A 133,821-nucleotide genomic window follows, 5' to 3' on the forward strand; every position below is an offset into this window, starting at 1 on the left:
TTAGGTATTTATGACATCAAGTGCACTTTGTACCGAGTTTCACAAAACATTTTCTGCAACGTTAGATGTTAGTGTGGCAATTTTGTACATGCTGATGCTGAGTTGCATAAATAACTATTAAGTTGTATGTCAAACTGGTAGGATATGTGAATTATAGCCACTTCAAATAGATTAATATGCCAAAGGAACCGATCATGGTACTTGACAAAATTATGATCAGTTAAATAATGAAAAATGATTTCGTGAGAGCCTTCAACAATGAGACATGTGTCATTAGAAGCCACGAAAACTGTTAGATACGTAGCTAAGCTAATCAAAATCTATTGCGTATAGAACGAATTAAAAATTCAAGTTAGAATTGAACTTGAATGAAATTTATCCAGTCGATCAACTTTTTTCATATCTTAGAGATATGAACTGAACACGTGTCTTGTTTATGTTGTTAGCGACGCAAATATACATTTATATAATCGATGATGACCGATTCAATATTCATCACATCTTCTCCATACAACAAACCTCTTGTCGAAAAATATGTTCCTTGAACTTGTTGATAGGAAATGTAAAGTGAACAAAAAAATTATTTTAAGCCCGAGCACGTCAAAAACATATAATAAACCATTTAAACCGCAATCACTCATCATAAGCCATTTAATAGTCCGATTGAAAATTAAGATTAGCGAAAAATAATATCGAATTGAATTGAAGATCAAGGCTGGGAATTACATAAAATTCAATTCTTCTATGTAGGTAGATGTACCGCCTCGAAGAAGAGACAATAATTTTTAATTGAAATAATATCAGATTCTGGTGACATATTGTTCATTCACGAAGGGCACTTTTTGTTCGCTTCATTTGTATTTGTAGATCAAAAATGCGAGATTCGAGACAAAATTGTCAACGAACTATAAAGTCCTTCTGACCGTCTCGGTATATGATTTTATGGCATATAGCACGTGAAAGTTGACTAAACTTCCGAGTAATTATCCGTTGTAAGATACTGAAACGGTCAATGGTTACTCAATGACGAGGTGACGGCCTATCTCACCGCACAACTCATGCTTTCCGATAGAGGTCTGATATTTCTTTTATACCTCTTGCGAGTTCATTTGTTACTTGATGTGAACTCAAGGAATTAAACTTTGCTTGTGTTCAGCTAAACATAAAATTATGAATGGCAACAATTTTCGTAGAAATACCGCTGTTAGCGGTCGCGTTTTTTTTTTGTAGTTCGACAAATTTTGACGACTTTTGCCAGCCACCATTTATCTAGATTGATTACAAACTCATACAATCTCAGGCTTACTCTTTGAGAATCGGATAATCATTTGATATTGACAATACGACGAAAACAATCGATGAGCTCTGACTAGTTTTTCTTATAAAGCAGAATAGAGAGTTTGCGCAAATGACTTATAATTATAAGTCGACATATAAATCCGAATTAATAAGTTATAAGTTGAGTGGTTATAAGTCATAAGTTATAAGTCGACTACTTACAAAGTAAAAGTTATATGTTCGTAAGTTTATAGGTCAAATCCTAAATTTGTACCTGTACATGACACAAATTCCACCCATGGAGTGGCTTCTATTCTTAACAAAAATTACTCTACTCAATTTATCCAGAACCATGGAAACTGGCCTGATTCAGGAGAATCAGGGGAAAACATTATAGGTCAAATGTTTATAAAAAGTTTATAAGTTATACGCCCCAAAGTGTGATGTGTTTATAAGTGATTAGTGAGACAAAAGTCAAGACAACTTATAAACATACGACTTATAAACTTATAACTTTTACTTTAAAAGTAGTCGACTTAAAACTTATGACTTATAACCACGTGACTTATAACTTATAAGTGACTGACTTATAACTTATAAATTCGGATTTATATGTCGACTCATAATTGTATGTCATTTGCGCAAACTATCTAATGTAAGTTTAAACAAAAGAAGTAGAAGATTTTGTGTAGAAAATTCCTTAAGCGAAAGAGATAATAGATTCAATGAGAATATCCGTGTATTTCGCATATTAGCACTGACGCAACTCAATCTTTTGTTAATAGTCTGTGAACAAAATCAATCATTTAAAAGATTTCAATGCTTCAAGTAAAAGATGTCTGAATTTGTTCTTTATAGGCGATACAAACCTTAGATAAACTATGATAAATGAAAATATTTTGAAAAGATCGACTTGCAAAGGTTGGCTTAGAGAGTTTTGTATTTTAAATTGCCGCTTTATCATTTTACCTTCTAATTTTTTAAACGCCTGCCTGATGCCTAGTTGCCAACTTAAGGTTTTTCACGGTAGCTTACGGTAACGGTAACTGACTTACACAGGCCGAATGGAGATCTCGTTTCCAGAGGAATCATTCAGCGTTATATGCAACCTTACCCTATGACCCCGAAAATCAATTGAGGAATGAGACAAAAATGTTCTGCATTCAAGGGGTTTATCTTTAAATTAGTATTAGTATTACTAATCATACGATTAAAAGTGTGATCAGGTCCGGACTGGCTACCAAAAGGCGCATCGGGCGAATTGGCTGAAAAAGGCTCAGTGGCGCTTAAAAAAATTTATTGGTTTGTGGAGCGTAAAAAAGCAAAAGGCGCATCGGGCATAGGCCGATCGTGCAATATAGCCAGTCCAGATCTGAGTGTGATCAATAGGCTTTCTGAAGAAGAGGGCTGACGAATTTTTTTTCCCCAATCTAATTATTCCGAAAAGTCATCCCTAGGTTCACGAATTAGCTATGATTTTGTGTGAATGATGCGGGGGGTCTGAGGTTTTTTTTTGTAAATCTTGGCAAAGTACGTGTTTCCTTAAAAATTGAATTTGTTTGATTGAAGTCTAGGAAAACGTGGGAAAACATCGGAAAATTTCTGAAAATGTGTGAAATTTTGGAAAACATGGGAAAATTTCGAAAAAAGTGAAAACTTGTGAAAATGTAGAAAAATATAGTAAAATGTGTGAAAATTGCGGAAAATGTGGGAATGTCTAAGAAAATGTGGGAAAATCTAGGAAAGTGAAAACTTCGGAAAATGTGGGTAAATATTATCTAACAAAAGTAAATGCAAGTAACTGATGTCTCACTGTTCTAATTTCCCACCCCTGCCAAGTCATTTTCTTGTCATCTCTCTAATAAGTAAACTCACTTAAATCTCCATCTAACCAGCAGCTTTAATGTGCCATTAACATTCTAATTTGTTTCTGTGATAATATGCTGACCTTAACTGCATTACGTTAATTTTCATTATGTTCATTACATAGAAATAGAAAAAAAATAATTTTTCAAAAATTTAAATCTTCCAAATATACTTCTGACGCACTTGACACAATAATAATTGTCGTCCAAGCGAAACAAATTCGAATTTAAATACGACAAATTATTGTGTTATGATTATTATGATTTAAATAGTCCAACAAACAGCAACAATAATAAGATTGTCCCATTAGTCCCATTAGTCGTGCCGATGATATTCTTTTAACATAGATTTAGATGTTGGGTGCCACAAACAACACTACGCAAACATACTCATTCCGAACATATTCAGTGTTCTGAAACAATATTTTTCAGACCTTACGATTGATTAATCACACATTTATATAAAAGAAAAGTTGAGAACACAAATTGGTAAAATTTGATACATCAAACCAAATAAGAAAAAAAAACCGCGCGATGCAGTATCCCCACTACAAACAGCAACTTTAACTTTAAAACAAAAACGATAACTTAATTGCGATCACCAATATATTACAACCAAGTCTGTTTTAACAAATCCCATACAGAAAACTGTGACTTCAGAAAATCGATATAATAACAAGAGATCTCACTGAAAAGTTTTCAGTTATCAGAAAGACTTGCATCTTTGCGGTTTGATTTTGTTTAAAATAAAGAAATATCTTCACCACATAATAATACAAAACTGAATAAAAGATTCCACAGTTAAGATATTAAACAGAAAAAAAAATCTTTTCAACGAATTGTGAGGCTAAAAAATCGATTAGAATTTAAACTTTTCCATAAAAAAATTTTCCCGTTAAATTTCGACCCTTACGTTTGGGCCGTTGCGTATTTTTTGCGATTTTATTTTAACGAGTTGTGCGTCGTTTGTCAGAGTGGATCGGCACTTGGAAACGTTTAATCGAACATTTTGCGAATTGAATTAAAAATCTAATTCTTCGAATGAAATACAGGAACAGCCAAGGATTAATCCTGCAAATTCAATTTCGTACTTTTTTGCACATTTTCGGAACTCGAGGGTGAGTGGTTCAATTTTTTTTTTCTTTTACTCCTACGTCTTGATCGACTATGGTGAACTTATTTTGAATTGTGACTACAATATATCGTGCGGGTTGCGATTGATCTGATAGGAAACTAAGAAGGGACAGGAAAATTAGGAGAGCCATGTCCTTTTTTAAGTAACAAAATTTCTTTCAGATTGCTGAAAAAAGGTGAAATTTCTATGAATTTAAAAATTGTTGAAGTCAAGAAAATTTTGCAAATCTCAACAACAGAGTAAAACCAGGCAGGTGCACTGCATTTGACTAAAACCCTGAATCATCTGGCAGTCTTATATTTTGCGAATAAAATTAATTCAACTTAAGTCATTGTTCATTTGAGTTCATTTTCATACGGTGTACTAGGTCCCGTATTAGACGTTATCGAAAAATGAACGGCTACAGTCAAGTTTTACTATGCCCTGCAACTATTGTTAACAAATTAAATTTTCATGTCTGGGGCATACATTTAGAAATTTTTCTCGTAATTTAGGCCCTCGGCATGAAACGTTGTATATGAATCTGTTGTGAACGCATTATTTTAAGCAGTTTCGCTATTCGCCCTTCCTTACTTCGCTTGGGCCACAACTCGTGAAACTGCCTAAAATATACCGTTCAAAATAGATACGGAAATAAATAAATTTGCTGCAAATAGGCTCTGAGTGGTAATGGTACAAGCAAATAAAAATAAACATTTCGAACTAGTCAGTGAGAGAACGGGTTACACTCCCTTCTGTCCAAAGACCATTCTTGATCAAATGAAATTTTTTCAAGATTTTCCAAATTTTTCTAAGGCACCATAAGCGGTCACGTCTTCTTCAACTCTAACAATGAAAACTCCTTTAACTTTCCATTGTTGTTTAGCAAGCGAATATATCACTGACAATCACTCGCGGAATTTTGGAAACCGACCCATTTTCTGTTTTGTGGTTTACTGGTTTTTTGTGAATTTTGCATGAGTTTTTAAAAGGAGAGATCAGAAACTCAAGTAAAACACAGAAACGGAAAATGTGTCGGTTTTCAAAATTCCGTGTGTGTAGCAAGCTACCAGGATTTTCCATCCAGAAAACTTTATTTTAAAAAGCGCAAAATCGAAACGTTCACTGAAAGAATTTCAACTGTTAACCAATCTGTCTGTGGCTATCGTTCGATCTAACAGTTAAAAAGAAACAAAAGATTTGTTTTGTCATTTCATTTATGGAAACTAATTACAACAACTTGCTGTGATTCAGCGGATTTTATGTGAAATTCTACAAATTATTTTTTTTTCTTCACATTTTCACATTTTTAAGTGATGCCTTTAAATATTGTTTTCAGCAAACTATCACTTCCGATTTTTTAAAGCAAAATAGTTTCAGCTAAAGAAAAGTGAGTCCGACATGTTTTTAGATTTTGAAGTTGTTGTGGTTCATATTGTCAATCGAAATAACTTTGTTGAGTAAATAAAAACCTAGATTGATATGTTTAGTCGTTTCGTTCGAAGTCACACGCTTATCTAACAAAAAATAAGAAAATCAAAATCTAGGTTTTCTTTTGTTAAACAAAATGTGTGGAGTACAAGTACAAGCCAGAAATATAATACCCAAATCACAAATATAATCCCCAAATCACAAATATAATCCTTAAATCACAAATATGACTGTTTTCGCAACAAGTGACGAAAAGTAGTACTTTCCGTTGCCTTTATTGCGAAAAAAGTTGTGTACAACTCGATGATAGATGCTCTTTTTAGGCACACGATGTGTATTGTCACACTCGGCCTACGGCCTACGACCTTCACATCTAGTGCCTATAAAAGCATTTATCACTCAGTTATATAAATAACTATTTCACTTTTCTTTCAATTTATTTATGCCACCGAGTGATAAATGCTTTTTCAGACACTAGTGTGACAATACGCAATGTGTGCCAAAAAAAGCAATTATCACCGACTTTCATGCAACCTTTTTCTTAAAAAAAACAACAAAAATGTAACATTTCGTCAGTGAGTTAAGAAAACAAAAATTTTCAACACAAGTCTCTGATCTACAAGCGCATAATTTGAGCCAATTTATTGTCATTCCATAACCGAAAATTTTCCTATCAATACCGTTTAGCACATTACGCCAGTTGCATCATTTCATGATCATTAAACGAATCTGGAAAAAAACGAAAGCTAGTTTTCATTGAATTATCACAAGAAAATTTGTTAATTTCGACTGTTATCATCTATGCGATAATATCGACACAAAATATTTAATCAGCAAAATCAGATCGAAAAACTCAACGAAAAAAGAGAAACAATTAACGGACTGCATCTTTCTCAATCCACTGTACGTATTTAGACACATTCATCAAAGGTACAACATTACTCCTATTGTAAATATATATACTCTGCATGCGCAATGATATGGTATCCATCGAGGAATATAACATAATTTCTGGCTGGCGTACAACACACAAAAAGACAACGAAAGTTGTTATCATATATACACTCACATCAATTTTATGCGTGTTTTCAATCACCAGCGACGTTTTTTTTTCAATTCTTTCGAAAAACTTTACAATAATTGTATGCAAAGAAAAATATGACTTGACCGGATTCGGATCGATCCAGTCGAATCCAGTCAAAGTCAAAACGTTGCGAAATTAATCAGTTTGAACTGGTGCGAATTCCATCGAAGGCAAGGGAATTCAACACAGTGTCAGACTATACAACGAAACTCGATTGATACTTCGTTTTTCATCCAAAAAGCAACGACAAGACGAATTGATTGTCCCAAAAATATTTTACATAAATTTTGCGAATTAATTTTTTTCTTTTGCAATTTTTCTTCTTAATTGATAATCTTCGGATTTGAATTATATCTCTGATTAAAACTACGGATATTTCGTTCGCATAAATTGGCGATGTTAATGTTCAGTATAAATTTCATTGACTAGTTGTCACTCGATAGCAAAAACCGCATTTCAAATTCATTCCTATCTAACGCCGTGTTCGATTTATTTATTACAAAAATATTTGAACTTTTTTGTTTTTATGCTTTATGTACGTACGTCATAACATTAAAATGCATTTAACATAAAAGAAAATTAGCTGACCAATTAAACTGCTCAATGCAGCTTTTTATGGATTCAACTCTCATACGATGATTGTAAACAGACATTAAATAGACTGACGGATATTATGTACATATAGGTGAATAGCACATTATAGCTGTGCTGCTTAGCGAGGTGAGCGGGTTGACCGACCGATAGTGGTGTAGGAATGTGGAACGACTCCAACGCGAACTATCACTTGTCTGGTGTTTATGAAAAATATTTGATCATTTTTCGTATGTGTAAATTATTATCAACCACATTTCACTGGTATAAATGCTGTTACACGCATAAAATCAACGCACTTCAAGCAATAGTGGACAGCTGTCAAATAGAGAACTATTTTGCATCAAATGGCTTGTTACACACTCTAAAATTTTAGTACCCTATTTGGAGTACTAGCAATACCCTCTGTAACAAACAAACTTCATTTTGACGCTGTCAAAATACAACCTCATTTCTTTGTTTATAGAATCATGTTGACTAATTTTACATGTAAAATGCAAAGGCTACGTTGCATTTTTACCACCTTAAGAAATGTAGTTCGATTGCTACAGAGGGTATTGGTACCGGTCATGCCTGAAGTGCCTTGGTAAAACACAACGATTATTACAGTTTTGGGCTACGCTCATTGTTCAAATGACTTCGGACAACATGAACGGGGGCTTGATGAAAGTTTACCGAAATCGGTTTAGTGAAAATATCACGAATTTTCACAAATTAGTTTTTATGATGACATCTGACATCTTCCCCAGATTTTGGGCCAATCACTTAATTTGCTTAAAGTATGCGTCTGGTCAACAGCTTTCAGGAAAAAAAAGTTTACCGAAAACGGTTCACATTTTATAAACATATTTCGAAAAACCACAAATTAGCTAGAATGTCCCACGTACGAAATTATGACCAATTATTTTCCACGCCGAATTATCTATATGATAATGCAAGACTTATTTTAAAACGTCTTGATTTTCCGAAAGCTTCGTTGGATTTCTTCAATTTTGTTTTTATTTTCTGAGATAAATTTATTAGAAACAGATCTTGCTATGGGTCATACTTCAGTATAGTTCTGTTGAAACGTTATCTACACGGAAAAAACACAAAATGTCGATGTACGTTTGAGTCGATCACGTTTTACGTGTGGGTCGCAAATGCTACGTCTCGTACGTAGTATGTACATCGAAGTCGTAAAATTCTACGTCTACATCGTACAATAAACGGCTGAGTGAACCATTGGTTTTGTCCTCACTCAACTACAATGTACAAAACCAAAGCACTGTCAAGCACCGATGCTGACTTTGACATCACTCAATTAGAAGGCCAAAAACACACCTGTTGACTATTTTTTAAAAAATTTTGATAATCATTGTATGAAAAAGAATAGCCAACTTTGATCGGTTTAGTCCTCTATTTGAGTGACGTCAAAGTCAGCTTCGGTGCTAGACAGTGCGTTGACAAAACCAATGGTTCACTCAGTCGTTTATTGACGTAAAATTTCACGACTTCGATGTACAATGTACATACTACGTAGGAGATGTAGTATTTGCGACTCACACGTAAATCGTGATCGAATCAGACGTACATTGACATTTTCCGTTTTTTCCGTGTATATAAATTGATCCAATGTAAATGGCGATATGTTCACATGAAATATGCATTTACTTGCTCACTCACGTTAAGCACAGTACGTACGTGATCCCAAACTTGTATCTATAACTAATACACTCTTTTATTTAAGAGAAAGCTTTTTGAGAACGAGCTTTGATTTCGAAGGATGGATGCTATGGCCTTCGATGTTGTATGGCTGGTTGGACGGAGCTTTCAGTGTTCATAAAAACAATGAGTTTGATAGGTTTCTATTAATTTGACGCAAGGAAACATCTTTGAATTAGTTCCAGAGAGAAAAGAGGGTGGGTTTTTAGGACATAAACGTTGTTGTATGTCAATATTTGTATGAACACTGAACAGTTAAGATCCTTCACAATTCTTCTATTGAAACTGTTACTACTTTCAAATCCAACAAATTCTTTTTGCTACGAAAGTCGCGTGCCAAAAGTTTTTTTTTCCGCGTATCATTAAGCCATCACTTAAACATTATACGCTAAAAAAATCTATTGACATATACAGTCATCCGACATCGCATTATACAATCGAATCGCTTTTTGTTAATGCCGATTAGATGACAAAGCAGTATAATCACTCACACAATTCATTACTGAAAATTTGTTATTTGAAATTTTAAAAATGTTTTGCTACTGTTTGTCGTGAACCGTAATAAAAGTTAAATTGAATTTTTCCATTTACAATAAATTCAGTTCGCTTTAATTGCAATGAGATTAACAGCGAATGTCGGTATACGAACGATTTTGTTTTACGCTCTTTATGAGAGTGAAAACTCGTCAACTAATTCGTTGGTATATAATTGATTGAATGCATATTGTACGTTCAAGGCGTTTAGAACAATAGCGGAAACAGTTTCGACGCGCTATCAATTATAAAAATCTTTCGAGCTGTTATTTAGAGATTCTGATATCCGATTTAATATTTTGGTGCAGACGTGAAAGTAGTTTAGCGGAACCAGTTCTTTGAAAAAAGACAAACTCAAAGCTTTTGAAAGCTCTTTAAACTTCGAAAGTTTACTATTTACATCGATTTCATTGGAATGAAACGCAAACTGGTAATAGCCAACTACCGAATAAACAAATAACAAAATGTTAACAAATCAAATTAACATCTTAATCACCCATTAGAGTGATAAATGCCGATTATTAACAGAAAGAAAAAACAGAAGTCTATAATCGATGCAAATTATGCTAGAAAAAAAACCGTCAAACAAACAAGAATCAATACGAGAAACGTAATTTTCTTTGTGGTTCGAAAAAATATGTTTCTTCGGCTGATTTATTTCAATCAACAGAGCGAGATACACATTTTCGTTCTAGCACAAACCGCAAATTTTCAGTTTCAATGGAAATGTTTATATTTGAAATGATTTACAATATTTTATTATTGGACAAAATGAAAACATCGACTGCTCGCTGGCTTTGTGATACCTATACTTATCATCAATAGAGAACGTTTTTTTTTGTTGTTGTGGGCACACGACATTGATGCGATGAAAGCGATATGCTAATTTGATGTTGATTTAGGAGTAGCATTGTACACATTGTTCTCATTGAGGAAAGCACAATTCGGATGATTCATTCTTCTGGGCTATTATTATTTCGAAATTTTCTGTGGGCTCATTTAATTTGCTACTTTGATTTATGGAAATACTTAAATTCATCCAATTGTCCAAGGAAACAAAAAATCAAATGACTTTTCCTCTAAAGCCACCCACTCATTACCTAGCCCTGTTTCCCTCTTTGTGGATCTGAAGCCTTTTTAACTCTAAATTTCAGCTACACACATAGCAACGCGAAAGAGACCTAATTCAAATTTTTCTTTTGTTATACTGTCAAACTTGACATGAGAACAAAAGAAATATTTGAATTAGATCTCTTTCGCGTTGCTATGTGTAGCTTCAATAACTTTTGGTGGTAAAATTAAGTCTTGATTTCCACTTACGAAAAAAGCACTCCGTTTATACATTAAATAATTGAAAATAGGTATGGCTTAGCTAAACTGAGTCAAAAAGGAGTGATTTTTTTGTAAGTGGAAATTAGACGTAAATCTAAAATCTAAACAAACTTGTCGAGCAGCTGTTGACAAAATCATTCATTGAGTTCAAGCTAAAAATTTCCTCAAATTTTCACACGTTTTCCCTGATTTTCACAAATTTTTCCAAAATGATCACTTTGGAAAATTGGGTAATATTACTTGGAAAAATCTAGGAAAATTCTGGAAAATTAGGGAAAATCTATCAAAATTTGGGAAAACATTTTCATAAAAATAGTCCATGAGTCCTAAATTGATGTTAGTTCTCTAGATTTACAATTAATACTTGATATATGAAGTCAGTTAAAGACAATTACATCTATGCATCACATAATTGTCCTTACATCATCCACTCAAGAAATGCTCCAAAGCTTCAAAATAGGTTATTTTAGGGATCCACACCTTGTAAAGGCATAAGGAAATATTATATGGATTGGAAGGATGCGTATGAAACATATTGAAGGAACACATAACTACTTTCAATAACCAATTTTGAAATTTGCCCAAACTTATCTTTATAATCAAAGTAAAGACGACCAAATGCTAAGATCGATCCAAAAGCTAATTGTCATTCTGATCAGAATCTTCCTCAAAATTTGCATTTCCTGCCTCCTTCATCGTCACCAGGAGCATGACAACGATGAATGACATCAGCAATCATATGGTGGCCATATAATCAATCTTGATTCAAACTTTTTATCATGAAGCCAATTTAAGCTACTGTAAAATGTGTAATAAAAGCAGACAGTTAAAACAAAACCAGCAACAACAGCGACAACGAACACCAAAATGGTATACAACGCAAAATCACACAAGTGTATTGATAGGATTACTAAAGACGTGGTGATCATATACGCGAGATCGATAAAGTCGAAACGGTTGGATCGATCCGGTATTTTCCGTCTAAATCTATATTCCAATTAATTTGTCATTGGGGCAAACCACGCGGGTATTGTTATTGTGATGTAGACTTGGATACATGTTCGCTTGGAAAATTACACTTCTCTTTCATGATCTCCGTTTGATTTTATTTTCATATTTCTGCTTATTAGGGTACTGACGCTTCTTTGCTGATGATTACTTGTTTTCTACAAAAAAAAATTATTTTAGTTTTTAAACTTTAAGTTTCATGGCGGAAAATAATGAATAAAGTTTACGTATCGACACTTGCATGACCATGTAAATATTGAAGATTCTTTGTCGAATCTCCGTCACACATTTTTCTTTCGTGAAATCCAAATACAATTCACTGGTATAATGCAAGCAACAGCAATGGTAGGATTAGGCAATTACTGCGATGGTCATTTTAGGTTTTATGTTAATTTATGTTGAAGGTTGTGTTAGTGAGCCATCGACTTTGATTCAGTTTCTCTAGCTTTTCAGGACAAGAATGTAGGTTGTGGATATAATCTAAACCAGTCATTGAAAAATAAAGATTTTTTGTGTATATAACAATATGACGACGTCTCAAGCGGAGCATACTTTTATAGCAAATTAATATTTGCTTAGGTAACGTCGGCAAACTTAGTAAATCTTTTTCCCACAAATGAGCCTTGCTATTAATCGATTTTGCTGATATTTTTTATAAATTTTTTTCGATGAAACTGCGTAAAAAATTTCTAGTTTTTCTGTCGTTTGTGGTTCCAATTAACTTTTTCCGGTAATAAAGCATTTACGATAACAATGTAAAGCAGATTCCAGCAACGTTGATGTAACTTAATTAATTGTGAATCAATTTTAAATGTCATTTCAAAACCACAGACCACATTAATTAAGGAAACTGTTCGTCATAATTTGATTTCCAATTTTTCCAAGTTGGATATTTCACTGCTCATTAATTTGGCACGAATAAACTTTGAAGAATTTCGCTCAGATAGTTCAGACATCTGCGGATTATTTGGAATTTTACTATGTGATCTGTTGATCTGTAATCGACAACGACAACAAAAATGAACGAAAAAAGTATGCTAAAGACAGTGAAGAGAAAGATTCCTCTTTTTAGCCCCGTACGAAGTACGAAGGGGCTTATAGGATTACGATGCCGTGTGTAATTGATGGAATTCGAAGCAGACGGTAAGGGCAAAGTGTTTGCCTATGTTCATAGATAACGAATCCGCAATAAAAATTTTGTCTGTCCGTCTGTCCTTCTGTCCGTCTGTCCGTCTGTCCGTCTGTCACGTCAATATCTTGAGTAAATCAAATCCGATTTCAAAATTATTTTTTTCCCTGAAAGGTAGTTGAAATAGTGAGGCTAAGTTCGAAGATGGGCGATTTTGGGTCGACCCCTCCAGAGCTGGGGCCCCATAAGTGCTTTAACGTTTTCCAAAGATTTCTCTGGCCATTTAAAGGCTACACTTGTAAGTGATACATCAAATGAAAGGTATTTACAATACCTATCCACAAAAAAAAGTTTATGGAAATTGGATGACCGACTCGTGAGTTAGACCCCTTGGTGTGAACTAGGTACAGGGCGGCAATCCGTTTTTGCTTGTAGGTTAGTCAAATTTGAACGGATTTAGATGGATTTTGATTTATTAGATAGGTATTAGACCGTACCAATCAGGGAAAAAAAAGTTTATGAAATTCGGTTTACCGGAGCGTGAGCTAGGTCTCTTGGAGTGAGCTTATATGTGGCTACTCGGCCGTACGGTGAAGGTGGTGTTTTTTGTTAATATCTCGAGTAAAATTTAACCGAATTTCATGAATTTTTTTTTGTTTGAAAGGTACTAATGAATGTAAAGCAGCCGTTGTACTTTCCACCTCCTAACAAAATGGCCGTCGGCCGCCATTTTGTATTTTCGTAAAATCAATATAAATAGGTGAAAATGATAATTCCAAAATCACTGATCAGTGGGAAGTGTAGTTTGTGTTACTTTTGAAAGGAACGTCGTACGGGGCTTCGTAATTGCGCTATGCGCAATTTTTAAGACGTACACATTGCATAAGAATTTTACGACGTTTACGGGCGCAATAGGCTTACGGTAAGAGTAGGGCGACGGACGAAGTAGGGTCACGTGCGCAATAGATGTACGGGTTTGTACGGGGCTCAGTCGCAGCAAACGCTCCGACTGTTCTGACGGCTCGTTTCAGTTTTAAAAGGGTATTTACAAAACAAAAACATCTATGTAGCTCTAGTGTGACGAAAGCAATTCAAAGGAGCTACAAAAAAAAAAGATTTCAAATCAATTTATTTAAAATTCTTATATCTAAAGATGTAATAGACCTGATAACACGGCAGAGTAAAATAAACCAGGCAGGAGCTGTTCGTTTTTGAAACGTCAAAGAAGGGACCTAATACTCTGTATGAAAATTGACTCAAATGAACACTGACCTAAATTGAATTATTTTATTCGCCAAAAATAAGGCTTCCAGATAACTCAGGTCCCTAGTCAAATAAGCGCTACTGTCTGGGTTGCTTTGCTCTGCCATGCTGATAATAATACTGCTGATGTGCTTGTCATCTGTGAAGCTCAGTATCACAGTGGCATGTAAATATTGACATTTTTTACTGCCTATCTGAAGTGTACAGGAGGTCCGCGTAATTTGAGCGTCTGAGCAAGATCAGTTTCAAATTAATCTTTAATTTTCATTGAAAAATCCAAATCAAATAAGATTTCTTCTTGAACTGAATATGCAAAAATGCGATCTGAAATTTTCAGACTTTTTAGTTAGAGAAAACTAGCGACCAACCTTGCAAAATTCTATTTCAGAAATGTGAACATTGAAATCGGTATCCCTAAGTGGTCTGAATCTACCACCAAGTCACAAAAAATCCCAATTTCAATTTTCCGAGAAAATCGATAAAATGTGAAAAAATTGAGGTTAAGTGCAAGCATTTTTTCGTTGTTTCACCAAAACCTGAGTTTTGAAAAATTTTTGTGAAAATTTATTTTTACCTCATTCTATATATCTTAGAGTATCCACTACAAGTTAAAAACAGAAAAAACATTTTTTTACACGCGAGAAATCAATTTTCAAAGTCAAAATTTCATGGAAAAATCGACCTCAGCGAAAGCAAAAATTCAGTTGATTTACGGTGGCTGTCATTGAAATTTAGATGGTAATTTGCATCAGCTGGTGCACTCACTCACACACAGAAAATATGTTATACTTGTTTATACGAAATTAGCCACATGCACGCGTGTGATGGTGGTAAAACCATTTAAAGGCATGTAAGCAGTTTTGTTTGTTTGAGTTGGCCAGCTGAAAATCAGCTGAAGCTAATTATAGTTGGGACTGTAACATTGATCAACAAGTGTAAAAGAGAGAGAAAACTTAAAGGAGTTTCAACTATTATAGGCGGCACGATAAGTCCATACTACGGACACCTTTCTTTTAATTAAATCGAAGATTTTCAACATGAGTTATGCTCGTTGTTTTGGTTACATTGACCATTTTTAAGTGATGATTTACTGTACACTAACAAAATGACTTCGACCTATTGTGGCAAATAAATTTATCTTCAGGCAACTTTTTAATAAAATCTGGCTTCCTGCGGCAGGTACAGTTAGAGGTAGTGCAATTTCGACATGAATTTGTTTCAGCTGTTTTTCAGCTGAGCCACACAAACAATAAAAACTGTTGATACGTCTTTATACGGTTTAACACCACTACTCCAGCTTCATAAAACAGTTTTGATTGTATGTGTGGATCAGCTGAAAAACATCTGAAATTCATGTCGAAATTTCACTTCCTGTGACTGTAATGTGCTTTCTATGAATGACCCTTACTAAATAGAAATTTATGACTTCATCCATGCAGTGACGTTTAACCCGTCACATACGGCTATTCATCTGTTATCGATAACGACGACAAAAATAATGACAAGCTCTGCGTAATATGGTCCTTTATACAGTAAAATGCATTTTAAAGAAATTGAAGTACAAGATTTGAAATCAACCGATTAGAAATGCTTTGATCGATGGAAGTAATAGACCTAATAACAATACTTGTCATATGCTTGCCGTCTGTGACAGGTCATTAGTTTTCTAGTTCAGATTCATTGACCTTAAACCATAAAATTGATCTAAATTAAATCTGATTCAATGAGTCGGGTTCAGCTCAACTAAAAACCCGACCAAACATTAGTATCAAAGAAATAATCCCGTACCCGCCTGAAGTAGTTGAAAAAAAAAGAGTTGTAAAATTTGGGAAAGGAAAATATTTTGTGCCACAACTTCTGCAACTACTTCAAAAGGCCTAATCCCGTAGTCGATCTAATAACTAAGAGGTGTATGATGGTCATTAATTTGTTGATTTTATGTTTATTTTCCAGGTGATAATAAGTCTCGGTGTTAAAAGCAGTGTTCAATGTTGTGTTAAAATAATGTTTTAGTGTTTGCTGCCGATTCGGAAATGTAAACTATTCGTCTTGTGTTGCGCAAGAAAGTAAATCAAAGTCACTACTATAAGTTCTCGATTTACGCAAAATCAAAACGAAATCTTTAAATTAAAAATAAAAATAAAATATTTTCCACTGCAAGCCAAAAGCTAAAGCTAAACCGTACACATTACAAAAATGGCTCGCATTAAATCGCAATGTTTGTCCTTAACTCTAATGATCGTTTGGCTGGCCGGAGCTTGTGCCAATACGGAAAATACTTCAGACCTAACTGTAAACTTGGATCAGATTCATTTGTATGCGGAACAAGATCGCCTACAATGTGGCGCACCAGAAAATCGTCACATTGGCACGTTCACCCTATACGACTACAGCATAGTTTTGGGTATGTTGGTGATATCGCTCGGAATCGGAGTGTTCTACGGCTTTATGGACAAGTCATCATCAAACTCGTCGGCCGATTTTCTGCACGGAACCGAAATGAGTCTGATTACAGTCAGTTTGAGTTTGACGACGAGCTTTATAACGGCTATTGAACTGTTGGGAAACCCATCTGAAATGTTCTTCAATGGCACGCAGTATTCGTTAATTGGTTCGTTAATTTTGCGAATTAAATTTTTCACATCACAAAAACTCTTGCTTGACTAAAATTGGTTTCGTTTTTTTTGTTACAGTTATATCAATTGCATTAGTCATACCAGTGGCAATAAAAATATTTTATCCAATTTATTTCAAACTCGATCTTACCAGTTGCTATGAGTATCTGGGCATTCGATTCAACAATAACATTCGCATCTTTGGCGCTATTCTTTATATCATTCAAGTAAGATGATTCCGACAATCGTTATGGGTGTCAATTGAGAGACAAACTAATTCTCTGCAATAATTTCGTTTTCTAGATGTGTTTCTACACAGCCGTTTCGGTGTATGCTCCAGGTATTAAATTTTTTTTTTTTTTTTAATTGAACCCCTAACTTTGAATCTCGCTTCGTCTAGCTATTGCTTTATCGAAAGCAACCGGTCTCAATACCCATTTGGCAGTGTTTCTCATCTACGTAGTATGTGTCTTCTACTCGAGTCAAGGTGGTATGAAAGCTGTCGTAATTGCTGATACATTTCAGGTAGGTTTACAGTTTGGTTCCAGCAATATTTCATTGGTTAGGGTTACATGTTGGTCCTTCATTTAATTCTTGGTAACGATATCGACGAAATGTTCCATTATTTCCTTCGTAAAACGTTTCACAATGGAAACGAATGAGTGTGGTGCATTTCGTGCTTTAGGACATTTCTTATCGACTTGTGGCATTTTCTCTTTCTAGTTTAGAGTGACACAAACTATTGGCTATGGTAGCTATATCCAGAAAAATTTGTTTCAAAAATTTCCGATCCATTTTACGCCTACGAAAATTTCACGAATTTCAGGAATAAGAGCACATTAGTAAGAGTGAGATATCTCCATTTCTATCTTACCATCGCGCTATTATACGGATCTTTGATGAATTTTCGAAGGCGTAAAATGGATCGGAAAATTTTGAAACAAATTTGTTTGGATACTGCTGCCATAGACAGTATTTCACGGCACTCTAAACTTGTAAAGAGTCCTTGCACATATTACCAAAGAGCTTCCAACAATATTTTTGATCAGATAAAATCTGACGAAGGAAACAATGAAACGTTCGTTCGTCTATATCAGTCCAGCGATGAGGTTCTTACTTTGAAAACTCATCTAACATTATGCTGTCGTCCGATTAACTCTTACTATACTTAATAACTCTTCTGTGACAACACAAATATCTTCTCACTTGCTGAATGCATTTGAATAATGTGAATGAGTGCCGGATATAGGAACTTACATTCGTTTGATATTATGGAGAAGGTCGGACGTAAAACTGAAGTAGATTTGTCTTCTGAATTGGAAATAAATTTTTAGATTTGAATTTATTTAGTTTCAATCCGTTTGAATTCAACACAATAATGAAATGAATTTTTAAAATTCATTGAAACTAGAACCGGTGGACTGTTCTAAATTACCTTGATTTTGTCTTTCTCGAATTTGCATTAAATAAATTTGTATTTATCAGGCTTGCGTACTGGCGTTTTCCTTGGTTCTGGTTGTGGTCCTGGGCCATTTCTACACAGGAGGATTTACGGAAATTTTCGAAATTGCTGAGGATAGAGGACGAGTTGAATTATTGAAGTAAGTATTCCCACGCTTTAAAAATCCTCCGATTTTAGGATCTAGGTTTTTGGAGATTTTTAGGAGCTTTCGTTCACTGGGAAGAATATATTTTGTAACAAAATTCTATTTGTCCTTTCACAATCAAGGAACAAAACTTAAATAGAGTCGTGATACCACCTCTGATTATTCTTTGTGTTCTTATTGAAGGACTCGAGTACTATAAGAAACCACATTTAGTTTGCGGATCCATCCAGCCGTTTTGGAGAACCGGCACTCATGGCCGAGCGGGACTGACGAGTTAATTTGAATACAGATTGTTATCGTTGTTAGAGACTAATTCTAAGCTAATTCGTTTTAAAATGGCTTCCATCGACAACCTGACCACGTAGCCACAGCCAGCTAAAGTCGAAATTTCGACATTTTTAAATCGTGATATGTCCAAGATGAAGAGAGTTTAAAATACTTTGAATGGCGATAGAGGATTCCTTGCTCTATTAAACGCCGAGAATGGATTTTTCAAAATTTGTCTGAATTGTACAATATTTGAAAAATGTTATTTTTACCATCTTCGGCAAAACTTGAACTCCTCTGTAATACACATTTGACCCTGTCTGCAACAAAACAATAATGCCTGATCAGCCTGCAGTCTAAGCTTTACAACGACACCATAGTTCCCATACCAGCCTCACAACAAGTATCTGATACGACATTTTGTTTGCAGCAAGGGCACTCTACGCCGAAATTTTCAACTTATTATCCATCTTCAAGTGCCCGTTCCTTTAGAATGAGTGGAATTGTTATGCATTCTTCATAAATAAGTGGTTTAAGTTATTTGAAGCAATCCTTACATTAATTACGTGTATCTGGAGTCGGTTAAAGCTGATTTCTACATATTTTTGTGATAAATTTCCTCTTAGTTTTAGGAGATTTTTGGAGGTATGTGTGACCTGTATTCCTTGTCCTTGTCCTTGAACACGATGTGATATTAATCCAGGGTCCAATATTTTGTCAATTTGAAGTAAAAATTGTACTTTCAAAGACGACAAAAACACATTGAATCCTTTACGTTTTTGATCTAAGTAAACATTTTGAAAACATTGGTGCGACCTCTTTTACTTCATTTGTTTCAACACACATTTTTCCGTATATAAGACCGACATTATTTATGTCGTCGCTGCTGATTACAGATGAAATACTGTTTATTTTCTAACTACAGCCACCTCAATTATGTTAGAAATTTTTATGCGACCTCTTGTTTTTCTTCACATTCTACACGTTCTACATGTTCTATATTTTTATTTGTTAACACATTGTGACTCGTCAACTTTAGGCACACCGGAAAGTGCTAAGGGAGTCGAGGAATACCTCCAAACAAAATTTCTAAAAATCAAAAATTGGACTTTTGATTTCTAGAAATTTATTTGGAGGTATTCCTCGACTTCCTTAGCACTTTCCGGTGTGCCTAGAGTGCATTGCATTGACTTTCGGTCTTACTGTTTCTACGAGCACGCGTAGAGCGGAGACAACACATCATACAAGTTCAGTCGAACACATGAACTTCTTGCTAACAAAATTGAGTTAAGTGTAAATCCTAAACCCTCTGAGCTGTAGTAGAAGTGGTAGTATTTATAGCAGATCGTTAGTAGTTGGGCTTATTCGGCTTCTGCAACATGGCATACTCTCAATCACCAAACAACCTCAATCAGGTTACTTACAAAAATTGCTGAAAATTTACCAAAATTTACCGAAAATTTGGGCAAATTTCAGTAAATCAAATTTTCAATGACATGCCCTGAAATGGTAAATATGGCACTGTAGAACCGTGAGGTCATGAGTTATACAGAGTTATGCAAACACGAAATCTTGTTCAAAAGACCTAAAACGGATTTTACGATGGCCCGGTTCTCAAAACGCCCCATTTGCGAGACACACACTCTCAACAAAATTCTTTCATTTTTAGCTTCGACATAAATCCAACGACAAGACACACCGTGTTTTCCGTTGTTGTGGGAGGATTTTTCTACTGGACATCGCTCCTATGTACGAACCAAGCTTCCGTTCAAAAATGCATGTCATTGCGTAAGCTGAAGAGGGCGAATTGGGCGTTAGTTCTTTCAATCATTGGTAAGCTAAGCTGCTAAAAATTTCGAGAAAAATGAAATGTCGAAAACCGTAAATTACTCTTTGCGCAGGACTGGTATTCGTTTTTACCGTCAATTTTTATACGGGTCTGACCGTGTTCAAGCACTACGCTGACTGTGATCCCGTTCGTTCTGGACAGATTGTCGCTAAGGATGAGCTATTACCGTTCTATATCATGGACGTCTTCAACGACATTAAATTTGTGAATGGATTCTTCGTTGCTGGCATTTTCGCCGCTAGTTTAGGGTAAGCGAAATGGGATTCGGAAAACGATTTAGCGAAACTCATATTTACTTTCCCAACTGTTACAGAACCGTCGCTTCAGCACTCAATTCATTGTCGGCGGTTACATATGAAGATATATTCGTAACGGGAATGAATATTAAAATCGACCCGGAAAAGGCGGCAATGTACATCAAATGGATGTCGCTGGGGTATGTACCACAGTGAATGTTCTAATTGAATCATCTGTTACACAATTCGACCATTTTCAGTTACGGAATCATATCATTCGCATTGGTCTTTCTGGTGGAACAATTGGGCGGAATTTTGCAGGCAACACTAACGTTGAACGGATTGATCGGTGGTGTAACATTGGGTCTATTTTCGTTGGGTGTGCTATTTAAAAGCGCTAATTCGAAAGGAGCTCTTTACGGTGGCATAGTGGCATTGGTGCTGGTGGTTTATGTAGGCATAATGGCGCAATTAAACAATGTCGAACCGACGCCCCTGCCGTCGTCGTTGACAAAATGTGAATGTTACTCAAATGAAACCATGCCGATTGAAGTGGAAGTAACACCAACTGAGTAAGTTTTCGTCTGAGGAATTAGCTGGTCGAAACTCCACGATCAGCTAAGCTAACCCCTCACACTGAATAGCACCTTAACCGTTGCTAACAATTCCATCGAATCTATTTTGCAGAGTTCCAGCCCTGTACCGCATCAGTTACATTTGGTATTCGTTCCTCGGCGCCGTGCTGACGATTCTGTTCGGGCTCATCATATCCGTCATCACCGATCGTATCAGTGCTTCGCAAATTCTTCACCTTACCGCTAGCAATCAAACGCAATCGATCGAACGAACCGACGAAAAGTGCGAACGAAAGCTGAGCGAATGTGCGAAAAATTCGCCGGCCATTTTCATCGTCGAAAAGTATCGAAAGAAATCGCAGATGAATCCGAATTTGCGGGGAGTCGACAACATGGGCATGAAAATGGAAGAAGTTTAAGAAATTTTGTAAAAAGAGAAAAATCGAAGATCTGAACACTATTTAAGCTTATTGATAAGATTGGTAGCTGACGTGAGAGCGACATACGGCGTCTCATAACATGAAATTAAATCGTTATGAAAATGTCGACGTGAGTTGGGGCGCGCCAATTAAACTTGATGCAGGCTAGTCATCACCACAACTTTTGAAATTCCATCCGACGTAGGTGTTTAAGTTTAAAAATTTTCGTAGCTAATTCCAACGGCAGCTCTCACGTCCAAATCGGTAGTTGATTTTTGTTTGGGCCAAAGTTAGATTTAAAATTTAGTTGATTTAGCAGCTGCAAAGTGTCTTTTAGAATGCTTTATCTGATAGCGCGAAGTATAGTGTGACCTATGAAGCCCTAGATTCCGTTACGCCACCGGTCAAACATGAACAGCTTTCGCTAACAGATAAAACCAAAAGTACGTAACTCCTTCCGAATTGTTGTTTTTGTGGGTGGAAAGTTTGCAGCCCGAGTAGGAAGCACAGAATCCGTAATCTACTATTAGAGACCACCCTACTCATCCTACAATCACTTTTAGACATTATTTTCACAACATTGAACACTGTAATTTTAAAGATAGTTTTTTAATGGCATCACTTTAGTATAACACTACGCTTAAAACGACATTGTCCAGTGACTCTCCAAAATAGCTTTAGATTTCCATACGAAAATGTGTTTTTAGTTTATAGTAAGAAACGTTTTAATATTTGTGTTGCACGGATTTAATTTATTATTTCAATCTCTAAGTGGGAGATTTACATAGACAACGTAGAATTTAGATGCATTGTACCTCTGCTAGAGAAATGTTATGAATAAAAAGAGAGAATAAAAAATTGAAGTTTTATTTCGAGGAAGCCTCCATTGGCCGATAATTGGCCACAATTCTTTAGTACTTCATTTGTTGCGATCTATTTTCTGAAAAAAGACACGTCACAGCAGTCAGAGGAGTGGGTTCACAAAAACCAGAGCGCTGGAAAATAGAGCTAATTAGTAAATGATAATCACACAAGGAGCTAACCCTCAATTGACGTACAGTCCGACTATTTCCGTTATTCAGTTCTAACTGCACATTCAAAAGATCTCCAGATAGATTTTCCATCAAAACATTATCTGCCATCCGATCTCCTGAGCGATACATAAGAGAAGTTTCGACAATGTTTGCTGAAGTGTAGATGCCCACACATATTCGTCGCATTACCTGTCCAATCAGCTGTACTTTTACTTTCATTTTTTAATTTTATGTTCTATGAGTCAAGATGCGAAGGAATTTTCTTACATAGTATTGGCACCCTTTAAGACTTGACTTCCACTGTGGGGTAATTTGGCACACGGTGCTAAAACAACGCATTTTTCTACTACAAACACGATTGTGAGATCCGGGTTCAAGGGATTAGCTGTTCTCTCTTCATTCAAAGGTCACAATATCAACAACAAACCACGAAGTTTTCGCTTTACATTTTCTTTTTATAATGCCAAGAGAGGAAATTTCCAACAAAATTACGTGAAATATGTGGTCCCAGCATGAAATACGACATGTTTGGTAGTATGTGGTTCGATGTGTTTGCCCTCTTAATTAAGTGGGCAAAGTAAGGCGTCAAGGCGTACCTGTATTGGTGTAAAATCGTACGAAATGTGTATCTTATACAAACTGTTGCTGGAGACACATTTTATCTTACGAAATACCAGTCTAGGTATAATCGTCGATGGATTTTGGATTCGAAATTTGGATTAGTGCCCCTGTATCGTAGCTTCAAAATTCATAACTATTTTTGACATTGTGGCCACAATTGCCACGATGGAGTCTGATTCTTGATATCCACGGATGAAGTGCACATTATCCACCTCTCAGTCATTCTTCTTCTATTTTAGTCGAAACTTTCACAGATAACCTATATATTTAGTCGTTCATTGATGTAGATGAAACGAACTTAACTCAAGAAGAACTTTTGAAGAGCTTTTTCGAGCTTTTAGTGCATTTTTTCACTAATATCTTACACTTTTCCAATGTAATCCATAAAAAGCTAAATGCTTTTGAAAGCTTTCTAAAGCACACATTTGATACATTATTTTGACTTAACACTTGGGCAAGACCCTGAGAAGCAGCCACTGGTAACGGTAAATAGCAGCCACAGGTAACGGTAGATACCACTTATTTACACTGTAAATCTTGAGTGACCATGTAATTGACTGTAAATTAGATGGTCACTCAAGATGTACCTAATAGTTTCCAAATGAAGCGAATGGACTAAATATATTTGGTAAAAGTCCATGATCAAACCAGAAGAAGTGTAAATGCTACATATGTCTTTGATTTATGTGAAATTCGTCGATTGGTTTGCATATTCCATATCGACAGTTTTTGCTTTGTTTTACTGTCATCATTCGTTTTTCTCTTCTTATCGTATGCTAACCGAAAACATTGAAAATCTTTAGAACAGTGTTATCATTATAATACCCAGAGAGATACTTCAGTATGCAGAACAGGTAAGCAAATCGTTTTTATATTTAAAACGCTAGTCGATGAAAACGAGTTTGGACTGGCGTCATCATCTGCTTCCTTCAAAGAAGTAGAATATGATCATAGAGTTGGTATATGATCTCAGTTGTTTAAACGATTTCGTACGAAGTGGTTGTCTGATATATTTGTAAACGAATTGAAACCGGAAACATATCATGGGTTTGACAAAGCTAAATTTGATTGCGTTGTCTGCATTGATGCTGGTCTGTCTTTGTGGTAGGCTTTCTTTTAACAAAAACTAAAATTTAAAAAAAAAAACTTGTGAATGAAATCGATTTGAAAACTATTTTCAACGGTTCCAACAGCTGGTGCAAACCTACGATTGAAACGGTCAGACAGCAGTGACGATTCAAATATCGATGCAAACGGTCGGTGTATAACAGCAAGAAATTGGAAAGATGATTGCAATACCTGTTGGTGCGAAGCAAATTATGTCCCTGCTTGTACGTTAAAGGGTTGCATTCATCTACCATCACCGACATTAATTAAGATAGAGCCAGAAGGTGAAAGTAATTAATTTAAAAACAGAGTTTTAATTGGTCGTCCGAACAACCTTGATCATTGAAACGCAATAATTTTTGGAATTTAAAATTGTCTTCGTCGTCAGTCTCGACTGATCAACAAGGCGAAGTCAAAAATGTGTTCATCAATAATGTCAATAAAATCATGATTTTCAACTCAATAAAAAGATTTTTGTTCTTCTCTCCTCACAATACACTGTGAACATTGACAAACGTAGAATATTTGTGGTCTTGCGGTCAGAAAATGCGTCATTCCTGTCTCGTTCAAAACCAGTTTCTGTTCACAAGACAACAAAATACCGTACTGTCTTGCTGGGACATTTTTTGTTGAGGCGTGTGGGATGCATTCCTCGCCTTCGGCTCGAAATACATCCCCACACCCCTCAACAAAAAATGTCCCAGCAAGACAGTAATGTACTATTATACTTGCACGCACAAACATCATTAAAATAGTCAACACTATTCATACGACAACAATTTCCGCTGTATGCAGAACAGGTAAAAAAAAGACTTTTTGTATGCACAGCAAAAACTAATGAAAACGAGTTTGGACTGTTTGATCATCAATTGAAACGATATTCTGGTTGTGATAAGGTATATATATCTTTTAACATTATAGCCATGTAGAGTCATCAGTATTGTGAAGAATTTCTAACGAAGCTGTTGTTAATTATCGTTGTACTTGACCGAAGAGAACAAGCAGCTATATTATCATGGGTTTTACAAAGGTTTTTCTAACTGTGCTATCTACACTGATGATCTTTCATTTCTGTGGTAATTTAGTTCGCACTACAGGAATCTAGAATTGTTAACACATCGTTGCTTGTTTTAGTAATTAAATTCCTAAAAATTCCTCAAAGTTCTGTAAAATTACAAAAAATCCTTAAATTAATCAGTTTTCAGTATTTTAAAGAATTAATTTTTATAATTCCTTCAAATTCTAAAATTAAATAATTGTCAAAATTTTCCGAGTTTTTAAGAGAGAGAGAGAGAGAGAGAGAGAGAAAGTGAAATTCGAAATGTTTTCTTATTTGGGAGTTGGTGTGGTTTGTAATTGATTACACGAATTTTGTTGAACAAATGACGATCTAGATTTTATTTTCTGAATTTTGGTGCCTAACTCACTCCCTAAATTTTCATTTGTTCAGCTTAAGTTTTATAGAATCATTTACAGGCCACAGCAACTCGGAGTTTATCAACTTTTCAAACAGTTTGTGAAAATTTTTCAAAATTCCGAAAATTCTACAAAGCTCTCCAAAATTGGCTATGTGACACACAAAAATTTCTTGAAAGCTTCACCAAAGATTTCGTGTGATTTCGTAAAATTTCGTTTAAAAAAACGGTTTTTTCTCCAACAGCTGGCGCAAACCTACGATTGAAACGATCGGAAGGTGGTGTAACCGATTCAAACCTCGATGCGAACGGTCGGTGCATAACAGCGAGAAATTGGAAGCAGGAATGCAATGACTGTTGGTGCGTAGAAAATGGCGTTCCGGCTTGTACGCTAAAGGGTTGCATTCAGGCACCTGTACCGATAGAATCGCATACGGAAGATAGTAATTAATTTGCGTGGAGAGATGAAGGTTTTTGCTCAAAAAATATTTCTTTTTTTTCAGATTCTGCTAACATGGAAAGATGTGTGCCTGGTTCGCAGTGGAAAGAAGATTGCAATTCATGTTGGTGCACTGACAATGGTTTATCTATTTGCACCAAAATCGGTTGTGTACGTTTGTAGAAAAGGAACGAAAAACTGCATCGAACGGTAGCAAACATTTCAACACTTTTTGTCAATGTACCTAAAGTACCATAATATAGTGCATCCTAAGAACTGACCTAAGAACCGTATTTTCCACAGTCGTTTTACACAAAAAAGTTTAAGTGAACATTATCGCCCAACAGCAACAGCGAAACTTTACCTCGCGTTTTCGAGTAAAATATGCTCCCCTTCGTTTCGGATCGGTAAATTTCTCACAAGTATAGTACCATTTTCACCATGTGTCCTATTGGTAAGTAATGTACTACATGTGCTATTCACAGTAACTGCGAGCGCTTGGAGAGCAATTTAGTTGCGTAATTGTGTGAATTACTCATTCGAGAAATGAATCCAAGCATGCAAATATGTAATTAGTTAATCGAGCATAGGTCACCTTTACTGTGCTTAATTTATTGCAAAATGTAATTGGACTTTAACAAGCGGTGAAGCCATCGCCTTTGCTACTCTGGGGAAATCCCAGTTTAACGAACGAGTTAATTGTTTCCCAATACTTTCCGTTCCGATCTCATATACGTTTCAACAATTTAAACTTGACATCAGACCGCTGCTATGTGTTACGCACTCATTCTTTGTATTTTGTAAGAAAAATCAGTATCCGAGAAAAACAGGAACAACAATTCTATTTCAAGGAACATAAATATTAAAAGCCACAAATTTCCATCAACAAAATTAGCACCAAAACTATCTTTGTAACTTCTCTCAGTTTACGAAGCGAAAATCTCTTATTGTTTGGATTTTAATTTTCTGACAGTGTGAGAGTTTTCACCATTACAATGAAAAGTGAGGCATCTTCACATTTAGCGTGGACTCAAACCGTCATCTAAAATACAGGCAAAGTACCTAACATTTGACACACAGATGTCGTTTAAACAAAAATGAGACGGAAATACATTAAGTAGACAATATATTTAAGTTCATTATGGCAGAGAAACCTGCTGGCCACCGCTACATAAAGCAATGAATTGTCTGACCTCAATTTTCCTGTGAGAAATTTAACCAGCGGTAAAGAAGGCAGATGATGTTGCTTGGAGAGTGAATCAAGAGACCGTAATATGTTTCCAGTAATTTTTGTTGAACGAATCTTTTGTGATTTGTCGACGGTCATTTTACAGATCGAATTATTTAAATGCCTTTCTTTCCAAATTCCCTGAAAGTCAAGGGTCTAGCTCCAGAAATTGGATAAACTGGAAAAAGGGATGCCGAGATCCTCGGCAGAGTTGAACGAAGCTGTGAACAGCATTACGTGGTTGCTGACGGAAGCCTATGAAAGCTCGTGCCCAGAAAGCAAAGAAGTCAGGAAAAAGGACGGCAAGCTCTGGAGCGCTGAGATTGAGAAACTCAGGGTTTCTGCGCGGAGAGCGTGGAATAGAGCAATGAGGACAAATCAGCACGTCGAATGGGCTGCGTACAAGGCGGCTCAAAAGGCTTTCAGAAAGGCTGTTCGAACGAGGGCCAGGGAGGCATGGAGGAGATTCTGTGCGGAAATGGAATATGTCCCCGACTATGCCAGAATCCACAGAGTCCTCTCCAAGGACCCCAGGCTCCTCCCGAGCTCCTTGAGGAAACCCGACGGTACGTTCACGGAAAGTGGAGAAGATACGGCAGAACATCTGCTTCAAACCCACTTCCCTGGCTGTGGAGATGATAAAGTCGAGCCCAGGCCGCAAGATCGTTTTCCTCCATCGGAAGAAGATTGGGCACTGGCTAGACGAATTGTCACTAAGGACAGGTTGAAGTGGGCGATAGGTAAATTTAAGCCGTATAAGTCAGCGGGAAACGACGGTATTTTCCCGGCTCTACTGAAGGAGAGTGGAGAAATACTGTTGGAACCGCTGTGTGATGTGTTACGGAGCTCCTTGGCACTCGGTCATATACCGGCCGAGTGGGAAAGAGTGAAGGTAACATTTATTCCTAAACCGGGAAAACCATCTCACTGTGGAGCTAAAGACTTCAGACCAATCAGTCTCACATCTTTCGTCCAAAAAACGTTGGAGAGGCTGATCGATTTTTATATCAGGGATGAAGTGCTGAAGCGATACCCGCTGCACATCAACCAGCATGCCTACCAGGTAGGTAAGTCAACGGACTCTGCGTTGCACAAACTGGTAGCAAAAGTGGAACAGTCGCTCGTAATTGGCGAAGTGGCCCTGGGATGTTTCATGGACATCGAAGGGGCCTTCGACAACACGGGCTTTGACATTATCCGCCGAGCGCTGGAGGAAAGGGGAGTCGGACGTATGGTTGTGAGATGGGTCAGTAACATGCTCAGAGACAGGTCGGTGGAGGCCAATGTGTGTGGTCAGAAGACCAATCTCTGGGTAGCAAAAGGATGTCCGCAAGGCGGTATCCTTTCACCGATCCTATGGTGTATGGTAGTGGACTCTCTCATCAAAGAACTGGTCGATGAGGGAATCTACGCCCAAGGCTACTCGGATGATCTAACGATCCTAGTCAGAGGAAGCTTTGAGAGTACGCTAGGCGATCGGGTCAGAGTCGCACTGAAGATAGTGGAGCGCTGGTGTAGCGCGAAAGGGCTTAGAGTTAACCCAGGAAAAACGGACCTAGTGTTGTTCAGCAGAAGGCACAAAGGATCCGACCTCGTGGGTAATACGAGGCTCTTTAATGTTGACTTAGCGCTCTCTTCTCAGGTAAAGTACCTTGGGGTCATACTTGACAGCAAACTCAACTGGATAGCGCATGTAAAGAACAAGGCGCAGAAGGCTCTAGCGGCTTTTTGGATCTGCAGGAACTCCTTTGGGAGGAACTGGGGTCTAAGGTCGCAGGCTATTCTGTGGCTATATGAGGCTGTCATTAGACCCATGGTGAGTCACGGTTCCGTGGTATGGTGGCCTAGACTCGACATCGAAAGAGCTAGGAAGGAACTGGGTGATATTCAGAGGCTAGTATGCATCTGTGTTACTGGAGCCATGAAAACCACGGCGACTGCGGCCATGGAAGTGCTACTAAATTTGCCACCTCTGGACCTGGTAATTAAGGCCAGAGCGTCTGCCACAGCAGACAGGCTAGCGCAAAATGGCTGGTGGACGCCGAATTTCCTGCAGGGGCATGGAAAAATCAGGAACGTGATTGCGAATCCTGTGTTTAGCATGCCTAGGGACAGGCTGACGCCGGTAGTTGACTTTACCAGGAACTTTGATGTTAGGTTCCCAGGCAGACAGGACTGGCTAAACGGCTGGCCCACAGATCTGCATAGGGAAGGTAAAGTCATATTTACCGACGGATCTAAAACCTCGGTAGGGACCGGAGCCGGCGTTTTCAGACCAGAAAGCGAAGAAGGCAGCTGGTTCCACCTGGGTAAGTTTGCCAGCGTCCCCCAGGCGGAAGTCTTCGCAGTGCTCAAAGGAGTTCAAGAAGCTCTGCCTTTGGGAACGCAAGGAGAGGACGTAACGGTCTGTATCGATAACGAGGGGATGATAAAAGCAATATCGTCACCCGTAACGATCTCCAAGCTAATCAAAGAATGTAAAGACTACCTAAACTCGGTGGGTCAAAATAACCGGATTTGCTTGGTTTGGGTCCCCGCACACTCTGGCGTGGATGGAAACGAGAAGGCGGATGAGCTTGCCAAAGCAGGCTCTGCTGCTCTCGTAGACGGGCTTGAACCGTACCTACCTATACCCGATTCGATATGCGCAAAAGCGAGATCGAAATGGGTGGAGGGTAAACACTTGGAGCGCTGGAATGCGTACGAGGGAGGCGCTCACACGAAGCGATTCTTCCCGAGGCCGAACGCTAGATGGGCTAAAGATTTGCTCAGCATGGACCGGAAATGCATAAGGAGAGTGGTTGGTGCAATTACTGGACACTGCGGGCTGAATCGGCACCTCAATAAGCTAAGGCTCTCGGCGACTCCTTGGTGCTCCTGCGGATTAGAAGAAGAAACGGGCATACACGTCATCTGTGAATGTCCTAAATTTCTTCAACTAAGACGCAGGCTCCTTGGAGATTACGTCGTACAACCCTCCGAAGTTGTCGCCCTGGGACCTGCCACTTTGGACAGATTCCTGGCGGCGACCGGAAGGTTGTCTTGATTTAAATGATGACCGGGAAGGAAACAAAGGATCACAAGATCTGTGTTTCAAGATCACCTAGGTGATCGTCCCACCCTGATAAATCTAAATCTTCCAAATTCCCTGAAAGTCAAGGGTCTAGCTCCAGAAAATGGGAGTGCTGGTAACCAAAATCGGATAATACTGGGGGTGGATCCGTGGAATTTTATGAACTTTAGTCACTACGTTTAATTGAGTAAACATCGTCCGATTTGAATGAACGATATGTCGGTCGATGCACCTTATCCCGAACATTATCCCTATATATTGATGGTTAGGACCCTGAGAAATGAGCGAAAAGAAAGTTTGATATAAAAATTGCAGAAATTTTGTAACTACGATAAGTTGACCACTGGCAGTACGGTCGCATACCACAATTTTGTGTGCTAACTAAACACAGCAAACTTCGCGGAAAAGAGGTAAAGGGAACTACAATTAGCAAACAAAATAGTCAATGTGAACTAGGTACTGCCATTAGTTTCGCCAACTGAAGAGATCTGGTTGAGTAATATGTTGATCGATGCGCCTTAGCTCAAACATGAAGCCTATTGTTAGTGCCTCTTCTAGGTCCTATCACTAAGCAGAAAAATGTTTGGTACAAAAATTGGAAAATAGTATTTTTCGTCGCAAGGCGAAGCCGAGTAGGACAAGCTTAAGACGTGTCCTGAAAAATTCTACTTTTCGTCACGAGTCACGAACTACGTTTTTTGTGCCGTAAGGATCATAATGAGACGAAAAACAAAACAAAAACATTACAACAATTTCAGCTTTTCTTAGCAATCACTTTTCGATCGTAGGTGCAGTGACGAAATACGTCGAATTATGATTCTAAGGCACAGAAGTTGAATTTTTGTCACTACGTTTAGTTGAGTAAATATCGTCCGATTTGAATGAACAACACGTCGTTCGATCATGTCTGAAGCGATAGCGGAGGACTTGGCGCAGTCTTTCTCCACAAAAAAAAGAACAAAGAAATTTTTTTGAGACGCGTCAACTATGTATAGCCGAACATTTTAGTTTCTACCCCTTGGTCTTTATCACCAATTTATCACCAACACCTATTACATCATATTCTCGCTTTAAATACGAACCGAACAAGCTATCTCTCGACTAAATTGGTTCCAAATTACCGGAGATTCATCGTTTTGAAATTGGTTACGTTTCATGCTAAATACACCAAATTGACTTTCTCCAAACAATCAAAATCTTTCAACCTATAGCACCTATAGGTTTCTTCCATCGTACGGTAAAAACGAATTTTGACAAGCCGAAAACGAACGAGAGCATCCACAGAAGCAAACATAACCGCAACTTGAAAAAAATTTGTTCGTTGAAACTTCAAAGTGAGGTTGTGTTGCCTTCTCTGTGGATGACGATTGACATTTTGAATGGCCTTGAAAGAAACCTATTTTGTATGTTTCTTTCTGCCTGGCTATATCTATCTATCGAAGGTCAATCTCGGAAAAACCGCAGCCAATCTACATGAAACTTTGCAGGAACCTTAGTCAGGCCATCAGAACTTAAGTTTCATTCATCCTAGGAAAAATCTGAATTTTGTGAAATTAATTAATTAATTTTCGGAACAATTTTTCTCATATAAAAATTTACAACCATTTTGTGATCATTTTGTGATTTGATGATTGTTGTGAAGTTGGTTGTAATTTGTATGTTGGGCAGCTGGAAAAATTTGTTCACTTTAAGGATTCGGCGCAGGAAACAAATACAAATTTTGATGTGTTGTAGCGGAAGTTGTGGTGATGATTTTAATGAATAGAAGTTGGGGTCAGAGGAGTCACTTTAAGGCATCGGTGCAGTATCCAATTTTGTTTTATTATTTGTTGTGGGGGAAGTTATCTGGATCATTTTAATGAATAGAAGTTGGGGTTGGAGGATAAATATATACGATGGTTGCCAACTAATCTGATCACAAAAAATCCAAAATATTTGGCTGTTCAATCATTTTACAGAACAATTATTTTGACAGAACAGTGCTAACAAATTAGAATTACAACTGTTCTAAAAAGCAGGGTTGACTAAACTTCTAAAACGATTGATATCCCAACAAAAATCTCTACAAAAAAAGTGTGACGCAGTCCTTGTAGTATACAATTTTTAAAATGAATGATATCGTTAACGCTTCCAGCTTTATTTACATGTCGGAAGATAGTCCAAGTCCAAAATTTAGAACCCGCCTCCTGTAGAAGAAAAGACCCGCCTCTTTTCAATTTAAGTTCATAATGTTAACGTTAAAGGTGTGTCTAATTTAAGAGAAATAGGCGTGTCTTTAAAACGGGCAGTCTATTTTAATAAAATAAAATATTTCTTACCGATTCTGGACTGTCCAACTTTTTTCGCGAGTCTTATTTCTGGACTGTCCAACTTTTTCTTCGACTCTTATTTCTGGACAGTCCAATTTTCTACTTACGAATCAATTCTGGACTGTCCAACTTTTTTCGCGAGTCTTATTTCTGGACTGTCCAACTTTTTTCACGAGTCTTATTTCTGGACTGTCCAACTTTTTCTTCGACTCTTATTTCTGGACAGTCCAATTTTCTACTTACGAATCAATTCTGGACTGTCCAACCAATACCAATTTTAATTGTACATAAAAAGCGTTTTAACACGCCGAGCGATCCGGCCCGTTGCCCCGTAGCGAAGCGGAGGGCCGCAATGCGAGCCGGGCGCCGGAACGGTGTCGGTAACTTAGGAGTTAATTTTTTTTCTCTCGCATCGTCTAATAATTAGTCTGTGTGAAAGCGTTAGCTCGTTCCTAGGGAATTCATCCTTTTACGAAATTTAACGTAAAGGCGTTTTGTTCCAAACCTAGGGAATTCAACCTTTTATTGATTCGTAAGTATAAAATTGGACTGTCCAGAAATAAGAGTCGAAGAAAAAGTTGGACAGTCCAGAAATAAGACTCGCGAAAAAAGTTGGACAGTCCAGAATTGATTCGTAAGTGGAAAATTGTACTGTCCAGAAATAAGAGTCGAAGAAAAAGTTGGACAGTCCAGAAATAAGACTAGCGAAAAAGGTTGGACAGTCCAGAAATGATTCGTAAGTAGAAAATTGGACTGTCCAGAAATAAGAGTCGAAGAAAAAGTTGGACAGTCCAGAAATACGACTCGCGAAAAAAGTTGGACAGTCCAGAAATAAGACTCGCGAAAAAAGTTGGACAGTCCAGATATAAGACTCGCGAAATAAGTTGGACAGTCCAGAATCGGTAAGAAATATTTTATTTTATTAAAATGGACTGCCTGTTTTAAAGACACGGCTATTTCACTTAAATTAGACACACCTTTAACGTTAACATTATGAACTTAAATTGAAAAGAGGCTGGTCCTTTCTTCTACAGGAGGCGGGTTCTAAATTTTGGACTTGGACTAAGTTCGGAGATATCTTTATTTATTAAAAAAAAAAACAGAAAATAACATAAAATTTACTAAAAAAAATCTGCGTCGCATATGGCAGATAAATAGGTCTGTTCCTGAACATCTGCCACTTACTACTTAAAATGTAAAAAATGCGCACGCTGAGCTTGAAAATGTCCATACCTGATGTGTCGTGCACATGAATTTTTTTGCTTCATATTAGTAGACGGCAGCCCCGTGATTAAGAATCACATAAAATCAAAATCGAGGGTACGGAAAAATTTTGAGATAGACGAATTTTTCTTTGTTTTGGGACCTGGGTCATTTTTTTGCTCCATCAGGTATGGACATTTTCAGGCTCACCGTGCGCGGGTAACATAGTCGAGGTAATTCAATTTTCTTGTAGCTATAATGGTCAACATAACCATAGAACTTTAGACTTTAGTTGTAATTTCATTCGATTCCGAAACCTTTTAACTCTGCTCTGACTCTATCCAAATAGGTGGCATCGGGATATCCATGACAAGAAACACCACCCTTCTGCGAGGTTTTATGATGAATATTCCACACCAATGCATTTTGACGACCAGTCGACAGACTCGTACCGATCGTAAAGATAATACGTCGATTCCATGCGATACGTAAAAGATAGAAAATTTTCTGTCCTTCTTTATTGTTTGGTAGGTATGCGATTCTTCGAACGGCGTGATGTGCGCCTACCAATGACTGTGGAGGCATGTCTGGATATGTAGATGAGTCAAAAGGTGTTTTCACCGTGTATGTGATCATTATGGTGTCACAATCCTCATAGCCGTCACAATGTGTCGAAATCAGTCTTTCAGTCATCTCTCCATTCGGGCATATTCCAATTTCAATGCCAGATGTGATAAGGCAAAAGGGACATTTTAGAAAGGTGTGCTCAGCACCGGTCATTGTTTTTCGAGTAATTTCAATTTTTTTGTAACAATCCATACACAGCTTGTGGTCACATTGTGGGATTTTCTTCCAATTGTTGGACTTTTTAGCATATGAGTTGTAGCAAATTGAACAATCCTTATCGGTTGACGGTACCGATTTCTTTCGCAATCGATGAGTTTTCGATGTTGATGGCTTTGGATTATCTTCATCGGTCGAAGTGTGGTATGACGATCCCTCACCATCATCATCAGTCGACGAATGGTATGAGGATCCTTCGGTTTCCGATTCCGATTCATTTGTGTTTCCTGCATCAGCTTTTCTTTGCAATTTCAGAGCTTCATCGATATTTCGTTGTAAGAGTACGTCCACTGTCGGCTTCGTTTCGAAATTGTTTTCCTTCAAAGTTTTTAAATTCAATTCAGCGTCGGTGTAACCAAGGTTTTTTATGATTTCCAACTTCTCATCGAGCGACTCTTGAGCGACTGGAATGGAAAGCCAAATTGGCGGAATTTGCCCACATCCATTCATTGCGTCAAAAATTGTTTTGGCATGAAACGCCCACGATGAGTTATCTGATAATGGATAGGGCTCATTTTCGGCTGGCCAAACGAACGGTGGTCTAATTACAGTAGCATCAGCTGTTATCTTCGGGCGATAATTCACCTTGTACATCGGACAGCATTGATATCTGAAAGAACATGAGAAATTGATGGAACAGTCAGGAAGAGTGACTCGTTAAGAAGAAAAATCGAGCTCAATTCTCGGAATGATGAGTTTCTTTTACCTGTTGTAGACTGTATATTGGTCCGTGGCTTGTACTGACCCCGTCATTAATATTCCATTCACTGAATCGAAATAATTGTCGTCGATATACCGTCGTTCGGCTTGCAATTTTTCCGGTTCTTTCATTAACGATGTAGTGACAATTTCCGGGTTCGATACACAATCTCCGAGTAACACTCCACAGATGAAGAGAACACCACCACACCCGTCATAACGAATTGATCTCTTGAAATTGTCAGAAAAGTAAATCCCTTTGCCCAGCATTCCACCTCGGCTCATTCTTTCGTCGAAACCGTCACGTTGGATAAATTCAATGTTTTCCGGATTTCTTGTACAATGGAAAAGAAGAACAAAATTGTCGTTATATGGTGCAGCATCCAAAGCCTTGTGGCGAAAGAAATTCAGTGACTGTTTCTTTTTCGCAATTTCTGCGTCGGTTAGACCGAGTTGTCTCAGTAGCATCGGATCATTGCACTTTGCCTTGAGCATTTCCTTTCTTCCATTTACGAAGCGATTCCAAACTTTAGGATTAACGATTTGATCAATACTATTGATATGAAGTGGATGCAACAGTTCAGCCAATTTTTGAAATTCATCGGTCATCGAATTAATCGGATAAAGTTGGTATGGAGCTAATGATTGAGATACATAATGCATATGCTCGTGCCAGTTGGGAGGAAATGGTATAGTGGCACTGACTGAATTCTTTGCGGGCAATGGTAAATGTATTTTCATACGATCGACTTTTTGGCGCTTTTGCAATGGAAAATTCACAGTTTGTGGCTGAAATTGAAGAGAAGGTGATCAGCTTCATGTGTGTTTGAAAACATGCGAAAAGTAAGCTAATTGCAGTTATTGTAAACTAAACTAATTTCAAATTTATCTTACCATGCCAGCTGTAAATAAAGACTGACTTAAGCTAGCATAATTTTGTTGATATGCTATGATGAGCTGATGAAGAGATGATGAAGAGGAGCTTGCAGCTGAGGAAATGTCTGCAGTTGAAGTGCCTGTAGCCCTCACATGTTTTTTTTTGTTAGCATTTCTAGGAATCCGTGCATCAGCAGACGAAGAGGAGCTTGACGCTGTAGAAATATCTGTATTTGATGTGCCTGTAGACGCCGCATCATTGCTTTGGTAAGCAGTTGTAGAAGTGAGTGCATAAGCTGATGAGGAGGAGCTTGTAGCTGTAGAAATGTCTGCAGTTGAAGGGCCCGTAACCCTCACATCACTGTTTTGATTAGCAGTTCTAGGAATCCGTGCAAAAGCAGATGAAGAGGAGCTTGCCACTGTAGAAATGTCTGCAGATGAAGTGCCTGTAGCCGTCACATCACTGTTTTGATTAGCAGTTCTAGGAATGCGTGGAAAAGCAGATGAAGTGGAGCTTGCCACTGTAGAAATGTCTGTAGTTGAAGTGCCTGTAACCTCCGGGACATTGCTTTGGTAAGCAGTTGTAGAAGTGAGTGGATAAGCTGTTGAGGAGGAGCTTGCAGCTGTAGCAATGTGTGCAGTAGAAGTGCCTGTGGCTAAGTTAGGCGTTTCCTTGTTTTGGTTGTCTTCTGAAGTTGAAGACATACTTGTACTTAGAGTTTGAGTGACAGTTCCAGTGGTTTTGGGGGTTTTGAATTGTAAGTGGTACACAGCCAAAAATTATTTTTATTATTGCTATAGTTCTATGTGCTAATGCAGAAGCATGAGATTACATTGAATCAAAACAAAAAATAAAATGTATCGATAAACCAAACAAAGCAACAAAAAAATAAACTATTAAACGTCAAAATAAAAACATGAAATGTCAAAATATGAGCGGCCCATATGTCAAAGGGTGGATCGGTTTAAATGTATTTTGTATCTTTTTTCTTCTTCTTTTTATTTGCCGTGCACCTACGGTACAGGTCTGTTCCAAGTGCAACAACGAAATGTCAAATTTCATCCACAGAGCCATAACCAAACAAATATTGTTTACGAAATGTTCGTAAAATAGTTGATGTTATTGCTCTGTGGATGAAATTTGACATTTAAATCATTTAAATGCACCAAAATTACTCTTGCACTTGGAACATACCTACAGAATGACAATGCGATTTTAAGATATCATTTTTGAGTTTGCTGAGGAAATGAACTGAACTGAATCAATCAAGACCTTTGAAATATACAGCCTGTAGATGGCTACAGTGTAATTTAATGCAGCCAATATCATAGATTTACATGTCCACCTCTCAGCGCCACCATGTCACCTCTCGAGTGAAACTCTATGGACAATAGATCATCCTCAAGGACGTTTGAAATGCCGCCCACGTTAAGAAAATCTCATACAAATGAATGAAGGAAACAAAAATAAGTTACGTTTGAAAGTACCGTAGCCTGAAGATGATCTATATCACGGCAGAGTAATATTTGGCAGAAGTCCCTCATTTTCCGAATGTCAAATAAGGGACCTAAGAAAATGAACTCAAATGAACACTGACATAAATTAAAAAAAAAAAAATCGCAAAAAATATAGGGATCCTGCCTGGGTAACTTTACTCTGCCGTGTCGTGGTTAGTTAGTAAGTCAGTTCCTATGAAAAAGAACGTGTTCATAACTCCTAAACGTTTCTTACGTTTTCCAATATTGGTTCCTAAATTTTGGGATGAGAGATGATTCCTCTGGCACTTCCTAACTTCCAACGGATTTTTCGATGAATTTGGGTTATTTTCGACATGAGTGAGGTGTTCCAAGGTTGGTTCCTAAATTTTGTGATGACATATGATTCCTCTGGCACTTCCTAACTTCCATCGGATTTTTTGATGGATTCGGGTTATTTTCGACATGAGTGAGGTGTTCCAAGGTTGGTTCCTAAATTTTGGGATGACAGATGACTCCTCTGGCACTTCCAAACTTCCATCGAATTTTTCGATGGATTTAGGTTATTTTCGATAAATGTGAGGTGTTCCAAGGTTGGATCGTAAATTTTGGGATGAAAGATGATTCCTCTGGCCCTTCCTAACTTCCATCGGATTTTTCGATGAATTTGGGTTATTTTCGACATGAGTGAGGTGTTCCAAGGTTGGTTCCTAAATTTTGGGATGACAGATGATTCCTCTGGCACTTCCAAACTTCCATCGGATTTTTCGATGGATTTAGGTTATTTTCGGTATAAGTGAAGTGTTCCAAGGTTGGCTCCTAAATTTTGGGATGAAAGATGATTCCTCTGGAATTTCCTAAGTTCCATTAGATTTTTCAATGGATTTGGGTTATTTTCGATATAATTGAGGTGTTCCAAGATTGATTTCTAGATAATGGGATTCAGACTGGTTTCTCTAGAATTTTTAAATTTCCATAAGGTTTTTCGATGTTGTCGAAATGACATACATTACATTACATGGTGATGTCAGTCAAAAACCCTTAAAGGGTAAATGTGATGCAAGTCCTTTATCTCACTTACAAAATAACTGATATCGCTGAGAGTGACGCATTCGCAAAAGTTTTATCAACAAAATATTGACTCAAAAATTTTTAGAAAGAAAATTTAAAAAAAATGATGTCACAAAGAGGCAGATGTTGTGGAAACTATTGTTAAGAAAATGGCTAAAATATCGAAAAATATATACTGAAAGAAGGAAATTCTTTGGGAAGAAAGCCGAATCATCTGCCACTTTGTGACGCAATTTTTTTTTTAAATTTTCTTTCTAATAATTTTTGAGTCAATATTTTGTTGATAAAATTTTTGCGTACAGACGCAGAATGCGTCTGCGTCACCCTTAGCGATATCAGTTATTATAGTGTATTATAATGTATTATAGTGTACACTATAAATTCTTTTTCGAGTTCGTGGAGCCACTATCTAGCATCTATCTTAGTTTTCTCATCAATATAAAAAAACGGGAGCTTTGCATTTATTTTATTACATTTATTATGGTCTTAAATTCATTATATATTATGTCCTATGTACACATCACACGGAAAAGTTTTAATTTTTAATTTTTTTGTTTGTTTTAAATTTTCTCTTTCTAAAATCATCATACATCATACATTCAATTTTTGTCAATATATATATAATAGAAGTTAATCTGAGTTTTTTTTTCGAAATAAATAAGTTTTTTGATCTTAAAATTTATACAAAAAAAAAGAGAAACAAGCTCTTAGAAATGGTTAAATTACACTATTGTTTGCCATACACGATCTACAATTTTAGTTTTTTTTTTTTAAATTTAATTAGAGAAATAAATAATTTTCTTTTTTATGTTTATTTACAAATGGATTTAAAATTGGTTCACACTTTACATGATTTTGAAAAACGAAAAGATATTTTCTTTGGTTTTCCTTAAAATGTCTAGAAAATGCTACAAGAGAAATCTGGGGTGTGAGTTGCATTATTGAAAAAAAAGTCTTTCATCTGAATGTGCGACCGTTTTCTTATTCCGTTAGCTGAATGATACAGGCCTAGTATATGGGGAGAGGTTTCGTACTCTAGTGTTAGATTTTATGTGACCGCAATTATGGTTTTGATACAAAGTGAAAGAGAGAATTATTGTGGCGAACGACATGGTATGTAACAGCAATAGCACTATTTGCTGAGGAATGAGTTGTGTTTAATTGGTGTGCTCTGTAGTTTATTAGACCTAACTTGAAACTGACGTGGTTTTTGTCTGGACCTAAATGTATTTAAGTGAAACAAACAAAAATGGAAATTACTCAATCGATTCGGATTATTTCCATGACCGAATCAGTGAACCGATTTCGTTTGTTAAGGGATGATTCTGTCAACCAACATCCGGGGCTGGAAAGAATTGTACATTTGGTCCATCAGCAATGAGATTTGAAAGAATATTGTAGATCAAACAATAGTGTGAACTCACCTTTTGGGGTATATAGAAACTGGGAATCTATTACTTCATTTTGATCTACATATTTTCGACAGACTGTTTATCATGTAAATGGTAATTACGGAACCACGGTAATCAGTAGATTTCTTCGTTAATTTTTGTCTTCATTGTCAAAAACCAATGAATTATCCGTCTGCAGTGGTTTAGAATCCGTGGAATGATAAAACTACGGCTCATCGAAAATTGCGGCTTAACCCTAGTTTCAATTCTCAAAAATTCCGACTGAATCAAGTACAACAATTGTCGTTTCGGAGTTCTTATTGCAGCAATAAATCGGTAATTTTAATCGGGTGAAGGAACTAAGGTTCCCGCTACTTAGAATATATAAAAAAGCGTAACCTCAAAGTTACTACATATTATAAGACTCATACCATTTAAGTCATATTGACAGCCAGTGTTTCTTGTCTTATTTATCGTTCCGTTACCGTTAAACAGAGAAATGTTTTTCAAAAATTGACCATTTTCTCATCCAACGAATATGCATTCGAAATTGATTACCGCTCGATCCATTTTCACGTTACACTGATCTCCTCATCCGAATCCGAATGTGAATCAAATTCATCGTAATACAAATTGGACGCATTTGTTCGACACGTTCCGCCATAATTTAGTCCGTTTGCATCTCGTGTCTTATCGTAAAATTGATTAAACATTTGCGCCTGCCGATTGTCGTCGAACTCATACTTGAACATTTCCTTGTTACTGTGAGAGTGCGGCGAATTGGCTGTGTCGGGTAGAAATTTTCCATCAATCGGTTGTTTGTGCGGTGATTGACTGCTTGTAAACGGTTCAGCACCTTGCGGACTTCCGGTCGGTGACGATGGCGGTGATAGAGACGGTGCCCGATCATTGCGAGCGTCCGACAAATCGGGATTTGGGTTGTTTTTGTTTGGTAGCGTTTGATCCCTGGAATAGGATGAACAAACTTTTAGTTACTTTCGGTTTCTATTAAAAAATTCTCTCGACAATCCTACCTTGATCCGCCACTTGCTAGAAGTTCTCGTTCTTTAGAATTTCGCCATTTCATTCGGCGATTTTGGAACCATATTTTAACCTGGAAAAGAAATTTGATTTCATGAATCCTTGAACATTTAAAATCTCATTCGTCTAAGTCTCATACAATCTGGGAAAAGTGAAAAATGAATGACGAAAGAAGATTTTTCTTTTTCCCCGAATAGATTTAAAATGAAGACTCTAGGTCTTCATATGTTAACCCAAATATGTAATGGACGCAAAACTGATCCACAAAATAAGGAATTGAAGTCAGATCACAGATATTCTTGTGAGGAATCAGTTTGCATAATGTGTATGATATACGTACACAACGTATTACAATACGTGCCACAAGTACACCTTCCCTGCATCGTATTTTTCAACATAAGCAAAAGAAGATTATAGTTGTAGTGAGTGTGTTAACAGTTAACAGAGTGCTTGAAGTTCAAGATTTCGTGGATTAGTTTTGTATCGATATTCTGGTTAACATATTATGAAGGACTAGATCTGTTAGTTTTAGTATTTCGAGGATTTTTTTTATTGAAGCGGAACCTCCGAACCTCGGCACCTATATTTACCAAATACCAGAGACTTAATTTAACTTAATTTTGAGCTCTTGACTCTCTGTTCATCATTCTAGAGCAAGCAACTACAAAGACAATTAAATGCATTGCATATATCCTCATGTGTATAACATGTCGAAATGAATGTAAGACCACTCGTGAGCGCCATAAAACGTTATATTCAATTTACCAATTGTGAATGAATGTGCAGAAATTTATCACATTCAGGAAAAGCAAAACATTTTATTCCGCAAACGGTTCTCTCTCGTTTTTTTGGTGTATCAATCAAAAGCAAAGTGAATGATAAATATTGAAATCGTATACGGTTGCGAAAAGACGCATATGTGCCCGCCCCAAAAACGACAAAATAAAATGCTCATTCCATTTGTTTAATGTGTACATTTGTACCGTACACGTACAAATATGTACGTTTGTGAATGCGCAATATTATTTATGTGCAGAGATATATCACATACCGGAGAGAAGAAAAATAAACTAACCCAGCGGTTTGCGATTAGTCGATGATGACTTTAATTTTGCACACATTTTACCCATGGCTGTACAAATTATGTGTGTACAGTACACACATCCAATGTTTAATAAACATTTTAGAATGAATGACTGGATGAACGGAAAGTATCGATGTACTGGCTGCATGTTTATTTAACTAAAATGATTCTGTATGATGAGTTTTCGGATCAATTTACATCGCGCACATATCGTTAATATCCCATCAATATTATGCTGGAGTTAATGTTCAATATCATCTCGATATCAATGCCTGTCGATCGGACATATAGTCACATATGCGGGCAAAGGTTTTTATTGTCACCAAAAACGTAGCATGGGATAGAGACGGGGAAAATTGATGTGTTTTCGGAATACGCATTTCGCTGTGTTGATTGTGCGGAAGTATCAAGTGTGTTGAACACATTTTGACTTGCTCTCTGTTTTGTTTAAAATTGATTATGCCGCACAAAGTTATGTCAATTCATAAACAGTTGCAATGTTACACAATGAGGTTAATTTACTCGCTAGAGTGTGTGCAAATCGAATGTAATATTGCATGAAACTTCGAAGATTTAGTTTCAGTTAAAATCAGCACATCGTCTTTATGCGTAATGGAGAAAAATAATTTCGTTACTTCACAGAAGGTAAAGCATACTCGTGAGCGAGTGATCGTGATTAATTTCGCTAACGGATAAAATACGTTACTGAGCAGATAAAACAAACTCCGCAAGTACTTCAAAAGTTATACAGTCGACGTCAGCGAAATTTAGAATTGTAATTTCTTCAGCTGATTTGCTCATCCAAACAAAAGATCTAATAGGTCTTTATACAGTTTATGCGTGCGTGTAACTATTTCATCCGTATAAGGACGTAAAAGTAAAGCGCTTTTGCTTGTAAGAATGAACCAGCTGAAGAACAGATTCATGTCTAAATTTTACTGACGTCGACTGTATAGCTGTAAATGATGTTTCAGTAAAAAGGATTTTGGGAATTTCCAGTGGCTTCCCACATGAATTTTCCAACTTAAGTCTCAAAATGAATCACTAAACAATACATAGAAACCAATGACTCAAGCTCTTAGGATCAATAAAATAAACTCTAAAACACCCTCCATAGGCTTAAAACCCCATGTCCTTAGCTGCAACTTTTAAGACTTATCCAACTGAAAACAGAAGGAGATCATACAAGCAGGGGCATTTTGGTCAAGTGATTTGAGAACTTTTTGAAAATCGTCAAGAGTTGAACCAAAAAATATCATTGGAAAATTCAAATTACAAGCAAGGTCCCATTACCGGTTAAAAAGTTAACTGACGACGTGGCTCTTAGGCAATATCTCGAGTTACTCTAGATTTCCACTAACGAAAAAGCACTCCGTTTACTCATTAAACAAAAGGAAAGAGGCGTGGTTTAGTTAAACGGAGGCAAAACGGTGTGGTTTTTTTTGTATCGTGCAACAGTAGATAACGAATCTACGGTAGAAACGATGTTAGGGTGATTGTGTAACTGAGACATTGGGTCCCTTAGATACGTATGATATTTTACCTCCTATGTGCTGCGAAAATTCATTTTTCGCAGGGGGCCCGCAAAAGAAAAATTCACTTTCGCCTGACTTAAGAGGTAAAATAAACTACTTACTTCTGCGAAAAATTGTTGTTTTGACTTGTGTGGTTGTATACTTCGCCTTCGGCTCAGCATACAAACTACACACTCTTCAAAACAACGATTTTTCGCACAACTATGTAATCAACTATTATGGAAAGTGTGTGTGTACTTAAGACCTTGTCTATCTGATAAAATAGCTCGTAATGACATTTGCGCAAGTGCTCATATGCGTAGACGTCCGATATACTTCTTTATAGCAGTAAAGTACTATTACTCAACGACGGACACAACATAAATTTTGACAGCATGAAATAATGTCTTATTTATCTCCCTAGGGCAGTACTGCGTCGAGTAAAACCTGTTAGGATTTTTGGGAAAGTTCTCAGCAGATTTACGTCGTACTAACGATCTCCGCAGTACAAATTCTCTGACCACACGTTCACTTTTAATTGTCATTTATATTGCGGAGATGTCTTTACGATGATCGAAGTAGAATTTTGTCATTCAAACATCGTACTAACAAGTAACTGCGCTATGCATCATCGTCAAGATCAGGCTAGCTAGCTGCGTATCCTCTTGATTTTTCTTCTTCTTTTTTCAATTAAAATGTGACTACTAACAATGACAAATCATATTTCAATATTGTAATCGGTTTGAACTGTGCATAACTTCGACTCAACGATCAGAGTCTTTTGTTTGTTTCAATGGATGATGATTTTCCTAATGCATATCGACATGTTATGCATATTAACGCAATTTGCAAATGAATATTATCCGCTTAATGACTACTCTAAAATCATTACGGGCGCAATTTATCAGTTTTTCTAATGAAAAAAAAAACTTTTTTTTTTCTTCATTTTTAATTGGACTTCCTTGATCTTGATAATAGTCGCAAACTATTTCAATTTCACAATTAAAAGATAATGCTTGCCTGTTTCGCTGGCGCTGAGTGTACCCGAGCCGGTAAGTGGAGAGAGAAGAATATAAACTTGCAATTAACCGATTTGCTTTTTTTTGTTGCACACATTTTTTCCACATCTTTCGAGCGCATATTCAAGGTCGCTATAAATTCATGAAATATTTTATCAACATTGCATTTCGAAAAAAAAAATGAAATGAAAAACACGCGTGAAATTCATTCTCACTTCTCATACGCGGATTACTTTTACTTTTCATTTCAAATTATCGAACATATTGTATCGGCAATAATATTTATGTTGGTTATTATGTATTAAAACCGATGATATAATAGACGGTGTGTGCATCTGGTCTGGTCGTATATATACATCATGTGCAATATTGTGCATGCAGATTCTGAGATATATGACTCGTATGCGTCACTCAACGGTATCATAATTCAAGAAAAACTTTTTTATTCGAATTTATGACTCCGTTTGTAAAACAGAAATCGTTTCATTTGAATACACCAACCGAACGCAAATTAACTGCAGTAAAATCATAAAGCTAACATTTAAAATTATTGTTTGATTGAGAAGGAAATTACATAAAACGAGGCAAGTTTCACGTCACTCGTATGCCAGAGATTCACATTCCATAGGATGTCTCGGTTTCGGTTGAAGAAATTGAGTGAGTTGGAATGATTTTGATCTGAAACCCGGCAGGACGAATTATTTTATGACAATTTTAGGTTTGAATGCAGCCAGTTGTCTAAGGAATTTTCTCTAAAAGTCACACCGCGAACTTCTAGGTTATTCCGTTTTTTTTTATTGCGGTCAACCTGTTCCTGTCAATCATCGATCAGAGCGTGAAAAACTGTCTATCGGGATTGAGATGCATTTGGAAGTTTTCAGATGCAGGTTGGCCTGAAGAGGCACCACAAATTTTTTCAGTACTTCATTGTTTGCGCCCTATATTCACGTGAAATAACTTCACTCTTGTAAATAGGACAAGTGAGTTGGCCTGTAGAGGAACCACATTTTTAGCCCCGTACGAAGTACTTATAGGATTACGATGCCGTGTGTAATTGATGGAATTCGAAGCAGACGGTAAGGGCAAAGTGTTTGCCTATGTTCATAGATGACGAATCCGCAATAAAAATTTGGGCCGTCTGTCCGTCTGTCCGTCTGTCTGTCACGTCGATATCTTGAGTAAATCAAATCCGATTTCTAAAATCTTTTTTCCCCTGAAAGATAGTCAAAATAGTGAGGCTAAGTTCGAAGATGGACATATTCGGGTCGGCCCTTCGTGAGTTAGGGCCACCTAAGTGATTTAAGGTCTTTTGGTGATATTTATGGCAAAATAAACGATGGAAATGTAAATGACCCGGCAAATGATAGGTATTGTCAATACCAATCCAGGAAAAAAAAGTTTTTTAAAATCGGGTGAGTGGACCGTGAGTTAGGGCCTTAGAAGTGAAAAGCTACTAGGGCCCTATGTGTATTTTACATAGAACTGAAGTAAATTTGATCCGTCTTTCGTAATTTTTGTTTCATTTGGAAGGTAATCGAACGCCGAATAGAATGTTGTTGAAAAAAAAAAATAAATTTGGATCCTCGGACTAAGGCCATTACTAGGGCCCTATGCGTATTTTTCATTGAACTCGAGTAAATTTCATTCGTTTTTCGTAATTTTTGTGTCATTTGGAAGGTAATCAAAGGCCGAATAGAATGTTGTTGAAAAAAAAATTAAATTTGGGTCCTCGGACTAAGGCCCCTACTAGGGCCCTATGCGTATTTTACATACAACTCGAGTAAATTTCATCCGTTTTTCGTAATTTTTGTTTCATTTGAAAGATAATCGAACACCGAATAGAATGTTGTTGAAAAAAAATTAAATTTGGGTCCTTGGACTAAGGCCGTTACTAGGGCCCTATGTGTATTTTACATATAACTCGAGCAAATTTCATCCGTTTTTCGTAATTTTTGTTTCATTTGGAAGGTAATCAAAGGCCGAATAGAATGTTGTTGAAAAAAATTAAATTTAGGTCCTCGGACTAAGGCCGCTACTAGGGCTTTATGTGTATTTTACATATAACTCGAGCAAATTTCATCCGTTTTTCGTATTTTTTGTTTCATTTGGAAGGTAATCAAAGGCCGAATAGAATGTAGTTGAAAAAAAAAATTGGATCCTCGGACTGAGGCCCTATGTGTATTTATACTCAATAAATTAAAATTTTTAGGGCGATTTGAAATTTTTGTTTTATTTGAAAGGAACGTCGTACGGGGCTTCGTAATTGCGCTATGCGCAATTTCTAAGATGTACACATTACATAATAATTTTACTTTAACTACTTTAACCGGCGCATAGGCTTACGGTCAAAGCAGGGTGACAGACGCACTAGGGTCACGTACGCAATAGATATACGGGTTTGTACGGGGCTCAGTCGCAGCAAACGCTCCGACTGTTCTGATGGCTCGTTTTCATAGTACTTCGTTCTCAGCGGATTATTTTCATGTGAACCAACTTCACATTTGTCATTACAGAACAAAAGTCACCATATGAAGTTGGTTCACATGAAAATAAGCGCAGTGACAGTAATATGACAGAATTTGAACAAAACTCTATTACATTTCTTCTTAGTTCTTCTTAGTCAAAAAGAGTGTTCACCCATCGCGCTCAGTTAAATTAACTGGTTTGTTACTAGATAACTGGACTTTTACATACAAATTTTGACGTATCACCCATCGAAATCAGTTGAGCAACTGGTCATTTTTCTCTCTTTTACGCTCTTTTAACACTGTATAGTTCACAAAAAATAGATCGTAATTTTACGACGAATGTACTAGAAATCTAGTAGAAATTTACGAAAATCTTTTACATTTGAGCTTCAGTTTCCAAACATCATTTACCCATGGACACTTACACAAATCTACTACGTAAATTGCTACGTACAGCGTCATCATTTCTCTAAGAAAAAGCAGCTTTTTGCATAGAAACGAAAAATGTGAAAGAAATAACCGAGGCTTCATAATGTTACTCTATGTCTATATGTAGTCAAAACTACATAGGATGACAAAGAAAATAAGAAGAAATAACAAGACAATTTAAACTACTGATATGTAATGCCAGCGCCCTTTATTTTTGTGAACCAATTTTACTGCTGTTCATCGATATTGAAATTATTTCGCTAGAAAATAGAGCGCAAAGAATGACGTGCTGAAAAAGTGGTGGCGTCTCTACAGGCCAAAAGAGGTTTCCTATATATAACCGACACAGCCCGATGTCGTTATCGATAATCCAAAATTTCCAGGACTATTTAACTCTGTTTGTTCCAAAGGCCTGTAAAATCACATTAGAAACAGTAGACACATACCTTAGAGGCACTGTCTTTGATTGAATTTAATCGGTGAATAATGCTAGCACAACAAATGTTCAGATCATCCAAAATGCAATGTGTCACGATATTTTTTGGATTGATTGTATTGAAAGGGTTCGTCGAAGATATCATGGTATGAGAGATTGCTTTGTTTTGGTTTTTTCATTATTTCCTCAAATTTTTGTTAAAACGGAGGCTAACATTACCAGGCTCAACGCGTGACGCTCGAATTTGATAGACGAGTTCCAAGGGATGGTTCAGCAATATCATATGTCATTGATAATTACTGCCGTGAAAATAAGCAATGAGGTCTGCCTAGCGCTCTTATATAGCAAAACGTGTGCTAAAACTAATGAAGTGCTAGATTTTGTATGCATCAAAAAAGTGATAGATTCGATGTTTTTTATGCTCTGTCTGTTCAATTGAAAGTATAATTAATTGTCGCTTAATAATTGAGTAGGATATTCGGGTAATCAGCACGGCTAACTTTTTGTATCGAAATGTGACGCCAGCGTTGCGTTTAGCCAAAAATTTAATGAAAACTTTTTCCATTTATATTAGACTTTCAATGTCCTCCTAATATTTACATGTTCACTGATTTGATGACAGACGTAATCAGATTCAACTGATTGAAACCGAATCTTTCACTTCATTTGTTGAAGCATGTAAAATTGCTGTCTAAAGCGACTTTGATACGAGATGATGTAGCTCTATGTCTGATAGCCTTTTGGATAGGAACGAAAAATGTGAAAAATAATGACCAATTTCAGTAGCTTCGTCAAGCTGCTCTATCTCAGCAGATATAGTCAAAATTAGGAGGACAAAAAAAAACGAAATTGCAAGACATAATGACATAATAGTTAATGATAAAATGTGCAATGAAATGAAAATGTTACATTTAATACACACATTGTCTACCAGCGACAACGACCGAAAAAAAAAGAAATTCCCAAAAACTAAATGAATGGTTAAACGCAACGACACTCTCGTTTCATTCATGATGACAATGCTCAATAAAATACAATAAAATCTGTTACACATTACAACACACATTTACCTCCATCCATTGCGTACAACACACACAATCCATTCAACATACGAAACATATGAAAAGAACGAACGGAAAAAAAGTGGAAAATTATCATTTTTACGGAAATTAAAATTTCACACAAATGATCGGTGTTTGATCGATGATATAAAATTTCCATTTGATGTTCGAGTGAAACAAACCTCACATATGGTCGGAGGGCCTTTAAAATAAAATGTGAGACGGTGAGACACTGGATGGCAATATGATCGATCGTTCAATTTTGACAAATTGATGTTTTGCCTATTTTCCTTTTGTTGTTCGGTATAAATGCAGCGAAAAGAACGAAATCAATGACACCGGAGAGTTGTAGAGTAAATTAGTTACGCAAAAATCAACATCGATGCGTTAATTCGATTCTTATGATGCAAAAAAAATGTTGCACGAATTTTATACAAAGAGCAGAGAGAGATATGTACAGCAGACCTCAATATAATGAATGCTGCAATTGCCATGTACCAATTGCATTCATATGTTATGAACAACTGTGTGCTGCGTTCGTTATAAAACCGTTCCTTTTTTCTCTTATTTTTTAAATGGAAACATTTCTTTTTTGATCAGGTATATTAATGGTCGATTACAACGAAAATTATAAATTTCAACTGAAGAAAAAAGTGTAACAAACTCGCATAGAAGAGAGTGACATAATGAATTCGCTTTTTTTTGTGCAAATTTAACGAAACAATTTCATTTGCGTTGTTTATTTTACCGCGGACTCTTTACTTGAGATTTTATTGTTTTCGCTCCACTGACGAATTGCAATCGATTCGATTTGATCTAATAACGGATTTATCTCGCTGATTTTATTGGCTATAATTGCCACTTTTTATAGATCGGCTGATGATGTTGTTACAGCTGCATGGTTAATCACACCTTTAGCTCTCAATCAATTCAAAGTAGAGTAGTTGTCTCATTACGACCTATAAATATATGCAAATTTTTCCGTTCGCACTAGCTCTATGAATGACTTAGAGATTTATGTGGGGCTAACAGCTAATTTGTGAGTAGAGGTATTTCTCAATGAGTTGACATGTACATGGAGGGTGAAGTGAATCAATGTGTGGTTCATTTAATACTAAATCCATGTAATGGGAAGGGGGATTTTTGTGTGTGTAAATAGCTGATCTATTAAACGGCGATACTGTTTAGCTAATGTGCAACAAAAATAATGTTCTGACTTTTTGATGTTAACCTGTTTCAGACGAACAGTACTATTATCGGGTCTATTACATCCATCGATCGAAGCATTTTTAATCTGCGGAGTTCAAATCTTGTACTTCAAATTTCTTAACATGCATTTTACTATATGAGAGACCATATCACCTTACCCAGAGCTTGTCATTATTTTTGTCGTCGTTATCGATAACAGATAAATAGCCGTATGTGACAGGTTGATAGTGGATTTCAGTAATTAAATTATAAAGACGCGTTTTCTGAAAATTTTTTAAATTCACGTTTCGAGCGAAAGAGGCGAGGAACAGTCCATGAATATTTTTTTTACGCAACGATAGTTTGTGTAAGTACCGCTTATTCTATCAAGAGTACATTGTCATGCAAAGATCTCCAGATTCCGAGATCTAAAGCAAAATTGCTCGTGTGTTTTCGACGTAAGGCAAATCGTGTCAGATTTCTAAAAAAAGATTCCACAGTTTTGAATGCATTTATCTGTGAAATCTACCATAAAAATATTTTTCCGGCCGGAAAACCCATTTTTCTACTTTCCTCAGAATTTTTCAGCCTAAGTTTGCTTCAGATGATTTTCAGTTTGCTCACTCATATAATAAACAAAACTGCGTTTTTACGGACCAGTAACGAATGATGAATTGTAAGGAACTGGGATCTATTTACTTCAAGAATGACATATATCCAGTAAACAAAAAAAAAAACTTCGATAAAAATGCGTAAAGTCCTCAGGTTCTAGAGCCTGGAAGACGATTGGGGTGTTACACTAATGAATTGTATATTGTACTGTTGGTTATCATCACAAAAAGTTGTTTCGGTTTTGAAAAATCGAATTAATCTGTTACAGACGGCAAGCATATGACTAGAGTGTTGTAATCGAGTCTATTACTTCAATCGATCAAAGTATTTTTTAACGATTGATTTCAAATCTTGTACTTCAATTTTCGTAACATACATTTTACTGTATAAATGATCATATTACCTAGAGCTTGTTATTACATATTTTTGTCGTCGTTAACATCGATAACAGATGAATGTATGTGAACAGCGATCTAAAAATGTTGTGTTGTGCATGCTGTTGACGGGCATTCACAGCATCCAAAGACATTTTTGTGGCAAAGAATCAATTCTTTTTGATGGCAGGTCATTCTGCAAATCTACTCAAAAAATAGTAATCTCCTGTCACTATTTAGCCGAACGAAAAAAAAAGTCCGGAATAATATAGGAAAATCTCAGTTTCCAAAGAACCAACTCTTGATGAAATCGGTTTCGAATTAGCGGCGTGAGGCTACTTCAAAGTGTAGTGATTTTCCGTGTCACTTTTCGAGAAAATGCCCATATCGACGACATTTTGATTTGCTAAAAAAATTCCACGAAATGTTGGTACTTGATCAGGCTTTCAAAAGATAAAAAATTGATAAAACGCATAGCGAGCGGAACACTTTTTTTCTGACACAAGGGACTGGACTAAAAAGAAGTGACCTACTAAATCGTCGCCTTACCATTAAACCTGTTACAGACGGCTGTCATCTGTTATCGACAACGTCAGCAATTGTAAACGACAAGGTTTGACTAATGATGTCCTATATGGGCAACTCCAGGGTTAGTTGAGTTACAAATTATGTCATTTCTGAGGCATAGCCAGCTCACTGTGTTGGCTATGTTTTGCGGTAACAAATCAGTCTATAAATTTTATAATAATCAGGAGACTTCTGTGGCTTGCCAATGACACCGATCTTCAGTTTTTATATGAAAAAATTTAATTTTGGCAACGTTTGGGTCGAGGTGATTTTACCTTACTTCGAAGCAGAATGCACCAAAAATCTTCTAAAAATTTAATTTCGTATCATTTGGTGCAATTATGGACTGATAGCGTTCGTTTCTACAGAGAAACAAGTTAACAGAAATCATTTGAGATTTATTGAGAATATCTTGGAAAGTCGAATACAAACAAGCTCTTTTTGGTCATATCTCCCGAGACGTTATGGGTTATGCCTATGACCTCCTATTGGTGTCAAACTACGCGTCTTGCCAATAGCTTTCAGCAATACTCTCTCTAGCATCTAAACTCTCTCAAAAATCGCTTTAGTTTGAGAAACGCTGATTTTTAATATGGCTTCAAAACAACAACAACAACACGAGCAAACAAAGTAGCAGTGATTCATTACCACCTTAATAATTGTAGTTTGGTTGCTAGGAGGGGTATTGCTTTCAGCAAAAAAAAAAGTTTAGTGAAATCGGTTCAGGTTTCGTGAAATAAACTAGAATTCTCAAAACATTGCTGAAAACATTTTTATGGTGGTATCTCCCCGAGATTTTTGGCCACCGACCTAATATGGGACTTAAACCACGCGTCTGGTCAATACCTTTCAAGGAATTTTTTTTTACCGAAATCGGTTTTCATTTGGTGAAAATATTTCGAATTTTCACAGATTAGCTGGAATTACCCATATAGCAACAAGCAAGTTCAAAACAAATGAAGTAAAAGATTTTTGAAATCAATCTCTGAAAATCTTCGATCAAATAGTTTGAATAGTTTGAATGCTTGCTGTCTGTAACAGATTAAAAACCATAAAATGTGTACTAACCCAAAATGACCTTGACTTTGTTCAATTCCGAATGAATATCACATTAGAAGTAGTAGAACTGCATCATAGACACCGACATACCAGTAATATGACACCGCCTTTGATTGAAATTATTTCGATGAAAAACAATCGTACCGATGCTAGCACAGCAAATGTTAACATCTCTCAAAATTCAATGTGTTTCTTCAGTGATTGTGTGGCAACAAATAGTTGAAGTGTGTTCGTCGAAGACATCATGGTATGACAGATTGCTTTGTTTTTGTTTTGTTTTTGTCTGTTTCTAACATTTTCGTTAAAACGCAGGCTGACATTAACAAGTTCAACGCGTGGAGCTCAAATTTAATAGACGAGTTCCACGGTATGGTACAGAAACATCATCTGTCATTGGACAATTTCTGCCGTGTCGGAACCATGCTGGAAGCTGCTGGGAAAATTTACGGATTCAGGGTCGATAGCGTGCATGCCGAAGTCATTCGCATGTCCAGTGGCATCCGGCGAGAGAGCCTCGGACAAAGTTGTAAGCTTCCGACAACATTCTGTCAAAATTCGTTCGTCATTAATCCCTAAATTCTTTCAGTCATGGATTCGACCGCAACGAGCGACTTGCCAGCTGATATCAGTGCTCAGTATATTCAACCGATTCGGCGAAGACGTCTGGCATGCGCAACCGTTGTCGGAAATGGAGATTCCATCAACGCACCATTACAAATCTTGGAAGAACTGAAGTGTCCGTTGGATCGTATGATTGGAACCGACGAAATATCGGCGAGAAGTCTTTTTCAACAAGTTTTGTGTTCCGATCGCTACGCATGGACATTGCAATCAAATCACAAATTTTGGATGGATCGGAATGTGGTGAATGGATTGGATGGATTCAATGAGTTGGACGTAGCAAATGTGGACTTGTCGGTGCTGAATTGGATTCCATCAATAGCCGATGTTGTCAGACCGAGGCTGTGCGGGTATCAATTGGCGAATACACCGCGCGACCATTTTCGGTAAGTCAATTGATGATGACAGTTGAAACGAAACGTTCTCTTAAGTGTTGCTGTCGGGTTCGGTTTCAGTTACTTCGAATCATTCACTACCGTCACATTAAACCGGCCGGATTTGCAAATCATCCACCAGCCTGTGGATCTGGATATAGATGTCCCACTCACCACCGCTTCATTGAACCATCCGGATGTGGAACACAATTATCAGCCTGTGAATGTATGTGATGATCATGTGCCACTGAGCAATTTCGATCCAGCATCGCCGAACAATTTAGAGTTACCGGTGCCTACGATTGGTGTTCCACTCTCCACTGCTACATTGAACCAGCCGGATTTGGAAGGCAACGATGTGGATATGGATTTACATTTCGATATAGATGTCAATCCGGCACCAGTGAACAATTCAGAGCGAACGATGCCCGAAATTGGTGTTTCATTCGACGAAGACGATCGAAATGCGTTACGTCGATGTAGTGTATTACGTCCGAACACTTCTGTAGCTGATGACCTGCGACCATTGACTTCAACTCCGCTGTCATATTCGTATCGTCGTCTCAGCGATGTCCCATTATCAACTGATGCTGGACATTGGACACTGCCATCCATAATGCACTCGAGCAGCGAGGAACGTGCAACAACAAGGTCTGATTCAGCGTTTGTCGTGTTTCTCGCTTTAATCAAATTTGATTTACAGACGACGTAGACGCAGAAAGATTGTGAAAAAGGATGAACCGGTTCTCTTAACACATGCACCTAGCGATAGCGTCGAACAGAATTTCATGTCGGTGGATGATTCACGAACCAAATCGATTCGGAAAAGTCATCAAGACAAGTGGAAATTGACAAATTTAACGATGCCATCGAGAATGGGCCACTCCACGGCGGTGAATTTTTTGCCATTGATGCTCGGTTGTGAGAGAGAACCGACTGAAGAGACTGCATCGGATGCCGTTATCGATTCGGTCAGAGATAATGAGGCCGAATTTCAAGCTGATGATGTGGATGAAGGCATGGAAGTCGACATGGATCCGGTCGTTGTGACTCCAGCAAACATTTCAGTTGACACTGATGTCGAGATGTCTATTGAGGGGGCACCACCGAATGTGGATCACGTCTATGCTATTGTGCCACCGATGCCTCAAACACCGTTTCCGGTAAGTGCCAAAAACTGTTTTCTAATGTCTGGCAAGCGTTTTTTGTACAGGAAACCTGATAAAGTCGTTGAAGTAGTAGATTCGCTATGAATCCGCTTTCCGTTAGTTACATTCAACTAGTCAGCCCGGCTAATCAGTTTCACCCTTTCCGATAATCAGATCACACGACCGAATGTCAACGTGAAAGCGATCACCAAACAATGCCTGGAAATAATCTGTGCACTGGAGGCAGCCGGTGGTGAACCAACATTCGGCGAGGTTTATAGACAATTGGAAGCCGATGGTGAAACAAGAACGCCAGCTCTAGTCTTTTCGTCCATTCTGGAGCTAGCCAACCGAAATAATTTCCGACTGGAGAAAATCGGCGACACAAACGATTTCGTCATCAAGCGAATTTGAAAAATATTTTCGCGGTTTGTTGAATGGCCTGTGTAGTGGAGAATTGTCCGTTCGGGCTGTTCTCGTTTTTGTAGTTTAAATTTTTGGATTTTTTCCGTGATTCAAAACGTTGAGGGTAAAGTCGTTTTTGTAGTTCAATTTATTGTTGAAGATTGTTGATAGTTGTTGTGCAATTTATTTAATTTAAGTTATTTATCGTATGCATGCTAGCCATCGTAAGCCATCTTAAAACCGTCATGGTCGTTGTTATTATTGGTATAAACCTCCAAATAAATTAATTTTTTTTTCATTAAAATTCGTCGTTGTTTGCAACTTAATTTGCTGTACTGTATCGATCATTCTCTATTCTACTCACAATCTGAAGGGGTCCGGTTGATAAAACATTTCGATTAAAACGATTCGACGAAGAAATTTTTTTAAAAAAATCGAATTTTTTCAGTTGGTTGTTAGGTCACTACGTTCCTTTCACAGGCTTCAAAAACTTCTCTCCTTGATTAACGGTACCGTGAATCATAACTCGGCCTATTTAACCTAATACCATCGGCTGTACTTCATATACTGAGCTAAAAGTCAACTGACATTATAGGTGACGTTAAATTCAATTTCATTGCTATTGTCCAATGAAAGTGTAAAAGTCCAGCGATGTTTTTTCAACCGCATGAACAAACTTGTAATTTCACCGGGAAATTTGATATTTGACTCACAATTCTTTGGACAGAATTGCTATGTCGACTTAAGGTGTTAACATCGATCAGTGGCCAAGAGAGTCTGGCCATCATCAGTCGTTATGTCAACACAAGACAGTAAACTTTCGGCTGAATAAATATTTGAAAATTTACATAGACAAATGCCATCTTCTGAAGGAAAGGTCGGACATGAGAGTATCGCCACTTCGAAAAAACTCCAGAGTGTAGCAGGCGAGAGTCAAAACATTCAGCAAAAACCGCCACTAGGACTCTACTTACTCACTCATCACAACAGAAATCAATTCACAACATATTCAATCATTCATCTGTTCGCTCGTTTGAACACAAAAATTGAATAATTGATCCAGAACTCTAAGTCCGATTTCCAATCCGATACAAAATGATATGCTTCGGGAATCTGGAACTTATTCGTACCAAGCAGGAATACCGAAAATGAAAATTCGGTCTGACTCCTGAATCGTTCTTTGCCATCGTTCCTTACGTACACATCGATCGTGTTTGATATACTGAGCGACGATAGATTTCAATTCATTTCTATTGTCCAATGAAAGCATAAAAGACCGGTGATACTTTTTCAACCGCATGAACAAACTTGTTTGTAATCCCACCGGGAAATTTGATACTTGAAGTTGACTCACATTTCTTTGAACTGTAATCTAGCTACGAGTACCGGGAACGATGATGATTGCTCAACATTTCAACAGACATGCAAACTTCTCCGTTTTATTGTCATGTCGGAAGATTTTAATTATCCCATTAGCGCCTATTTAGCTATCTATTCTCAAATAATTGCGCGATGTAATTGAGATTGATCTGTGCGAAGTCTCAATTTGTGCAAATAGAAAAACAAACCAGTTTCTGTATTTTAATCAACCGCGGCAATAAGAATATAATGGGAAGAGAAACAATGTTATTTCCGTGTTAAATGCTTGCCTTTTAGCATGAAACACTATTCTGAGAATCCAACATTTTATCTGGAAATTATATCGTTAAAAGCGCAAGCTCATTTGGCGGTAATTGGTCAATTTTTATACCCGCGACTTTCACATCTGCAACGATGAACTATAAAAGCAGGTCATCGAGTGTGTCCAATCCCTGTTCACCGGGCATAGTCCTAAAGTTTCTTAAAATATAAACAAATTTCATGAGAACTGAATTTCGTCGGATTATTGCTTTGACATGTTGACATATCACCTAACTCATATGTCAAAATCATATGTTACTAAATATTACAAAGATAGGGTTGTCCATTCACACCCGAGTGAAAATAAAAGTCTCAAAAGTTCGAAAAACTTATACTCAAGTCTCATCTAAAAAAACAAATATTTTTATTGTAGACCCGGCTATACAACGGTAGATGATAAAACGACAAAATTCCATCTTCCTAACTCTCGAGTATAACTCTACGGTATGTTACAACTACTAGTGAAGTGAGGAAAAGACTGCTTCAAAATATTACAAAATATGTTCGATCATCAGTGGATGTGATGATTGGCTCCAGTAAAATGTTAGGAGTGCCAACATAGCTAATTGTAAACGGTACAGTAAAATTCATCTTTGACGAATTCTATCTCACAACTATAACTCTTCAACACTGAACCATTTCTTTCACAAAATAGGGTCCTTTGCAGACGTTTATATACAGAGAACCAATACCTATATACACAGAGAGAGTATTGAGAGAACCTATCTATAGGACAACTCCGTTGGCATGTAGAGACGCCACAATTTTTTTTATCAATACTTCATTCTTCGCACTCTATCTATTTCTTGGTGAAATAACTTCTCTCTGCATCAATGCAATGTCATAGCAGTGAAGTTGGTTACCATAAAAATAGACCACTGACATTAGTAATATTATGTATGACGAAATGTACTCGAAAGGTAATAGAATTACACACAAATCTATTACATTTGTGATTTAGACTATAACATGACACAATGTTTCTTAGCATGACATTAAACTCTGAAGTACATTTTCAATTCTTCTATGACAGAGAGTATTTCTCTCGAACTGCGAAATGATATGATGGAACAGAAAGTTTTCTAAATGCCAAACTGCAATAAAACTTTTATTTTGAAAGCTTTTCGCACGTATACGCTGGAAACTTTTTCTTACTTTTTTTTTTGCTTCTATAGGAAACCATCGTTTGCCTGTAGAGGCGCCACAGTTTTTTTTTCACTACTTTATTCTCTGGACACTATTATCATGTGAAATTTCTTCACTCTGGTAAATATCCATTAGTTGTCATATCAGTTAAAGTTATTTCACGAAAAAGGAGCGCTGACATAAGCAATTTTATGAAGAAATGTAACAGAAATGTAATAGAATTAGACAAGAATCTGTTACATTTGAGCTTTAGTTTCCAAACAGCATTTCCCTTTATGTCTTTAACCCACGACCACTTGAAAGGCATTCATTTGCATTAAAGTATTACATTTCTGTAAATGTTGTGCATTATGTGGATGTTATTTTAAGTAAAATCCCGAATCTAGTATTTCAAAGTGTTAAAATGTGCTGTGAGTGAAACTAGTGAATAGTGAATGAAATTGTTCGAAATTTACACAAAGTTTTTTGAAAATATTAATATTACGGACTATTGTTTCGACTTCTACTACAAGCATAAAACCGAAGTGATCCACCTCCATCAAATTATGAAGTGAAGGTAGGTAGGTAGCATTTAAATTATAATTTTACGTTTAATTAAAAATATGAAAAAATAAAAACTTTTTCCATTTTCATCTTTATCCGTCATGCGAATTAATTAATTTAAAATAACTATCAAAAACAATGAAAAAGTTTCGTTTTTCATGACGAGCAGGAAGGAAAAAAATCAACCGAGAAGTTGAAAATTAATTATCCAAAAAGTTTGCTGCAAAAGTCACTGACAAAATCATTTATTATAAATAGGAAATACACTGGGCGCTACATATTAACAGAATATAACCGTAGTGGACAACGAGATGAAGTTATATTGTATGTGCTATAATGGTGTAACACAATTGAAAATAAGGATATTTTGTATTCAACAACAGAACAACATCAACAGAGTTCCGGAGCATGGTATATACTATAAACACCCACTGTATACACGACACACTTAACGTTTTATGCACATGTATAGCAACATTGAGCGCATATATAACATAATTACACCAACCCAAGTCTCCCATATTTACACTCTCAAATTATGTACACAAACGGTCGCCGATAGTGAGTGTTCCTGACAGTTACGAGAAAAGGCGGGAATGTTTCGACTCTCTGTTTTTGAGTTATTACAAGGAGATTTTAAAGGGATTTGTTCAGTAGTTTGAATATATTTATAATGCGCCCAATACATCTCCTCTTGTACAACGATAATAATATCCGAATTTTAAAGATTATTATCCTTGACTATGTAATTACATTATCGCATATTTTGGGTCTGCTGCTAAGTTTTTGATGGTTGGAAATGTTTTTTTTTTTCTCTATTTTGCAGAAACTTTTCATATTCAAGTCTGTTGTTATTGTGCCTGGATGTGTGTGGTGGCGTTGTATTAATATGAATGAGTTTGTCGATTTTCCACATCTATGGTTTTGATATAATCCGCTATGGTTCGACACGTGGCCTCGAGTGTTCTTTGATTATTCATTTCAATATTTTCGGATTTAAATCCGATGTAAATTCGTAAAGTCTTTTGGGCAAACAGATTTTTCTCGAAGGTTTAGGGAGAGTGTGTGGTTAATGAAGCATGACTAAGTAGAATTTTCAATATTTGATGTTGATGGTTTTTGTTTACAATAATAATTTATTGGAGAATCGACAACAGTCATAAAATAAGGAGCAAATATTTGATACGTTCAAATATTGTTTCGCTAACAAGCTTTTAAGTCGTAATAGGTAGATAATGAGCTGGTTATTTGTTACTTGCTACAACATAAATTAGTCAATTGGGATATTCTTGTAGTCACTGTACAGACAGAATATCTACTCTTCAAGCAAAGAATTTCAATGCTTGTATTGCTTGTCTTCGTTAGTCGAAATCTACAAACAAAAATATGGGTTGGGCAGAGAAACAGCTCTTCCAGATTAGCGTCGGCATTACATTTCCTTTATTCTCTTAATGACCTTGAGATTTGATAATGACTGAATTCAGTTCGTTCACAACACTACTCCTAGTATGAACACTGAATTAACAAGTGTAAATTTTTAAGGCTTCGGTGATAAGACTTATCGCTTAGAATTGTTTGTTTAATCATTTAACGTCACGGACGTAAGACGTAAGATAACAAAGTACTGAAGTAGGTTGAAGAAGGACGAATGAGAGAGAATCTATTGAAATTACTTGGATCAAAAGAAGTAGTAGAATCGATAATTTAATTAGTTAGATGCTTGCCGTCTGTAAAAGGTTAAAAGGGTGTTCTTCATATGTGACAAACCTGAAACTTGAAAAGTTTTTAGTAGATGAGGTGACGTCATGCTACCAACGCTACCGCAATACTTTTATCGATTTTTACGAAGACTGAAGAAACTTTAAGACATTATCAATACAATGAAAATCAATTGCTTCCCATAGTCTCCGTACAGACCGAGTTTGAAGAGTACCAGTTCAAAATCATTATTACCCAAATTGAAATGAATTTCCCATTAAAAATTCTTCTGCAAATTTTTTGCATTTCATTTGCATTTTATTCCCATGTACAGAGAATATCTCCGTATATCTATGTACCCGTACATCGTACAACCATCTGTATACAATATAAAACCGATGACGGAAGTCTAATTTCTTTATTAAAATTCAAATTTTTCATTAAACATTTTACGTTTATTCATTGAGAAAAATAACTCATCTGCATTTCGAGTTTTAATTAATTTAAATCCTTTGCCTTTAATGTAAATTGTGAAAGCAAAAGCTTTTCAATTTTCCAGATTTCTTTTTTCGATTGATAACTAGTTTTTGTTGAGTCGAACATCGTCCTATATGCAATAATTTCACCGTTCCAGGACCAGGATGCTTATGAATATAAATTGTTTTCATAGAATTTGCCGTTGTGATCGTCAGTCTGTTTTTGGGGGGCGAAGTGAAGTAATCCTCTTCTTATCGAGGAGATCCAGAAAGTGATAGAGAGACGTATTAGCTTGGAACATACTCTTGTTTATGCTAACAAATAGCAAAACTAGAACAACACGCAAACGGCTTATCAAATTAACCTGAAATCTAGTACTTCAAGGTGTCATAAAACGAACGAAAGGAATTTAATATTTTAAATATTCATTGTGTCACGAATATTTGAATAAATATTTGCAAATAAACAACAAATCGCCAGTGCGAAATGGTCAGACGGCTATCTTCAGATGTCGATACCGCCTCTACAGGAAAAAGCATATTCAAAGAAATACAGTAAAAGATTTGAAATCAATCTCTTGAAAATATACTTAGAATGAAGTAATAGATTCGATAATAATACTACTGATATGCTTGCCGTCTGTTTAAGGCTAAATGGAAGAGAGATGATGATTAGAATGTCATTGGTGGAATATATATGCACTAGATTTTGTAGTCGGAAGACTACTACACCAATAACTATACCGATACTATACAACTTGACTTCACAAGCCGGTCTCTACACTTGAAAGTGTTTAGTGTTCCCAGTTATGTTACCTGACCTTAATTCACTGTTTCATTCATCATCTTTCCTTCCATTTAAATTCATGTTCCACTCTCACCAGTTCGCGTTGCATCAAACGCAAACAATGTAACAATGTTATCGTCATAAAATTTAGTAATATCAAAGATCTGCAATTAATTTGCCATAAATTTGAAATTATTCACCCAACTTCGAACATTGAAAACAATTAAATTCGATTTCGATTAATCAAATTACTCCCTCATTTAACCATCAACCAAATCCTAATACATTTAATATCTCAAAACAATATGGTTTTCCCTATTAAACGATTCATTTCTCGTCTTACGCAGCCACCCTTCGCATATTTATATAAATAAACTTTTGCCGAGATTTCCAGCTAAGTGGAAAATACACATAAAAAAAGATCTCAATTTTATTACACCAAATTATACGGCGATTACATTTTTGCTCTCGTATTCAATATGACGAAAAGGAAAAATATATACCAATTTTCCACCTCTTAACGTTTGAGCATGAATGGAAAATTATATCCACACTGTTGTGCTGTGTGCAATATGTTATTGATCCGAAATGAACGCAGAGCGAGAGCGAGTGGATGAAAAAAAAATTGTATATAAACGTCTCGGCTAAATCTGTTTTAAAAACATCAAAAAAGCTAAAATGTCATTTGCAGTTGGCACACACAAATCAAACACGGCTTTTGTATGAGGGGGAGAAAAATTCGGTTCTATCCTTCATTCTCTGTATCTAATTTTTATGAGAAGTTTTTGGGTAGAGATGGATTTTTTTCCCTTCTCGCAGCGAGTTTCTTTTGATGATTGGAACAATTGGTAGAGAAATCAATTAAAAGGGAAAGAAGTGAACAGGCCCGTAATCAAGATAATACGGACATGCGAGGATTGTTAGAAAACCACGGTAGATTTGCGAGAAAAATCCCTTTTTGAAACAAGTGAAGACAAGTAGGACCTTCCGTTGCACGATGTGTATTGTCACACTCGACCTGCGGTCTCGAGTGACAATCTAAACATATAGTGCCTAAAAAAGCATTTATCCCTCGGTTGTATGAATAACTATTATTTCGCTAAAATTAGAGACCCACAGCCTGTGACTGGGCTAAAGTCCCCTGCAGGGAGACTTTTTGAAAATATTTTTTTGTGCACAGCAAACGAAATATTTATTGAATGGATATTATGCCGCACGTATCATGCTTGGAGGTCAGGCCACGAATGTCTTTAGCGCCTAGAAGTACACAGGTACTAATGTTAGTCAGTGTTTCACAGCATGTACTAGACATCCCCTCTAGCTAACCTTAACTATCGATTATAAATCAAGTTTTTTCAATAGGGGGTGCGGGGTGCAAAGTGTACAAAGAATCCATTTTTTGGCTACGATTCCTCTTTGCTGTAACTGAGAAACGTTACCTTTGCCTTCGACAATATCTACTTAAAGACTGCAGGCGTGTATCATCACATCACGGTCCCTTTTCACTTCATTGCCAAATTTTCTTTTTTTTTCTTCAACCCCCTGCGCCTGCCAAATCCTGCACCAACACCACCCACGAAAACATATTGAATGCTTAATTCAATTTGTTTTTATTTGTCTGTTTGGTAAATGCGGTTGAAAGGCTTTTATCTCAAAAATCCTTACAATACCAAACAATTGCCCCGCAGCCTAATCTACTTGTCACCCTCCGAATATAAAATATTCTCATCTTATGTTTTCGATCGATTTGTAACGATTATACGTGCACAGATAGCATTTTAAAGTATAAATCAGAACGTTATGTGTACATTATTATAACACTGCGTTCCCCAATGCATACCATCGTAATACTCGCAGTGTCGTCGTCGGTTTTATACACACAGTCAACCGTATTATTTGCCAAGGCGAAAATCGTTTGTTCCAAAAATCTGTGCAGCCCTATTGGATACTCTGTGTGCAGAAGAGAAGTAAACACTCGATCATATAAACGTTTTATTTTCGTAACATATGAAGATGTAAAAGCTGCTGAACGAGGGTTGAAAAAGGAAGAAAATCAATTTGTTCATGTGAACTTTATTCAAGTTTGACTGTGACAATTGGTGGTCCCATCAAGAACATATGTTACTATTCATAGTCATTCTCTTTTCGGTGGAATATTTTCGGGCGCAAATATGTACAATGTGGGGGGAAGAGAAATGAAAGATAAAATAAATTGGGAAAAACGATAAACCTGTGAAGTGATGTGTGTGCGCAACGTTTAGATAAAACTGTCTATGAAAATGCAGTGCAAGGAAATTAGCGACTTCTAATTGATATGATTAAGGGTAAAGTGGAAGGCAGAGACTTTTTTGTTGTTTAGTTAAGTTTTCAGAAATCAGTCTTTTGTGGAACTACTCTAATAATGCACATTAAGCGATACCGGTAGAATGATGTGGACTTTGTGGGCGCCCAAAATCGTTCCACCTTCCTGTCAAATAGTTATTCACTTCAAAATGGCCTGGCTCATTACAATCTAGGTCAATTTGTCAGTTTGCCTTGGGTATCCAAGTAAATAATTGGAACATATGAGGAGGAGAAAATGCATGAGAACATAAAGTTTTGTAATTCTGCGAGAAAAGATATGGTTTCCCTCTAAATTTTTTAAATAAATTCCGATTTCGATCTCTATTTCTATTCTCTTCCAAATTTACTGTACTTACACTAACCGAGTCATCTCTTTTTAGTCGGGTCCCTAGCGTCAATCCGCTTGCTGTACGTTTTTCGAGCTTTTCTGTTGTCATGCATGAGTGGGAATGAAAGGTTGTGGAACAAATTTTCTTTTTCGAAAATCGACATTTTCTGTACATTTTTGGCGAGCTGAGCCATTTTTTCTGACTAATTTTCGAATAATGTTTTTCCAGTATTTTTCTAAAATTTTCCATTTTCTGAATTTTCATACATTTTTCTAATTTTCTCAAAAATGTTCTTTATGAAAATCTACAGTCAAAGGCAGTCAATTTTCAGCATAAATTAGCTTCAGCTGTTTTTCAGCTGATCCATACAAACAATCACAACCGTTTATACGTCTTTATACGGTTTTACCACTATCATGCGTGTGTGTGTAGCAGGTTCAACCGTATGAACAAGGAAAACCAGTTTTGATTGTATGTGTTTTGATCAGCTGAAAAACAGCTGAAGCAAAATGCTGAAAATTGACTGCCTTTGACTGTAAGAAAATATTGGAAAATTCACTTTACTCATTTTGCATAGGTCAAATGCTTGAAATGTTGACAGAAAATGTATGAGCCATCTGTCACATTGTTTTTATGCCTGATATGCACCTGATGTAAACGCCATCGTTAATGCATTTTACTTGATTTCCTGACTGTGTATACTAGCGGCTAGTAGGAGAGAGGAGAATGATGGTGTATATCTTTTTTACTCTTCTAACCAACGCTTTCGTACATTTGTACAAACGCCTCGCTCCCCATGCCTAAACTATTTTTTTAAATTCTAAAAAAAGATATGGGTCCAATATTTAAGCCTTCCGGACCAGAAAAACACGTCATTGAGCCCAATATCCCACACTCCCCGGAGTCAGAGCAGCCCTAATACTAGCCTTAAAAGAAAAAATGGTGAAATTGGGGATCATGTAACATGATGTTAATTGACATGATTACAAATGTGAGAGTAAACGCACTAGCCCAGATGATTTGTACGGGTCTCATAATAAGTGTACGGAAGACTTTTCCTTGGACAATACAGAGATTTAGATGAATAAATAATAAAACAGCGGAAATTATCACTGTCGTTAAATATTAATTGTGTGGCAGACTGGGTCTAATTGTAATTATGGTATCCCATAAAATATTATTGCGAATATGCAAACTGCTCGGCTTCTTGGTAGTAATCGACAATTTTCATTTCGATTTAGATTTTGACCGAGATTCATTTTGTCTGAGTCAACGATTTGAATAAGTTTATCTGATCGGATAAATTTCAATGAATTTTCGATGAGAGAATCGATTTAAATTTATGTTTTCCTTACGATTCGAAACAATGTTGCCGTGTAACAGCTAGCCATATATAAATGCTTTTTCAATTGCTTCAACAAGGTGATTTTGTCCACTAAAACTTGATTTATCAATAAAAATCGAAATTGAAATTCCGCAAAAAACAACAATTTTGTTGGAGGCAATGTTTGTTAGATTATTATGCACGTACTTTCTTGGTCAACAATCCGATATAAAGTTGTTATAATTGTTGAGCTTTTAATTAAATTACAGGTAACATTGTATGGATGGATAGCACGTGCAATATTTAATTTATCAGTTACCTTTACCTTGACCTTGACTTCAAGAATATATGCGTACTTGTTTGTATTATACTTAGCGATAAAGAAAATTCAATTTTCTCAATATTCTACGAATCAAATGGATTTTTTTACGCGAATATTTTCTATGAAATTGCACTTAATTTAATCGCTTTTTTTTTGCTTGCTTGCTTGCTGTAGTAATTTCAGTCATTAAATGCACGATGACGTAAACAGATCTTTCTGGAAAATGTAACAATGAAATGACGTTCAAGAATTTTACTTTTTTTAAATCGTTGACTTTCGGAACTGTCCATAAATGACGTCTGATTGTTGGAGTTAAAATGAACCGATTTTCAAAAGGAAAATGACTGACATTCATCGACAGAATAAGTACCCGATGACAATGATTAAAAAAGCCATACGGCAAATGAAATGTGTTATGGAAATCAGCCAGTAAAGAATACGACATCAACGGAACAACCTAACTACAGATCCCAACCATTTATTCCGAACCTATCGTTTCAAATCCAAAAACAAGTAAAACTGATGAATCCCCGGCACCGAAACAATAATCGAACAGCGAAACGTATTTTCCTGTATGAAGACCAAGATCCCAAAGATGTAAAGGAAAGGCCGAGGGGCAAACCACTCGATTTGCAATCTTTTTTTAACCTGTTACAGATGGCAAGCATATGACCAGTGTTATTATCGGGTCTATTACTTCCATCGATCAAAGTGGTATCTTTAATCGGTTGATTTCGAATCTTGTACTTCAACTTTTTTAACATGCATTTTACTAGATAAAGGACCATGTTACCCAGAGCTTGTCATTATTTTGTCTTCGTTATCGATAACAGATGAATAGTCGTACGTAACAGGTATAGCTTGCACTATTTTTTTGAATGTGCAACTCATTCCAACTAAATAGCCTCAATACGAACAACACACACTATCTCGAAATCAACTTTTCTCGAGAAGGCCCCGGCAAAACATTTTAAATTTAGGAGAAAAATAATCGTTAGGATCACCGTAATCATTTTTAACAAGAAAACCCCATGTTTACGAACTTTTCGAAAAAAAGTTGTTCAACCGCACCGTGATGAGTGTTAGTAAAAGTACTAGAAGTACAATTTTGCTTGCACAATACGCATTCATGCAAATCGTGTGTATAATACGAAAACCCCCGTTTTCGGCCCCGATACATGAAAAATATAATATTCCACTTGGCCACGATGTCGAAACTTCTTTCGGCCTTCGGCCTCGTTGCGTAAATAACTAATTTATCAACATAGACGCAAACTTCCCCAGACAATCGTTTCAATAATACAATCAACATAAGATCATATACACGACTGTTGCGTGGTGAATGAGTAGTTTAAGACACTCACGAAGGCTACCAGCAGCAAAATATTTGACGAGTTCAGTGGATTTTTTCCCATGAATCAAAAGTGCTTGTCTAAGCCGGTGGAGGGAGCCACTAAAATTATTTGCTTTTTTGGCCTTCCCCCTTAGAGTAATTGCATAATGATAAATAAAATCCACCAAAAATAGCTGAATAAATCTGAATATTTTATGTGTCGATAATTTCCCGCAGCTCTGCTACAATTTTTGTTTGTGTTCTTCCGTAATATTTCAGCATAAAAGTCGAAAGACTGAACAACAAAGAGTCGGGAAATTCTTTTTTTTATCTCTCCAAAAAATATAAATAAATTAAAAACAAAATTCAAGTTATTTAAATTTTTATGAGTTGTATCGTATACACACATAAATATACCTACTTCACAACAATAAAACACGTATAACGCGGTTTAATTTAATTTGTACACAAAATACGAAATCTGTACACAATAAAAAATAACTGTACACAAAAAAAATTCTCGTACAAAAAAACCAATAATTTGTACACAAAATAATAATTAATTGTACACAAAAAAGTTTATTTTGTACATAAAATGTCAATTTTGTACATAACAAATAAATATTAATACAAAAAATAAATATTTTGTACATAAGAATTAATACATTGTACAAAAGAAGAGTGATACTGTACACTAATTTTTTTTTTCATACACATATAAATACATATTGTACACAAAAAATTGATTTCGTACACAAGCATAAGAACAAGAAACTAGATGTACGGCACGGAAAGAATAAATATAATCCTTATACACAATGTGGCACCAAAGTTTTCGATATTATCCCTTATACACAGTGTGGCACAAAATTCTCAATCTCAATATATTCCTTTAACAGAGTAACGCACCACAGAGTGATTGTAGGTGAAAATTGGATTTTACCTTTAAGTGAATAACATTCGAAAGTTGATATACGACACGGAGAGAATCAATATTTTCCTTTTACACAATGTGGCACCAAAGTCTCAATATTTTCCTTTTACACAGTGTGGCACCAAAGTCTGAATATATTCCTTTAACAGAATAACGCACCACAGAGTGAATGTAGGGGAAAATTGAATTTTACCTTTAAGTAAATAGCATTCGAAAGTTGATATACGACACGGAGAGAATCAATATTTTCCTTTTACACAGTGTGGCACCAAAGTCTCAATATTTTCCTTTAACAGAGTAACGCATCACAGAGTGAATGTAGGGGAAAATATAATTTTACCTTTAAGTGAATAGCATTCGAAAGTTGATATACGACACGGAGAGAGTCAATATTTTCCTTTTACGCAATGTTGCATCAAAGTCTCAATATTTTCCTTTTACACAGTGTGGCACCAAAGTCTCAATATATTCCTTTAACAGAGTAACGCACCACAGAGTGAATGTAGGGGAAAATTGGATTTTACCTTTAAGTGAATAGCATTCGAAAGTCGATATACGACACGGAGAGAATCAATATTTTCCTTTTACACAATGTGGCACCAAAGTCTCAATATTTTCCTTTTACACAATGTGGCACCAAAGTCTCAATATTTTCCTTTAACAGAGTAACGCACCACAGAGTGAATGTAGGGGAAAATTGGATTTTACCTTTAAGTGAATAGCATTCGAAAGTCGATATACGACACGGAGAGAATCAATATTTTCCTTTTACACAATGTGGCACCAAAGTCTCAATATTTTCCTTTTACACAGTGTGGCACCAAAGTCTCAATATATTCCTTTAACAGAGTAACGCACCACAGAGTGAATGTAGGGGAAAATTAAATTTTACCTTTAAGTGAATAGCATTCGAAAGTTGATATACGACACGGAGAGAATCAATATTTTCCTTTTACACAATGTGGCACCAAAGTCTCAATATTTTCCTTTTACACAATGTGGCACCAAAGTCTCAATATTTTCCTTTTACACAGTGTGGCACCAAAGTCTCAATATTTTCCTTTAACAGAGTAACACACCACAGAGTGAATGTAGGGGAAAATTGAATTTTACCTTTAAGTAAATAGCATTCGAAAGTTGATATACGACACAGAGAGAATCAATATTTTCCTTTTACACAATGTGGCACCAAAGTCTCAATATTTTCCTTTTACACAATAAAACCATATGAACATACGGTGCAAATCATAAACTTCCTATTCTTTCACCGGCGTTCGGTCGAAATAACTATTTTTTATAACTAACTACAAAAATAACTATAGGCCATATCAACTAATGTATCAAAACAACTAATGACAAAAATAACTATATTCGAATATATCGACTATATTCGAGAGAATATCGACTATTTCGAGTATATCAAAAGTTTTCGAGAATATATCGACTATATTCGATAGTATATCGACTATATTCGAAAAAAGGTCGACCATATTCGGTGGAATATAGTAATCAGAATTCACTTGATACTAATAAGTGCAGCATCAACAATTTAAATACTATTATTATTTTTAGGGAATAGTGAGCGCCGCAGGCCGTGAAGAAAATGGAAAAATAAAAAAGCGGGGTCGAGGGGCGGCAGCCCCCGCAAAGGGGGGTCAAGGGGGGAGTATCCCCCCTTGAATGTTCAGGAGATTGTCTACGTGTTTTATCCGAAAATTCATATTATTTTTGTACGGGAGTAATTTGTGTATTTAGTAATTTTTGACTCCAATTGTTTGTGCTTAAGTCAGAAAGGTGTTAGTTATTTTTGTCGTTAGTTATAAAAAATTAGTTTTTTCCATTCACTACTTTGTTGCGGAAAAGAAACCACGCGAACACCTAATACAATATAAATAATACTAGAGTACAAAGTGTTTTTCTTATGTGTACGAAAAATATTTTTTCTGTACAATAGAACTGTCTCTGGGTACAAAATAAAAAATGAAAATGTACAAAATATTCAATTTTATGTACAGAATACATTTATTGTGTACAATGTAAACAATCTTGTGTACAAAATGAACATTTTTGTGTACAAAATATTTTTTTTTTGTGTATAAAAATCATTTTTTGTGTACAGAACTCATTTTTTGTGTACAAAATGAAATGAACCGTATAACGCATCATATATCGCACACTTAGCACAAAAAAAATATTAACCGTCAACAGTGGTGTGGTGTGTTTTTTTCGTACTCTTTTGATATATAAAATATAAATTGGGGTTGGTTTGGTACAACTTAAGGGTTGCAATATAACAATACACAAAAGGCGACTGCGCAAATAAGATGCTGGGAGGCGCTTTTCACTGTTAAATAAAAGGGATTTTTTTTTTCTTTCCGAGGCGGAGCATCATTCTTCTGAGAAAATATTATGTCGAGGTCGTATTGTTGTTTTCAAGTGCATTTGATTGTGGTTCGACATTCATATGATAGTTTTTCGGTTCGACTTTAGACAGTTTGGATTAGTACCGAGGCTATTGAATATGAAATTACCTGTGAATCTTTCAGTCCTAAACGTTCGGCCAGTTTCTTTCGATCCGGTTTACTAATGTACTTCTGCATTTGAAACCTTTTTTCCAGTCCTTTTCTCTGTGAATCTGTAAATTAATTGGAACTGGAATTAGTTCGCCTTCGTCAGCAATCATTAGTTTTTCATACCAGAAAATACAGCTCGTCGCATCATTCCCCTACGCGGTTTCCCTCGCGTTGAATGGGCCCACGGAAAGCCTTGTCCTGGCGGCAATGGAAACACTTGAGGACCGCCCGCTGCGAATCGACATAAAGAAATAATTTTAACAATAAAATCGTCTGTACACCCGACATTGTTCACGTCTTCTACTTCACCTGCCATATACGGATTACGACAATGTGCCAGCAATGAATGCAAATGGGGATGATTGATGCCATGATGGATAAAAGGAGTGGGTCGACTAGCTAACGGTTTTGCAATCAATTGCTTATCTCTCGGATGCAGCCGATTGTCGTCCTGTAATTCGGAGCCCGGTTGTGATCCATTGGATAGATTGTCTATTTCGCTGGGATTGTTGTTGGTCGGCGAAATGTTGTTGTGGTGACTATTGTTGTTTATGTGATATCCGTGGGATTGGATTTGTGATTGTTGAATAAAATTATGTTGTATATAAGGCCAAATGTGTTGTGGTTGAATGAATTCTGGAACAAAGAGATTTGTCAATCGAAAGTCGATCACTAGATTTTGGATTTTTGCGAATTGTAATCATTTCATTGGACAGTAGCAATAAAATCTCCCATTCTCACAATGTTTTTCCCATCAGTTCAATCTCTGAATGGGATTTGAGGAACTTTTCAATAATATCTCATGCTTAACATGTCATTTCGTCTAATCATTTCGTTATATAGACGACGACGCCTTCATATTACTTTAATGGATCATAAATACAAAATGGATAATCTTCAAAGAAGCAAAAACACTTTATGTATTCCAAATAAATGGCGTCAGCTGTTGGCTCATTTAGGATCCAAAATCTCTTCCACCCCGAATATATATTCCGTTCCAAAACTTCACCATATCGCATTACATAAACACCTCGCTTAATATACCTCCTGCTAGTATAGCATCTTAACCGTATGCCAACCATTTCTATGCATATTTTTTGGTATATAAAGCTCGGAAAGCTGTTCACTAACGGTGTGTGTGTGTGTGTTTTTCGATATATAAAGACAGGATTTTCCATTACACAATTTAAGAGCTGTCGTCGTCTACTAACGATAGCTGGATACCGGTATATATAAACTCCTCAACCTCAATTTAATAATCCTAAACTTCGAAAATATGATTTCATATCGATTACACTTTTATATACGCGAAAAACTGGGTGTACTAAAAGCTCCCAGTGCCAATATATATTTTCCAAAGTAATTTATATGTTCATGTTCGCACACACTACACTTTTATGAGGTTTTGATTTTCCATAAAGAGTGAAGAAGAAGAGAGTGTCGAATATCGATAAAATAAATTTCGAAATCACTTTTATAAGGTGGGTGCTACACACTACATTATATAGGTTTTTATGGTTATATAATCAGCCCACCAGTAAAATGGTTATATCGCTTTTATGGAGTACACATTTCAAAAGGTTTATTATTTTCTATTGGAATTTATAATGCATGGTCCGACTACGATGACGACGTCTGGAGTGCAGTTTAATTGGATTTCGAGGTGGTGATGTCTTAGGTTGCTAAAATCACTTTAGTTTTTATGATTCGTTTCGCTTTTAATGACATTGTGATATCCCACTCCCTACTCATAATTTACGAAACTTTACATTGTGTCTACTTTGTATAAAGCTTCGGCCTGACTTCACATAGGGAGGATACAGATTCAGGCTTTTAATTTCTTGGTCAATATAAAAATGAAATTGTAATAGCTAATAACAGTAAATGATCAATTGGATTCATTATACCAAGTATTTCAGCGTTGAACTCGCATCGTTCTTAAGTATGCACTGACAAAAAAGTTTCGAAAAACTCAGCTGACACAGCTGTAGCGCCCCATACAAAAAATACAGCTGCGGCAGATAATGTAGATTACCTGGAGACAAAGTTACCTGCGCCAGGTGAGTTTTTCGATTATTTTTTTTGTCAGTGTGGGCCCCACTCAGCAAAAAGTACTCAGTGTGAGAGCCGTGAGAGAGCGAGCTGTCAAGTAAACAAAGCAAAAATTGATAAAATATAATTTTGTCTCTCACACGGAGTACTTTTCTGGTAAGTGAAAATTAAGCCATAGTTATTTCTCAGCTCATTTATTTGCATCAAATCGAGACTATTTTGGTCATAACGTTTTCCCATATTTTCGGAATTTTCCCGAATTGAAGAAAATATGAGTAAATCTATGAAAATGTGGGAAAATTCAAGAAAAGATGAGAAATAGTCCATGGAATGTTACATAACCATGTAGGCACTGCTGTATTTTAAGCTGCCGTGCATGTAGGTCGAAATTAAATCAGAACAAGAATCGCTTTTGTGCACCGGGCAACTGAAATACGACATATTTTGCCATGATTTTTTGTTATGAAATGTCAGGTTTTCCCGAACGATATAGCGTGCGGGAAAAAATTCATTTCTTTACGATTTATCGTGCGAGAACGGTTTTGATGTGTTTTGTTTCAGATGTCCGGTGCACAAAACGTTGTTCGTACCTCGACAGGGAATGGTTTTTTTCAGCACACGTCCCAATTTTAGGACTGGTGCTGAAAAATTGTCATTTTCTGGCTTGGTACGAAAAATACTATTCAAAATTCAAACTTCACATTCTCCATATCAAGTTTGTTCAATCATGGAAAAATTCATTCAAAACCGTTCTCGCACGATAAATCGTAAGGAAATGATTTTTTTTCCCCGCACGCTATATCGTTCGGGAAAACCTGAAATTTCGTAACAAAAAATCATGGCAAAATATGTCGTATTTCAGTTGCCCGGTGCAAATAACTATTTCGTAGAAGTTTAGAACTTTTTCGTTTGTTTTAAAGAAAAAGAACTGTTGGAGTTTAGTATTGCAATGAACTAGAAATTTATTCATCAGAAACCAGTTAATTGATGAGTATTTTGGGATCTGCAATGCTATGCTAGGTGGTCTATTTATATAGTTCTATGGATCAACTTGCCCGTATAAACTAAATATAACACCAGTCCCGCTATTATTGACGCTGATAAAATTATCTCTCTAAAAAGACCTAATGTCAATAAACTTATAGCAGGTAGAATAGATCAATTTTTAAAAATTTATTTAGCATCCTATAAAAACCCTGCAGTTATGAGTACAGAACACGGCAGAGTAAAATAAACCAGGCAAGTGCGGTTCATTTTTGAAAAGTCAAACACTATTTTGACAATTACAATTGGGAGGCTACGCTGATCGCTGGATGAAAGTAAGTCCTTTTTCAAATTAATTAGCACAAATTAAAGACTTTGGACATATGTTTGACATTGCAATGGGAACAATATATAGAAACTTAATTTCAAACCCCACCGAAACCCCATACTACCATCCAGGGCTTATTTTCGATAATTTAAATTCTCAAAATTGTCAAAAAATTCTCTAAATTATCTAAAAATTATCAAAATTCTCCAAAAGTAAATTTGAGAACTTCGATAATTTTTGTAGAATCTAGAGAATTTTTCGATAATTTCGAGAATTTAAATTATCGAAAATAGGCCCTGCTACCATCTATATTAAAAACACATATCGGGTCAGCTAAGCTTAATCTATACACTATTATGAAATGAACTCAAGAAAACACTGACATAATTTAATTTTATTCTCAAATATAAGGCCGCTAGATAATTCCGGTAAACTAGATTCCCTAGTCAAATCAAGCGCTCCTGCCTGGTTTATTTTACTCTGCCGTGGTACAAAATCAATTAATAAACTTAACTGAAACGTGTTCATCGTTCTGCAGTTTCCTTCGTTCCAGATTATTTTCAATAATTCCAACAGAAAGAAATAAAAAGAGAGGCGCCACTCCTTATACGTCTTTAAACAATTTTACCACTACCACATACGTGCGTATAACTATCTCTTGTGGATAAGAATAAGCACTTTAGTTTGCATGTTCGGATTAGCTGGAAAACAGCTGTGAAACAAATAAGTGTGACTCATATCTCAAAGTCGCCGACTGTACTAAATTTGTATTTTTTCCTCAAACAATTAATTGTCTGCCCAAAGCAATCGAGTGAAGTTCGTGTTGTGCGTATTTTACGAGGTGTTCTTACAATATCAATTATTTCATTAGGGTCTAAATTGGCTAAAGGAATAAATAAAGTCTCACTGCACTTTCACTTCGATCTGGAAGACTGGATTTGCGTTATCATCGACGTAGAAATCCAAGTCCAATTTATTACTCAATGAATAATCTTGCTTGCAGATCTCTATAATCTATAAGTCATAACAACAACGACGACATAAAAAGGCAATGGATGTGTGGCTAATGTGATCTTACATAGCAAAAAATATATTTTAACAAATGAAGTAAAAGATTTGGATTTCTGATGAAAATAATGGAATCACAAGAAGTAAAAGATTTTCATTACTCATTCATCAAAGTGCACAAAGTTAAGATTCCGATACTCATTGGAACATTATATATTGTCCACATCAGAATAGTACTTTAAATACACCAATACCGAGACAGTGGTTACAAATAACCACTTCCCAGAGATGGTTCGGCGACCAGAAAAAAAATTCTTTATTTTAACAAAAGGTGTCAAGGCATACTACGGATATTTAGAGAAAATGGATTAGAAGTAATTTTAGTATTCCAATCGGGTGTCAATTTTCCGTCAAATAACTTTGATTTCATTTTATTAAGAGTGACTGGCAACAACGATTCCATCTAAAAACTGACTTTTCTCTTTCGTATTTAAATTCAAAATAATTTTCATTTTGTCTCTCTGTTAATCTATTTTCATATCAAAATAATTACAGCAGTGCGAATTCACATCGGATATAAACTCGAATAGCACCCTTGAATCTCATCTCTTACCTATCAAAACCAAACAAAAGCGAACAGTTGTAACTGAGAAACATACCCGAACAAATATGCGAAGTTGATTCTAGTTATCCTTTATACATATCTACACATTCGTACACCACGTACTTGTTCTTCACATATATATACACACCCCAGTCGCAGCGAACTTTCCTCTGCTGTATCGCACAACTTTTCGTAGTAAATAAATTACCGTTAGGTGAACGCTCCGAGAAAATGTTACCTATAAATTCAATTTGAAAACATTATTTGGCGAACAAAGGCGTTAATTCAAGTGCGAATTTCTCGCTTTAATTTAACGCTCTTTTGAGACATTTAGAGCATGAAAGGGTTGTGGCAGCACTACATCTCACATCGGACGCACTCATCATGCGTATTAAGTTTAGTTAAAGTTTAGCAACACTGCATGTCATTATCAGCTGACAATTGGACTTTGGATATCTATTGTCTTATTTTGCATGTAAACATTACCGTATAAAACCAAGTGCTTTTCATAAATAAAATTATTCCTTCTTGTGGATTCAAGAAACTAGTTTATTCTAATATCTTCCCACAACTGGTGACCCTCGACATTTTTCGTCTTTAAAATCATTGCGCAGTGCAAACAATACGTTTCAACTGCTGTTCAGAAAATTCGTTGCTTTCAAGTTCAACTTAAATTTTCTCTATTTTCACTACACTTGCATATCTACTATGGCAGATGGTGATAACAACGATCAATCAATCGGAGAAACTCCAATGGTTGTTCCTACAGTTGGTAGTGGAGGTAACTCTGATTTAGGTAATGGAAATATTCCACCGGTTAACAATTCGGTGCAACGCATCCAGCTAAAAATACCGCCATTCTGGAAAAAGAACCCACAGCTGTGGTTCATACAGCTGGAAGCGCAGTTTACTACAACAAACATAACAACCGAACAAACCAAATTCAATCACATCGTAGGTGTAATTGAATCGGATATTCTCGATTATGTTAGTGATATTGTACTCGCTCCACCTGCGAGAAATCAGTACCAAGCAATCAAGGCCCGCCTTATCAAGCAATTCACTGCTACTGATCAACAAAAACTGAAGGCTCTCCTCGAAGAATTAACCCTCGGAGATATGAGACCCACGGATCTTTTACGTAAAATGAAAGCTCTCGCATGCAAGAAGGTAGGTGATGAATTCCTTCGCACCTTGTTTTTGCAAAGATTACCAACTACAATTCATACATTCCTCGCTACGAGTGTAGCACCTATAGAGGAACTAGCACAATTGGCAGATCAAATGTTTGAAGTTACTCAGTCTTCTTCTGTAAGTGTTCAAGAAGTCTCTAGTCCCTCAAACGACCTTCTCGACGGTTTAGTTAACGTTGTCCATAAGCTGGAAGACAAAGTCGAAACTCTCACACAGGGTTTTCGCAGGTCTTGGAATAGTAGTGGACAAAAATCACGAAACCGATCGACGACGCCGGCCAAAGCGTCGAATGTTAAACCAAATAAACTCTGTTTTTATCACAAACGTTTCGGATCCAAAGCCGATAATTGCTCTCAACCCTGTAGCTGGGTTAACAGAAAGTCTAAAGAAATCGGGCAGCCAGCAGTTCGTACACTCACTCAGGGCCCCCTCATTAATCGACTTTTTGTTACTGATAAAAACTCAAACAGAGATTTTTTGGTAGACACGGGCGCCGACATTTCTGTGGTCCCCCAACGTCGAAAGAAAGGCTCAACGCTCCATGTCTGTTTAATCTCTTCGCAGCAAACGGCTCTAAGATTAAGACTTACGGAAGCAAATCTATAACGCTCAATCTCGGTCTTCGCCGACCGATAACTTGGTTATTTATCATTGCAGACGTGCAATCACCAATAATTGGCGCCGATTTATTAAAGAAATTTGACCTTTTAATCGATGTTAAAAATGGTAACCTAATCGATAACGTTACAACCTTGCCTATTCAAGGAAAAATCAAACAGGCTAGCATTGATATCCAAGTGAAATCTCTCACAAACATAGGAATCTATCATGAACTAGTACAAGAGTTTCCTTCGCTACTCGATCTTTCTTCTTTTAAAAACCCATTGAAGAAACATAACGTTCGTCATCAAATCGTCACGAACTGCCAGCCTATTTTTTCTAAGCCGCGCCGGCTTAACCCAGAAAAGCTTAAAGTAGCCAAAGCCGAATTCGACAGGATGCTCGAACTTGGAATTTGCCGTCCTTCAAAAAGTCCATGGGCTTCTCCATTACATATAGCGCCCAAGCCATCCGGCGGTTGGCGTCCATGCGGTGACTACCGCCGTCTTAACGCTCAAACCTTACCCGATCGTTATCCAATTTCTCATATCCACGATTTCAGTAATTTTTTGAATGGAAAGAAAATTTTTGGAGTAGTTGATTTGGTAAGAGCTTACAATCAGATTCCAATGGCCGATGAAGACATTCAAAAAACAGCTTTGATCACTCCTTTCGGACTTTTTGAGTTCCCTTACATGACATTCGGGTTGTGCAACGCCGCTCAAACTTTCCAGCGTTTTGTCAACTCCATCATTCAAGGACTCGACTTTTGCTTTGCGTATTTGGACGATATTTTAGTCGCATCAAGAGATGAACAAGAACACCTTGAACATTTAAGAATCTTGTTCGGTAGACTAAATGATTACGGTGTCGTAATTAATGTCGACAAGTGTGTGTTCGGTCAAAAGGAGGTACGTTTTCTGGGCTATTCAATCGACGTAAACGGAACTAAACCTTTACAATCAAAAGTTTCCTCGATTGTTAATTTTCCACTACCGGAAACAATCGACAAACTCAAACGTTTCCTCGGTATGATCAATTATTACCGTCGTTTTATTCCTAAAGCAGCTCACATGCAAATTCCATTGCTAGATTGTACGAAAGGTAACAAAAAGAACGACAAATCGGTAATTGAGTGGAACCCTGAGCGCCTCGGCGCATTCGAGCTATGTAAAAAGGCTTTAGCCGACGCAGCCTTGCTCGCCCATCCGTCTCCAGACGCGAAGCTCTGTCTCATGGTTGACGCATCCGACACTGCTATCGGAGGGTGGTAAATCAATTAGAAAATAATCACTGGAAACCTCTCGCGTTCTTTTCCAAACGCCTTTCCTCAGCTGAACGAAAGTATTCAACATATGACCGGGAGCTGTTGTCAATCTACGCTTCAATTAAACACTTCCAAAATCTGCTGGAGGCGCGTACATTCACGATTTACACAGATCATAAACCGCTCGTTTTTGCTTTCCAACAAGCCAACGAAAAAGCAACTCCCCGTCAACTTCGACACCTCGATTTGATCGGTCAGTTCTCAACAGATATTCAACATATCTCTGGAGTAGATAACGTGGTTGCTGACACTCTGTCTAGGATCAACAGCATTTCCACAGTCTCACTGTCCAGCACTGTTGATTACAAACTCATCGCCTTAAAACAATTAGAAGATGAGGAGCTGATCCAGCTAAGGAAGCAAAAAACTAAATTAAAAATCCTCGATATTCAATTTCACGATATCATTTTGGCATGCGACGTTTCAACCACAGAACCTCGTCCATACGTTCCGTCAGAATTAAGGAAACAAGTTTTTGAAAAAGTTCATAACCTCGCTCATGCAGGGGTCAAGGCAACGCAAAAATTAATTAGCAAAAGTTTTGTATGGCCTTCAATGAGCAAAGACATCCAAGTCTTTTGTAAAAGTTGTTTAGCTTGCCAACGAACCAAAGTCAGCAAGCACAACCAAGCAGCCTTTGAGCAAATCAAAACGCCTAACGCTCGGTTCGAACATATTCATATAGATATCGTTGGAAGACTCCCGGAATCAGAAGGTTTTTCGTATTGTCTCACTATCATCGATCGATTTACTCGCTGGCCCGAGGCAATACCAATTCAAGACATGTCTGCTGAAACAGTAGCAAAGGCCATGTTTCTCAATTGGATCGCTCGTTTCGGAGTGCCCTTGAGGTTGACCAGCGATCAAGGCCGAAATTTCGAAAGTAGCTTATTCACCGAGTTAAATAAACTGCTTGGGGTCCAAAAATTCCGCACTACTGCTTATCACCCTCAAGCTAACGGAATTTTAGAAAGATGGCACCGCACACTTAAAAATTCAATCAAGTGTCACGGAAACATTCGCTGGACAGAAACACTTCCAACAGTTTTACTCGGTCTCCGTTCAGTAATTCTGCAAAATGTAAACGCATCTCCAGCAGAGTTAGTCTATGGAACAAATTTGCGTCTTCCTTATTTTTACTTCGACAAAATCAAGCCCAGCCTAGTCTCAAATGCTTCAACATTTGTCGAACGATTAAAAGATGCAATGGCTGAAATCAAACCCATTCCATCTTCTAATCATAACAAACAAAACGTTTTTGTACACAAAGACATGTCTTCATGTACTCACGTTTTTGTCCGGTCGGACGGGGTTAAAAAAGCGCTCCAGCCGACCTATACCGGCCCATTCGAAGTAATTTCACGAAATGAGAAGTTTTTCACAATCAAAATTGGAAAAATTAATAAGGTAATTTCAGTTGACCGTTTAAAACCTTCATTTGATTTCAATGAATGTGTTTCGGTGAAAAAACCACTTAAAAAGAAAGTACGTTTCGCTAAAAATCATTAAACACATCAACTGCTATAAACATAAAATTTTACAGCAAATCGCATTCATCCTACTGAAATTCTCTCATCTCATCCTTTCTACAAAAGTCTGTGGTACGAGTAACACACTACACACTACTTCAGCAAAATTTTTATTCAAAAAATCCTACAAGTCATCGTGCTTTTCACTTGCAACCAAGTCATGGCACCAAATAAGAAACTTACCGAAAACCCGGAGTGGCTCAACGCATTACAGCAAATTTTAAGGAATCAAGAGTTGGCAATCCGTGAAATCCGTATAATCGCCATGGAAAATCAACAATTTTTGCGCGGCATGCGCAATAATCCAATTCAGTCTACCAATCCGACTCAAACGCAACGCAGTTCCGGTCAATCATCTGTACCAGGTCAGCCATTCTCAGCCAATCCATCATTTTCGGCTAGTCAAACGTCGCATCCCAGGCAATCGTCAGCAAAAAATCGCCAATCAGTCGTTCAACGTTCAGCGCAGAGAACACGTGTTTCGGTTAGGCAAGCATCGGTCGCCGTTCGTCAAGCAGCCATTCCAATCAAGCGCCCGACAAGACCGTCAGCCCAACCCGGTCGATTTTGCTGGTTTCACCGACAATTTGGTCGAGCCTCAGTGAATTGCCTACCACCTTGCGATTTTGTCGATCACATGACACAGCAGCAGTCCATGCGTAACCTGGCAACAATTCAGGTAACACCAACATCACATCCGCATCAACCGACCGTACCGATCATCGCACCAGCATTGGAAGCTCCGGCTCAACATACGTTTTCACCGCCAAAACCGACGCCAAGTACATCGGATCAAAAAGCGCCTGAAAAGTCAACCGCTATGGAAATAGTCAATGCAGCCACATCCAAAGTGGAATCCCGTTTCCCGTTGGAACGCTCTTCGAAAAGAGGACCCTCTTTCTCATCATCCGATTCTGGGCCCGAGTCACCGAGCAAAGCACAAAAACCAGACGATTGGAACGCACCGGAGGATAAAAACGACGAAGAAAGTTCATCAAGTTCATCATCCAGCTCTGAAGAAGAGAACGAAGAAAACAAATAAATTCTAGCCTTTCTCGCTACAAATTGTCTGCTTCAAATGAAAAATTTTCAATAAATTTTTCAATTCAGCACAGATAAACACAAAGTTTTTTCTTTTCTTCTCCTCAACGCTTCTTTAAAAGGGGGAATCCTGTGGCAGCACTACATCTCACATCGGACGCACTCATCATGCGTATTAAGTTTAGTTAAAGTTTAGCAACACTGCATGTCATTATCAGCTGACAATTGGACTTTGGATATCTATTGTCTTATTTTGCATGTAAACATTACCGTATAAAACCAAGTGCTTTTCATAAATAAAATTATTCCTTCTTGTGGATTCAAGAAACTAGTTTATTCTAATATCTTCCCACAGGGTTAAACATTGTATGACATTATTGTCACGTACAATTCGATTGCTAATTGCTACAATGAGATTAGAGTCGCAGTGCACATCCATGGATGTGATGATAGTACTTTTTTGCTGACCATTAAATAGGGATTTACTTTATTTTACGACAAAAATAATGAGAAACTTTGGGTAATTTGGTCCTTACTATATGTATGTTAAGAAACGTGAAGTACTAGATTTGAATTCAACCGTTAAAAAATACTTTGATCGACGGAAGTAATAGTCGCGATATATAATACTTGCCGTTTGTAACAGGTTATGTTTATGTTATGTTTATCTAAGTGTCGAAATATCGGGACTTCGTCGCTCATTTCCGACACACTATCAACAAAATATTGTTCCTAACGCATGCTAAAGAGGCTTTTTTAGCGAACTCGATTCCAGAACTCGCCTCCGGCTCGGTATATATCTTTTTATCTTTTCGAATAATTTGAAATAAGCTTGTCCGACCTTTCAACATATAATATAATATGGTGTGCTGGCCAGACTTCATTCGTTTACTCGTTTAGGTCTTTTTTGTTTAAAATGAGATCCTAACAACTAGGTCCCACCTTTTGGGCGGGTCAGGTCCCTTGACTGACAATTTTTTCAATATACTTTTAATCAATTTCATTTTATTTTCCGTTGTTAAACTTCCGAAACATCACAAATATCTGATATGAAAACCTTCGCTTGAGTGCAAATTCTTTGGAAAAGTACTTTTTCTGTTCTCTATTTCTTTTTGTAAATTTGCGGCCAGATAATCAACAATAAATAGAAAAGGACTCGTGTGAATTACGGCCCTCGCTCCGCTCTGCCCGCAGACTTCCCACTTGTGTAAGTTGTCTATTATTCAATTTCATAGTCTTATTGCTAACGCTAATCAAAAGTAAAAGATGCGAATGTGGAACGATTAGAGGACTCTTTCACATTGGTACAATATAAAATAGTACTGTAGACGTTCTTCCCTATTTTAAGGAATTTAATTTCCAAAAATTTCACAAATTTCACAAAAATTCTTAAAATTTCCATATTTTGTTTTCTGTTAGATCTCATTCCGAAGTAATCAGCTAAGCTCAAAGACATGAAAAACAACTAAAAAGGCAGTAAAAACAACATTTACGATGCAATCTGTTGTGTTTTTAGATGAAATGATGAAAAGTGATTGAAAAATTTGAGAATTTTTGGAAATTTAATTTCCTTAAAATAGGCCCTGCTTCCCTTACACTTATGTCCAAAAAGGAAGCCCCCGGTACTAACTAAATTCACAAAACCTTTAATCATTAATAAAATAGCACGACTCGTGCGAATTACAGCCCTCGCTTCGCTCTGGCCGCAAACTTCACACTCGTGGGAGTTTTAAAGTTTTCGGTTTGATTGTTTTCTAGTGTCATCATTCCATACATTTGAATAACGGTTCAGAAAATGGTTTTTCATAAAAAATTTATAAATATTTTATGTCATGGCGTGAAATCTGCTACTTTTGCCCGTGATAGCTGACTATCACCGTTATAGCTGACTATAGATAACCAACTGACAAATTATCAAATTTCATCAAAGTAATCTTTTTCGATTGATTGAATTTTTGAACAGTGTAAAATACTGTTTTTCTGGAATAACTTGCAGATCCTTAATACCACATCGCCCATCTTCGAACTTAACCTCAAGAATATAATTCTGCGTCGATTAAAAAAAATAAAATTGGTTGATAATAATTACTCAAGTTATCGTGTTTACAAGCAAAATATTGGAACAAACAATTCCGTTTTTCATAACATTTCATACAAACATTTTATGGTATTTTCCAGCATAAGACCCTGACTTACAGTCAAGGGAATAAATCCACCTAAAGTCAGAAACATTTTCTGTACAGTGAGAGAAAAGTCAAATTCGACATATTTTCTGATTTGTTGTTGTTGTTTGTAAGTTTCCACACAAAACTTGTTTAGCAAATGAAAATCTAGATTTTTTATTTTAGTTTTTCGTTCTTGTGACAAGAAAATCAAGATTCAGAAAATCTACAATTTCATTTGTTCAACAAAATTCTTGTGGAATGAACAACAAACGACAACATCTCCCAAATCAGAAACTAAGTCGCTTTTCTGTGTCTGTAACAAAATATTAGAAAGTAAACTTTCCCTGTCGTAAATTCTTTATTACTTCAAGGATCTCAAGTATCTAGTAGTGAAAAGCGGCAATCAAACGATATTTGATAGCATGTTGAGATGAAATTATATTCAAAATTTAACACGCTGGCCGAAACCAGCTTTAAAGTAACAAAAGAACTACTAGAATATGGGGCTAAGAATCAGTCTGAGATGAGTTTGGATTTCACTATCTATCTGTTGTCCACAGTTATGACAAAAATGAACGTTTAGCTCTGGCAAATGTAACCTTTTTAACAAAATGTATGTTGAAACAAATGAAGTACTGGATTTCCCATCACTTAGTTAAATGTATTTTATGATAAAAAGTGACAGACCTGCTGCTTCCCATTTTACTGCCGTCTGTCTATGAATGGTCTCGATCTCGACCACCTACAAATTGATGTTCTCTTTTATTCACTGCTAATAAAGGGATTATTTTCACATTTTTCCATCCAAACATTTTTTATTGCTTTCAATTAATAACAAAAAAAAACATTTTTTGCACCAATTTTTTGTTCCTTCTAAATCTTACATTTATACACCCAGATTGATCGGTCCCATCCCATTCGAAATGTTGTATACATTGTATTCAGTCAATAATAGAGAACAATAATATTTAACTCACCCCATAAAATCAACCCAAAAATTTGCTATAAAATGTTGTATATCTCATGGCATAGATTATTCAATGGGATACAATGGAAGGATTTAGTGTTTTTTAGCAAACTGTTTAAGGCAATCTCGGTGCAATAAAAAATATGTTTTTTTTTGTCGATTCAGTGCGTTGTTCACATCACATGATAATAATTTAAACATGATTAACAATATGATGTTTTTACAGCCTCTACTAGCAGTTTGTGGCTAAAAATAACAATAAATGAATCTCGTTCGTTTTTTCGTTGTTCATATTTTTATATTGAACTTTACATGGTCTACGGGATGGTTCGTAGCGGTGTTATTATTCTAAGCGATTTTGTTTATGTTTCATATTAGCAGAGTTTTCTTTCTCCGTTTAAAAACTGATATAATAAAAGGTTTTGCGCCATCAGTTCACCAGGAGAATACAAACTTAATACCCCGAAACGCCTTTATTTTGATTAAGGATTCTATTTGAATGGAATGGTTTTTTAAAAGGGACTTAAAAACGAGTCTGTCTGATTTACCACACAGTTTGAATTATTTATTGGATTGAAATTAAGTGCCGTCTATCAATTCATTATTTGGAGTCATGATGTCAGATGTTGGAGGTCAGATTTTAGTTTTACTTGGATCTAAGACACTGCATTTTGCGTTATAGTTGTCTAAGATCCTTAGGTTCCCGTTAGAATTCAGGAACTAGAATGATCTGATCTTTTATGTAGTGATTGAAATGAGAGAACTACAGTGCATTTTTGGATGGGACACCATGTTACTGTTACATGGATCAATCATTTGTAAGTAGAACTGAAAACAAAATAATTTAACTTATAATACTTTCCATTATGGAACCAAACTGCTTCCAGAGGGGCCAGAACTGGAACTAAGAGATTGTTTGAACGAAGAATGCAGCCTGATACTAAGCTGACAAGTTTTAATGGATGTATGGACCCTCTAGGTGTGTAAATACACACAAAACAAGGCATCAGAACAGTCGGAGCGTTTGCTGCGACTTAGCCCCGTACGACCCGTAATCCTATTTCGTTCGTAACCATAATACGTCCGTAGCCGTAATACGCCCGGAACCCTAATACGTCTACAACCCTCTAATGCGTCTGTTACCAAAATGCAAGTCAAGTTGGGCATGGTCAAATTTACTGAAAGTGTTCATTTTTAAAATTGCGCATAGCGCAATTACGAAAGCCCGTACGAAGTACCTCTCAAATAAAACCAACAATTTACGATATTATTTTCTATTGGGTATTCAATTATCTCTCAAATGAAACCAAAACTAGCAAAATCGGATGAGATTTACTCGATTTATGTGCAAAAAACACTTAGGGCCCAATAGCGGCCTTAGTCCAAGGGCCCAAATTTGAAACTTTTTTCGCCACGTTCTTTTCGGTATTCAATTACCTTCCATAAAAAACTAAATCTAGCAAAATCGGATAAGATTTACTCGATTTATGTGCAAAAAACACTTAGGGCAGAGTAGCGGCCTTAGTCCAAGGGCCCAAATTTGAAACTTTTTTCGCCACGTTCTTTTCGGTATTCAATTAGATTCCATAAAAAACTAAATCTAGCAAAATCGGATGAGATTTACTCGATTTATGTGCAAAAAACACTTAGGGCCGAGTAGCGGCCTTAGTCCAAAGGCCCAAATTTGAAACTTTTTTTGCCATCATTCAATTCGGCATTCAATTATCTCTCAAATGAAACAAAATCTAGCAAAATCGGATGAGATTTACTCGATTTATGTGCAAAAAACACTTAGGGCCGAGTAGCGGCCTTAGTCCAAGGGCCCAAATTGGAAACTTTTTTCGCCACGTTCTTTTCGGTATTCAATTACCTTCCATAAAAAACTAAATCTAGCAAAATCGGATAAGATTTACTCGATTTATGTGCAAAAAACACTTAGGGCCGAGTAGCGGCCTTAGTCCAAGGGCCCAAATTTGAAACTTTTTTCGCCACGTTCTTTTCGGTATTCAATTACCTTCCATAAAAAACTAAATCTGGCAAAATCGGATGAGATTTACTCGATTTATGTGGAAAAAACACTTAGGGCCGAGTAGCGGCCTTAGTCCAAGGGCCCAAATTTGAAACTTTTTTCGCCACGTTCTTTTCGGTATTCAATTACCTTCCATAAAAAACTAAATCTGGCAAAATCGGATAAGATTTACTCGATTTATGTGCAAAAAACACTTAGGGCCGAGTAGCGGCCTTAGTCCAAGGGCCCAAATTTGAAACTTTTTTCGCCACGTTCTTTTCGGTATTCAATTACCTTCCATAAAAAACTAAATCTGGCAAAATCGGATGAGATTTACTCGATTTATGTGGAAAAAACACTTAGGGCCGAGTAGCGGCCTTAGTCCAAGGGCCCAAATTTGAAACTTTTTTCGCCACGTTCTTTTCGGTATTCAATTACCTTCCATAAAAAACTAAATCTGGCAAAATCGGATAAGATTTACTCGATTTATGTGCAAAAAACACTTAGGGCCGAGTAGCGGCCTTAGTCCAAGGGCCCAAATTTGAAACTTTTTTCGACACGTTCTTTTCGGTATTCAATTACCTTCCATAAAAAACTAAATCTGGCAAAATCGGATGAGATTTACTCGATTTATGTGGAAAAAAACTCTTAGGGCCGAGTAACGACCTTTGAGCCCTACCAACAAGCTCGCGTTGCATCCTACACAAAAACAATGTTCAGCAACTTTGTTCTACTCGTGCGTATTTCGGTAGATATCGTCGAAAGACTGAAAAACACCTATAGGGCCCTAGCTCTGGAAGGGCCGACCCTACCATGCCCATTTTCGAACTTGACCTTACTTTTGTCGATACCAATCGGGGAAAAAAAGAATTTTGAAAAAAGGTTGTGATTTGCTCAAGCTAGAGGGGTCACGGACGGACGGACGGACGGACGGACGGACGGACATTTTTTTATTGCGGATTCGTAGTCTATGAACATAACCAAATGCTTTGCCCTTACTGTCTGCTTCCAATTCGACGTGTTACAAACGGCATATTAATCTTATAAGCCCCCAGTACTTCGTACGGGGCTAAAAACGGCAGAGACCGTCAGTAACACTTGTTACCGCGATAACTCGAGTAATTCTCAACCGATTTTCAAAATTTTGGTTTTGATCGACAGAGAATGAAAATCATGAGGTTAAGGCCCGTCATTGGGAAATGACAGGACAGTTTCCCGAAAATGTGTGGAAAATTGTCTCCCAAAAATTCACCGAAAAAATTCAAAGAAACTCACCTCTTATGCTTTCCATTGAAAATATTTTACCGCCGAAGTGAACACAGCAAACATTCATTCTAGTACTTATAGTAGCGGATTGTCACAGTTGTGTCGAAATATTTTCTGTGTTTTTGTCGCGACAAAACTAAAAAAAGCTTTGTTTTTGCATCGAGTAAAGGGTGTTTTAGTGTTCAAATATGCCTTGGCGACCTAAAGAGACTATGCCCGAGCACAATGGAAAGCATCAGAGGTGAGTTTCTTTGAATTTTTTCGGTGAATTTTTGTGATAAAATTTTCCACACATTTTCGGGAAACTGTCCTGTCATTTCCCAATGACTGGCCTTAAGTTCGCAGATGGGCAATATTGGAGTAGTGAGATTGGAGAAATTGTAAACACAACATTTTTTCCTTGGTTGTAAATTCCTTGTAAACTCGTTAACTTGAGTCATTCGCAACGGAATTCTAGAAGTACTAGAGTAAATTTAAGTAAAAGAAAGCATGATATGGGTGCTGTTTTCTACACGGCAAGTGAAAATGAAAGAGATGCAAATTTAATGATGTAGCAATAGTTATTTATGCTACCGTGTGCCTAAAAAAACATTTATCATCGAGTTGTATACAACGTTTTTCGCAATAAAGGCAATGGAAAGTCCTAGGTTTCGTCTCTTGTTGCGAAAATAGATTATTCTTGCATCGCTTTTTCATCTGACTATAATTTTGTGATCTTGAAAACACTAGCTTATTTAAAAATGGTAAGAAAACCAAGATTGCAATTATTGTCGTCCGACAAGCGACCTGACCCATCTAAGAAGTGCAGCATAGTATTCAGCCCACGGAAGAATTGTTCGTTACTTTCACTGAAGTAGTTATCATCAGTACACAGTGTGAATTTATCTCTATCTCTACTCTACTAGTCCAAAGCAGGTGATTGTAAGGCCGAAAACACACGAGTAATTGTCATCCTCTCTGATGAATAGACATGCTAAGACGTTGTTGGCGAAATGATCTTGACCGCTACATTTTAGCGTGTGTGAATATCAAATAATAACAATGGAAAACGTAGCATAATTGCCAATGCAATTGGATGTCTATTTTTGGCCTAAGCAAGCGTGGTATGAAATATTTTATTGCCACGCGTACTTTACACAAAAACATCAGGGAAAGCCTATCAGTACCAGCTTGTTTTTAGTGATTGAGGACATCAGATTTTACCACAATAATTTTCCAAGAGTACCTTAGCTTTCGATAAATCAAAAACCTTAGAGTAATTATACCTAGAGAGGAAATTTGTACGACGAAATGTGGTCCTAACGTCAGTTTGTATAATAATACCCATTTCGTATAATTTTACACCAATACATGTATGCGTTGATGCTATTTCGCTTCTGATCCACTTAATTAAGAGGGCAAACACACATACCAATAAAAATTTCGTATTTCATGTTGGGACCACATATTTTACGTAATTTTGTTCGAAAGTTCCTCTCTAGGTATAATTACTCTTAGATAGTCAAAAACACAATTATTTCTTTCCTTCTTCATTCGTCAAATCGACAAAGTAATGTAATACCACATAGCTCCAGTGTGCTCAAACTATTCAAAGGAGCTATTGTTATCAAATTAGTTTTTCAAAAGGCTGCAGCTCTCTGAACTGCCCAGATCTTAAAATAAGGCCCAGATTATTCATCAGAATCTGAGTCCATTCGCACACTAATTATTTTCATCAATTTTAAGTAGGCAAGCTAACAATTGATCGATGATCTACCATCCAGCCTGGTACCTGACACTGAAGCAAAACGTGAAAACCAAACAAATTGTAATTACCCGAATATGAAATTAATTTTCGAGACATTGTTGAGCAATGCTGACCAAACAGATAGAGCGCGCTTACTTGCATCATCCAAAAACGAATCGTCAAAGTGGTTGCAAGTGATACCGTCGTCTCAGTTGGGCCTACTTTTGAACAACAATACAGCTCGAATTGCCATACGTTTGGGAGGGAAAGTATGCGAAAAACACACTTGCCGATGTGGCAAAACTGTCGAAGAAAACGGCCACCACGGTTTATCGTGTATTAGGAGCGCTGGTAGAATTCCGAGACATGTAGGATTCAATAAAATAACCTTGAATGCCTTATCTAAAATCGATTTCCCGAGCATGCTAGAGCCGCCTGGAATAAGCAGATCGGGCGGCAAGCGCGTTGACGGTGTAACCATCACTCCATGGGAACGAGGAAAATCTTTGGTTTGGGATGCTACTGTCAGCGACACTATTGCTCCATCGTACGTAGCGCAATCAGCGCAAATCGCTGGCTCGGTCGCAGATCAATCATAAACACAATCACTACATGGCATTAAAACGTGACTACATATTCACTCCTATCGCTTTCGAAACGTTCGGGCCAATGGGAGAGGACACTAAGAAGTTCATTAGTAAAATCGGAAAACTGTTGGAACGAAAAACTGGAGAAAAGCGCTCGACAAATTTCTTGATACAACAATATTCAATAGAAATTCAGAGAGGAAATTGTGCTTCAATTTTGAAAACTTTTAAAAATGACGGTGCTAATTTCGTTTCAAACGTATTTGATTTGTTATAAATCTGAAAACTAATTAGAATAATTTCTTTGTAAAAAAAAAGAAAAACAAAAATAAATTGTCATGATTCTTAAAAAAGCTAACAATGTCTTTGGATGGTTAAGAAGGCCAAAATATTGGACCCATATTTTTACCACATTTTGAGCTGAGTTTCTCATTGAACCCGAAAATAAAAGCTTGCCTACACTTACGCTTTCAATGCACCCAATTTTTCGTGAACGAACTTTGACTTTGGCATCCCAGCAAAAAAATCTTGGAGGACAAAAACAATGAAACAGCCGGAAAATATTACATTGTTGTCATTCTACGGACCCGGCAACGAACTGCAAGCATTTGTAATTGTAGTGAAAGCTGAGCACTATTTTTCTTTGGCAAATTTTTACTACGTTCACAGGATGAAATTTTCATGCACATCCAAATCACCAATAGTAAGAAACGTGCTGACTTCCGTGATTTTTCGCAAGTTAAAAACTTAATTTTCCTAAAATGTTTAAGACGATTTGAATTCAATTCTCCGCCAAGAATGCTCCAGTAGACATATAAATATATAAATATTCTCTAATTTTCACCCTTTTTCAGTTGTATTGGTTCGATCTGACTATTAAATTTGATTGAGAGTAAGACCGATTGGGCCACAAATCGAAACACTATAGCCAGAAGTCAGATGGTTTATCAACTACAACCACAAATGTGCAGTTTGGGGGATCGCAGTATTAATTTATCTTCGATTGTTCAAGCAGAAGAATGAGAATTTCTTAGTTTAGTTACTTATAAAATTTTGATTCCCATCCGAAAAGTCTCATTTTCTTATATACAATCGTCTCGCAACAAAATCATGGAATCTACTACTTCATTTGTGTTTGTTACGGACTTCAATAGTTTTTTCATGCTGTAAAAATGAAACACTAGCCAGAGATAATCCATTTTTGTCGTCGTTGTCGACAGCGGATAATAATCCACTTCCACAAGGTATTAAGAAGGAACTTGTGACTCTAAACTTATTCTACTAATAGAGACAGAGCAAACTCGAGCCCGAACTCTAAAACACATTTGTAACCTTACAGTTCTCATACTCAAGCTAGGATTGCATTAAGCGATTGTGGAAGTATATAAAAAGGAGATGTCTTACCATTCCTAACTTTAACGCAATCCTTTTTATCACCTAATATCGCCGACACACTAAATTTCAATATCGGCTTAACACTGTCCTTCAGAATGGTTTCCTTTGTGTTAATTGCCTCCGATCCACCACATTTATCACATTTAAAATCCAAGTCAATGTCGGTATCCTCATATCCTCCCCGTTTCGTTATCTGAAAATGACCACACTTTGCACAACACATTTCATCAATTCCGATATGATGTCCACTATTCCTTATCATAGCGTATGTCCTTAGCAAACTTTCCGATATGTTAATTTTGTCATCACCATTTGGCAGATGATCGTTACGCGGTGAACCGCACACGGAATCTTTAATATCAGATGTGGTGTCCGATTCCGTATCAGATGATAGCGATTCGGTGCGTTCCTCTTTATCATTAAGGATATTATCGACTAAGAAGGCAGTTGACATTGTTATCGGAAACTTATCAAATTTATGAACGATAAACTAAACACACACGATCGCTTGCCGTTGTCGATGTACATTGACTGCTTATGAAACACCAACAGCAAGTTTTCAAAAATTTAAAATTTCAAAATTTTCGCGCGACTTTGATTCCTTTTTTCACTGTTTAAATATTTAAATAGACCGAACAAACGCAACCGAAAAAAAATTAATCCGTTCGAATATTGTGATCGTCACATCAAAAAAGAAAAACTTCGATTGATTCGACGTACAGATTGATTCAATCCTGAATAACAATTCTGTTGTTATCAGGACAATGTCATTTGTTCAACTGAATGGTATAACAAAACGGTTGCTGCTGGAAATTTCAATCAGCCTCGTTCAAATATAGAAAATCCGTATACGTAATAATACACAGTCATACAATCACACAGAACCCACCCCATTTTTAAGGGATGTTTTTGAGATATTTCCGACGAAAACGTTCAACTGAGAAAGGGAGAGCAAAGAGCATAATTTCCAGAGCGATGGCTGAGGGGAAAGGCAACAGAAATTCTTATTTGAATTTTCGCAATAAATTTTTTTTTTGTTCATATTCGGTTTTGTTTGTGCGATAGGCGTGGTTTTCGTTCAAAGTGGCTTTTTTTTCCACGATATGGTTTTAAGATGGTCCTTTTATTATGCACATAAAAATGAGTGTGTATATTGTCAGTGTATAGGTTACACTTATTACGAGGGCGAATAAATGCATTCATATTTCATAGAAGAATATAGAGAGGATATGGAATGAAGATTAAATATAAAAAAAAGATAAACTCATAAAATGATATTAAGATGGAACACATAATAACGTTATACATAAATTTGAATAGGGATTCTGGGGGGTATAATAAAATTCTTAAGGACATACGTTTTTCGATTGTATGGTCTATGTATATCTTCCTGAAAAGGAATACACTGGTTCTCTGTTGATGAGCACATAACTGATTATGTATATACCTCTATATTATACAACTTATATAATATGTGCCACTGTTGGTGTATTGTGTGTAGTAAAATAAAATTTGTCATCACATTACATTTATGTTATATATTTTGGTGTTCAAGTTGAAATGGAACTTGTGTTTTGTTTTATGATTTTGTTTTATTGTATTAAATTGAGGCGCACTTCGTACGAACGATTCGTCAATGGAGAATAAAATTTGTTTTGGTTTTTGTTGTCGAGTTTACGAGTAGTTGTGTTGTTCAATTTCAACAGTCATCCTGTGGATGTATGCGGCAATACATTTTTTTTTTCATTTCATTGGAACTATCCAATGATAAGCAGTTGAGATGGGATTTTTCTTGAATTTTCTCAAATATCTCAAAAAGTCAAAAGTTCGAGAAAATTGGGAGTTTCCAGATTTTTTTTTTCGAATTTAGGCTTTGGTAAATCTAGCGCTCGTAGCAATTCATTCTTAATGAATCGTGAAAAATTCTGAGAATGCTATTTGCACCAGTTCTTTCATTTTAATTAATTTCCATATGAAGCGACGCTAGAAACTTTTGTTTCTTATTAAATTCAACAAGTTCCATCCAAATTACCACATCAGTTTATCAGATCAGACCTTGAAAAATTAGTTGTGGTATTTACTTAGAATAGCAAGCAGTCAATGCCGTGTGGACCGATTAGCTCATGGACCAGGGCGCTGCAAAATCTTCATTCAAATGACAATCTGCGCGTAGTATAGCTCATTCACTTAAATCTAGTACTTCTATTAATCTCAACTATTAACAAGTCAGTTGCTTTCAGCACCCTCTGGAATGTCATCCAAGTTACGGTACTGGTGGTAGAATTCACTTTTCTTAATTGGAAAAACAGCTTTGAAATACCAACGAAAAACCGCCCAAATTACAAACATCTGAAAATTTCCTGGCACAAAGTTTTCACATGTTCCTAGGACGTACGAAAAGAAGACGAATTTCCTTTTCACGAACGAAAACGCTTATATGGGCGATTCCACATAATTTGTGCCAAGTTTATTTTTCAATTCAATTACACTCTGGAAGTTGCTATAAACCAACCATAACATCAACCATAATGGTATTGTCCGATGAATACCAAGAAAATTACATTTTAGCCCAACAAAACTTGTCGCTATAATTTGTGCAACGTTCCTGTAAACTTAGACAGAATAACAGCCTGTAATTTTCAACAGAACGTTTGTGAAACGCAGTGGAATGGATAACGCATTCACTTGGAAAGGCTGACATTTGGGGTTTAGCAAAATGTCAGGATTTCGCCCATTTCAAGGGAATGCGATAAGAAAGTACAGGGAGCTTAATTGAAGTCATAGTTTAAACCCTCAATTCTGGTTTCTCTTCTACAAATACCTAATCTGCACAAAAAAGAAGCTTAAGTTTTCCTTGTGCAAATGGTTGGAATATCCTTATTGCCCATATTCGGGAAATTCACAAAATTCAATTCAAAGCAATCTATTTGATGAGAGACCGATAAAAATGGGAAAATATATTCCAGCAACGGAATTTCCCGGTTTACTAATAGAAATTTTCCTTTTACAAATATTTACTTACATTCTACCGTTATTTTCTCAATTTCTACCAATATCCACCATTCTACAAAAAATAATAATTTCCCTATAACGGTTATTCCATTAATTATAATCGTTAATCCATATAAAACACAGCAATAATACCATTCTTTAATAGTAGATTATTGACATATGAGGGGAAATCAATCGAAAATTACCTGCTGTCTTGGGAAGGGATCAGTGGAAACAACTGATGATGACTGGACCGCCACTGAGTACCGAGGTCGAAACAGCGTCTTTGCTTCATTGTTTTCACTTCACCTGATCCATGTGGGTAAGGGAAGAGCTTACTTGCTCTGTTGGTTCTTCAATTTGTAGACATTTTTCCTTTGAATTTGAAAACGTTTTGCCTTTAAATTTGCGTTCTTCGAATTTGTAGACGTTTTCCTTTGAATTTGTAAACATATTACCTTTAAATTTGTAGACATTTTACCTGTGAATTCTTGTTCGTCTGTTTCATTTTTTGTAAATATTTTTTTGTAAACGGTTTGACTGTAATTTCTTAAGAGTTTATTCGCAGGCATTGCAGCTGAAGTTGCTTACATTTATAGGCATTTCAGCTTCTTAAATTAAATGTGTAGGCATTTCAGCCACTTTCAATACCTCTTGGTACAGTGAGTAAATCTCTAAAATGTTTGATTTCAGTATATTTAGCTAATCCTTCTGTCACATCTTTTGACAGCTTTTTACGTTTTAGTACGTTTTCTCTCCCAGTAGCAAAAACCCAATCCCCGCAAAAAAAGGAACTATATCGAATGCCGCAAATGCATTTGAAAACGAACATTCGGTGAAATACTTTTTTATCACATAAAATGTTTATCATTTTATACAAATATGTTCATCTTTATAATAACATCGGTGAAAAAAAAACCTAATTATGTCATGCAAAAATATAGATAAAAATTGACAAAATTGCCGACCAAAAAAATATGTCGTCGATTCTCATGCATTTTTTATGCATAGCAAAAGAAGACAGGATCAAGCAACGTAATATTTTGTCTCACATAAAAGTTAAACTTTCTTGTAAGACAAATATTACGTTGCTTGTTCCTGTCTTCTTTTGCTATGCATAAAAAATGCATATAAATCGACAACATATTTTTGAGGTTGATAAATTTGTCAATTTTAATTTTGTTTTCGAGATCTCAAAATTGTTTCTTCCCCCAAAGTAATCCATGAATCGTCTGTATTCAATTCTTTTTGCATTCAATGCAACTTTTTCTAAATGCAAAAAGAATTGAATACAGACGATTCATGGATTACTTCGGGGGAAGAAACAATTCTTAGATCTCGAAAACAAAATTAAAATTGACAAAATTGCCGACCACGAAAATATGTCGTCGATTTATATGCATTTTTTATGCATAGGTAAAGAAGACAGGAACAAGCAACGCAATATTTGTCTTACAAGAAAGTTGAACTTTTATGTGAGACAAAATATTACGTTGCTTGATCCTGTCTTCTTTTGCTATGCATAAAAAATGCATGAGAATCGACGACACATTTTTGTGGTCGGCAATTTTGTCAATTTTTATCTATATTTTTGCATGACAAAATTAGGTTTTTTTTTCACCGATGTTATTATAAAGATGAACATATTTGTATAAAATGATAAACATTTGGTGTGATAAAAAAGTATTTCACCGAATGTTCGTTTTCAAATGCATTTGCGGCATTCGATATAGTTCCTTTTTTTGCGGGGATTGGGTTTTTGCTACTGGGAGAGAAAACGTACTAAAACGTAAAAAGCTGTCAAAAGATGTGACAGAAGGATTAGCTAAATATACTGAAATCAAACATTTTAGAGATTTACTCACTGTAGGCATTTCAGCTTTTTAGTTTGTTCTTTTCAAACCTTTTCAAGAATCTTTTCAAAAGTTTTTAGTCTAATAGCCTCGCGCTGTGGGTGAGTTCTACTGTTGCATTTAGTCCGTTGCTAAAGCACAACAGGCCCATCTGAGGCTTAGGTGCAGGTTATTTTCCACCCACTTCTTCTTCTAGTCCGTTGCAAAATCGTAACGTAAAAAACCCGGCGCTGCCCTTTCTATTATTTCTATTAGGCATAAGCGAAAACGTTAAAACAGACATAGAAATATGATAAATTCGTCTGTCAATTTCAAATAATTTCTGTTTTTACATGCTGGGGCAATAATAATTTGGGGGCACATCGCACTAATGCAACAAAAAATCATAGTATAAAGGTTCATTAAGCAAAGGTTCAACCAGATCTACTGTGATTCTTATCACTTATTGGTGATTCTAGTCAGCATCTAAATGTACTAATACAAATTAGCATACGACAGGGAGGATATTCTTTAATTGTTTCATAATGATGAGTTAATTTTTCATTGACGAACTGTATTCACTGCATTATCAATAAAAGAAAATCGTTATTATGCCATTATGTCACGGACCCATTACGAAATAATTATGAGAATAATGAATTATCGCATCGTTTCACCCATTCAACCCCTTTTTTCTCATATAATTTTTGCAACAATTTTCCATAAATAAAATATCACCCATTTAATGCTGCACATTATTATTTTCTTATATATCCATTGTGTGTTTGTTCCGTCTTTCTCGGAAAACAATAAAAATATCTCTCTCCTCTCGTTTTAATATTATTTTTATTTCGGACGAATTACATTTCAATAGCAATAAATTATTTTATCACCCCCTTAATAATAATAAAGATGAAAATTTTATTAAAAGATGTCGTTTGCAGATGTCGCCAATATAATCTTTTATCATTTTTGCTTTTGTTCCCTTTTTTTCGTATTTACGCAACGTTTATTTGTGTGGGTGGTGTGTGTGTGTGTACGTATACATATATTTTATATACATGAGCTTTTGGGGGGACATATACGAAATGTAAAGGAAAAGCTAAGTGAAGTGGAAAACGTGTTATGATACACTCAGTGAAATATTTTCCGTTCGTTCGTCGCATATACATATTTTATAATCGCAACAGTCGATCATGACTGTCGTAATTTTTAAATGAGCATTTTTATAATTCTACTTTTGTCCCTTGACGACGTGTGCATTTGTATTACGGTGAATATTCTGCACGTATAGCCTCTTTTAGCTTCTTTGACGCCCAATTTGACGCGACTTAGGTGACTCAAAAAACGGTTTTTTCCTGTTTGGTCGAACTAAGTCCATATAGAAAAGACAGCACTGCACATTAAGTTTGAACCATAAGGTCAATAATAAGTTTAATTTGGACCACAGGCCTAACGTGACTTCCAAACCACGTCTTGAAGTATACAAATAGAGAAAAGTTAGGGGCCTAATTGATATCTCGCCTAAATGAAGGCTATATGTTTCTACTCAAATTTATCGTAAGCTCATCGCAACATCACAAATTATCAAGATGAGTGAATTTATAAATGCGAAAAAAATCGATAGACAAATTCCCTGGGGAATTGTTGCATACTGGAATCGAACCCACATCACTTTGGTGGTCAGTAACACACGCCATCTGGTCAAAGTTCTTCTGATCGAAGATCTTCTGATCAGAGATCTTCCAATCAAAGATCTTCCGATCAAAGATCTTCCAATCAAAGATCTTCCGATCGAGGATCTTCCGATCAAAGATCTTCCGATTGAGGATCTTCCGATCGAGGATCTTCCGATCAAAGATCTTCCGATCGAGGATCTTCCGATCAAAGATCTTCTGATTGATCAAAGATCTTCTCTTTTAAGTCCGTAAGATGGTAAAGACAACAATGTTGCAGCATAGCTTATCACAGGAGAAGGGCTGAGCTGTTCGCAATATTTTCATTGGAAAATGGCAAATCGGAACTTGTTGGTCAAGCAAACAATATATCAGATAGACTCGGACACAGGTCGCAAGTAGTCCCATTGTGCAGTGAAAGAAGTCTCTTGATCAATTTTGTCTTTTATTTCATTTTTTTACATTTACACATTAGCAGCTTCAGACAACCATCCACGGATGATTTCTTCAATCTGTTCTTTTGCTTCTGCTACGGCATCTGAATCGACATATGTGGCTGGACCCAAATCTTTACCCATAGTGGCGCCTACGTTTTTTTTTTAAACTTCAGCATGTCGTATCATAAGATATCTAATTTACGTCGAACTTACCTTCGATAACAATCGCAACGGCATCACCATTCAAATCTGTTCGTCGGCCAATAACGGACCATGGATCATGTTGACCGTACACGAAAACTGCGTTAGTCACATCAGGATTCAGTCCGCCGAACAGTGTGTTGAATCGATCAGAGTTGTTTTCAAGTCGCTCTTCAGTGAATCTAAAATATTTCAAAGATTTGATTTCGCTCGTTGGTCGTATAAAGTTTAGATTTAGTGTAACCTTTCACCGAAAACGGCCTGACAGCCGGCATGATAAAGATCTACTCCGAAATTGTCTCCGAAAGGTTGATCGGGAGATGTCGATGTATGGAACCATCCAATTTGCTGGAATTTTTCGACTAAATCAATCAAAATCGCTTTAATCAAGATTTAATGCTTAAACAACAAACCGAGCAAAGTTGATAAGTCCATTGTCTGTAACCACTTAAAACAGCTGGAGCATCCCATTCAGTTCGACGTTCATTCTCAATGATATCATCGTAATCGATGTTAAAGCATTGACCTGCGGCTGGGTCGATGAAAGCTAATATCACGTGGGCAATGCTTTCAACCGTGCTTCCTGCTTCTTCAATGGTAGCACAGGTCTGTTCCATGGTATATTCGCTGTGAAAAAATGAACGAATTGACGGCGTGTGCTTGCTGTGATTGACCAAAATTTAACTGACTCAGAAAATTGTGGTTGAATGGCATAAATCTCAGCGACAATGCTGAAGAGGTGAGGAAGATCCTCCGGCTCAAGTGGGTCACACAAGTAAAAGGCTTCGGTCAGTTCATCCCATTGATCGGCGTCCACCATTTCTTGCACTCTATCGAAACCCAGATCCATAGCATCGTAACATGAATCTCCACCAACATTTCGGAAGGCTGCTCCAGTTGCTACTTTAAATTGATCAAAGTCGACGACTGATGGTAGCGGAGCACTTGATGCCCAAACACCTACAAATAATGATTCAGATCAAATTGATCAATTGATTTAAATTGCATTAGAATGTTGTCTTGCATTACCTAAGGCTAGATGTGGATAGGCTTGTCGGAACCAAACGGCTAAAGATGCAGAGTAATGTCCACCAACAAGAATGAACGGAGACCTTGATGCACCTGGTATGGTTGCTTGAATATGACTAACAAAGTGAGCAGTATCGGCAAGGGCTTGTTGAGGAGTCAAAAACCGAAGATTTTCATCCGTAACATTACTAGAAGGTTGGAAATTCAAAACTCTGAAACTTCCAAAGTGAAAACTCTTCTATTCTTACGGCGTCGGTCGACTCTCTCCGTAGTAACGATGTTCCAAGTACAAAATGCTGGCATTTAAATCGTCAGCCATGTCATGCATAAGACTGAAAGTCATGCGGTACGGAGTGATGGTCCATTCACCTCCCAAGAACAAAAAGATTGGCGATCCAGGTGTGTAGAATTCATCGTTGATCAAGTATCGTTGCAACCATGTGTCCTGGCTGGCAGGATTAAAATTGTCCACACGTTGCTCAATCGTTAAAAGGGTAACATTTTGTGGTATCGGTGATGGATATTTCGGCTCAGGGAATGGATCGCGTCTTCCTAACAGATCGTAAATCGACACCCGTTGTTTCTGTAATGGTGCAGCCAAAGCTGTGGCTACTATCGCAGCAATTATCACAATTTTCATCATTTTGAAGTGTGTCGTTGGCAGATAATGTTATCGGAGACCAAAGTTAAATTCGATCCTGCAGAACGTAATATTGCTTATATAACATAGGAACTTGATAATGAATGATAACAAGCCAGATTATAGACTATAATGTTTGTCGTGATGCTGTAATACGACTAGGTTTCATATGACGTCTAAGATAAAATGAAGACTCAAAGTTGCAACGATTCTCTGAGCAGCGAAATAATAAGCGGACAGTTTTAGTAAATATGATCGCATTTCGCTGCTCTTTTCAGTGCTGAAGTACTTAGGTACACACATATTCAATACAATTTTCGATAGAATGATTCATCCATCTATATCTTGCTAACAATGATAATTATCGTATTTTACAGAACTAGGGAAGTAAAGCTGGACAATAAAATAAAATTAGAAAAATCGGTAGATTCAAGACGTTGCGTACATTTACTGCACAAAGTTTCAACATTTTGTTTAGAGTTGTAACGACAATCGAGAGATGGAAGCAACTATTACTGTAAGGTGGTGCATGGGTGGTATAAAGCCTCAGCTCGAGCCGAAGACGAGAGGTACAATTCAGCTCGTCGAAATAAAATGTTAATTTAACTTTTAGTTTTTCTGGCTTCGCGAGTGAGATGACCTACCTAATGGTATATACACATGTATTTTAACGCGTGGAGATATATCTCCAACGCGCCCCCAAATAGTCAGAGTCTAGTATTACTCGCGAAGCCCTACGGAAATGATATTTTCCGCTCAGTTGTAATGGTTGTTATGCCCAAGTTTCCATTCACTAAATTTTGTTTCTTAAACTATAAATTGACCCTCTGCGATAGTACACGTTCAAAGTCGCAGTTTCAAACTGATTGTAACACTTTAATGAATGAATGAATTACAGAAATAAATTTATATACCTCACCCACTCACCTCTTACAGCGATTTGGTAGCTGGCCCACAAAAATCACATCATTTATTAGCGAAATGACAAAATCGATAACAGTGCCAAATATACCTTTGAGGCGATAATTAATTGTTGAGATACATTTCTACGAATAGATGATAAACTCGACTGGTGCAAGATTGGATCGCATTTCGGTGTAATTTTGTGGTTTATGTACGGAAAAGAGATATTTTTACACAGAAAGTTAAAGCTCATGGAAGCTTTGATAGGAGATTTTATCGAAACCGGAGTGTGTGTGTTGGTGCAATGCGCAGTTGAAGTGAACGGGTCTGAATGGGTCATATGTTATCGACAACGATGGCAATAATAAACGACAAGGTACGACTAATGAGGTCTGAATCAGATATAACAAAATTCATTTTCAAAACAAATGAAGTAAAAGATTTCTGAAATCATCTAAGAAAATCTTCAACCAAATGAAGTAATAGATCAGATAGTAAAACTGTTAATATGCTTGTCGTCTGTTAAGTATATTGGTCAACGGTTTCAACAAGTAAAATTATATCAAGATGTTTGTTAGTTACTCCAACTGCGACAAAGAAGCGTATTGCATTCTTCAAAGTAAATAAGAGACTGTGGAGAAAAAACGAAGCGCTGCGTATAGACTTCTCTTGACAGTACAGGCATTTGCGTAATTCCGTGCAGCCTAAGTTCTTTAAGAGTGATATCGCCAAAACTTGAACCAATTTTGGTGAAAATAAATACAATGGTTCGGCGATCCAGGCAAGCTATAGCTCGTTAGAATCGTCTTTCAATTCTAAGAAATAGGGATCTTTTAGTTTTTCTGTTCGTTTCCCATTTTCGGAGTGAACTCTTGAAAAGTCATAGCATGTCAAGGGGTGGTGAAAACAGTTTTTTTGTGATAGCTCAAGATAGACATGTTTCTAAAAGTTGAAAATTTGTAGGAATATAGGCCTTTGGCAGACCTTCATAAAGAGTATAATCATCGGTATGGGCCGCCACCCGTTCTAGACTTATGACTCAAAATATGGTCAATGTTTGGTCAGTGCTACTGGCTTGCAACAGAATTTATCCGCGGAACTGACTATAGGGTGTTGTAGCTGGACTTACCCTCTTTCATTCCACGTATAAAAAACCCCAGATAAATTCTGTTACAAGCCATAAAGTTAGTTGAAGTAAAATGTCGCTCCAGGAGACCCATATTTTTCAGTGTTTTCAACTTGTTTTTGGTCTTCAAACAGGCTGGAGCGATGGGAATGAAATAAACTAAATCAAAATTACATGTTCAGCTCGAAATTGTCCTGAACCGCGCGATCATTGGTCTTGAAAATGTTGCTTTCCTCCTTCTTCGTAGAAGGTGGAAAACCTCATTTCTTTTACTTCACAAAATGAACAGAAACTCAATTGCTTGCTACGAATATAGGTTTATTGTAAAGCAGAGATGCGCAGCGTTCGTTTACATATAAAAAAAACGTTATTTTACACACATTTCCATATTGTGTGACCTCTTGTGAAGCACAAATTACATCTTGAGTGACCATTTATTGACTGTAAACGAACGCTGCGCATCTCTGCTTTACAATAAACCTATATTCGTAGCAAGCAATTGAGTTTCTGTTCATTTTGTGAAGTAAAAGAAATGAGGTTTTCCACCTTCTACGAAGAAGGAGGAAAGCAACATTTTCAAGACCAATGATCGCTCGGTTCAAGACAATTTCGAGCTGAATCTGTAATTTTGATTTAGTTTATTTCATTCCCATCGCTCCAGCCTGTTTGAAGACCAAAAACAAGTTGAAAATACTGAAAAATATGGGTCTCCTGGAGCGACATTTTACTTCAACTAACTTTATGGCTTGCAACAGAATTTATCTGGGGTTTTTTTATACGTGGAATGAAAGAGGGTAAGTCCAGCTACAACACCCTATAGTCAGTTCCGCGGATAAATTCTGTTGCAAGCCAGTAGCACTGACCAAACATTGACCATATTTTGAGTCATAAGTCTAGAACGGGTGGCGGCCCATACCGATGATTATACTCTTTATGAAGGTCTGCCAAAGGCCTATATTCCTACAAATTTTCAACTTTTAGAAACATGTCTATCTTGAGCTATCACAAAAAAACTGTTTTCACCACCCCTTGACATGCTATGACTTTTCACGTGTTCACTCCGAAAATGGGAAACTAACAGAAAAACTAAAAGATCCCTATTTCTTAGAATTGAAAGACGATTCAAACGAGCTATAGCTTGCCTGGATCGCCGAACCATTGTTTTCAAATTGGTTCAAGTTTTGGCGATATCACTCTTAAAAGAGTTTTCTTAAATGCAATATCGTTTTGAAAGATTTCTATGTTCTGGAACAGGGAAGACATTGGACCATGCGACCTATTTTTAGGAACTAACCTCAACTAACTTCAAACTTGTTGAAAGTCCAAATGTAAGGAAAGTCAGGATTCGACATAGCAATAAAATGGTGCGATGTCACACGAAAAGTCTTTCATATAAGTTGCAATTTTCATGGGGAAAATCGTCAATAACGTTCAAAAAATGGAGTTTTCCATAATCCTTAAACAATAATGAATAAAAGAGGAAGTAGTGTTGAAATGGCTGTGAAAGAATCACGAGAGCTTATATCCCAAAGTGTAACGACGTATCTTTTATTGATATAGAAAAAAATTAAAAAATCCATATTTGGATACACATGAGATTCGCTGGCCATATCTCAGGCTCCTGAATAACTTGAATGTAGCTGTCGAATGACACCTCATTTATGAAAAATGGATTAGAAATTGCAATGAAAAATGGCTTCGAAGTTGATGAATTTTCCGGTACACTATTTGTGGGATTTGTGGGAACCCTACCTAATACCGACCAGATTCCGACTCCATCAATCATCAAAAAAAGTTCTTTCATGAAATGTCGATAATACTTTTCAGGACAGCGGAAATTTTTCAAAAAGATATTCTAGTTTCGGAGTTGATCGACTTTTTAGCTTTTCATACAAATGGCTTTTCCGACCGGAAAAATGATTTTCCATTTTCCGTAAAAAAATTTGTTTCACAACTTTTCGTGGACCACAACTTTTCATGGCAAACCACATGAAACAAAGAAAAATCTTAAAGAACTTCACAATTGAAAAATGCCTCAAATTTTTTGGATAATTTCTATATTTCATTTAGACTAACTGTTTTCGCTTTATACATAATCGCCTTAATCTAACCATCCACGGATGATTTCTACAATTTGTTCCTTTGCTTCAGCCAAAGCATCAGAATCTGCATCGGTGGCTGGTCCCAAATCGTTACCCATAGTAGCACCTGATTTATTTTTAATAAATGTAATTATAAATGTTAGTCGAATCGAATAGGACAAAATAACATGTTTGATCTAACATACCTTCAATGACAATAGCGACAGCATCTTCGGTCAAATTCGTTCGTCGTCCAAGAACGGACCATGGGTCATGTTCGCCGTACACTAAAACTGCGTTAGTGATTCTTGGTTCCAATGCACCGAATATTGTGTTGAATCTAGCTGAATTGCTTTCAAGGCGCTCGGCAGTGAATCTGAAGAGAGCAGAAAGTTAGTCGCGTTTCTATGGGTCGTCATTCACAGTCAAAGTACCCTTCACCAAAAACAGCTGCACAACCGTCATGGTAAACTTCTACGGGGAAGCTGTCTCCAAACGGTTGGTCTGGTGATCCCGAAGTGTGGAACCAGCCAATGAGAGAACACAATTGATGGGTCCATTGTCTGTATCCAGTAACAACGGCTGGTGAATCCCATTCAGTTTCACGTTCTGCCTCAATAATATCATCGAAGTCAATGTTTAGACATTCTCCTTCTTCTGGGTCAATAATTGCGAGCACTACATGTGCAATGCTTTCAACTGTGCTTCCAGCTAATTCGATGTAGGCGCAAGTAACTTCCATGGAATATTCGCTGCGATTCGAAAGGAAAATGAATTTTTCTTGAGAAAGATTGGTGGCATAATTGTCTTACTCAGCAAACTGAGGCATTGTGGCGTATAATTCAGCGATGATACTGAAGAAATGAGGAAGATCTTCTGGCTCAAGTGTATCACACAAGAAAAATGCTTCAGACAGTTCTTCGAAGTCTCCATCATCTACCAGATCTTGCATTCTTTCGAAACCTAGTTCCAAAGCATCGTAGCAGGAATCTCCACCAACATTTCGGAAGGCTGCTCCTGTGGCAACTTTAAATTGATCAAAGTCTACAACGGATTCAAGGGGAGCACTTGATGCCCAAACACCTGACGTAAAAGATTCGTTAACAACATTCGGTGTTTAAGTCGCATTTTCGCGAATTACCCAACGACAAATGTGGATAGGCCTGTCGGAACCAAACGGCTAAGGAAGCAGAGTAATGTCCACCAACAAGAATGAATTCTGAGTTTGCTGCTCCTGGTACGGTTGCGCGGATATGACTGATGAAGTGAGCGGTATCGGCCAGAGCTTGTTCTGGTTGCAAGAACCGGAGGTTTTCGTCAGTAACATTTCTACGGATTACAATAAAACGAGAGATTGGTTTTGATGTTTAAACACTGCGTTCAGACGCTTACGGTGTTGGGCGACTCTCTCCATAGAAACGATGTTCCAAGTACAAAATGCTAGCATTGAAGTCATCGGCCATGTCATGCATAAGACTGAAATTCATGCGATATGGAGTGATGGCCCATTCACCTCCCAAGAACAAAAAGAATGGAGATCCAGGTGTGTAGAACTCATCGTTGATATAGTATCGTTGCAACCATGTGTCTCTGTTTGCTGGATTAAAATTGTCCACCTGTTGTTCGATCGTTAAGAGTGTTACATTAGCAGGAATTGCCGATGCGTCCTTGGGCTCTGGGAATGGATCTCGTCTGAGCAATTGATGAAATGGGACTCTTCGCTTTTCAGCAGCAGGTGCAGCCAAAGCTGTTGCTATTATCGCAGCAATTATCAGAAATCTCATCATTTTGTGGCTTCTGCGTAGATAAGAAAAGGTAAATGTTAGTCCCAGTTCAAATTACACAACCGCAGAAGTGTATCAAGTGTAATCGCCGCTAATGCGACGTCATTCAGATAAATTCATTGTTAATTGTTAATTGTTATTATGGAAACGAAAAATGAAATTTTCTTGTTTTTTCGGATATTGATAAATTGAATGTGGCAACAGGTACAGCCACCTAATACGGCTTATCTAACTGATAATACGAATATCAAATTCGAGAGATCGTTCAAAGATCTGTCACGAAATTAGATTTATTAAAATCGACTTATCAGCAATAATACGACAATCGGCCACTCCTCAAGTGGTTTAATTTTAGACTTTTTTTTATAAATCGGTCAGCCTGACACTTATGGTCCAAAAATAACATTCAAAGATAACATTTGCCGATTGAAAAATCAGATAGAAATGTTACGACCAAATTTCCGGGCGGATATTTCGGGAAACTTCCACTGTTATTATACCGTTGTTCCAGTTTTCGCTTTCGATTTCGTAATGTACTATCTTCTTCGCATAGTTATGAACATAGTTATCTGCCCATATCCCTCTTTCGATTGCCTTCAGAATTTCGCTCGTTATGCGGAAGTGTCTAAAGTCAACCGTCCAAGGCAAATACGAAATCTTTTCTGCATCAAACCGCATTCATCATGTCAACAATCGTTAAGATCCTTTACATAACTTTCGAAAAAAATCAAAAGACACTCTTTCTTGAGTTTATTGACCTCAGCTTCGCCGAGAATCAACGAAATTTAAACTGTTCTTTACAAGTTACGTAAAGGATTATAGATCGCTGAACTGTCTCCTTCTCGGTTTTTTTATACGAAAAATCTAACTTGGCAAAAAATACAAAATTTTAATGAAGTTGGATTTTCTTGTAAATAACCAAGTGGTTCAGAAGTTGGCAGTTTCACGTTCAAATTTCAGCGCAGCTGCGAAAGCTTTTGAAGCCATCGCAAACAAGAGTGTCGAAGATCTAAGACTCTTTACGCAATCAAAGTTTATTGATTGATTAAAAACGCATTCGCTTATTAATGGGACCAGCAGTATATGCAGGAAGATGTATGATTAGCAAATTATAAGAAAAATGAAATTTCATTTACAACAGGCTGACGATGTTTTCTTCTTCTGAAGTATCAACCAACTTCTGTTTACATCGTCAGTTTACTTCAAACAAAGTTACATCAACGAAATTTCATTTTTCTTATAATTCGCTAATTGAACACATATATATTCATAAGTATAGCTAGACACTTTCGTAAAGCAACTTTCTACTTTTGTTCCCCGGTTAAACAAAGAGCTATGTAGACTTTAGAAATTTTTAGTTTCTAGTCACGATATGAAGCTTGTAGGTTATCCTAGTAATCGAATTTTTGAAACGTAAAGCTTAGTTAATTTGGCCATTCTCTAAATCGATTTTTCTTCCGTGAAGTCATCATGGCACATTTTTGGCCCAATGAAGGAAAATGTAGTAGACAGCATTTTCGTTCATTTGTCCATGAAAGTGCCATCTCCACGGAGAAAAATCGGTTTAACGAATTTCTTGGCCAAAAATAACTCGCTAAGCTCAGCGATTTTATATCGAAAAATGTTCCAGATAAAATCTTGCATTTCTCTTTAATATAGCACATCATCGCCTCAGAATTGAATTAAAGTCACAGCGAAAACTAACGGTATAAAATTGTCGTCATTTAAAACAGCCAAAATTTCCACTAAGAATATTACTTCCTCTTCAACTAATTGAAAAAAAAAATCCTCAATCGCTAATCTCAAATCACGTAACAAAACTTCAACGTTATGAAATCTTCTGATTACAATTTCATGGATGACACTCTTGTAGCACAACGAACACAAAAAATAAAAATCTCAATTTGAGCTATTTACCTTCTCCAAACACTCCTCGAAATGGTCAGATGGCCGATCACAGAAATCGGACCGTTATATAGGAAAATCGACAAGACAGATAACCGAATGGCGACAATTAACTACGGAAGATAACTAATTTTAGCAGATAAAATTTTGTGAATGGCTCATACGATAAATATTTATTTTCAAATGTGACGCTAGTGGAGACCATTATCTTCGGTGATCAATTAAAAGTATATTTTACTCTGAAAATTTGTAATCAAACAACGTGATTATTGTAGCAAGATGAGCAAAAGTTACGTTCATTTAGAGTGTTGAGACTCGTACTCAAGATATAGATGACTAAAGTGTTTCAGTTACCTTTGTAACATCCTCATAACGGAGTTGGTGGAGTCGGTATCCTCAGTAGAAGAATCATGATGTGCAATTTCAGATGTTCCGATTTGACATGGAAATAAAACGTTCATTAGTCAGAAATGGTATTAAATTTGAATCCACTTCCTAAAATGCAACTTTCGAAAGAACTCGTTATACACCTGTACGCACGGTCGCCATAATTTTAAATCTGGTCTTATGGTTAACTGATTTAGAAATCTCTAGGTGCCACATTATGGGTGGGTCAGGTCCTTTCACAGATGAACTCATCAAAAGACGTTGAAACATACTTTTATTTTGGATTTAAAAATTCCATGCTATGCATTTAGACCAGAAAATACATAAGCAACATGCGTTCCAGTGATTTAAAAAAAAACTTTAATAAAAAACTTTAATCGAAAGGATATTTGTACAAGGTTTTTCCTTTTTGTCCTGTTGAATAAAGTTGAATTGAATTAATAATAAAATCGTGGGCAAAGGCTAGGAGATAATACAACAGGAAGTGGGCATGGGTAAATATCCAAATTGGCAAATAATACTCTTTAACTCAAGAGGTGGGCCTAGTTATATTAGCGGAATTAGCTGAGTCAAACTCAGGGAAAAACTGTTTCAGGAACAAGCTCATAGAACAATAGATCGATGTTGTCACAAACCAGACCTCATGATTTTGATTTTTCAATGAAGGAAACAAAAACTTTTAAAATCTGTTCTGCCAAAGCACCTTGCAGGATAGGAATTACGGCTGCAGTTCTCTATTCTCTTCTCTATTTTCTACCATCAAATCTGTGCACAGAAAACTTACAAAATGTGTATGTAATATGCACATAATGTGCACAAATAATTATGAGGGTAATTAAACAGGGTAATAGAAAAAAATGATACTTTCTTGGTTCATATGTCATTACAAAATTACCATTAGGGCTGCTAATGGTATTATTGGTATCAATATACTACTCTATTTGATGTGTTAAAACCTCTATTACCCTGCTAGGTGCTACCCAAGTTATCTTCCCATGAAGAAAAGGGCAAACTTATTTAGGAATAACTCCGAGATCATTAGTCCGATATTGTCCAGCTACTAACTTGGCCCCAAAAATATTATTTATATTTCAAAATTGAAAGGCAGGTGTTTGGTTTGATCATATGCTTTGTTCAATTCTACTGAATTCATCCATTGACGAAATGCTGAATATAGACATTTTGTTCGACTTGAAGCAAATACGTTTTTTCAGAATGTGCGATTAGCCAAGAAGAAACTATTTACACATTGTGCGAATAGTCACTTTATAATACTTTGGCTATTCTGTTCGAAAAAAGTCCCAGGTGAAGGAAATTTAATTCTGTACCATCAGGGATGTTTCGAAATATTTTGTTTAGAGTTTTCGAAAAAGTTCGAGAGCTGAAGAAATGCACTCCAGAATCCCCCATCTAATCTCGAAAACTGAGAAGATGTCACCTTGACAACTTTTTTTATCGAGAATATCAAAAGCTATCCAAATCACCGAGGACATCCTCTGCACCTTTGTCTTGTGGACAAGGGATGTTTCTGGATTACCACTCGGTGCTTAGTCCGAATGTTACTCTTTACCGTCTTCAATCAATAAGCCTGAAACTTGAATAGAATTTATCATGCCAGCACGTTAGTAAGCGGACGTGACGCAAGTCCACTACCAAAAATGTTTTAACAAAATTACATATTTACAGCAACTTTTTGACTTCTCCCCCTTAACTCCAACGACCCTAGGATCTCTGCAGTCAAGTAATCCATACGAGTTCAACGAGCTATCACACGTTACTGCAGCTTCAAAATTGGCTGAGATATTGAACTTCGAAATATTGATGTTTGTACATTGAAAATAAGCAAAATCTCGAATTTTCAGATAATGCAAAATGCCTACGTTAGTTAGTTACTTAGTTAGTTCCTATGGAAAAGTGGATCCAGCAACTCCTAAACGTTTCTATAGATTTTTCTGATTCCTCTGGCACTACCTAACTTCCATATGATTTTTCGATGGATTTGGGTTATTTTCGACATGAGTGAGATGTTCCAAGGTTGGTTCTTAAATTTTTGGATGACAGATGATTCCTCTGGCACTACCTATCTTCCATCGGATTTTTTTCTTTCACAAACTTTTTTCGTCAATTTTTAGTTGATAAAACTTTGCGTACGACGCACAATGCGTCACCCTCAGCGATATCAGGTATTTTGTAAGTAAGATAAAGGACCTGCGTCACATTTACCCTTTAAGTTTTTTTTTTGACTGATTGTTATGAACGCAAAGTCATTTCTTTATATCAGTAAGTATCGGGTTCGAACAAGATACACCCAACATTTGATATTGTAGACGAAAAAAAGTTAATCCCTCACAACCTTAATAAGACGGGATGGCTCAGTGGTTACGTACTAGCCTTCCACCAAAATGATCCGGGTTCGATTCCCGTGACAGACAAATTCCGTATGGAATTTTTCTAGCGATTATATCGCATTGGTAACGTCCTTAGTTCACTCAAGCTTCATAATTTGGGTAGTTGCGGTGTGTTTGGTGGCTGCAACGATGTACACACTGAATGAATCGTATGACGTAACCCAAATACGATGAATTTGTGTACATATGTCTAGCCTACATTAAGGCGAGATATCAATTTCGCACCTAACTTTCCTCAGAGAGTAATTACATACTTCGAGGCGTGGTTCGGAAGTCACGTAAAGCCGGTGGTCCAGACTGAACTTGTTATTGGCTGTAAAAGGCTGTTAGAACGGTCTCAAAACCAACAAATAAATAAATAAATAAATAAAAATAAATAAACCTTCCAATGATTAATCACTGAAAACAAAATTTAGTGTTTTGATACACAACAGGCGTGTGTGTATCGTGTATAAAACGTACATTTTTTGCCATTATACACAAGTTTCATCACGAATAATTATCACCATTTAACGCCAGAATTGAAAATGATTTTCTAAATAAAATGGATTTGTTGACGGATTTTCTGACATACAAAACAGACTTCTTCAACCCATAAATTTGTATGGTGCACATATATTCACTCCATTCTGCATGGTGTGTCACATAGCTTTAGCTTCGAGTATAACAATTAGAAGTGAATTTCCTTCAAACATTTTCATTTCGTTCCATGTGTGTGCGATATATGTGCACACAATTGATATTCAGATATAAAATACCCATAATAAACCCATATATGAGATGTTTTGAGTATAATAATGAAATTTGAACCCTCGTCACATTATTGCTTTAGTGGATTTGTTAAATCAAGAGCGAATGGCACAACACAAAGCAAATTTACAACTTTGTTTCACACATTTTATATTCGGTGTATTTATGAGAAGATAAATGCGATCCGAAAATCATCTAATTTTATGTCAATTCGCAGGGAATGAACATTCACAAACGCAGCGCATGCATGAAAAAATCAAATATGTTTTCGTGTATGTTGGGTAAGTGTATGTTCATATCGGTCGGCGAATATGTGTTTACCTTATAAATTTGTGATCTTGTGGGGTCGTAAATAACAATTTTTCTTTTGTTGAAAAATATTTTTGTGCATTGTGCACATTTTTCACTTTTTTTTTCTTCTTTTCTATTTTGCAAAGTTCATTTTTTTGAATGAGACGATTTTTCTTATTGAAATTGAATCTGCACAAATCGAAGGGTTTTTAGTTGTGAATGGCGAAATGTGAAATAATTTAGAGATTTGGAGCTGTTATCATGGCTAGTAGTGCATTACTGCCAAGATGGGATATTTTTTGTTGATAACGTGTCGAAAGTTTGTAGTTCGAGCCGAAGGCGAAGGTATGTTTTATGGACGCAAGAAAACAAAATAACTTCTATAAAAGCCTATCGATCTAAAGTCTGTCTGGTGACATCTTCAAAATGATATTTCAAAATCTAGATTGCATTATGAAATAGTGGTGGGGCTGTCAGTCTTCCCTTAGTAACAGTTTTGGTAGCAACGGTTATGATACCAACGCAGGGAAGAGAATACTATAAATTGGAACAAGAAGGGTGGGAATTCATAAGTAATGTGCTGTTAAAGGAGTTGTTTGTCAACCGAGAAAATGATTTTTTTCCCCGAGGTCAACACACTTCCGAAGTTTCGGCTGAGACTTCACTCAAAAAGCCATGAGAAAATGACGTATTGTTGACGCTTTGCCCACTGACAGTTCGTGGAAGAAAATGTCTATTTTCTCCACTCTTGTTACAGGGTAGAAAATAGTAATTTTCTCCCCCCGAACTGTCAACTTTGTTTCGAAAAATTGTTTAACAAATTGATGAAAAACGGCTAATCGCACATATAAAAATCTTGTTTACCTCTGGAAGGAAATTGAAAATTATAACAATATGAAAAATCCGCATCAGGTCAACAGAATTCCAACGAAGACTCGTCTTTTCAATTTATACCCCTTGACTATAACATGATTCAGGATTCAGGGAGTGAATTTTTGAACTTTTCTCGTGATTTCCTCGCATGTTATTGTTATTTTCAAAAAGAATTTTTGAGCTACTGTGGTGACTAGTTTTTATAAAGTTATTATCAACTCGGCTTATGTAGGCGTATGGTAGGAGAGCAATAACTAATTCGTTACCCAATCGTCAATACGACAATCGAATCATTTCATTTTCCAATACATCTGTGAGCCATCGATTTTCCTATAGTCTCCACTTTCATTACCATATGCCGCCTCTTTCACAGAGATACGAAAAATAATGTCCAAAGCGCATACGATTGAATGCACATTTGGCTGGAGAGTGGCTTTAACCCGTTTCCGATTAATATTTTTTTTTGTTTCCCGATGAAATTGGATTTTTATACTTGTGATAAATGTTTGAAGTTCAATTTATAAAGAGGATTTTAAAATTGAGTTTTTATTAACAATGGACGCTGAAAAAAGCAAAGCAAAATAAAAAAAAAAAACAGAAAACAAAAAAATGAATTCAGTGATGTGCCGTCAATTGATAAAAACTGGGATAACATGGACGCAAAATAATATTGAAAAAAAAGCGTTGGCATACGAATGAATATCGTGAAAGTATACAAAATGTATAAATGACGAGAGCAGATGGTGATAATAAAGTTGAAACTGATGTTGACTCAACAACATAAGCGATTTATATCGATGGAGTTTGTATGTCAGGCAAAATCCTTCTACCTCAATTTCAAACTTTTCCTCAACTTAAAATTATTTCATTTCCTTAGCATAATTTCGAATATCCTCACAAGATTCCCCTTTTTATGCCATTCGCCTTGTTACGGATATATGATGCGCGGAAGGAACTCCATTTTTCATACAAGAAATTCGCCATGTCATACAAATTCAGAGCGATTCAGTAAATCTGTTACTTCTATTGTTCATTACATGAAATTTTATACACTTTCGACGAACACAATGTGAAGAAAATTTAACCTGTCATATGTTATCGATAACGACGACCAAAATAATGACAAGCTTTGGGTAATGTGATCTTTTATATAGTAAAATGTATGTTTAAAAAAATTGAAGTACAAGATTTGAAATCAACCGATTAAAAATACTCTGATCGGTGGAAGTAATAGACCCGATAATAATTCTGGTCATATGCTTGCCGTCTGTAAGAGGTTAAAGGTTTGTTCGTGTTGTACGCAAAAATGTCCCTACATGAACATACCAGCATTACAACCACACCATCACATATTTCGTATTGAGACTTCGTGTTTTGTTCCAAATTTAGGTCTTTAACAGATTTGACAGATTTAATCAAGTTTGCATCCATGTCCAAAATCACGAAGAAATTCCTACCCTACTGTACATACGAGATTCCTACCAGTCTCCTTCAGTCTTGTTTCTAAGACATTAATGTTTTAGCTTTATACAAATAAGGCATTGACCTAGAACAAATCTAGATTTATGTAATCTAGATAGACTTGACATCTGATATCCACAACAACGACAAAAATGTGAGTTGTCTGACTCGGAAAAGGTTCTGTTTAAACTAAAGAAGTTCTAGATTTTATTTCAGAAGTCATGAAGTACCAGTCATAAAAAGTCTTCTCAGTCAATTTGGTCGGTTGTTACTTTGTACGTTTATTTTGATTTTCATACTTCGAGTTCTTGCAAACATTTCAGAGTTGTTTATGATCCAAAATTCATTTATTTTCTACATTCAAAGCAGAAATAGAATTGACTAAAATTTGATAGATAAAAACAAGTCCGCAAACAATGTATTTTGAATAACAAGCCAGAGGACACATACACACAAACGCCATCACTGACAGATGAAGCCTGCCTTTTCAATGTTTACGAAATTATATGGTCAAAAGGATAATGTTCTAAAACGAATCGGATTCGTTACAGTTTAGGAAAAATATGAAAACAATCCTTTCGAGCCCTTTTGAATAATTTTCTCTTAATTGAATGTTCCAAATGGTTTATTGTAAATGATGCGTTAAGACTATAAAAACCATAACGTAAAGGGGTTGGTTTTTATATTAGTAAAAAACGATTCTGTTGCCTTCGTTCCGATTGCATAAATCATGAACATTTAGTTGCTGACATTTTCGAATTGAACAATTTTAACAGCAGCTGATTGTATACGCAATGAATTCGGTTCAATGTAGATATGCGTGTCAGATGGAAGTTGTTCAAGTTTAAGTAATTTCGGATAGTAAATTAAAATCATCTTCTCGTCTTCACCGACAAAAAACAGAGGAAAAAGGAAAATGTTTTCGAGAATACTTTGGATTGCAAAAAAGAAATACAAAAGTACGACTGCAGGCAATTTAAAAGCTTACACACTTGTCTGCACAGAATGAAATATTCGAGTGGATAATGAGGAAAGTCTGTCTTTATTTGTTCCGGTAAAATGTACCGCAAGTGTTTTAACGGCTAGAGCCACCATCGTTTCTTTTTGAAACAAGAAGACCACCATGAACGGTATCGCCTTTAAAAAGTAAATAAAATTAAATTCTTGCTTGATTGTAACCTCTTTGCATGAAAACTGTTTTCACTGGATGTGTACGAGCGACGGTACACATACACCTATAAGGGATAAAGGTACGTACGAGGGATCCACATATTTTATTTTCATTTCGGTTTTGGCTTATAAATTTTCACATAGAAACACTTTCCACACTTTTATGCGCGGCAAATAGATTTTCTATAGCATAATATTATAGCAACACACACAGCACACATTATATTTTGTGTCCTTTATAAATCTAAAATCTGGTTTTGACATTTTTGGTTTTTAGGATAAAATTTTACAACGTCAGCCAGAGTGTTATTTTAAATGCCATTTTAGCGCTATATCCCATCGTGCAAGTGTTGATGTCATTTTAAGGTAAAATAATAAAATAAAATAATTTTTTCCCCGCAATTTACTGGAGGCTACGAACACGAAAGTGTCAAATGAATAAAATAACCGAAGGTGTGCGTTACTTTCATTATTATAATATCATGTAGCCGGTCGGTATGTTGAACTTATTTTATGCGATGAAAGCAGGAAGTTGGGTAGATTGTTCCTTCCTGTCATTATAGCACTGGGGCGGTAAGTCGACTTTTACACCTATGCATTGGAGACCATATTGAAATTTTCTGTACATTACGCAATCAGAGCCATGGTTCACTTCGCCTATATACTTGGGAAGGACACGCGGACCGCCATATTATTTTTTTTTTAAAGTCACCACAATATCAGGGCGACGTTAAGTAATTTTTTGTGTGTGAAAATCTACCATATTACAGTTAGGGTGGGTCGTATTTTCATTTTGTTTTTATTTTAAAAGGCCTGGCCCCAGGCTGTACTTAGAACTGACCAAGGAATCCGAAACAGCAAAAAAAAAATTCAAAAATTAATCTTTCCCTTGCCTCTAGGCTGATTCTGATTTTCGGGGTAGTAGCATGAAATTGCACATATTATTGACTGATATCTCGGGCATTTGGGAACAGAAGGCATTACTGCTAACTGTAGTTAATAGCTGAGGAGTCCAGCTATGAAATACCATCAGAACGTTGCTGACCTTCGCCTTCACTCGAGCAGAGTAACTCTGTCAATGTTCCCGACCACGACTTTTTGACGAAACATTTCAACATTATTTGCAGATAAAATCGACAAATCATGGCATAATACGTCGTGTGAGGTATGTCTGAACAGGTAATCTCATAGAGAATTAATTAATTAATTTGTGTTCATATATTTAGCCTACATTTAGGGGAGATATCAATTTTTAAGCATCCAATTTTCCTCAGATATTATTAGCATACTTCGAGGCGTGGTTCGGAAGTCACGTCAAGCCGGTGGTCCAGACTGCGCTTGTCATTGGCAATAAATGGCTGCTAGTGAAGTCTCAAAACAAATCAAATCAAATAATTTAAATTATCTTGGGCAGGGCCGTAGCTACTAATGGGCTCGAGCGGGCTGAGCCCGCCCTGGAATCATGCGAGCCCGTCCTGAGAAAATCGGTTAATCCATCAAAATGCTTCAATATATAGAATTTTTTCGCGCCTGCGGCGCATTTCATATTCTACTTTTCATTGAGTCCAAGTTTAAACTTAGTTTTCAACTTTACTATTCCAATATTTAAATAGTATTTGTTATGAATTGAAATTTTTTTTTCCTCTTTCAAGATTCGGTTTGTGCCATTCACTTAGCTTAATTTTACATTGTCCTGAAAATTCGACAGCATGAATATCAACGACTTCCTGCAGAAACGACGACTCGTCGTGTTTTTTCAGGTACTCACCATTTCTTCAGGAATTTGTTGATTCTTATTGCCGTTTCTTCAGGAAATCGCCGTCTCCTCACATTTTGTAAAATGAAATTCTTTTTACAAAAAGTTGAAAGGTGAAGAAACTGCGAGAAGAATCGACGACTTTCTGAAGAAACAGTGAGCTCCTGAAAAAACGACGACTAGTCACCGTTTCTTCAGGAAGTCGTCGATACTCATGTGGTCAAATTTTCAGGACAATAAAGTTTACTGTGAGCTTGAAAGCTATTAATTATAATAAATTTTTCAGCGTTTGGACAAATAAATCCGCGAAACAAGTTTCATAATTTATAAGTGAAGACGCAACTATCCAAAAGGTATATCAGCAACATTAATACTACAGACTAAGAAAACCAATAAAACAAAATCTTCCTAATCAGTGTGAACAGTGGATGTGATTAGACACCAACTGTTGCTGGAAATGTTAATGCCCAGAGAGTCCAATTCCTCTGCAATGTAAATCATGGCCAATTTTTCAATTATTGTATTTTGTACCACATACTTGTTGAGAAAAAACCATAAACTGCTCCCACAATTCTGCATTATGCAGACCTGAACTCATTTTTAAGTTATAAGTCGCATATATCGCACCGGCCATCACCTGGCCTTCACAAAATTATTTTATATGCTTCCTACTGCGGGACGAAAGAAAAAAATGTAAATGTATTGGGCTTACATTTTTCAACATTCGTCCCCAGTAGGCAGCATATAAAACTTAATACGTAACTCTTTCGGCCTCCTCAATCGATACGTAAATAACTATTGTAAAAATACAAGAACAGGGAGTATGAAAAATGTGACAAAAATTTCTGCACAAGGGAGTTGAGTAATAATTTCCATCTTTTGTGTGTTTCGAAGGGTTTGCATTTATCTTCCTTGATCGGTTTTAACAATATCCTAAAATTTGCATTTTTAATATGAAATGTTTATGAGTTCAGATAAAAAAAAATCGCTGCGCGGCAGTCTCACGATTAAGAATCTCAGTTTCGGAACCAAGTTCAATGTTAAACTCAAGAAGCTATCATTATATTTATGTAAATTGACTCATGGGCTTCAGCCCGCCCTGAAACTCGGCTCTAGCTACGGCCCTGATCTTGGGAGACCAGAAACTTTAAATGAAATTGACAGTCTTGATTTTCTATGGCAACTGTCTGTTATCGGCAGCAACGAACGAAGAAATAAACGGTGAGCTCAGCCACATATGGTTTTATTTAGTAACATTTATGTTAAAACAAATGAAGTAAAAGATTTTGCGTTGTCTTATTGAAAATAATGAGAAGAAGTAACTAACTCGATAATTGTATGCTGATGCAATGTCGTCTGTGAAAGGCTGAGTTACAATGCCATAACGTCTATCGCTAGAGAGATTGTATAATATAGAGGAAAAAAAATGGTTTAATTCAGTGATAATTCGCTGTTACATAAATGCGATTAGCATATCAATTTGATGCGATCAATATAATTTATCGATAAAATATTGCCGCATTGGAAATTTCATTGCAATGCAGATCGATCAATGTGCTTTTGTAAATGATATGCAGCCGTTTATTAATCATTATATCACAGGAATCAAGCCAGACGACTTTTAATTTTCATCAGACAGGGAGATCAAGAATTTGAAATTAAAAATCATTTGAGCAAAAAGAACCTTGACGCAACTATATAGAGTAATCAATTGCGAGACAGTGTGTTGTGCAATGAAAAGTATCTTTTGTGGCATGTGCAAAGTTAATTTTATTTGCTTCCAACACTGATGCATTAAATTAGGAGGTGAGGAATGGCGATGAACGATTTTTGTGTGTTTCAGGATAAAATTTTCAGCGTAAGGCACTTACAAAAAATCCATTTCGTTTTGCTTCCGTGGCTAAACAATGCCACATTCGATCGCTAAAAGAGAGAAGCTCGAAAAAAGGCTTACCATATCACTGCACAGCAGTAACACTCGCATGACAGATGTTAAAAAGCCTTCAAACTTTGATACATGTGGTTGTGTGTTTTGACTTATACCAAGAAAGTATGACCACTGTTTTAATGAATGAAATACAGAGCCTATTCTGACACCACCAGCCTTGAAATATTTTCTACGCCACTGCTAAGAGCAGTGCTATGTGGTTCTAAATTGAACAAAATATTAAACCTTAACCCATTTATAACACTCATATTGGATGATCTACTCCCTTTTTAAAGCCCGAGAACAAAGTAAATTTTTAAGAACTAAATTTCCTCAAAATAGGCTCTGCTAAGAAAAGCAGACACAACCATCCTTGAGAGGAAATAAAAAATGAATTTCTGTGAAGATCTTTCTGAAACTAATCGCTTGGCTGTTAAAATTTATGAGTCTACAATTATCATTGGACTACTGTACCAGGTCAGTCACGATTCACGATTCTCGTAACCATAAATTTCCACACACAAATGAAAACTCAATGAAAACATTCTCACCGTCGTTTAATGTACAATTGCAATTGGTCCTCTAAATTCTTTCGTTTCTAAACAACCGCAACACTTTAATTTATTATTTCAAATCACCATAGTATAACTCACGTCTACGGTACACAGTACGTACTGTACATAATATAGCTACATAGAAACAAGATGAATAATTTAATTACGGGTTCCATCCAGTGAATCAAACTGACATTAAATATTGTAATGTTTGTGCAAACAATTTAAAATAATTTTAAGGGCATGTCAAACATAAATGTAAACAAATAACATAAAATTCGAATGAAAATAAAAATGTACAACGGTGTGTATACATCTACATGTTCCCCGTGCATCCATATTCCCGATGAATTAAAATTTATATAACAAAAACAAATTGTTTGTTTAGTGTCACATTTTCATATATTTAAATAGAGCCCAATATTTTTACCGTGGTAACCATACCATGTTTATTTGCATGTTTACAGTGCAAAATTTGCATTCTGAATGTGCAGTTGGTGCAGTGGAAATGAAAATGTCACATTGAATGAGGTACAACACAAAATCAAAAAACGAAAAATTTCGAAATGTAAATATTAAATTTAAACAAAAAAAAATATTTTTTTTAAATATCATAAAATGTGCCACAGAGTCACTGAGTCAATAAATTTATTCTTCAATAATTTAAGTTGAATTAAAGTCATAAAAGGAAATATAATTCAGTGTGTCGATGTTAGATTCACGATTTAAAGATTCGTCAAGTTCGATACTCAACAAGAGAGAAGTATTTCAATTATACCGTACCTGCAGCCAAAGGATTGCAACCACACAAGTCAAAATAAAAATCTCCAAGCCATTACATAGTGTATTTTACTCGACAAAATCCTCGGAAACGAGTTTTACCGCTATTACCGTTGATAAAAAAAGTGTTTCAGTTTGCTATATACGTACAGCGAGTATTTTCAACGTTTTTATACACCACAAAGTGTTATGCATCTACTACTTCTTTTGTTGAAAGTACCAATAAACTAGTTATAGAAAACATTTTACTAAACATTCAGCAGATCTTGCTGATTACTTTGTCACAGTACATATATTGGGAATTTTATTTAGTGAAACTTCGTTGTCGACAACAGATGATTAACGTTTTCTAAAATTACAGTTTCAATAATCAGCAACACAGATAGTCTAGATGAAGTAAGTGAATGATCTCAGTTACTACGAAGTTTATTTACGTTTATGTTGCAACACTGGACAAGTAAGTGAGATCTGTCAGCATGAATTTAAATGTGTGCTGCAATATTCGTCCGAGTGTGAATGTTTTTGAAAAAAGTTTAATAACGAGGATGTCATACTACGTATACGGCAACGTTACAGCATACAGCCTTGGAATAAGCAAAATAAATGATGCATTCAATAATCACGATTAAATGTACTAACTTGGTGTTAATTATTCTGTAGATTCCACGGCCTATTTTTAGAAATTTATTCCTGAAAAACTCCAAATTTTTTTTTTTTAAATCCTAAAAATTCGTTAATTTGTAAATTCAAAAATTTATGAATTTTTTTAACGAATTTTGTGGAGATTTTCAGGGTTCCGTTCCTAAAAATAAACCTGGTAAATTCACAGAGCCGCCGCTCTGGTTTTTGTTTTACAAGGACCAATATCTTCCTCCGTATTCCACACTCCTATTCTTATTCTAGAGAAATTTTTGGGAAAATTTTTTCACGAATTTTCTTGAATTTAGACAATTTTTCCGGATTTTGTGAAATTTCAATGAAATTATCGAAAACTTATAGCTTATAGCTTTGGATATAAAGACATTTTGTTGGAGTCACAATGTGTACAAAAATAAATCAGTCGATTTCATAGGAAAAATGTACTGAACTCAATATAACTTATCCTCGTATTTTCTAAATGTTAATTGAAGCGTCTCGGCTAAGGAGCCTTACCTCACATTAATCCTATTTTCCTTAACGATTACAGATAAGCTGAGCACGAAAATGTCCAAGTCTTAAACTGTTGAGAAAATCAAATCCTAAAAGTTGAAAAACAAAATTAATGAAACATTTTTTGTTGAACATATTCCGCTCTTAATTACACCCAATAACCAACCGCCTCTTCATTATTGCTATCACGGCAGTGAAAGTCATAAAAATTTTCAAATTTCGACGGTGGGTGAGTCTTCGCTAGATGTAATTAATTATACGGTTTTATGGACAAAGCGCACAAAACATCAACTCATAAAAAAAATCGGATTTAAGGAACGAAAAAGCCACCGGAAAAAATAAAAATAAAAAATTGCACAAGGCGGAAAACATACAAAACGAGTGGTAAAAAGGAGGTACATTTTTTATATGTGTTGTGTGCTTGTGCGGGTGTACTTGACAGCTCAATTGTCTAAATAATAGCATGGTTTTTGTTAAAAAGGAAAATTTGTGTGTATTATAAGCTGCGGAGGAAAAAAAGACCTATAATCTCATAATAAAAATGTTGAGTAGGAAAAAAGTATTTGGCCTCCAGATAAAAATGTTGTTTTAATGCATATCCATGTTTATGTAAGTGTTTGTTATCTCCGTGTGTATGGGTATACAACAACACATTAGGGTACGTTTTCTCTTGTGTATTTTTCACCACGTACAATGCAATTGACACGTTAGAGAGAAGACCATTATTATAAAGCCAGGAAATCATATGAGAATGAGAGAAGTAAAAATTAAATCGAATCGCTTATCATGTCTACAGTAATTGGTTGCAATGTGCCTTTATATCATCGGAGGACATCTTTTAAACAATAATTGAAATTATTTTTGCAAGACACCATAGAATGGGAACTTGATGGAGTTTTTGAAGATGGAGTTATTTATTTACTACTAAGGTACTAAGAGAGACGTAAAGACATTGTAGAAACTGTTATTCATATTCATCTGTACAACGATGACAGAAATAAAGGAAGAGCTCTGGTTACTTTGTTTTTTATTTGTAGAAAAATGAATGTTAATTCAAATGAAGTAAAAGATTTTTCATCCATGCGGAGTGAATAACCTTTTTTCCTCCACTCAAACGCACTGAGAAGATGACGTTTTGTTGACGCTCTCTATCATGACAGTTCAGGTGAGATTTTTATTTTTTATTTTTTCAACTCTTGCTTTCCCCATGGAGCGAACAAGAGCTTTTGCAACTGTCACTTTGTTTTGATTTTGAAAAATCAACGGGTAATAACGCCGAAAGCGTTCGTTCTTGTTAGAATTTCCTATTTTCTCATTCTCCCCTTGGTAAACAAACAACAATTATTGTAAAATAAACACTTTAACCTATTACGGGAGGCTAAAAGGAATAAACGACGAGCTGAGACTATTGTGGTGTATTGAGTATTGTAAAGGAAACCTCTGTTCGCCTTTGTGTGTTCTGCGGAAAGTTGTGGCAACGGTGGTCAAGATGGCAACAGTGGTCAAGATGGCAAAAGTGGTCAAGATGACAAAGGTGGTCAAGATGGCAACGGTGGTCAAGATGGCAACAGTGGTCAAGATGCCGAAGGTGGTCAAGATGACACATGATGGTCAAGATGACACACGATGGTCAAGATGACACACGATGGTCAATATGACACACGATGGTCAAGATGACACACGATGGTCAAGATGACACACGATGGTCAAGATGACACACGATAGTCAAGATGACACACAATGGTCAAGATGACGCACGATGGTCAAGATGACACACGATGGTCGTGATGACTACGGATTTAGCTAAATAGCTAAATGCTATTCGTGGCAACTACGGATTAGTTGCAATCGGACATAAAGGAAAGTCGCTGCATCACAATTGATGAATGTTCAAGTAAAGGGCAGACGACAAGGTCGATTGGGAAGGTTGAACGGCAGTATCGAAGGTCAACGACAAGGTCGATTGGCAAGGACGAATGGCAAGTTCGGAAGTACCGAAAGTCAATGGCAAGGACAAATGGCATGGTCGAATAATTTGTACGAGGTCAAATCGAATTTGCACGAATACTTCAATTGAGTGGGTCATGATTGAACGAATGGTCGAATATACACAAGGTCGATGGTCGAATGGCTCAGTTGAATTATCGAATCAGGAGGTCTATGGAAATGGTCCGCAATACGATTTAAGTGGGAGTCGAAGTACACTTATAGAATTATCCAATTGAGTGGGAGTGTTGGAAGTTACAATTGAATAACTCTATAAAGTGAATGAACGTAGTAGTCAGTCTAAATAAGAAGAATATAGTAAGCCTAGATAAGTTTGTAAAACATATAAATACGCCGTATTTGTTCTAAATAAAATCAGTCTATTCTGAGACGGCAAACTGGTCGTTTCATTGTAGATTCCGGAGTGGAATGAAACCGTAATTCCAACAGAATATCTACAATTTTTTTCTTCAATACTGCATTCTCATTGGCGCCGGATTTGGCTGTGTCCATGGGAGGTGCCAAAGTTGTTAAAAAGTCCTTAAAACCGGCTCAAATTATTATTCGTAGTATAAAAAGCATCTCACTAGTGGGGCAATCCTCGCAGACTGTTCATTCTTTGAGCTCTTTTTTCTGGTAACTCTCCATGAAATTTCATAGCAGTGAAGTTGTTTCCTGGTTCACAAGAGAATAGAGTGCTGCCTTCAGTAATTTTATGAAGAAATGTGCCAGTTGTAATAGAATCAGAATCAATCCAAAATCGATTTCATTTGACCATTAGTGTCCAAACAGTAAACAGCATTTCCCTATGACAAAAAGCATATTCAAAAAAGTGAGGTAATAGATTTGAAATCAATGTTCTCGCAAATACTTAGATCAAATGAAGTAATCGATGGTATAGAAAAACTGCTGATAACGCAAGTAGTAATGCCGAAAACAAACTGCGTTTTCCATTTACTATTAAAAAACAAACAAACTGTTAAGTCTTGCAGATGGGTTGGAACTTCCCTGATTTTGCCAGTAGTGACAGTAACTCAAGTAAAACAGTTAACTTGAATTAATCTAAATTTTTCTATAAAAAGTACAGTGATAAAGAAAGGAAGGTAGCAGACCCAGATTGTAAATGTATAATTTTACGCTGTGACATTACTCACACCCTGCACCGTACAATTGTAAATGTTTCGAATAAAAAATATTTTGCCACAATTCCAACAACAAACGAACAATGGGGATAATAAAATACATTTTTTTAAATTAAACTTAATAAATCCTTTCGAACGAGTTCCATTAAAAAACGATAAAACTTCTGTCGAAGTAGGTATACACACCGACACTTTCATTTCAACAATAAGTATTCTTTCGAGTGTTAAAAAAAAGACGATTTCGATTAGTTACATTTTTCTCTTCTTCTTGTGCAATGTGTTACCGACAATAGACGTAAAATGATTCATTTTTCTGCATTTATATATGAGAAAAAATCCGTCCAAACAGAGGTCTATATTTTAACATATATCAGCAAACCCATGTTTAGAGGTAAATATAACATTCAGTTCGAAAGTAATTTGTATAAAGTCATAAATCGTGAATTATTTCATGTGACTGAATTAAACAATTTGTCAATTAAATGAAGTATAATGTTTCGGCAGTTGAAGGGTGCATTTTTTCATATAACATCTGAGTGAACAATAAATACTACAAAAAAATTATCATTTTTTCATCATTAAAAGAAATGAAAAACGATCGAATAAATTCTGCCTAGTTTTTTTTTGTGATTAGGCCAGCTCTGCAAACTGTGACTGCCTTGTCGAAATATTTACATTTTAATTCTAGTTTTTGTGCAAACGTACTGTCCGGTATAGTTCACCGGTGATAATCTTGGCAGGGATTATAATAAGGGACCTAATACACTGTACGAAAATGAACTCAAATGAACACTGACATAAATTGAAAAATTTTATTCGAAAAAAATATAGGACTATTAGATTATTCAGGTGCCTTGTCAAATGTCCACTCCTACCTGGTTAACTTCACTCTGTCGAGGTTCAATAAAAAATAGAGTTGGTTGTGTCAGTTTGACCACCTCTCATAAAACACTATCGAAATTTGCATAGGAAAATTTGAAACAGTAACTGAGCCCGTCATAGCTACGGCACTGTCCACTCCAGCCTGAGATATAGGTGCATACAAACCATCTCTCATACATCAATAGTTTAACATCCAACAATCTAGTGACTTTTATCATAATTTCAAGTCTAACTTGTTCATGAAAATTAACGGAATTGAAATGGAATTTGTCTTCGTTTTCGATCATAATTGAAATCACTATGTATAACCTTCTTGGGACGGCATCTATCCTACCAATCGAAAATAAACTACAATCTCTGACTATCCAAGGAAAATGCAATTTTTAATAGAACGAAGGGATCACATCAACTAGAACAGAACTTGTAACATCAAAAGAAGTAATAGATTCGACAAATAACATTGTTAATATGCTACTTGTCTGTAAAAGGTAATCTGCTTTTGACCACTACCTCAGTTCGCTTCCGTTACGTATTGAAAACATTTTCAGGAAGTCATAATGTCTAACGCAATTAAATTAATTAGAACTCTGCTGAGAAGGCTATTGTTGAGTGTCTGCAATTATGTACAATGCCAGGTAGGTACGCATTTATTGCACAGCCATTCGCATTCTATACGTATCGTGGTGTTATAAATGCAATCACATTTCACTGATCGGAGCAATTGAATCAGAAATTCAAACTTATTATACTTACTGTGTGTCCGATGTGTGTCACTTGGTAATTTGAGCATTAATTGACTGGGCTAAACGTATAATTTAGTGAGTTTTAAGTAAACAATTTAATTTAATAAATGATTGCAGACCCCAACCTAGACCTCTCCGGGGTCTTGAACATTGTAAATGTATCTTGTTTACGGTTGCTGTTTGTTTTTCTCTCTAAATGCATTACGTGTGAAATGATTGTGGATAAATAATAATTATCGTTAATCACATATGGGAAGTGATACGTTCTGACGTGTTATTCTCTGAAGTAAAAACAAAAAACTCAATTGAAAGCCGTCCTATAGTAAGTGCGGAAAGTTTCTAAGAGAATGTTTACCTAATAATGATCTGAACAGGTCGTGACCTGTAATTTGGAAAAGAAATAGCCATAACGAGTGTTTACTATTTGAAAAGAGACAATTCAACGGGTGGGAACAAAAGATCCACACTTGGGCACTCTTTCTCTCCCTTTCAAATTTGATTATTTCTTGAGATTTTTGTTGTTCCTCGATTCGTCCATTAAGGCCTCTACGCACTTACGCCGTTTAGCTCCGTTTACGTGACAGTTTGTTTTAACAATGAAAACTCGGACTCTGTTTTATTGTTTGAACGAACTCTTACGTAAACGAAGTGCTAAGAGCCGTAAGTGCGCAGAAAGTTTTTAAGCTCGAATCGCACTTACTCCAATTAGAATATATATGACAGTCAATACGAAAGCCGGTATAAAAATGAAGTCTCGTTTTCATGTGTTTCTCGGCTTCGCCTCGGATCACAAAAATTCACACAAAAACTCTACTTTTTATCCCTAGTCATGTAAAATACTATCAAGTGACTAGCGAAAGCTCTCGTATACGTACACGTCTCTTATATACAGCCTGATAGCAGTAATGTACTATTATGTGTCAGGGCCTCGAAATGTCATTAAATTCCTTGAAATGAGCGATTGTCGACTCGAAACCATGTAAATAATAAAAAAAATGAAAATTCGCGTGTTTTAGTGTGTATTTTGTTGATCCGAGGCGAGCCGAGGTTATGTAGTGGGTTTAATGAAATTCTTAAGTAGTGTTTCAAGCACATGAAAAGTTCGGTTTTCGATGCATGTAAATGCATTTTTGAGAGAGAACTGTCAAATAAGCGGAGGCAAAATTGAATCGTGTTGTCAGAAAAACGGAAACAAAACGGAGTGCTACTTTGTGAAGGAAGTGTGTACTGTTCTAGCTTTAAAAAAGAAGAAAAACAGCAGAGACCTTAGAGTCACACTAGCTCCATCTTATATAAGTCAATCATGCAAAAAATCTGGATCAATTGCAGATAATGCTGAAAGATTCAAGCATAATCATAACATACGTTTAAAAGAAAATTATTTATTTACACCCATTGCTTTTGAATCACTAGGTTCCATGGGTCCCGAAACAAGTACATTTATTAAGAAATTGGGTTCAATAATGCGAAAAGCTTCTGGCGAACCACGCTCCATGCATTACCTATTGCAAAAGGTTTCTTTTGCAATTCAACGAAGAAACGCCAGTTGCATCTTGGGGACTTTGGGACGTAATAATGATGATTTTTATTTATTATAAATATTTGTTTTTGAAATGATCGTTTTTTACTGGTTGCGCCCCTTGCAGCCTTTTTTTTCGCTTTTCAATAAACAAATTAATTTTCCTCTCATTTTCCATTACTAAGTCAAATAATTGTAGGTCTCCAAAAAGAGGACATTCAATAATTTCTTAATGATGGATACTGGGTCCGCATCACGTCGATCGTATTGCACACGTACGTCGTACACCTCGCACATTTATTGATTGTAAATAACATCTCATTTTCGATAATTATTTTTTATTTTCTCGCACAGATTGTGTAAAATAGAAAAAAAAATATTTCACTCTTTATGAAGCATTTCTTTGCAGCTTCCATTTTATTTGGTTGTTGCACAAAAAGAGATAATAATTCGTATATCAATGAGTTACAGCTGTTGTTTGTGTTGTGCAACACATTTCTATTGGAAGTGTAAGATTACTTTTATACGTGTACCCCAGATTCAATGTATATGGTGGTCGAATCAACATCAACAACACACAGCGCCATAACACACCATTTGCTAATATATTATTAGAAATTAGAAGAAAATTCTTGCAAAACACACTGGTGCAAATGAATGCTATGAATTTCTTAATTGCCTAAGTCTTAACGACTTGTTGGTGCATTTTATATCATTAGATATGTGAGTGCATACGCACTTGAATATAAATTCACTTCATCGCTTCCTAAAAAGAACTGGTAATATCCATACAGACACACAGATTGAAAAATCGGAAATTTGTGATTATTATTGAATATGCAGTACAGACTGACACAACCGACATATATCGCTTCTTGGATTGGTGGAGAACATTTTCAGTAAAAATGTTGAATTTGAAACACCGAGGTATGCGTAGAGATCGAAGTCAAACTGTTCTCTTTAGAATGGTTGCACCTGTCGCGATTAGTAGCTTTTCGTTCAACCTTACTCTAGCTGCACATAGCTACGCGAAGGAGACCTCATTAAAAATTTTCTTTTGTTCTTCTGTCAAGAAAAATTGAATTGTTGAAAACAGTTAAATTCCAACTTTATACAAGCCAACTGTGAGTCAATTAGAAAATAACATGTCATTGCAATACTGGAGAACCTTGTTAATTAGGTCAAGTATTAGAGCTTTTTCCATTGCAAAAAACGCACTATGTATGTTATGCAGACGACATGCGACCCGTACGACCGTCAATTTTCCGACAGTAATAGTGACAATTACGGAGCTACACATAGCAATGCGACAGAGACGTAATTTTTCTTTTGTTCTTCTGTCAAGTTTGACAATATAGACAAAGAAAAATTGGAATCACGTCTCTCTCGCGTTGGATGTGCAGCTACATTAACTGTCACCTCAGTCCCCGAATGGGGACTAAAAGAAGTGGCAATTAATAGAAAAGTTTTCACGCCAAACAAATAGCATGAAGCCAACAGAATTTCGTTCCATACAATTTTTGAGAATCTTTCAACTCAGGAACACAATCAGACCCGGATTGTCCCTATTGTTCAGGCGATTCCCTAAGGGCATTCGACTTACACTTATAGACTTATAACAATAAGTTCAAACAACTAAGATACTTTTAATGTCATTGTCAAGCGCAGTGCTGCGAACCTATAAGGCTTGATTTCCACTTAACAAAATAATACTCCGTGTGAGAGACAAATTTTTTTTTTAAATTTTTGCTTTGTTTACTTGATAGCTCGCTCTATCACTGAGTACTTTTTGTGAAGTGGAAACCATACTTAAGTCTGGTTTCAACTTAAAAATGATGGCCGTAAGAGAGAACGGTATTGTTTAAATTCGTCTATCCCGTTTCTTAACCAATAAAAATACTTCATGAAGCAATCTTACGACGAAAATTTTTAAGCGGAAGTCAAGCCTTACTTTTTAAAGTATATTGACTATAAGGCTGGTACACAGTTCGTGAAAAATGCATGCAAAATCGACCTCTGCGAAATGCTTGCAAAATATGACACAAAATGTATGAACTATCTGTCAAATATTTTGCAAGCTCGGTGTAAACCTGATGTTTACTCTGTGCTTGCAAAATATTTGACAGCTGGCTCATACATTTTGTGTCATATTTTGCAAGCATTTTGCAGAGGTCGATTTTGCATGCATTTTTCACGAACACTGTACTCATCTATAAATTTAGTTAATGAAATTGTCCTGACTGAGTTTAAAATTTTCTTTTATTTAGTCCAAACCAAATCACATCACCTGAGCTTTGAGATAGCCTTGAATCCAACTGTAAAAGAAGGAAACTCTGGTATAAATATCTGGCAAACCGAAACCGCATTTTCTCGCACGTGAAACGATTCCAATAAGAATTTGTTTGCGTACATCGACAAGTGGCCCACCTGAATCGCCATTACAGTGTCTGTAAAAATATTTAGACTTTGTGAGCATCCAGTACTCAGAGCAAAAGAAAAGTAATTTCCACACCCCTGTCCAATTCGTGAAAATGCACAGATATCCGTTTGCGTTACACCCTCAAGTCTGAATTGACACTCCAGATTGCTTAACGTACGTTGATGTAGTTCTTGAAGATAAATTGGATCTTTACCGCCTCCATTTCTTCCCATATTACCCCATCCTGTTACTACACATTCAGTACCGATGACAGTTTCCACATTGGAATAGGCGATTGGTCCAACCTTGAATGAAGGAAGATCAACGAAAATAAAAATCGGAAAATCTCAATTATTTGAATTTTGTTTCGCACTCTTTTCGGAATAAAGGTAATTTCCGTTGCTGTAGTAATGATTCCGATATCGTAGTTTTGACCCTTCACAGTATGCTTCGGATGAGTTAGGTTGTTGCTGAGAAAATAGCGTCCACCGTTACCATTTAAGCTAAGTGATCCGGCAAATACTGAGTAGAATTCCTGCGGTATGGGCATATGATATCTTCACGACCATAAACTGTTGCATTGACTTGCAGCGAAACTTGGTATGGATATGGCTTGGTCGCAGGATGACCCCCTCTGATTCTGGGATCTTGAACTGGATGAAATGAGTTTCGCTGTTGTGTTAGTCACTAAACGTTCAATGGACTGATGTTGTCTCAGTTCGTGCTTACCGACATTTTCACCATTCAGAGCAACCACAGTAATGTGCAGGAAAAACCATTTTAAAAACATTTCTGCTTGTAATTCAATTGTGAAATGGTTCATTTACATTAAAGTATTGTAACGAAACAAGGTAAATTTATCAATGGGATATAATTAGCACGCTATCAAGTGGGTCAGTTGGTAAGGTAAATATCGATCGAATTAATGTTATCAGGGCCTATTCTAGAGAAATTTTTTTTTCGCATTTTCTTGGGAAAGTTTTTCGAAAAATTCGACGAAAATTGTAAGAAAATTTGGAAATAGACCCTGAGTGTGCCACAGTTACGATAATCATAGCCAGTACAAGTTGTAATTTACAACAAAGTAGTAATAGTCTATTACTATACAAGGGAAGAAATTTGATATTTCGTATCCAGGTGAGTAAAAGTGTCCAAGGGCTTTAGCCCGACGTACTTTTACTCATCGTGATACGAAATATAAAATTATTTCCCGAGTGTAGTATAACGTTTTCCTTTACAAAGGAGGGAACGACTTTTCCCAAGGGACGGAAGGTCCAAAGGAAAGTAATCAATACAGCTGTGAGCATAATATTGTGAGCGATTTGTTATAATCAGTCGAATGCCATCCACTGCGATTCTCGTGAACCGGTCTTTTTTCGAAGAACCGATGGATGGCCTGAATAGAACCGGTATTTTTTTGGCTAACTTCATACCTTTCCCTTTAATTAGTCCTGGCTCTTATGTCGAAAAAAAAAACAGTTCCGCACGCTCGATCAGTTAACAAAAATTTTACAATGGAATATGATAGAGTGGTCAAAGTTGTGGACCTGATTTTTTTTTATGAATGTCGCGAGACGGTTTAATGTGAAACCAAAAACTTGAACTGGGTCTTGAAAATGTCCTAGCTATTTGGGATTCCCAAAATAGTGTCACAAAAACCGCTAACTTTGACCAAGATTTCCGAAGGCTAGCCGGCCGAGCATGAGCTTGTCGGAGTAACCATAGATACGAGCCTGGAAACTGGGAGCAGCAAAAGAACATTTTTGTTTGTCAGATTTTGTATATTCTATAAACTATAAAGTGGCTTTGATGCTTCAAATGCGGTCGAAGTTTCACAATATCTATTAGTAAGTAGAACCTACAATTTCTGTCAAACTTGAATGCTTCCAATCCTAGAACTCACCAATCACGTTCACTTCCATCAAGATTTTTTTGTGGTTTCTGCCGGATTCACAGCAGCGTTGAGGCAAGCAGACGCAATTTCCTATGATTCGACTATTCTTGAATGCTTCCATCAAGTTTTTTTTTGGGTTTCTACCAGGGCCTACTTTTTAGAAACTAATTTCCTGAATTTCTTGAAATTTCTCGAATTTCTTAAAATTTCTCGAATTCGAGAAATTCGAGAAACTCGAGAAATTAGTTTCTTGAAATTTCTAGACTTTCTCGAAGTTTCTCGAATTTTCTTGAATTTCTTGAAATTTCTCTAATTCGAGAAATTCAAGAAACTTTGAGAAATTCAAGAAATATTTCTCGAAATTTCTTGAATTTCTCGAAGTTTCTAAAAAGTAGGCCCTGGTTTCTACTGGATTCACAGAATTTTGAGGTGAGCAGAGCGAAATTCCTGTGATTCCACTATTCCTAAATGTTCCACCCTAATACCAATGCTAGAGCTCACGGATTATGTTCGCTTGTATCAAAGTTTTTGCTTTGTTTTCTACTGGATTTGTAGCATTTTTGAGGTGAGCAGATGAAATTTCCTATGATTCCACCATTCCTGAATGCTCCTCCTCACACCCAATCCTGAAACTCACGGATTACACGTTTATGTATATTTAGTGCAAAATAAATAAAATTTAGAAACGGCACCCGTTAACCGGCTGTAGAACAATAAAATCTGTTACTTAATTTATAAGTAAAGTTGTCAAGTATCTGATGTTTGACGCG

At 36.4% G+C, this 133,821-nt stretch overlaps 7 protein-coding genes and 1 long non-coding RNA gene across 12 annotated transcripts; 3 read left to right on the forward strand and 5 right to left on the reverse strand.

Moving 5' to 3' along the window:
- The first annotated feature begins 3,783 nt into the window (after positions 1-3,783).
- LOC119079800 (sodium-coupled monocarboxylate transporter 1-like) lies at positions 3,784-22,078 on the forward strand. Its single transcript, XM_037187862.1, has 11 exons — positions 3,784-4,261; positions 16,287-16,944; positions 17,027-17,175; positions 17,252-17,288; positions 17,349-17,473; positions 18,434-18,549; positions 20,492-20,655; positions 20,724-20,919; positions 20,985-21,107; positions 21,168-21,479; positions 21,595-22,078. The coding sequence occupies exons 2-11, from the start codon at positions 16,530-16,532 to the stop codon at positions 21,899-21,901; spliced, it is 1,944 nt and encodes a 647-aa protein (XP_037043757.1). The 5' UTR covers positions 3,784-4,261; positions 16,287-16,529; the 3' UTR covers positions 21,902-22,078.
- Positions 22,079-25,595: 3,517 nt separating this feature from the next.
- LOC119079815 (serine protease inhibitor I/II-like) lies at positions 25,596-26,803 on the forward strand. Of its 2 annotated transcripts, none has more exons than XM_037187885.1 (3): positions 25,596-25,739; positions 26,324-26,518; positions 26,582-26,803. In XM_037187885.1, the coding sequence occupies exons 1-3, from the start codon at positions 25,679-25,681 to the stop codon at positions 26,698-26,700; spliced, it is 375 nt and encodes a 124-aa protein (XP_037043780.1). In that variant the 5' UTR covers positions 25,596-25,678; the 3' UTR covers positions 26,701-26,803. The 2 variants fall into 2 exon arrangements, with proteins under 2 accessions (XP_037043780.1, XP_037043779.1); XM_037187884.1 differs by having other exon boundaries at positions 25,597-25,739; positions 26,324-26,521.
- Positions 26,804-34,076: 7,273 nt separating this feature from the next.
- Positions 34,077-37,649, reverse strand: LOC119079799. 2 transcript variants are annotated; one of them, XM_037187861.1, is made up of 4 exons: positions 37,108-37,649; positions 36,767-36,903; positions 35,880-36,661; positions 34,077-35,783 (listed from the first exon to the last, which is right to left on the reverse strand). In XM_037187861.1, the coding sequence occupies exons 1-4, from the start codon at positions 37,451-37,453 to the stop codon at positions 34,631-34,633; spliced, it is 2,418 nt and encodes an 805-aa protein (XP_037043756.1). In that variant the 5' UTR covers positions 37,454-37,649; the 3' UTR covers positions 34,077-34,630. The 2 variants fall into 2 exon arrangements, with proteins under 2 accessions (XP_037043756.1, XP_037043755.1); XM_037187860.1 differs by having other exon boundaries at positions 34,080-35,783; positions 36,767-36,896; positions 36,999-37,649.
- Positions 37,650-40,098: 2,449 nt separating this feature from the next.
- Positions 40,099-93,120, reverse strand: LOC119079805 (homeobox protein 2-like). Its single transcript, XM_037187873.1, has 6 exons — positions 92,365-93,120; positions 71,884-72,210; positions 71,698-71,805; positions 71,533-71,636; positions 41,721-41,800; positions 40,099-41,652 (listed from the first exon to the last, which is right to left on the reverse strand). The coding sequence occupies exons 1-6, from the start codon at positions 92,807-92,809 to the stop codon at positions 41,259-41,261; spliced, it is 1,458 nt and encodes a 485-aa protein (XP_037043768.1). The 5' UTR covers positions 92,810-93,120; the 3' UTR covers positions 40,099-41,258.
- Positions 53,711-56,381, forward strand: LOC119079801. The gene is made up of 6 exons (XM_037187863.1): positions 53,711-53,785; positions 53,851-54,064; positions 54,125-54,545; positions 54,615-55,184; positions 55,237-55,696; positions 55,856-56,381. Exons 1-6 carry the CDS (start codon positions 53,783-53,785, stop codon positions 56,093-56,095), a joined length of 1,908 nt encoding a protein of 635 aa, XP_037043758.1. The 5' UTR covers positions 53,711-53,782; the 3' UTR covers positions 56,096-56,381.
- Positions 65,798-71,005, reverse strand: LOC119079820. Its single transcript, XR_005088236.1, has 3 exons — positions 70,994-71,005; positions 66,525-66,529; positions 65,798-66,009 (listed from the first exon to the last, which is right to left on the reverse strand). It is a non-coding gene; the product is annotated as an uncharacterized LOC119079820 (long non-coding RNA).
- A 6,166-nt stretch (positions 93,121-99,286) lies between the features above and the next one.
- Positions 99,287-109,104, reverse strand: LOC119079804 (putative serine protease K12H4.7). Of its 3 annotated transcripts, none has more exons than XM_037187870.1 (8): positions 108,973-109,104; positions 106,664-107,068; positions 106,413-106,600; positions 100,182-100,452; positions 99,906-100,119; positions 99,737-99,840; positions 99,505-99,674; positions 99,287-99,440 (listed from the first exon to the last, which is right to left on the reverse strand). In XM_037187870.1, exons 2-8 carry the CDS (start codon positions 107,056-107,058, stop codon positions 99,319-99,321), a joined length of 1,464 nt encoding a protein of 487 aa, XP_037043765.1. In that variant the 5' UTR covers positions 107,059-107,068; positions 108,973-109,104; the 3' UTR covers positions 99,287-99,318. The 3 variants fall into 3 exon arrangements, with proteins under 3 accessions (XP_037043765.1, XP_037043766.1, XP_037043767.1); XM_037187871.1 differs by lacking the exons at positions 106,413-106,600; positions 106,664-107,068; positions 108,973-109,104 and adding exons at positions 100,522-100,709; positions 100,770-101,219; positions 102,089-102,216; XM_037187872.1 differs by lacking the exons at positions 99,287-99,440; positions 99,505-99,674; positions 99,737-99,840; positions 99,906-100,119; positions 100,182-100,452 and adding exons at positions 105,231-105,398; positions 105,478-105,647; positions 105,706-106,023; positions 106,084-106,354 and having other exon boundaries at positions 108,973-109,102.
- Positions 109,105-131,016: 21,912 nt separating this feature from the next.
- On the reverse strand, positions 131,017-131,774 carry LOC119079826 (chymotrypsin-2-like). Its single transcript, XM_037187890.1, has 3 exons — positions 131,531-131,774; positions 131,251-131,462; positions 131,017-131,185 (listed from the first exon to the last, which is right to left on the reverse strand). Exons 1-3 carry the CDS (start codon positions 131,705-131,707, stop codon positions 131,017-131,019), a joined length of 558 nt encoding a protein of 185 aa, XP_037043785.1. The 5' UTR covers positions 131,708-131,774.
- Positions 131,775-133,821: the final 2,047 nt, after the last annotated feature.

Source organism: Bradysia coprophila, unplaced genomic scaffold (genome assembly GCF_014529535.1).
Source record: "Bradysia coprophila strain Holo2 unplaced genomic scaffold, BU_Bcop_v1 contig_339, whole genome shotgun sequence".
NCBI classification, from domain to species: Eukaryota; Metazoa; Arthropoda; class Insecta; order Diptera; family Sciaridae; genus Bradysia; species Bradysia coprophila.

Bases quoted from the DNA above. Each gene is read 5' to 3' on its own strand.
- LOC119079800 (XM_037187862.1), top strand. From the start codon at position 16,530: ATGGCTCGCATTAAATCGCAATGTTTGTCCTTAACTCTAATGATCGTT. The intron at 17,176-17,251 runs GTAAGATGATTC...TTCGTTTTCTAG, and splicing joins CTATTCTTTATATCATTCAA to ATGTGTTTCTACACAGCCGT. The intron at 20,656-20,723 runs GTAAGCTAAGCT...CTCTTTGCGCAG, and splicing joins GTTAGTTCTTTCAATCATTG to GACTGGTATTCGTTTTTACC.
- LOC119079815 (XM_037187884.1), top strand. From the start codon at position 25,679: ATGGGTTTTACAAAGGTTTTTCTAACTGTGCTATCTACACTGATGATC. The intron at 25,740-26,323 runs GTAATTTAGTTC...TTTCTCCAACAG, and splicing joins GATGATCTTTCATTTCTGTG to CTGGCGCAAACCTACGATTG. The intron at 26,522-26,581 runs GTAATTAATTTG...CTTTTTTTTCAG, and splicing joins AGAATCGCATACGGAAGATA to ATTCTGCTAACATGGAAAGA.
- LOC119079799 (XM_037187860.1), bottom strand. From the start codon at position 37,453: ATGTCTTCAACTTCAGAAGACAACCAAAACAAGGAAACGCCTAACTTA. The intron at 36,897-36,998 runs GTCTACAGGCAC...AAAACATGTGAG, and splicing joins TACCAAAGCAATGATGCGGC to GGCTACAGGCACTTCAACTG. The intron at 36,662-36,766 runs GTAAGATAAATT...CTTCAATTTCAG, and splicing joins CTTTATTTACAGCTGGCATG to CCACAAACTGTGAATTTTCC.
- LOC119079801 (XM_037187863.1), top strand. The intron at 54,065-54,124 runs GTAAGCTTCCGA...AAATTCTTTCAG, and splicing joins AGAGAGCCTCGGACAAAGTT to TCATGGATTCGACCGCAACG. The intron at 54,546-54,614 runs GTAAGTCAATTG...GTTCGGTTTCAG, and splicing joins ACACCGCGCGACCATTTTCG to TTACTTCGAATCATTCACTA.
- LOC119079805 (XM_037187873.1), bottom strand. From the start codon at position 92,809: ATGTCAACTGCCTTCTTAGTCGATAATATCCTTAATGATAAAGAGGAA. The intron at 41,801-71,532 runs GTAATTTCATAT...TTTCTTTTCCAG, and splicing joins TAGGACTGAAAGATTCACAG to GTTAAAATATGGTTCCAAAA. The intron at 41,653-41,720 runs GTAGGATTGTCG...ATCCTATTCCAG, and splicing joins CTAGCAAGTGGCGGATCAAG to GGATCAAACGCTACCAAACA.
- LOC119079804 (XM_037187870.1), bottom strand. From the start codon at position 107,058: ATGATGAGATTTCTGATAATTGCTGCGATAATAGCAACAGCTTTGGCT. The intron at 106,601-106,663 runs GTAAGCGTCTGA...TGTAATCCGTAG, and splicing joins GGAGAGAGTCGCCCAACACC to AAATGTTACTGACGAAAACC. The intron at 100,453-106,412 runs GTAATTCGCGAA...CATTATTTGTAG, and splicing joins CTATCCACATTTGTCGTTGG to GTGTTTGGGCATCAAGTGCT.
- LOC119079826 (XM_037187890.1), bottom strand. From the start codon at position 131,707: ATGCCCATACCGCAGGAATTCTACTCAGTATTTGCCGGATCACTTAGC. The intron at 131,463-131,530 runs GTGCGAAACAAA...CCTTCATTCAAG, and splicing joins TTACCTTTATTCCGAAAAGA to GTTGGACCAATCGCCTATTC. The intron at 131,186-131,250 runs GTGTGGAAATTA...ATATTTTTACAG, and splicing joins TTTTCACGAATTGGACAGGG to ACACTGTAATGGCGATTCAG.